This window comes from Cupressus sempervirens, chromosome 9 (assembly GCF_028749045.1).
Source record: "Cupressus sempervirens isolate cs-2001-9-10 chromosome 9, ASM2874904v1, whole genome shotgun sequence".
Lineage (NCBI taxonomy): Eukaryota > Viridiplantae > Streptophyta > Pinopsida > Cupressales > Cupressaceae > Cupressus > Cupressus sempervirens.
This window is the reverse complement of record NC_143126.1, coordinates 345,150,769-345,294,947: the sequence shown is the minus strand read 5'-3', so window position 1 is coordinate 345,294,947 and position 144,179 is coordinate 345,150,769. Positions and strand designations below refer to the sequence as shown.

At 36.5% G+C, this 144,179-nt stretch overlaps 1 protein-coding gene across 1 annotated transcript; it reads right to left on the bottom strand.

Moving 5' to 3' along the window:
* Positions 1–26,471: 26,471 nt before the first annotated feature.
* On the bottom strand, positions 26,472–140,867 carry LOC149538737 (cytochrome b5-like). The gene is made up of 3 exons (XM_089800067.1): positions 140,720–140,867; positions 27,178–27,244; positions 26,472–27,051 (listed from the first exon to the last, which is right to left on the bottom strand). Exons 1-3 carry the CDS (start codon positions 140,795–140,797, stop codon positions 26,807–26,809), a joined length of 390 nt encoding a protein of 129 aa, XP_089656193.1. The 5' UTR covers positions 140,798–140,867; the 3' UTR covers positions 26,472–26,806.
* Positions 140,868–144,179: the final 3,312 nt, after the last annotated feature.

Here is a 144,179-nt window from a genome sequence, read left to right as displayed (position 1 = left end):
TCTAATACCAATTGTTGAAAATATTCAAGACTATGCTAAGTTACTGAGAGGGGAGGGGTGAATTAGTAACTTCTAAAATTTCTGCAACAATTTCAATTCTCAATCCAATAAACCTTTTGACAATTAATTTATCACATTAGATCTAATTGCATGCATGTGAAACTTAAATTATAAAAGCATCCAAAACACTTGAACACAATTATTTAGTGACCCAAAAACCGTCCAAATAGAAAGTAAAACTGGGTGAGGATGAAACCCACAAAACTTCAATACTGCAACATAAAGTTGGCATGTTAAGGCTTACAATAATCACTTCTGATGATCTACCTTATTAGGAGTAATTAAGACTACTAGGTCCACCTTGTTAAAGGTTTTACAAACACACATTGAAGTATGCACTTTGTTAAGAGATTTAAGAAAAATTGTTAAGTCTACCTTGTGAAAGGATTTTGACTAGTTCACCTATTAGAATAAAATGGTAGATCTCTGCCTTATAACTGGATTGCTGATAGAGATTCCTTGAATGCACTGATCACCTTTTTGTGATAGATTTGTCACTCCTACTCCTTATGTTGATATGACCTTCATAAATCTTTATCTTCTGCTTATATTTGCATTCTTACATGCTCATTACATCTCATTCTACTATATTGGATATGATGCAATACATTACATATATATATACCAATCCAAATTACAAAATTACAAAGTCAGTCATTATACAAGTTAACACCAATATTAAAAATTTGACTCAAATGAAGACACTTAGGTTCTATAGACTGACTTGGTGAAGTTCTGATAGTCGACATCCACTATAATTACTTAGCATCGTCATGCACTCGGTAGATGTAGAAGCTTGTTCCATACTGATCACTATCAAAGTAGTCTTAAATTCAATCTACACTAGTGACTCAGTAGATACTATGTAACTTGACATAAATTGGGTTACTTGTTTACCATGACTTTACTCGATAAACACTAATCATCATATAGCTCAGTTAACACTAGCTTCGCATTCCATGAACTACAAACTCGGTAGAAACTACAATGCTCGGTAACCACTGAATTGCTCAGGTTGAACTGCCAAATTGAATCTACTCGGTTTGAACTGATGGGCTTAACATTAACTGAATATACTTGGTAGTCATTGAAATGCTTGGTAGCTACTAGATTACATGGCAAACACTGCTGACTATTCAATAAACTTGGTAGCCATACAAAATCTAAATAAGTGTGTGTCACTAATAACAAACCTGACTAATATGTTAACAAAAGTAAAGTTAGAAGTTCAGTATTGACTGATTAAATTCAATAGTGACCGAATGTTATACTACTCAAGTTAAATGTTATGTTCATTGAGTAATAGTAAGAACAATTTTTAAAAGTTGGTCAAGGCTGACTTTTGGTGAAATTCAAGAATGTTTGAGATATTCAAAGATGTGAGTCAAAGTTTGTAACAAGATCAATGATTGGTAAAATGCAAGGAAGATATGATGATAGAGATTGAAGAAGGATAAGGATGGACACAAAGTTCTATTTTTCGAGTGTCTAGATTTATTGTATTTGGTATGAATCTAAGATTAATTATCATGATTAAGCAACACTAATTGGAAGAATCTAGAAGCACAAAGATGACTATTTAAGAAGTTAAGCAAGTTTTTTGGTGGCTAATATCATTGATTGTATTGGTGGTTGGATTTTGATTGAATGTTAAGGAGGAAGATCAAAGTGCAAAGTTGTTGAAGATAAGAGTAGAGTGAGGTGAACCAAGTAGAGTTAAAAGAAGAAGAAAGAGAGAAGGAGTGAATCAATCAATCAAGAGAACAAACTAAAGAGATTACATGATAGAGATGAGAAAGAGATCAAGTAGAAAGGAGATATAAAAAAAATTAGTGTTATACTTAACAGATCATTTGTACTGTTACATTCTAATCATTGTAGAAGAAAAATCTCTCAATTGTGTGGACCTAACAAGTCTATGAAATCCTATATGTTAACAATGATTAATGAATTTTATAAGTCTTGTAGAGTAGTTCACTCTTTAAACAATATCAATGAGTGATAAGGTCTAGATGATCTTTTCGTGTAAATCCTCTAACAAGGTCACATTAACAATGTGTATGTAAACCTTTAACAAGGTTGGCTCCTAGTAGAGCTCACTTTAGAAGAGTGAAATTTTTGTGTTGTCAGTCCCAGGTGGATTTTTCCTTTACATGCTTTCCACATTAAAAATCTTGGTGTCAAATTTGTGAATTTTTTTATGTAGCAAGTTGTTTTAAATGTTATTTTCATTTTACTACAACTTGGTAACAACTAAATTAATGGTTGGTAATAGCTAAATTTTATTATTGTCAGTCGATTAGAAAAAAATAGTGAATGAATAGTTTGGAGTAAAGTGAGTGAGTTAATTGAGAAGGTGAATGTGTATACCAAATGGACATGGATAATGTTTGTGAAGTTTCTTTGGTACTGAAACTATTTGAAGGAACTATAGGATAACTAAACATAACTGATTCACCCCAACACCCCCTCCCCCTCATGGTGAAGGAGCACTTAGGCTGATTTCTAACCTAGTCCTAGGGTTTTTGTTTTTGGCTTGTACTGACCTTATCCAAGTCAATTAGGTGTGGTTAGACTTTAAGAGGTCATGGTTGAGTTTGTTCCTAGGTGGAGTTGGCTGGGCTAAATCCACTCCATGTGGTTTGGTTTTCTTGCTTAGTGTTTTTCTTTTAGGTTGTTAGGGGTTATGGGTCTTAGACCATTAAAAGCTTGAGGATGGTATGGTTTTAACCTATCTTTTCCTCTTTGATGTCTTTACATCCTCTTGCATAGGCTAGGAGATTCTACATGTACCATTTAGATTAACAGATGTCAAAAGGATGTCAACTATTGAAAAAGTTGTCAAATAAGTCAAAGTCATAAAAAAGATGTGGATTCACACTCTAAAGGACAAATTATTCCTAGACATGATGAATGGACCATGTTAGACCTACTTGGAAGATTCCAAGTGATAAATGTCCTAAATTTGCTAAAATGCAAAAAATTGGCAGCGACTTTGAAAAGTTTCATGACAACATTTGAGCAAGAATTGTACATGTCGTGGACCTAAGGTATATAGTTACTATAACTATCTAGAACCTCTTCATTGACTATAAAACCATGAAAACAACCCATTCCAAGGGTTGGCAATTGTAACAACTGAAATTATGCAATTGGATCCACAAAATATAGCTTAGAAATTGGCATTTTTTGCATTGCTCGACTGCATGTATGGAACAATAGATTGAAAGACTCAATTTTTTATTTGGTTCTTGTTGTTCACACTATTGTAGTAATTTTCCTTTTTGAGTTCAAGTTTGTTAGAATCCATCTATACATAGTTGGAAAACCTTTTGTATATAGATTGTTTACTATTTTTTCTTTGACAGTTTTTGGGAAAATGGCTCCCCATGAGTTCCTACCATGGATTCATCACAGCCTTAATGGAAATGGAAGTGTATCTAGTGTAATGTATATATTTTCTCGGGCCCTGAAAATAAGGTTAGCTATTTTTCATGCGATACCCTAGGCAAGTCACAGACACCTTGTTAGGCGCTTAGAGTGCTTCCAAGAAGCTTTTGGAGGTCTAAATGTGATAGATACTTCAAACCATGAGATGCATAATGGGGAGGGGTGAGTTATGTTTCTATATGCAAGAGGAATGAGTTTCAAATCAAGGTTTGCTAAGTCTTTGAACAAACCCTAGGTAACATTATCATTCTTGATGTGAAACCCTTGATTATAAGCATAAAATTTTCTTTTGGGTGTATGTGTGGATTATGAAATTGAAACCCACAAAATATTTTAGTTTTTCCAAAAGGGTACTTGAATCCATGATTATATTTCCACCTTGTTCAAAAACATTTTGAGATATAGTCCAAAAACCCAAATTGGAGGGCTAATTCAATTAGCCCTATTTTTGACAGTTTTGGAGTAGATGAAAAGAACTTGAGGATAACTTGTGGGGTTTGTGTCCAAAAGCATAGGTGAATACTAACACCACATTTATGAGTCCCTTAATCCATGTAGTTGAAGAAATTCTCAAGAAAACCTAAGAAATGAAGTTGGTAAGTTAGGTTGAAGAGACATTTGGTGAGTGCAAGAAGTAACATCCATGGTGTATCTAGGTGGTGAAGAGTTGGGGGATAGGAAAGAGATCCTCTAGATGTTAGGGCATCCAAGTGGACCTTGCTAGGGTAGAAGAAAGCATAAGCAAGTCCTAGAGAAGAGTAGGATTAAGTAAGAAAATTAACTAGTAGTACATCATATTGGTATTGTTGTGGTCCCACAACACACTCCCCATTCCCTACTAGGAATGGGGACCCCCTACTTTTTGGGTCCCCAAACTCACAATTTGGGATATAAAAAAAATTTAAAAATTGAAAAGGCCAAAATAAATAAATAAATAATAATGCACCCGCACACCACACATATGTGCAGGGCACGCACCACGCATGGTGATGCGCAATGCACACCTACGTGCTTGTGCAGAGGCAAACCATGCACCCTATGGGTGGGCACATCTATAAAGTCCCCCCCCCCCCCACATCTTCCAAAATCATTATCCTTTTCAACACTTTCTAGAACTTTGAAATGCTCCACACAAATTTGAGACCAAGCGACATCTACGCAACACACACATTTCATGTCGCACGTGCCCGCACAGTGTATGCATGCCACATGCGCAAACCCTACTTCATGCACATGTCGTGCACCAAATCATGCTTTGTGCGCATGCATCCATGCTTAGTGTGCTTCACGCTATGCCAAACATAAAATGCTCACTGCCTGCACCCGCGCATGGCGCTACACTCATGCCCACACATGTTTGCATCATGCCCACCACGTGACCCTCCACACCCTTTTTCTACCATGTTGTGTGGGTTTTGCACTGCATGCATCAAGTGTTGCACACACCACCATAAACTCTGTGCACACTCACTTTCCCATCTGCCACCATTGCACAACACGTAAACCCTAATTGTGTGTGCCACCTCGTATATATATATATATATATATATATATATATATATATATATATATATATATATATATATATATATATATATATATATATATAATAATAAAATGACCCACCTTTTAATTTTAATTTTTTGTCAATAGTCAATTAAAGAGTAATCAAATTCTTTTACATTTTTTTAAGTTTTCATTATTTTGAGCTAATAAATGCCTTTCCTCTATCATGTAAATTAAATGGAAATGACATCCACATCCAAAGAGAAAATGGTGCCTAAGCCCATTGTGTTCAAGTTCTAGGGTGTCCCATCAAAGTCGAGGTTCCATGATGATCATGTAGAAATCAAAGATACCAATTTGGGGCATATAGACTTGGGAGAGTTCCTTAGAACTTGCAATAAACCCATTAAGAGATCAACACTGATATCCACCTTGATACGTTTCAGGTTGGTCAGCGCAGCTACACATCCCATATCAGTGCAATCAGCAAAATTGATTATGACACTGGCACAACACTTTGTCCTGGAGGAGAGAGTGGTTGAGAGTGTGATTGGAGAAGTGGTCCTTGACCTTTGACTCAACAACATTGAGAGGGTCTTCCACCTCCTAAGGGCAGATCAATTCATCGTACTCTCCTATGAAGCAATAGAGAGATGGTACAGGGAGCACCCCAAAGAAGCATCTGAAATCATCCAATCCTCTTATCTTATTGAGAAGACTCCTTTGGGCAGGGTCACAGGAAAGGTGGACATGACTAGGGGATACATGAAGGAAGATATTGGTTATTCCATCATCCTTTGAGCAGAGTCGTGGGTTTACCAATAGTTGGCCACCTCAGTGCTTTTATGGTCAATTTCATTGAGACAATTAGGACAGTGAGGATGTTGTTGGACTAGGCCACCACACTAAGTGAGAACTTGTGTGAGTAATTAGGGGTAGTTAAGGATAAGAAGAAGTTCTATATGAATTCTTACATGGTTTATCTTCTTGCAGCAAGGGCGACAAACTACCCCAATTTGTACAAGAGAGGCAGTATGCAAGATCCTAATGCCTGGCCCTACATTGTCTACCCTTACCTAGTGAGGAAGAAGCTCTTGGTGCAAACCAAGGAGTACTAAATCTTGAATGACACATTCATTTTCACAGTCATCTGATTCATAGAGGGTGATTATGCAAAGAGGTTATTCGATGAGGTAAAAACATAGATAACAACTCTCAGGGCCTATTTCATCCAATTTAAGACATTCACATATATGTGGGTAGCTGGTGCCACTGTCAACCCCAAAAATCTTTCTAGATATCCAAGTGACAAACTCGTGTTATTGGAGATTGCCTAGAAAATTGAATCTATGCGTGAGAGGGTGAAGAGACAAAGGAGACCTTGTTGGACATCGCTCCTGGTCATAGGACTATACCAGGTGAAACAGAAACAAGATATTTTGTCCTTTCAGTGGGAATGGGAGAATGATCCCCTCGAGGAATACAATTCCCCTAGGCTCTATTTTGATAATATCAGGAAAGTAGAGAGTCTAGCTAGCAAGGAGTTCCACCATGAAGATGCCATTGAAGATTATTGGATGAACACAACAAATAACTATGATGTTCGCATAAGGGACTATTGTAGGATGACTTTGTATCTAGTAGAGAAGGCTCTCAAACTGGACATTCTAGAGGAAATAAGGCAATAAGATTTGTGGGAGCTACTAGACCACCTGTTCAACTCGAACAAAATAGGAGAAAGGCCCATCATGAATGTTGAGGTTGACAAGGAGGAGGGTGATGATATTAATCATCGGGCAAGGCATGTAGTAAGAATGACTAAGGATTGGATCAAGAAGCCTTTCAGCTTGATCCAATACCTAACACTATAGTATTTTATGCTCAAGCTCGCCCTAAGAAAGGTACAGAGAAGAAAGTTACAATTCCTACCTTTGTGTCCTAGTCTCCTATCAGGCCAGAGACAGTATACCAACTTGATCACTTGGTTGATACTATCATCCTCTAGAGAGGAAGGCAAAGAGCAAAAGGAAGAGGACCTCTCCTCAAAGGATTCAAATAGAACAAGGTGAAGCGCAAGAACCTTTCCAGCAGTAGGAGGAGAATGTACAATGGTCTGAGGATACTAGTGCTTCCCAAGTCCAGGATGACCCTCAATTACCTCCCTTTGTACCTAACCAATCAGAAGAGGGAGAGAGTTAGTAGGTTTCTATTCCTTGTTCACAAGAACAATCGACATCCCCTTCTACCTCCACAAAATAGAAGAGGATTAAAATCCAAATGAGGAAAAGGAAAAGGGTGACTAGGAGAATGGTGCCTTTCCCATCCATCCCTGAAACCATTCCAGAAGAAGAGGAACAAGTGTCTTTGCAGAGAAGAACTAGGCTAGCTAGAGCCTTGAAGCAAGAAAGGAGAAGAAGTACCACAAGTACATCGCCATCCACCCCAACAAGACCCTTGGAAGTCTCTTCTTTAGAAGATGAAGTGCAACAATGAGTGGATGAGTAGAGTGAAGAGGGTGATGACATTTTTAAAATGTCAAATTTTGATTTTATGCCTGTGGGAACAAAGCTAGTTGGGGATAAGATCAGGGATACCCCTACAGGTGAACCTCAACAAGAAGACTGGATGTAGATGCTGCCAAACTCACAAGGTCTTGATCTTACTCACCCATCTCCACCACAAGCCACAGTAGTAGATAAAGGCTCAGTTACTCCTCCCCCCTAGAGTTTAGAAGAGGAAAAGGTTTAGGAACCATCACATGGGGAGGAACTAGAAAAAATGGTGACCAATGAAGTGTCAAAGGAGGGACAAATGGTTGAATATTCTCAACCATCTTTCCAAGACACTAAGGTGAAAACTATAGGATCTATGGAAATAGAAGCCACAGAAGAAGAGCCCTTGCAGAGGGGAAGTACTATGAGGAGTGATAAGGGGAAGGAGGTAGCAAAAAATACTCCTTCGTCCTTGAGGGGCAGGTCTTCGGCTAAGTACATTCCAAGATGGCTCTGAAAAGAAGTAATGAGGAGTACTTGACCTCAATTTCAAGCTACTAAGGAAGACATTTTTGAGATTGCAGAGATTTTAAATAAGCCCGAGTCTCCATTGCATGAGGCAAGACCATTGGCCTTCATTATCAATACACAAAACCAAGAATTATTTTCTCAAGTGGCCATCCCTCCAAAAGATTCAGATGCAAAAAGCCTCAACCCCCAAGACTATCAAATCAAAGAGATCATGCTTGGGAGACCTACATGGGATACAACCTGATTGATGGTGACTATGGGAATTAAGGAGATCTTTAGAAGCATGGAGTAGGAAGAGGTTGAACTCCAAGCACTTTGAAGGAAGAATGAGATCTTGAAAGGATATTTAGCCAAAGTAGTTGGTCCTCTAGATCTTGAGTGCCCCGAGGAGACATTGAACACCATTCTCAGGGAAGGGGGGAGTGTACAGTCAAATCCATTTTTGAAAGCCTGTCAAAAATGGTGGGAAAGATTTGAGGATAAAGGAATTTTGATTATTCAGGGGAACCTAAACTTACTGCACGCTACACAGGGGAACATGAATAAAATGGTAGTGATTTTGAAATAGGACTTTAGCATAATGAATGAAGTAAGGGCCTGGAGCAAGGACTTACAAATTTTGCAGACAATAAAGGGATAGAGGTATAGGCTTTTGGTGGATGTTTATAATGCTAAATAATTAGATTTGATTGATGATTGGATAGAGAAAATTGTGGATAGTAATAAAGTCATGGAAACATTACATGTAGAGATTCATCAGCTCAAGGATCAAGCTCGAGAGTGAATTTTGGAAGAAGAAAAGCATTATAGCGATGCTTGTTTGGATATTTTCGAGGATGAAGAATGAGAAAATTTATTACTTGTAGAGGCAGTGGTGGAGAATTGTAAGAAGATTTTTGTGGAAGTTGTTGATGATGAAGACATTCAAGAAGCCTTCACGACTAAAGAAGCTTTGTTAGAATTGGATACCAAGCTCAAGGATTTTGCTGACACCCAAATTGAGGCAGAAAATTATAGACAAAAGGTCAAGGACAAGTATGAGACTTTCAATTTACTGGATGTGGCTAAAATTATTGAGATTATAGAAAATTCAAGGGAAAACATCCAAACATAGCTTTGGGATGAAGAAGAACAAAATTCAGATGCCAGAATTTCAATTTTGACACTCTATAAGATTTTGAGATTTTGGAACATTTTGAGGTGCGCACCTTCGCAAGTCCACAGGTGCTCATTTTCAAAAGTTCCACTGACAGTAAATTGCCAGTTCCAAAAATAGAGCTTTCCATGCATCAGAAACACATTCTGATGGTAGTTTAACTCTAACAAATGCCTATGAAGAATCAGCTTCAAATTTTGGCACTTCCAAACACTTCTACTTCAATTTGGAGCTTTCTCATTCTTTCTTCTCTCATAATTCTTTGTTTTTAACATGTAAAAAGCTCATGTATCTAATTAATGAGTAAAATATGGATGGGGTCCTACTGAGTACCAATTGGATTGTAGTTTGTATATAATTAGTTTATTTTGTTAATTAAAAGCATTTTTATTGCATGAAGAATATCTCTCTCTCAACACAAATTGAAGAGATGATTTCTTATAAATACCTCATTGTAATATGTAATGAGGGTCACCATTAATTTGAAATAAAATTATGCTTTTAGTGCTCACATTTGGAGTGTAGTAATTATTGTCTGAATGTGTCATTGTTTTGTGGATTTATTTTCATGGAATTTTGATTGACCCAAAGGTTTATTGCTTTGTTTCTGGTTGTGCATTTCATTAGTTTTGGTGTTTGTTATGGTATTGACAAATTCCACTACGTAACTAGCTTGAGAAGAAATCATTGAATTGTGTCTGCATAACTTTTCATCTCGCATGAGCACACTTTTTGTGGCCTTGTGATTTGATGAAGGGTGAAATATCATACGATCACTAAGTTTTCTCACCAACGATTGCATCATTGGAATTAGGGAAGCATTGCTCCTTCTTTCATTGGTTATTTACCGATCTCTTTGAAAGCTTAATTCATAGATGTGTCGTTCTCCATAACTTATGTCCATTAGTAAATTTTAATTTCACGTTATTTTCTTTAAAGTTTTGTTATTTGCTTTGCTAACCCCCTTTATTAGAATAGGACTTCATACTAGCTACACAGTTAGATTGCATTCATAAAAAACATAAAAATACAAAAACATAGTTCTTGTTGTGTGTTATTTTTGAAATAGCATACAGATTCTTCATCTCATCTGAAATTGAAATGAACCAGCAAAGGCCTCCTCATGAACATTCACATTTATCTTCAACTAAGCATATTCTAGTAGGTCACAAGATTGCCTGGAACCTTGGAGTTGATTTACAAAATCAGCTTTTCAAGAGAGGAATTTGCAAGAATTGCTACCATTTAGCATCGTGTAAAATGACAGCTCAACAGGTATCAAAGCCAAAAGATTGGGCTTGTGGTTAGATGTATTAGACTGAAAAATCAGTAGGTGAATCAACAATGATGACTAATGTAGAGTTAGCTAAAGAAATGTGTGAGAAAAAGGAGAGAAATAGGATCCTTGAAGAAGCCCTAGAAGAAATGAAAACAACATTAGAAGAATTTTTTGGGTTAGCTAAGAAGAAAGACCAAGAAGGTGAAAGTAGTAGTACGAGTAAAGAGAAGATTGAATCAGAAGATCACATTCTTGAACTAGACCCTCCAATAAATGAATAACTATTCCTAAAATCCATCAAGGCATTGGTGGAAAAGACCTAGAAGGGATTCCCTTGTTTAGTGGAAATATGGACACTAAACTTGTGATGGAATGGAAAAATATTTTGACTGTAAAGGTGTGACTAAAGAACAAAATGGTAAAGTAGCCAAGTCTAGGCTAAGTAGATCAGCCCTAATCTAATGGAGGACCTCCAAGAAGAGAGGGAAAATATGGGTAAGAAACCTATTACAAATTGGAAATCCATGGTGACCAAGGTGAAGGAGCAATATCTACCTGAAGACTATGAGATTCAATTGCACAAGAAGAGGCAGAGTTTGAAGTAGAAAGAGATGGATTTGGCAACCTACATTGAGGAGCTCCAAAATTTATGTTTAAGATTAGGGACTCAAAAAGAATAGCTTATTAAGGTGGCTAGGTATCTAGGTGGGTTGAAGTGCGATATACAAGAAGAAACCAACCTATGGACACCTATGACAATTCATAGATGTTTCCAATTAGAATTGGAAGTGGAAGAAAAGAACAAGAAGTCTAACACCAACTTTAGAGGAAGGTATAGAGGTAGAGATGGTAGACATCAATAAAGCTATGGTGGAAGGCATTCAAATTCAAGAACAAAAGTTGAAACCAAGTTGATAGAGAAACAAGAAGGGAGCCCAAACAGAGGTAGTTATAGCAGAGGAAGAGGCTCTAACTATAATGGCAGAGGAAGAAGCAACAACCAAGGTAGAGGATCCTATTTTGCAACCATGAAGTGCTACAATTGCAATCAGATGGGACACCCTACATATAGGTTCCCTAAGAAAGGCTCTACTTCCCAAGGGAGTACAAAAAGAGTCATCTGTGTGCAAGAAGATTCTAGTAGCAGCAACAAACCCTCTAAGGTACCCATAGAATCAGAAGAAGGGGAAAATCTAATGATAAGGAGGACCTTGATTAAGGAACCCATAAAGGAAGAACCAAGTCAAAGAAGAGCTCTATTGAGAGTGAAATGCAATATGATGAGGAAAGTGGGTAAGGTCATCATTGATTCAGGGACCACAAATAACATTGTGTTAGAGGAGGCAGCAAACAAACTGACATTGACAAGTATTCCCCATAGCAATCCCTATAAGGTCACATGGTTAAACAAGGGAAACACATTTTGGTGAGTGAACAAGCATGGGTAGAGTTATCAATAGGAAGGTATAAAGATGAGTGTTGTGTGACATCCTACCTATGGATACATTACATCTACTATTAGGAAGACCATGGAACTTTGATAGGAAAGAAATGCATGGTGGTAACAAGAATGCATACTCCTTCCAAAAAGATGGTGTGACATTCAAAATCTAGTCCATAATGGAAGGAGAGGTGAAGGCTCCAAGTCCTAATATCCTTGTGGTTGGTGAAAAAGAGTTCTTGAAAAACCTTGGAGGAAGGAGAAGGAGTGGGGTTTTCCCTAATGTTTAAACATAAACAAGAAGTTGTTGATAAGGTAGGAAAGAAAATAGAGTTTCCTAAGTAAGTGCAAGAAATGCTTGAAGAATACAAGGATATTGTTAGTGGTGGTCAACTTGCTATCCTACCTCCCAAAAGACTTGTTAGCCATCAAATTTACTTCATTCTAAGAGCTACCCTTCCCAATAAACAAAATGAGGAAATTGAAAAACAAATCTAAGAACTCCTAGACCAAGGCCTAATTAGGAAAAGTATAAGCCCTTGTGTTGTGACTATTGTTTTAGCACTTAAAAAGGGGGGAACTTGGAGACTTTGTACTAATTCAAGAGCCATAAATTGGATCACTATTAGGTATAGGTTCCCAATAACTAGGATTGATGACCTAATGGACTGTTTAGGGGAAGCTAGGTACATTACCAAGATAGAATTAAAAAGTGGCTATAATCAAATTAGAATAAGGGAAGCGGTTGAATAGAAAATAGCCTTCAAGACCAAAAAAGGTTTGTATGAATGGCTTGCAATGTCATTTAGCTTATCAAATGCTCCTTCTACCTTTATGAAGCTTATGAATGAGGTATTGAAGGATTACATTGGTAAGTTTGTTGTTGCTTCTTTAGATGACATTTTGATTTTTAGCAAAACTAAAGAGGAGCATATCAAACATTTGAAAATTATTTTCAAGAAATTGCATGAGGAAAAACCAATGATAAATTTGGAGAAGTGTGACTTCATGAAGCAAGAGATGGTGTACCTTGGGCTTTTTTTGTCTTGAGGGAATCTCAAGATGGGTCCAAGCAAGGTGGATGTCATCCTCAACTGGCCTACTCCTAAAGCTACAACTGAGGTGAGAATTTTCATGGCTTGGCCCAATACTATACAAAGTTCATCAAGCATTTTAGTGTTATTTGTGCTCCTATGTTAGACACCATCAAAGGTGGGATGAAGACAAAGTTTCATTGGACTCCTCAAGAAGATGATGGGCTTGAGACACTCAAGAAGAGGATAGAAACTCAACCTATTCTTGTTCTACGTAGTTTTGACAATCTCTTCATAGTGGAGTGTGATGCTAGCAATGTGATAATTGGGGAAATCCTAAGCCAAGAAGGGAGACCAATGGCTTTTCATAGTGAGAAGCTAAATGATGCAAAAAGGAAGTACTCTTCTTATGACTTAGAGTTGTATGCTCTAGTCCAAGCCTTAAGGAAATGTGAGGCACTATTTGTTTCCAAAAGAATTTGTTGTGTATTCAAACAACCAAGCCCTCTGTTTTGTCAATTCCCAAGACAAACTCAACAAAAAACACATGAAATGGGTGGAATATCTACAAGCCTACCTTTAATATCAAACACAAGAAAGGGTTGTAGAATAAGATAGCCAATGGACTAAGAAGAAGACTCCTAACAGTGCAAGAGATTCACTTGCAAAGCATTGGGATTGATAGTTTTAAGGACTTGTATGATGATGATGAAGATTTTGAAGATATATACAAGGTATGTAAGGAGCACAAGAACAACTTTCATGGTGAGTTCTCTTACTACACTTTGCAAAATGACTTCTCGTTTAAAGGAATTCAACTATGTGTTCCTAGGGGATCAATGAGAGAGAATTTGATTCAAGAAAAATATAATGGGGCACTTAGTGGTCACTTTGGAATCAATAAGACACAAGAACTAGTTGCTAGGTTCTACTTTTGGCCTAAGATGAATAGAGATATCAAACAATATGTGGAGTGTTGTATGTTATGTCAAAATTTTAAAAAGGCACCTCTTCCAATGTAGGTCTCTATCAACCCCTTCCAATTCTTAGTAGACCATAGAAGTGTTTGAGCATGGACTTTGTTGTATGATTACCAAGGACCAAATAGGGATTTGATAGAATTTATGTTGTGATGGATAGATTTAGTATAATGGCACACTTTATCCCTTGCAGGATAGTACATGATGCTTGCCAGATTGCACACTTATTTTTCAAAGAGGTGGTAAGGATCCATCGCTTACCCTTAAGCATTATTTTCGATAGGGACACCAAATTCATGAACCATTTTTGGACAACTTGCCATTGACTTAAGAGTTCTAATCCTCATTGTTGCAACACTTGTCTTTTGTGGACTAAATGCTATTGGATTCTGAAGATCAATATCTCCAACTTCACAAAAGTCTCTAAGTCTTGAGTTCACATATCTACTTTCATTGTTCATACAAACAACCTTGATGGCTTTACTTGATTGCTTCTCAAGATGACTCTTGAAGGCTAGAAACTTATCAAACACTTCATTTTTGTGATCAAGAAAGTAGACACGTGTAGCATGAAAATTCATCAATGAAAGTGAGGACATAGTGACCCTTGCTAACTGACGTCACTAAAAAAGGGCCTGCTAGAACCGTGTGAACCAACTCAAGAACAATTGATGCTCTCCAAGAGTTCCCTTTGTCAAACTTCTCTTCTAGATGCATATCCATTGAACAAGTTAAACATTCACCCTTAGAAAAGTTGATTGTAGGTAAACCTTTGACCATATTTTTTGAGCTAAGTTGATGAAGATAGTGAAAGGAAAGATGTCCATACCGCTCATGCCATAATTTACTTTGTGATTGTGAATGTGTCAACAAGGCATGTGAAGGAGACTTAGGCACAAAGTGGGAGAAATAATAAAGCCTTGTGTCATGATTAACTTTACCTACTACAACCAATGAATCATCCTAAGATTTCACACCATTACTGAATTTGATTGTGCCAAAGATTGTTGTGTCTTTGATTGTGAGTTTGGCTTCCACTGCTTTTTCTTATTTTTGGTGAAACTTTTGCCACCTTGATTTGTTTGGTTCTCATTACTAACCACAAATGCCTTGGACTTTGATGACTTGAGAATTCCCATATCTATCAACTTGGATTGTTTTAACATCAACATTTCTGCAAATGCATCAAATGAAGGCTTAGTGAAGGCACTTCCCATGGTCAACTTGTGAGTGTTGTAACTTGAAACAAAAGATGCATGCTCTGAAGGTAGCCTCTTCAAGATGTGATGAATCAATCTATCATCCTTCATGGGACTACCACAATCCCTAAGTAGTGCTCTCAATTCATTGGCTTTGTTGGCATAGTCTTGAATTGTGTTAAAATTCTTAGAATCCAATAGAAGTATATCATCCTCAATTTGGAAGACTTTTTCCTCATCCACATTACTGTACAACCCTTCAAGTTTGTCTCAAGCACCCTTGGCATCCTTAAAGCTGGAAATGTGGAAGAAAAGATCTCTATGAACACAACTCCTAATAATTCCTAAAGTCTGGTTGTCTTTAATTTTCCAATCAACTTGTGCATCAGTAGCAGTAGGTTTTACAATTGTACTATCAACATATAGATTTAAACATTTTTCCATTAGTCTACTCCATACAATATCTTTCCATGAAGTATAATTGTGTGAAGTTAAAGGTGGAGTTTTAGGTGAACCCATGATGCAAAAAATTAAAAGAGCACAAGAGAGAAAGAGAGACACAAGAACACAAGACACACACACCCTTTTCAATCAATCAAAGAATCGTCACCCCAAAAAAAGATGATTTGGCACTTTATATTTAGGGTGGGTACAATACCCACTTTCCAATTTTGGGCCAAAGTGGAACTTGAATTTTTGATATTTACAACTAAAAATATGAAGTTATATATGACTCAACAAGACCTCTTCAAGGATCTAATTATTTACAAGTGTCAAAAGAGGCCAAAAATGACCAAATGCTTAAAGTACTATGTCCACTCAAAAATTTTTGAAACTGATGCCAAATCTAGAAAGTAGACAAAAATTATGCACTTTCGAAAAAAATAGCACTTGAATATGTGTCCATATGAGCTTGAATGAAATCTCTAAAGTTGTAAAAATCAAGACTGGCAATTTTCAAAAAAATTCAAGAACAGAGATCACAAACAACCTACACCAATGTGTAGATCACGAAATTCTACCCCAAAACAAATAAAAAATTGCTCGAAAAAAAGAGTCTGTATGAGGGCGATATCGTTGTTTGAAAATCACCTTTGTCATTATTTTTCTGGAATCATAGTTGTCGCACCTCCAAAAATCCAATGACTCTAGAATTCACCTCAAATATCTAATTTTGATGAAATAAAAGTCGATTTAGGAGTTTTTCGACCTTCTGAATGTGATACCAATATCTGATTTGCACTAGCAAGCTCCAATCTTGACCTGCTAGCCCCAACCAACATTCTCGCCCATGAGAACCCACAGAACTAAAGCATTAGTATGTCACATGCTTAATTTAAATCATGCACCCAAACTTATGGCTTTGACACCATGTACAAATTTGGTATAGCTTCGATACCATGTGTTGGTTCCCAAAATTGCAGATTGGAAATCCAAGAGCTTGTCACTTCTTCGATAAGACTTCTCAATCAGTTCTAGCCAACGAACAGGAATACTTCTTGATTCCCCTGCACTTTAGGCTCTACTACACCCAAGCGAGTAAACCTTCACCTCAAATGCTAACTACTTGGTTCAAGGCTTTTCTACAACGAATTTAAACTTTTGGAGTTCTCTGGTTGGCAAGGTCCTTGAACTCGATCATAATGAAATTGGATGTTGGATAATAGTTGAATGCTTTGTATAAGGTCTTAAAAAAGGATTTGATGCTTGTAGGAAGGAATATATAGATTTTTTGACTTCAATAAAAAGACCAGTGCCTCTGCTCATCTAAGCGATAGAGTCAACTTCAGTAAATCATCACATACAACTTTATAATGCTTTACACACTTTACTGTCAACAATTAAATAATCGAGATGCGACAGACAAAATATTATGCAATCTTTAATTAATCCAAATTGAATTTTAACTCCTCTGGCAGGGAGACAAACTGGACATAGATGCAGAAACAATTATTTATTTCACAATATCTGCGATGATCAAATTTAAAATGCTAAATGACCATGTCCACTTATCCGACATTTAAATTGTATACAAAATTTCAAAAATAATTACAAAGGACAATTCACCTATAGTTTAAATCTATATGCCTTTTTAAAAATAAACAAAACATATTTTATTTAATTATTAAAATAAAATAATGGAACTTATATTACAAAATCATAATATACTTCTTATCCCTCCATACAATAACAAAATATAAAATACTTTATCCTAAGAGAATATGGATGTGAATATATTGAAAATATGTTTTTTTATGAATTCCTCTTGCCATTTTTATATCTTAATATTTAAAATAACACAACTTCTCAAAATGTCTATCTCTTTTATATAATGTTAAGAAGCACCTCCCTTGGTCGCACCATTTCAAATATTTAACCAATTACTTTTAAATTCTTCAAATGCCTTGTAGTATTTTATCGGGCTCTTAAGAAGATTAATCGATTGAATTTGTATAGTTTAATAGACTTAACTCTTAAACTCCTAATGCAAAAATTTGTATTGCCGTGAAATTCTGGCCAAGACTATAGTCTGAGAAAAAAAAAAAAAAATTTGAGGCAAAGTATTTCCTTAGTTTATCTGGTCTTTAGTTGGAGTATTCTCATTTTTGATGAAATAACTTGAAACAAGACTACACTCCTCTATATATGCCAAAATATCAATTCTGGAACTCTTCTGAAAAGACAATCGATTTGCCTCCAGGCTGCAATTCTATTTTGGTCCATTCCTTCAAATTCATTGCTCCAGCAAGCGTGATCTAACAAAACTTGTTTAATATCATCTATCATTTTGTAAAGCCCATTTATGATATGGAGTCATCTTCAGATGTGCATGAATGGTTTTGGTGTTTGTGGGATTCCAACATTGCTTCATTGAATCTCAATATTACTTTGCTTCCTGTCCCTTGCAAAATCACGATGGCTCCTTGTCTCATTCTTTCCTCTGAAGTTAGCTTGAATTTAATCACACTTAAACATTTTCTAAAGGTTCATTATTATTCTAGCGACTCTTCATACAATAGCATCTTCCTTTTCAGTGGGCTTTGTCTTCCAGGAAGACATGGACCAAACTCATGTCATTGTGGACCATCATTTTTCATATGCATATATCACTCAAATGAGTTCGTTTGCAGATGTGGATGAGTTCTGGAAGGAAGAACATAAGGATTCTTGGTTTTCCCTTTATCACATTAGCATAAGGAAGCAACTCTGCATCAAAATATTATCACTACCTAAAAATTTAATTAATTGCTACTGAATACTAGGCAATCTGGAGCCAATGATACTCATAAAAATCTGTGTATTCCTATAGTAAGTCTGTCCATGCTTTCGGGTGATACTAGGAAAGTCTTTATTTACAAATCTCCTGTGATTGATTGTGTTTCACGGGAATGAAAAGATAGTCATTATGCATATTTTTCAATCTTGTAGTCATCTCGCTAATTTTCACTTCACACACGTTGGCTTGCTTGTCAAAGGGCTAGGTATCTTAAAAGAATATCAATAACTATAATACTTTCTGGAATCATCTTTGTTATCAAAGCGTAAGTAGCTTGCCCATTTTCTGCCACTAATTTCCAGTTGCTAGAGTAGGAGTCTATAATTCATCTTCAAATGATCACAATCTGAACAACAATACTTTGTGATAGACCTTTTGCATTTTCATCTATAATAATAGAGAATGAACACCTCAGTGATTGCCATAAACTCTACCTTAATGGATCAGATATATAAGCATAGAAACTAAATGAATGAGGATCTGTATTGCTGCAACATGATTCAATAAAAGGCTCATGCTCTCCCTTATGATTTCTTTCTTTAATCATAGCGTTTACTTGAGATCTCTTGTACTCCAAATCCTTAATGTTGTGAGGTTTCGTCATCATCTCCAAGATAAATGGAGCCCCCAAATTTTCCAAAAAATTGGGCTACATCAGTGGCTCTTGTTGGGGACATATACTCCTTATAGGCATAATGAGATTCCAGTTATCTCTAGAAAAGCAGATCGAGCACCCATGCTTAGCATGATGCAAGGTGAAAATAGGTGGCCCCAGGCACCCAAAAATGAACATCAAGTCTTCCCTCTATCAAGCACAAAGTTCTAATCATGTAATACTTTGAACCTGCTAATCATGATGCCATCATTTGTATAAACAATACATATTGCTTTTACTTCACCAATGCATTCTTTGATATCCGTCTCATGTTTAGCCTTCACGAAATCATCAGGTGCCGTATGATTTTTGCTGAATGGAGGATCCTTATAGTCATGGTTTTAAACATCTCCTTGTACACAATATGCTTTGTTCTCGTACTCCAGACATTGCTTATCTTCACAATAAGGCATTGAAAATGGTTTATATTTAGGAAATGCTACCTCTCCCTCATCAAGAACTCCATAAGATATGATACTTGGAAAATTTTCAGAACTATTCTCCAACATATCCTCCTCATTATGCATGGCTAATTCTGCCTCACCTTCACATGTTTGATGTGCCTCCTACTCATAGGATGGACTAAAAGATGTTTTACCTTCTAAATACACTTCATGAGTTTCATCAATTTCAAAACCAGACCTGTTGTCTTCATCATGGTGCTGATGGATTTGGCTGCATGGAAAATCTTTTTCAAATAAAGAATTCAAGAACATAGTGAACTCAAACATATCCCTTTCTACTTGCTCTTCAAACAACGGGTTTAAGAACATAGAATATTCAAGCATGCCTTCATGAGAGCTTTCATTTGGATCATCAAGTGTGTCATCAACAAAGCTGATGTCTTCATCAACATTACCTTCGGAACTGTCCTCTTGCTCATACACCATATAATGTTCTACTTCATCCATACTATATGATTCCTCATAATGATTATCTCTTTCATCCAATGCCCATTGAGAATGCACTGTTCCATCAACTTGCTTACCATGGTGATTTGAGAAAAGAATTGGACCATTTCTTTCAACATGTTTTTGATACTCCATATCTAACAAGGTTGAAATCCCCTCCACACTACAAGAATCCTCTTCCACATTTTTACATTCACTATCATCTGTAGGCATATAAGTATCATCATGGGCTGATTTTCCTTCAGAATGATTAAAATTTTCATCTCCATTTGAATCTGAAACTTCATTTGACTCATATGTTACTTTAGTTTTGAATTCATTCTCCTCTACAACTAGTTCATTATCCATACTTCGAGAAAGTAATGAAATTGATGATCATATAAGAGGCCTAATTCTTGCATCTTGTAGAAAAGATCATATGATGGAGGTTTGTAATTCTGAAGGTATTTCTTGATAAGCATTAAACATCCTCATACAGAATTGTGTTGTAGATTCATCTTTTTTCTTTTCTAAATTCAAATATGCATCCAAAAGAGATATACAATTCGGACCTTCATGCAATATTTGGAAGAGAAGCATCAAATCAGGATCTTTTGGCGAGATTCCCAACTCACGAAACTTTCTTATTAGTTCCTTGCATGGAGGCATGACGTATGAAGGTACTTCTCAAAAAATATTTACCATCCTTATAAACAAACATGTCGATGTCTCACCTTCATATCTTTCTAGATTGAAAAATGCATCTAATGGGAGTATGCATTCTTCCTCCATGGTGTAACATAGATCTGCTTCTTGATTATATTATATATTCTCCATTGTGCATGATCATATTATTTCCTTCTGAGTCTTCTCCCTCAACAGAGCTACCAACTGAAACTTTATTGAATAGAGTCGCCACCTCTTTCGAGGAATGTATTAATCTTCCAAGTTCTCACTCCCAGTAGAGTACACTTTCAAACAAACTGATACAACTTCTAATATTGATCTATGAACTTAGAAATCCTAGGTAACTTTGTAGTATGGATTGCGAGCAACTCTCCTCAGTAGAGTTGCCAAACTATTTGTTTCCAAAACCGCAGATTAGAAATCCAAGAGTCTTCCACTTCTCCGATAGGACTTCTCAATCAATTCTATCCAACGAACGGGAATACTTCTCGACTCCTATGCACTTCAAGCTCCGCTACACCTAGGTGGGTAAACCTTCACCTCAAACGTCAATTGTTTAGTTCAAGGCTTTTCTACAGTGAATTTAAACTTATGGAGTTCTACGGCTGGCAAGGTCCTCGAACTTGATCATAATGAAAATTGGATGTTGGATAATAGTTGAATGCTTTGTATAAGGTTTTTAAAATGGATTTGATGCTTGTAGGAAGGAATATATAGATTTTTTGACTTCAATAAAAAGACCAGTGCCTTTGCTCATTAGGGCGATAGAGTCAACTTTAGTGAATTATCACGTACAATTTTATAGTGCTTTACACACTTTACTGCCAACAATTAAATAATCGAGATGCAACAAACCAAATATTATGCAATCTTAAATTAGTCCAGATTGAATTTTAACTCCTCTGGCAGGGAGACAAACTAGATACAGATGCGGAAACAATAATTTATTTCACAATATCTGCGATGATCAAATTTAAAATGCTAAATGACTATGTCCACTTATCCGACATGTAAATTGTATAAAGAATTCCAAAAATAATTACAAAAGACAATTAGCCTATAGATTAAATCTCTACACCTTTTTAAAAATAAACAAAACACATTTTATTTTATTATTAAACTAAAATAATAGAACTTATATTACAAAATCATAATATACATCTTATCCTCCATACAATAATAAAATATAAAATACTTTCTCCTAAGAGAATATGGATGTGAATATTTTTTGAATATGTTTTTTTATGAATTCTTCTTGCCATTTTTATATCTTAATATATTTAAAACAACACGATTTCTCAAAAAGTCATCTCTTTTATATAATGTTAAGAAGCACCTCCCTTAGTCGCACCACTTCAAATATTTAATAAAATACTTTTAAATTCTTCAAATGCCTTGCAGTATTTTATCAGGCTCTTAAGAAGATTAATTGATTGAATTTTTATAGTTTAATAGTCTTAACTCTTAAACTCCTAATGCAAAAATTTGTATTGCCGTGAAATTCCAGCCAAGACTATAGTCGGAGAAAAATATTTTTTTCTGAGGCAAAGTATTTCCATGGTTTATTTGGCCTTCAATTGGAGTATTCTCATTTTTTATGAAATGACTTGAAACAAGACTACACTCCTCCATAAATGCCAAAATATCGATTCTGGAACTCTTCTGCAAACACAATCAATTTATCTCCAGGCTACACTTCTATTTTGGTCCATTCCTTCAAATTCATTGCTTCAGCAGGCGTGATCTAGCAAGACTCGTTTAACATCATCTATCATTTTGTAAAGCCCATTTATGATATGGAGTCATCTTCATATGTGCGTGAATGGTTTTGGTGTTTGTGGAATTCCAACACTGCTTCATTGAATCTCGATATTACTTTGCTTCTTGTCCCTTGCAAAATCATGATGGCTCCTTGTCTCATTCTTTCCTCTGAAATTAGCCTAAATATAATCGCACTCAAACATTTTCTGAAGGTTCATTATTATTCTTACAACTCTTCATACAATAGCATCTTCCTTTTCAGTGGACTTTGTCTTCCAGGAAGAAATGGACCAAACTCCTATCATTGTGGACCATCATTTTTCATATGCATATATCACTCAAATGAGTTCGTTTGCAGATGTGGATGAGTTCTAGAAGGAAGAACATAAGGATTCTTGTTTTTCCCTTTGTCACATTAGCACAAGGAAGCAACTCTGCATCAAAATATTATCACTACCTAAATATTTTATAAACTACTGGCCAATACTAGGCAATCTAGAGCCAATGATACTCATAAAAATTTCTGTATTCCCGTAGTAAGTTTGTCCATGCTTTTGGGTGATATTAGGAAAGTCTTTATTTACAAATCTCCTATGATTGATTGTGTTTCACGGGAATGAGAAGATAGTCATTATGCATATTTTTCAATCTTGTAGTCATCCTGATAATTTTCACTACACACATGTTGGCTTGCTTATCTGAGGGCTAGGTATGTTAAAAGAATATCAGTAACTATAATACTTTTTGGACTCATCTTTGTTATCAGAGAAAAAGCAGCTTGCCCATTTTCTGCCACTAATTTCTAGTTGCTAGAGCAGGAGTCTATAATTCTTCAAACGATCACAATCTGAACAATAATACTTTGTGATAGACCTTTTGCATTTGCATCTATAATAATAGAGAATGAACACCTCAGTGATTGCCATAAACTCTGCCTTAATGAATTCATCAAACATGAACATGACTAACATCAAATATATAGGTGCAAAAACTAAATGAATGAAGATTTGTATTGCTGCAACATGATTCAATAAAAGGCTCATGCTCTCCCTTATAATTTCTTTCTTTAATCATAGTGTTTACTTGAGATCTCTTGTACTCCAAATCCTTAATGTTGTGAGGTTTCGTCATCATCTTCAAGATAAATGGAGCCTCCAAATTTTCCAAAAAATTGGGCTCCATCACCATGTAAGAATTTGCCTAAGGTAATAATTCAACACTAAGATCAAGAAGCTCAGTAAATAGCACAAGAGAGACAAATGATGATCAAATGAGAATGGATATCAAATGATTGGATTAATCAGATAATTAGATGAATACATTATAGAAGTGCCTTGTATATAAAGGCAATTGATATGACTAGGAGTCAACAAAGAGATAAGCATAACAACTAAGCACATGTCCACCAAGAGTGGATTATCCTCCATTGTGCATGAATGCACTTGCAACAATGAAAGCATAAGAATGCAAAGGTGTATCTCATAAAGAGGTGTAGTAGTAGACAACATGTGCTCAATTAGAGTGCAAACTACTTTGTTGTCGACATAACAACTCATATAAATCTACAAATTCTTAGGTGTCTACATGACAACTAATATGTTAATACATTAACTTAATTTAACTTAAGTGTCATTAGTAAATACTTAATTACACCAACAATAGGCATAAAAATTACTTCCAGGTGTGTGAATGGCTTGGGAACTTAAGACCCTCAAAATCTTTTAGTTATTCCAAAAAGATACTTGAATCCATGATTGGATTTCCACCTTGTTTAGAGAAGTTTTGAGATATAGTCCAAAATCCCAAATTGGAGGGCTAATTCAATTAGCCCTGTTTTTTATGGTTTTGGAGTAGATGAAAATAACTTGTGGGATTTATGTCCAAAAGCCTAGGTGAAGATTAACACCACAAGTATGAGCCCCTCACTCCATGTAGTTGAAGAAATGTTCAAGAAAACGTAAGAAATGAAATTGGCAAGTTAGGTTGAAGAGACATTTGGTGAGTGCAAGTAAAATCCTTGGTGTATCTAGATGGTGAAAAGTTGGGGGATACGAAAGAGATCCTCTAGATGTTAGGGCATGCAAGTGGACCCCGCTAGGCTAGGAGAAAGCCGAAGCAAGTCCTAGAGAAGAGTAGGACTAAGTAAGAAAACTATCTAGTAGTACATCACCCAAGTTATATAACAAACTTAACATAAAGACACACATTGGTCCATTTGTCTATTAAGTAATGTAGCACTTGGGAGATAAGTTCCCCCATGTTGAATCGATTTTTTGTTGACCACTCTTGAACCTACCAAACATCTAAATCTTGAAGATCTTTGAATTCTGTTAGATCTCCCTCTGACACTCCTTTGAAAAATGTCCAGACTCTACAAATAAGTTTACATTTATTTTCTTCTCCAATCTCCTTTCTTCTCCATTTTCTTTTGTTTCTCATTGCTATCATGTTTGTTTGCATGATAGTAATTTTTATTATAGAATATTTTTATGAAAGAAAAAAATCATAAACCATGTATGATGTTTATTATTTTTTATAATTGAACTTAATAATAATTTTGATACTAATAGTCATTTTTCATTATCCATATATAGAGAAATTTTAAAAAGTTAACACAAATTTCTATATATAATCATATTGATATTAATAAAAAGAATTAAACATTAAAAAAGAACATACATAATAGTTAAAGTATCTTAATATTTGATAGTTAAAGAGTATCTTAATTTTTGTCTGATTATATGTTTCACCTGTATCTCATATTTTTCTTTCTAACACATTCTGAAAACCAAATAACTTACCAACGATACCTCACGATTTCCTTTGAGCAAGAGATAATCCCACACTGACAAGCATTTATATCGCTTCCTTGATATGGAAAACTGCAATGCGCAGATTTATTATAGAAAGAGAAGTGCGGGAGTGGTCTGGTGTGTAAGCCAGGATTATGACGACAAACTCGTATGTAAATGATTTGGAAATGGATCCCAAGATATACGATTCGCAACTCTTTTGAATTACACTGCAGCTGCTGCAAGTTCTTTCCTAATGCTCTGTACCCTCAGTCATATTTTGAATCAAAGACGACGACAAATAGAAGGGGCGTTCATCTGCATCAATCAGAAGTCCTTTCTCATCAAATACCTTAGATACCAGTCCTGCCCACAACTAAGCTCTCATACCTTTTAGACCCTGTAATTTTAACGCAATGACGATTACTATATCTATATCGCTATATCTTTCAATTCCTTGCTTACAGGATTCTCGCAGAGATGGACAGAGCCTCTTAACTGAAATTGAGTGTCGATTAGTCAAGTTAGGGCGCTCTGATCCACTTGATCCTCTTTTATTAGCCAAATACTTCAGAGGAGGGAGTTTTGCCCAAGGATGAGATGGGAAAACTAAAACAAAAGAAAAAATGGTATTTAAATCGTCAGAGGTCTAACCGATTCTCCATTTTATTTTCTCCTCTGTTACCAATGTTCTCCATTGGATGAAAGCTTCAATGGGTTTCTCCCTGCATTGCAACCGTTCTTTTTCATGGGCATAGATATGTTAATATTACCAAAGAAACTTTGCGAGGAGAAAAAGGTTTTCCTCTAGCCAGAGAAACATAGACAACGGGTGCGATGGAAGAGACATGTTGAAAACCTCAGCTTACAGGTATCATCTTCTCTGCTGGTAAATACCCAATAACGGAGAAATACCGTCCGAAAATAGCATATTTCCGATAAAAAGGGAACTTTCCTGGAGAAATACCGTCCAAAAATAGCACCCAGCCAAATAGGCTGACATATTTCCTATAAAAAGGGAACTTTCCTGGCTTAACAGCCCACACAAAAATCCTATGGGCTTAAAATATTACAAAAGAATTCATGCTTCAATCAGAACTGGGCAGCTTTAAAAAGATGGCTAGCTGACTATTAAGAAAAATATTTTTCTATTTTAAAAAAATGGTATACATGAGTTTGCTTACACTTGCACACAGTTGAACTTTGCATATCAATGGGAGTTGCGATATTTAGATCTTTAGTATCTGAACTACATTAGCATAAAAAGATGACCAGAACAACTTCAGTTTGAAATGTCTGCAATTACTTGCATGCCTCATTGCACACTGTATTTCAAATAAAGTCCATACAGTAATCCAAAGGAATGAAATATTAACATCTTGTATTAGTTATTTTCTGCAAAGGTGCCATTGTGGGGAAACAACTTGCAAATGCATTTTGGCTTATGTAAGTAAAATAAGGAATTCAATAAAGGCCCCATTCACCTGAATACTATTCATTTATTCAAATGTGTTGTTTTATTCCGAAAAATCTTGCTCCTTGGCAAAGCCTCCAAGCAAGGAAACATATTTCGCAATTATTAACCTAGACCTATAACCGATTAATGCCTGATTGTGTTAAGCAAATCTTTTCTTAATATAAAAGCACACTACTGCAGCAACTCCCACAATGGCCACAGGAATTACATAATGCAAAAGTTTTGTCGCAACGTCGGAGGGCTTTGGAGAATTGTCAAGGACTGGCTTAGCCGTTAGTTTTGAGAATGACAAGGCATCAATCTCTCCAACATAATATTTTTCCATCAATTCCCTTGCTTCTTTGCTATGTCCAGCATCCTCAAATTCCTCTGTTGCATCTTTACCTGTTGAAATTAAACAAACCAAAAACACAATGAGCAGCATGATTATAAATGAATTGTCTCAAATGAACTGGGTAACCAATTTGTGTCAGAAAAAGAGAATCAGATAAGTCACAAAAGATACAGAACCAGTTGCTGACAGCAAGACATCATCTCCACCGGGATGCTCCTCCAAGTAATTTGTCACATCATATACCTATTCATATGTTATAATGATTAGGGCCTATCAAATTAAAGCAAACTCCAAATAGAATTTATGGAATCTGAATATTAAAAGATGACCCAAACCTTATCTACTATCTATAAATAGACAAAACTATAGTAGCATGGTAACATGCATTCAGCTTAAGTTTATTTTATCTCGTACATTGAGGTTTTGCTTCAAAGCCATCAGCATTAAATTTGCAGCAATGTAGATGCCAGTCCTAGCATGGATATATTTACTGTATCACATTATCCACAATATTTTTCATAACAATTTTTAAACTTTTGATTAAAAACCTTAGGAAATAAATGACTGCGAGACCAAGTAGATTTCCAGTTGATGAGATCAATTTAAATCATTTCTTGATTTCCTTGTGCCAGTTTTTTCTGTGATCAATCATTGGGATGAAAGAAAGAGAACATCAACAGAAAATAAGAAAAGTGGCTTATTGACTAATTACGGTGACATTTATTGTCAATTCCCAGCCATAAATTAAATGTGTAATATTTCATGTTCAAAATAATCCAATACAGGACAAGGAAAACATATTGCTAAAGAAGATAATCTTTCTGTTATTTATCTTTAATCCTAATCAAGGATGCTGTTAGTGAAAACTTAAAAGAAATGCCATTGCCAGCTCCACAGGTATGAAGTAGCTAATAAGTCGCTGGCTAGGTTCATCAGGTATTAATTGATGTATTTGTCAGCTTACAAGTGCATTACCATGTTCCCTTACATCTTAGGGATGCTTTCTGCCTTGGTTTGGCTTGGTATTTTGATATATCTTTTCCTCCGATTACATCGAAACTTAATATAATACTTGCAGAAATAAGGGTTTATTTTATTACAGCCAAATGAAACACAGAAATACAGATAAGAAAACTAGAGATAATAATAATCAATAGCAGAATATCCTTGAACAAAATTGAAAGTCCAGATAACAGAGTTTACAAATAATTATTCTCAAAGCTGAAATCATTTACCACTGACCTAATTGCCCGATATGGAAGATTGGCTGGACAAGTTGCATACCTACGATTCATTTATTTATGGCAAAAAGCTGTGATTCTTCCTGGCAGTTTGCCCTCTAGAGATGTCTTAAGTTCTGTAGCTTTTCACTGTTTTCTACCTAGAATAGGACTCCTGAATGAACCTAATTCAAAATATAATCCACAACTTAAAGCTTTCATGATGATTCTTCTGGAGTTCTGTCCAAAAGAGGGTTTCTACTGGGCTTGTGTCCTGTAAAAAGCAGGGAAGTGTAATTTCTTGCAAAGAGTAAAAATCAAAACAAATCAAAAGATTATAATGCCTCCTTTGAACCCAGCGTAGCCTCTTATAAAGAAACTCCTTTCCAAAAAGCATGCAATTACTCAAAATCCTAGCCTTTGAACTTGGGCATAGATTATTATCCACTTTATATTAATTAAATCTCCACCATAATACTCACTAGATGTAACAAAGTTATGATTTATGTGGCCCCAACAGTAAACATAATGAAGAATTAAATATATTGCAAATAATTTTAACTTTTGGGGCTAATATTTAATTATTCCCTCATTCCCTTACTATTTTTTTAATTGTCTAGCCTTAAGGAATGATAAAGGCTAAATATTTCATCTTTGTTAACCATCACTCAAAAGGAGACATTGCAGTCCTCCCTTTCCTGGATTGTTGGTCCTTTAGTAATTAACCATTCGCTGCTCCACTCTGATATACATGTCTAAATACCACAAATCATCAAGCAACTCAAAAGTGTGTAAACATAACAATGCATCCAACAAATCAACACCCTGATCCCACACCACAATATGAAACCCATCATACATGGTAAAGTAGTAGCTCATCAAGTCACCCAAAGACCAAGCATCTGTTATTTGTAAATACCAAGGTTGCATGGGTACGTGGGTACGGGAACGGGAACGGGTACGGGAGTGGGTACGGGTACGCATATTTTTCAAAATAGGGGACAGGGGTACGTGTGTAAGCCTAATTTTTTCTATATAATTAATATTTTATAGAAAATATAAAAATCAAAATATCTGTCATGAGTCATGACCAAGGTTGCATGGGTACGTGGGTACGGGAACGGGAACGGGTACGGGAGCGGGTACGGGTACGCATATTTTTCAAAATAGGGGACGGGGGTACGTGTGTAAGCCTAATTTTTTCTATATAATTAATATTTTATAGAAAATATAAAAATCAAAATATCTGTCATGAGTCATGACATTGAGCATTCAAAACAAGAAATTTGAAAATATAAGCCATAAGTCAAATATATATATATATGCTATTGCTGAATGTTTAAAGTATTTTTCATAATTGGGGATGGAGGTACTTGGGTATGTCAAACTTAAAAATTACACTTTTATATTTATAAAAAATCTGATTTTATGAGTCATGACGATGGTTTTTCAAAATAAGAACAGTGATAAAGTTTGCAAATGTAATGTACTGTTTTCAGTTTCAGATTTGCTATATGTTTGAAATAATAATAGATGATAAATGCTTAGATGCATAACAAAGAAGGCAGACTTTAAACATGAACAAGAAGATCCTAAACCATATGACAATGACATATTGCAAATGATAAACTTTTAACTTGAACAGTGATAAAGTTTATTGTTAATGAGTATCAAAGTTTCAAAATGATTTGGTATTGAATTAAGTTTGATAAACAACAAGCTAATACAAAAACAAAAAACCAAAAAAAAAAATCAGAATCTTAATCAAGGTCCTTAGCTATGATGCTCTCCACTGAGTACTGTAATGTCCCATCTTTAGTTCGACATGGCATTGATCATGGATTTGCCTATTCCAGACTCTCGTAGGCAAATGGTGTAGAAAGAGAGTCAATTCTGCGGATCAGATAGTTATATCTTGCTCTTGAAGAAGTGTTAAGAGGTTATATTTTATCATTATGTGATATTGGGGCCCACATGTTATAATTTTAATTTGAGTTGCACTTTTTATTTTATAAAATTACCTTATTATAAAAAAAGTGCATTATAATGAGAAATTATAAAGGATGTTTCTAGAAGTTCTAGCAACTTCTTAGAAAAGTGAATAAATAGAGGGTTGGGCCTCTCATTTGGAGAGGCTTGGATTTGAGAACTCTTCTACTTCTTCATTGTGAAGACATTTGTGGACTTTGGATCTGCAAATTATTATTCGATCTTTGGGAACGAATCACTCCCTTGGATTGGCGACTTTGAGGGTGTGAAATATCACCTGAATTGTTGCATAATTGGAGTTGGTATTCAGCCATCTCATTGGAGCTTATTGAGAATTCGTTGTTAGGGTTTGTTTTCGGTTGGAATAAGGATTTCAGATTTGCCCTATCATTGGAGAAGCATTTGACAAGAGTGTGAAGACAAAATAAGTGCATTTTCAGAATTGGCAAAGCAGGGTTCGGAACCACATAATTGCTCATATCTCCTCAACCCCTTGGAGTTATTTTTTATGGTTTTACAGGGTTACTACCTAACCCTAGGCGCCCATTTTCCTTGCATTTGGGGGTCCCAAAACCCTAATATTATTTTATTTCAGCAGCCGTACAGGTACGGCCTGGTACGGCCCTGCTAGTTTGGGCAGCAGCAGCAAATTAAGGACAGTTTGGGGGTGCGGTTGGAGGTCTTCATCAACGATCTGCAGCAAAACGTGGTGTTCTTCCATAGTTCTTCAAACCAGGTTCTTGCATTCTGAAATATATGTCAATTTTTGGGTAAATTTGCTGTCATACAGTCATTGTAATAATCAGTCTAGAATTGGTAATAAAATAATTTCAAAATTTATTGCATTGTAATTGAAATATAGTTCAATGGCTTTATATATATTGTAATTCTGTGATTATATTCTGAAAGTATCAAATCTGAAATTACCATATTCTGAATATTGTTACTGTTACACGCCAAGTGTTTGACAAAATTCCTAAGTTCAGTTTGAGGGTTTTTGTGGCCTTTATAGAAAGGGTCATTACAAGTACCCGGTACGTGGGATACGTGTACCCGGTACTTGGGTACGTGGGTACGAGTACCAGGGGTGTGGGTACGAGTACCCATGCAACCTTGGTAAATACAAAACATTATCCCAAGTATCATTACCAAGCTGGAAGACAAGAACAACATTTACCAACCCTTCTCCATTAAGAACAACCACAATGCATGATCACATTGCTAAGCATGATGCAGAATCATGTGTCAAAGCTTCCATATCATGAGTATAAGGAGATACATTACTGCTGTCATACTTGAAAAAACTAATTTATCCCCATGCTTCCCCGTGGTATTTTCATCATCAAGATGAGCTTGTATACACTTGGCTGTCACAACTTTTGGTTTATCATTTTTGGTAGCCTTGAATACAATTTGTTTACCTCAATAAGAAAACTCAAGCTCCATGTTGTTGAAATCTTGGATGTCTCTTCCAAGGGATTTCAACCATGGCACTCCCAATACTACTTCGGTTCCACTAATACTCAACATCAAATGCATAATCGTATAATTAATTGTATGTCCAACCTTGGTATTTTCCTTGTGCAACTAATTTGGATCAGTACGAATAAGGAGGAGCATTTAGAACATCTTAACTTGGTTTTGAAGAGGTTGCATGAAGAAAAACTTTTCATAAATTTGGAAAAATGTGTTTTTATGCAGGGAGAGCTTGTTTACTTGGGATTTGTGATTTCAGAAGGGAACATAAAAATGGACCCTAAGAAGGTAGAAGCCATCTTGAAGTGGCCTTCTCCTAGAACCATAACTGAGGTTAGGAGTTTTCATGGACTTGCTTCTTTCTACAGTAGGTCCATTAAGAACTTCAGTCAATTGTGTGCTCCTATCCTTGACACCATCAAGGGTGGACAAAAGTGTAAGTTTGTGTGGAACAAGGATGCAGAAGAAGCATTCCAAATGCTGAAGGAAAAGAATGCAGAAACCTATCCTAGTGTTTCCTAACTGTCAGAAAATATTTACTATTGAGTGTGATGCTTCAAACCTAGCTATAGGGGCGGTTTTGAGCCAAGAGGGAAGGCCAATAGCCTTTTTCAGCGAGAAACTAAATAAAGCAAAGAGGAAATACTCCTCTTATGACTTGGAACTATATGCCCTAGTACAGTCATTGAAGAAATGGAGGCACTACCTCCTTCCAAAAGAATTTGTGGTCTTCAAAGACAACCAAGCTTCAAGCTTCTTAAATAGTCAAGAGAAACTAAGCCACAAACACATGAAATGGATGGAATCAATATAGTCCTACACTTTCTCAATAAAACACAAGAAGGGAGTTGCCAATAAGGTGGTAGATGCACTGAGCAGGAGGACTCTAGTTGTGCAGGAAGTCCAACTCCAAAGTGTAGGGATTGACTCATTGAAGGACATGTATAAAAATGATGGTGATTTCAAGGATATCTATAAAGTATGTTCTGACTTTCGAAGGCGTATCACATTGAATATGCAAAATATTTGATTCAAAATGGGCTGTTGTTCAAAGGACACCAGCTATGCATCCCACAATGTTCAACAAGGGAGAATGTCATTAGGGAGAAACACGCAGGCAGGCATGGGAGGACATTTTGGCTTGGACAAGACCTTGGAACAGGTAAGAAGGTTCTATTATTGGCCTAAGCTTCAGACTGAAGTAAGGAAGATTGTAGAGACATGTACAATCTGTCAAAGAGCCAAGGGTACATCCACAAATGCAGGACTATACCAACCTCTACCTATTCCTACAAGGCCTTGGGAGAGTTGTAGCATGGATTTTGTGATGGGACTGCCAAGAACATAAAAGGGGTATGATAGCATTTATGTTGTAGTGGACAGGTTTAGTAAAATGGCCCACTTTATCCCTTGTAAAAGTACCAAAGATGCATCATCAATTGCGAATTTGTTCTTCAAAGAAATTGTGAGGATTCATGGCTTGCCTCAGACCATACTGTCAGACAGGGATGTAAAGTTTACTGGTCACTTTTGAAGGACCTTGTGGAGAAAGTTAGGGACCAATCTGAGTTTTAGATCTGCCTACCATCCACAAACAGATGGGCAGACAGAGGTGGTCAATAAATCTCTTGGAAATTTGCTCAAGTGTTTGACAAAACAGTGTGGAGACAAGTGGGAATCAGTCCTACCCCAAGCAGAGTTTTCTTTCAATGACTCAGTCAACAAGAGTACAAGGAAGAGTCCCTTCCAGATGGTATATGGACAAAGTCCAAGAGGCATCTTAGAACTCAGAGAATTACCGTCAAACACTTCAGTCAGTGCCCATGGAGAGGAATTTGCAGAGACTATGAAGGAGATTCATGACTCAGTGAGATTGGCATTTGATAAGAGTGCAGATAAGTATAAACAGGCAAAAGACGAGCATAGAAGAGATGTCTAGTTGCAGGTTGGAGACTTGGTCTGGGGATATTTGAGGAAGGAGAGTCAAATATTGAAGAAAGTAGGACCCTGTCAAATGTTGAGAAAGCATGGATTGAATTCTTATGAGATAGAGTTGCCCTCACACCTTGGTATCTCTCCCATATTGAATATTTGTGATCTAACCCCATACAAAGGTGATGTGAATGCAGGTTCACAAGTGCAGCTAGAAGAGCTTGAAGAAGATGTTGCAAGGATACTAGCTCATGAGCCAAAGAAGATTGACAAGATCTTGGACACAAAGATCATCAAACAAGCCAGGAAAAATGTGTACAAGAAGTACTTGGTTCAGTGGCAGGGGAGTCCTAAAGAGGAATCTGTATGGATGGATGAACAAGAAATCCAGAAACATGGCTCAACTTTGCAAGACCTCATCTCAAGAGGACTTGAGATCAATGCACCCCAGGAGTATGAAGTAGGAGAACCCTCAAATTCATCCCTTGCAAGCACACCAATGGAATCAAAGACAAAGGGTTAGGGTAGTGGTTAGATCTTGAATCCAATATTAGAAATAATGTCCTATTTGTAAGGCAAGGTGACAATACGTGTTATAAACCTAGCTGTCTACCTTAGCCATTTCTAGACAACTTTTAAGTTAGAGTGGGGTAAAATAGTCTAGGAGGCTTAATAAAGGTTGAAGTGTTGTCTTAACCTCTCTAAGATCCTAAGTGGAGTCTAGGCTTAGAGTTTTATAAGGTTGTTGACACTTGAGAACATTTTCTAAAAACGTTGTCAATGTTGCTTAATGCAACTTTTGCATAAAATGCAAGATGAGTCCCAACGTTCACAACCACTTTAGTCAATCAGAACTGCTTGAGAATAGTTTAAATAAGGTTCAGAAACCTTTCTCCAGCAGAGGTGGAAGCCTATTGTAAGACTTTTTACTGAAATCAATAAAATTCAATTGATTTCCTGTAAAATCTATCTATAAATCAAGTTGTACGTAATTGTACGGATGCCTATGCACCACTGAAAGAATTGGAAAGTTGGCTTGGTGTCTTATGGGAGTTTTGCAAATGGTTTGAAGTTTTGGAAGCAATTATCCAATTTTGTGTAGCCTCTAGTCACAGGAAGGCCCTAACTACGGTTTCGAGACAAAATTCCTCTTTCCTAGAGACTCCACCATGGAAAAAATCTGAGCCTTGGTGGAAAGAAAGGGGAGAGGATGTACTTTGACATTTTTGGAGTCTTAGATCAAGAGGCAGATGGTGGAAAGAGAAAACACTAAACCCTCTGGACAGGCATTTAGATGTGACTGTCTAGAATTGGGTTTTAAGGCACAACTCAGCCCAGGGGTGGAATAGGAGTCTAAATCCTTGGATTTAGAAGTTTTGTATGATTCCACAAGTATTCTAATTCGGTTGATTGGAAGGTGAATCGAACTTCAAGTACTTTCTTTGTAAAAGTGACCTAATAGCCCTATTAGGCCTAGGAGAGAATTGAGGATAGCATGAGTCAAGGGATTGGTCAAGAGTCCTAACTTGGAAGGGGTTGTTGTTTGATGGATCGAATAGTTTGGAGGTGGTCAAGATTTTTTGTGGGGGAGTTCCATGTAGGTTGCCTTCTAGGATCCATAATTTCTCCTTGTAGCCGCCCTACATAGAGGTTTGGATGTCTAGATTGAGTTTCAGAAACATTCTTGTGGAATTTTGTGTTTCCCAACATTTAAGATTTATGTCTTAGTGTTGATAGAATTATTATTCCATCCCTGAAACATCTGGTCTCAAGTTGTGTCCTATCATGCCATAAAGGTGTTGTAGACTAAGAAGAAGATCTAGTCTAGTCATTGTGGGTTTTGGGAACTATTGTCAGAGCCCTAAATTGTATTGGGATAAGGGGTATTTGTGATGTTCTTGACCTCTGGAGACTAATTGGATACACCTGAAACAACACTGTACAGAATGGACAATGTACAACGATGAAACGATTGGAGTCCATACAGTGGGAAAGGAATACTAGCACTATACGGTGACAGAGAATAGGGCTGAAGGCAAGGTCGTACAGTATTACCTTGATGGTCATATGGTAGAGTGTATGCAATGGTCATACGGTAGGCACTTGATGGTCGTATGGTAGAATGAAGGACAGTTGGAGGCGTGGATGATGTGTGGGACGACAAGGGAGGGTCGTACGGTATGGTCGTTCGGTGTATGGAGAGATGTTGCTTGATAGAGACCAGATAGGTCATATGGTAGATGCAGGAGGGGAGTGAAGGCCCAAATTGTCATACGGTGATGAAATATGGATTGTGTGGTGAGGAGGGGAGGATACGTAGTGAAGATCAAGTTATGAAGCGGATGGTGTACGGATGGTGGGAAAATGCCCAATAATGCAACTAGAACTTAAAGACCCAAATTTATCAGATAAAACCAAAACACGAATAGAGATAAAAGTTAAAACATTTATAATCTTCAATTAATATTTGCGACAAGATGGTGCTCTGATTTGCTAGATCCAAGCGAAGAATTACAGGCAACAAAATAGGGTGAGGGTTGAATCCCACCGAAATCAGAAATAGCCAAGTAGGGAAGATCCTTCACTTCCAAAATGGTGAACAATAGAGAACTCCAACAGGAATTCACAGTACCAAGAAAATAATCAAAATCACACACCAACAACTACCTACAAGTCGTGCTTAAATACCCATCGAGGAAACCTTTCCAAGGATGTATAAAGATAGCCGACGGCAACATCTACCTACGGAAACAAAAATAAAAATGGGTCCGAGATATATTAAATCAATCAGACCATTAACAATGTTTGATTAATAATTTATTTTATGATGGGAACATTAAAGCATTGTGACCCTCTAAGTGACTAATTGGATATAGTTTGAAGCTTTGCTCCAAAAGCACTAAGCGACACAGAAGGCTTGTCTTTACTCTTATGTGTTCGATGCTTATCTACTCCATATGCCAAATGGGTAATCATCTCTGGTTGGGATTCATTGTGACGTGGTTCCAATATCAATTTCCTTGTAACATAGAAACGACAATCTCTGGCTATTCCGAAAGGAACTTGCCGCGCATAAATCATCCCCCTACATCCAACAACTTGAAAAAAGCTCCTCTAGCTTGCTATTGTCTTATAATGTGTATTGACGACATCTTCAAAGCAAAAGCATGCACCTCTAAGGAAACGTACATGTTGTTGGTAATCATCTCACATTGGTTCAGACTGTCAAAAGGAAATTGACTTAGAATTGTTTATGACTATGCATATGAGTCACAGATAAAATCATTGTATTTCCTATGTGTTTGCTGCTTCTATATGTGCTTCAAAAAACTCTTTCAACATTGTTCTTGACCTTTTAAGGAAGGTAAATCTAGATGGGGATCTTGGGTGAAATCTCTTCCATAGAACCTGCTTTGGCAAAGAAAATATAAACTATAACCATAGCCTTCCATTTCTCAAGAGAAAACATAGTAATATAGATGGGTTCCAAAGCTGGAGAATATGTGATCAAGGATGCCTATATGGTTGCTATCAACCTGTAGGACATTTAACTGGACAATATCCCAACCAAACTAATATATAGCATAAAATATGATCTGCCTAATCTCGCGGGATTGGTAAAACCAGAGATGATGTGTCTGATACATTTAGTCATTATTTTTATTCATCAAGAATGCTAGTGCAGCTTCATGTAGTATTGCTTTTATTACTTCACTCTATACTTGTCTCTTTATGTTGTTCAATAGCTATGCTATTGTTTTCTTGTATCCTTCTTCCATCAACTAATTCAACAATCAATCCTCTCAATGTAGCAAATGGTAATAGTTATGTTGTCAAAAATCAATTCCTTAAATTTGACATCAATTACAATATATATTGAGTCTCCAACATTATTTCTTAAATGGAGGCCAAAAAATAGGGCTCCATCACATTCTTTATGTAATTTGTTGGCGGGGAGTGATAAATCATGTTTGGTGGCATTATGTGCCTAGGGAAGATAATATAGAGGATTAATCTTGCCACGAGAAATACCTTTATCCAAACACCAAACTATTGTTGAAGGGAAAACTATTTGAAAACGAGTCATCCTATGGTCATGCATTTGTGCCAAGTTTTCATCAGGGTATCTGAAAGTATTGCAATGGAAGTTTATGACAGATTCGTGGACTTTTGTGTGGTCCATAGTGCCTTTCTCTAATGCAAATAAAAATTTCCAACCCCCAATCCAGTATACTAAAGAAATAATTGATTGCTTGTCATAATTTTCATTTGTAGAGTTATGGATTCATATTTATAATTGATTGAGGAACTAGTAATTTAAATGTATAGAATAATATTTAGGGTCAAACCAAACAGATGGTGATGGCATGATTCCCAAGGGGAGGTACTTATTGTATATCTCTAGTTCGAGTTTCAATCAAAAGCACTGTACTTAGATTTTTGAAGCGGGAGTTTAAGACAAGCGAGTTCTCAAGTTGTGATATTTGTTGAGACAAAAATTTTAATGTCTTGCTGTCCCATGTTTTATTTGTTTGGTGTCGTGAATGATGAAAACTTTGTTGTGAATGCCATTACATCACATTTCCGAGTGCATAACATTAAAAAATAAAAGGACCAATATAAATGTGTTAGTGGGAGCCAATAGTAATATTGCTGACATACATTTAGGATTGTTTGCAACAAATATATTTGCAAAACCATACTGGTTGTATTCACTTTTGTTGGTATTCACCCTTGTGGGGTATCAGAGACTAGTTGCATACAAAAAGTAAAATACTCAACACAGAATGGAAAGAGAAGGCAATAGTATTATACTCATCGATTGATCACCGTATATAAATATACTCCCCCCAATCCCATCCCAATCAAAGGGAACAATGCATACAAATAGTGTCTGAGGGGTCACGAGGCAAATCGTCACGACCATGTAACTCCCTCGAATGATCCAACCATCTAACTACCTAATATATCGACAACATCATCTCCCCCAAAAGTAAAGGTCATCTATTGACGACTTATAACTTACAAAATACAAAATTTGGAGACAACTTCGTACATCAAAAACATAGACTAAGGGGGAGGTTGTGTCCCTATAGTGTCCAACAACCAACATAGCTCGTAGACTTGATCTGTGCGAATGTGCAAATCCTTTTGTGTCCCTGTGTTGACCTCCACTGCATCCTTCAGCAAAAGTGTTGCCTCCATAGCCTATGCTTTCTTTTGTGCTCAGGCAACTCTGACCTCCTCTAACCTCTTTTCGGCCCTTTCCTTCTCCTGTAAGAGTGTCAATTGCTTTGTTGCCCAATCTGCTTGTTGTCTAGCAAATTAATTGCCTAACTCCCCCCGAGACTTCGCCTCTACCCTGGACCTCTCAGTTGCCACTCTGTCTGCCTTTGTAAGCTGCTGAGCATAGTAGGCACCTTTGTGTGCCTCTACTATTTCACGAGCCAACCTCTACATCCTACTACTGCCTAGTCCCAACTCTGGTCCCAATTCAAGTTTTGTGGCCCAATCTGTCAGCATCTTCAGCGTCTCAATTGTTGGCCACCCTCATGGCTCAAAACAAGATATGAAGCGTTCAGAGCATCTCATCCAGATGTAGGCTAGGACAAGCTGTAATTCCTTTGTTCTCGTCATGGCATTCTATCCAATTACCAGACCCTTCTCCAACACATCCTCCGCAAACATAATATACGTCATTGTTCTCTCAGTATACAGCCCATAGTCTATCTTATCTTCATCATCTTGCTCAACCTCTAGGTCCACATCTACCTCCATTTCTCCTATTGTAGTTATATCCACATCCAATGCGACCTCATCAGCACCCAGTGCATCCTTAGATTGTGAACTCTCCATAACTGATGGTGCAATGACTAGTGCTCTAGTCGTGACCTCTTCCCGTCTTGATGACTGAATGGAAGGTCCGATGTCTGTGCCATACCCACTAGGTTAGTCAATAAAGTGGAATCAATGGCAACCACAACCTCTATACGAATTACCTCTAGCCTGACCTGAGATGTTAGCATTGTACTTCCTTCAATCTATGGGATGCTCATCACATCACCCTCCAGGTGCATATTTGTCCCTCCTACACCTGGGACCATGTCAACCACCATTGAATCAGCCTGAACAACTGGGACTGTGTCCCCTCCATGCAGTACTAACTAGTTCTTTTCCGGTGCATCCACTGAGGATGTCACTTCTCCAATTTATGTCTTCTTTGCCTCCGAAGAAGTTGTCGCTTCAAGAACTAATTGTGTGGTAACCATTGTTACAGCCTCTATCACCATCGGTGTCAGTATCATAATAATAGGTGCTCTCATCTACCGAACTAGTAGGATGGAAGGTGTGGAAGTGGTAGGTGCCAAGTGTGTTGTAGTTAGCAACATAGAAGGTGTGAAGAATGATTTAGGCATCGACACTGCCTCAGTGTTGTCGTCCTCGTCTTCCTCCACCGGAGTGTTGTCTCCCTCTGAAGCATTCCCAACACTCTCCGTGGTATCCTCTCTATCGCTATCAATGTCAACAAGGGCACCAATTCCTACATTACCCTCTTCTAGCCAGTCATCATTCCACCTATGTCTAAATGTCGCCAATAAAATAAGGGAAGCTCCCCTAGTGCCAAGTTGCCTTTCACCGTTACCTCCAACACATCAACAGGAATCTGGTGAAGTGCAGCCTCCAAAAACAATCTGATGGCGTAGTGGGGCATGTAAAACGTGTGGTGTTGCAACGTCATAAACTCCTTGATTCGATCAGCCAGGAGGGATGCCCAATCATACACCAATCCATTCATAAAAACAATCTATAGTAGAGCAATATCCAAGGCCCTACTTGCTCCCGTCAACCAACTTTTCATGACATCTAGGATACAACGCCAAGGCCCTTCTCTAACAAGCTCCCGTCTCATCCCTCTACTCCTTGCGCCTTTTACCATAAAATCAAATTCGTCGAGTGTGAGTTCTCAACCAACCAACTTAACTCAATGTTCCTTCCAGTCCTGTGGAAGCTTGTAATTATTTACTGCCACCTTGCATCCTCCCTACCCTGGAATACCAAAAACTCTAGTGAAATGAGGGGCTTTGAACAAGATGGTGATAAGGTGTTTCTTGTATTCAAATGAACTTCTCCTACTATGCTTGTCATGCGATTCAATCATCACTTACAGTACATGCTCAAAAAGCCGAATGGAAAACACTGGCATTTAGATTGCCTAATGCACCTATGCTCGTTCCAATATCCACTTGACTAAGTTTGTGTCTGGTGACTCTTGCCACCATTGCCAGTATTCAATGTCATTTAGGCCCTCAAACTGAACTATGAGGTGGGAAATGTCTTCTTTTTGGGAAGTCTGTTGCACCTTGGGATGAACCTTCTACTTCTTACTATTGGACGTTGCTCCTTGTGTTTGGCCTGCAACTCGAACTCCTATAGCTAGAACTCTTGCATTCTTGTCCATGCTAGAACTGTTTTCTTTCAACTGATCCTTCAACTGTCTCCTCTTGCCTGTTAACTGCATAACTTAACCGTTCCTTGTTTATTCTTTATGGAAAATGGTTAGGCTGATCAATTCTTCTTCTCCTTATCGAACGTGGATGCAATTGTCTTCTATACTTTGTTCACGGTGAATGGTGTGTGTACAATGGGCCTATGTGTCACGTGTGACACCAATGCTATTTCTTTGGCGGACCTTCTATATTTTCCCCCTGAGTCAATGCCTCTGTTTTCCTTCCTTTGTTCGCTTTCCCTTCGTAGTTTCCATGCTCTATCCTCGAGGAATGGTTCAGGAGTCTTTTGTTCCTTTTGTGAGTGTTTTGCAATTAATCTGTGATGCAGCTCTATCGTGGCTTTGTTTTCACATGAGGAATCTGTGTACTTATGCCAACTTTTCATCTCTACAAAAAATGTTTCTTTCCACGAGGCCCCTTTTCTTTTCTCCAGCGGCTAACTCCTTTGCAAGCCTTGATGCCTGATGGCTAGCTCCTTCTCCGTGGGCCTTGATGTCCAACGGTTTCACAGTGTATGTGGGTCACATGGCCACGATCTCTTGTCATCTCTCCGGTTGGCTTAGGTGTTTCCATCGCGGCTTCTAATACTCCTTCGCAGTGACTGGTATTTCCTCCATGTATTCCAATACTTCTCAGCGAATATTTACTAACTTCTTTGGGGACCACTAATCCCCATGGGTCACTTTGTTTTAGTTGGCATAGAACACCATTGTTGTCTGTGGGTGTTCTAATGTTTCTATTCCGCGAAACTCCTATTTAGACCCCACGAACCTTTGTTGTTTTGTTCACAAACCTTTCTTGTTTTGTTCGCAGGTGACGCACCAACAGACTCTAGTAGTGTGTCATGAGCCATGATTAATGTATTATTTCTTTATTAAATCATATGCTTATTATTTGAGTTAATATCTTAAATAAATTATTGTGATAACACTATTGTTAAATTATATCAATCAGTGGTATAAAAAACTATAGTGTTAATAAATTAATAGTGTTAACGTTTAACATGATCATTAAAAGGACATCTCTTTGATTAAATGATTCTTAATATTGGCATATTAAATATTATACAAATAACATTATCAAATGCATTTCTAAAATAGCATTCAAATAATAATATCTTTAATTAATATACAAACATCTTGATATATATAAATCTAAAGCATTTATTGGTCCTAGTATAATTACACTTACTAATCAACTCATAATATCATCAACAAACAAATGATATTGAAAAGCCGATTACGGTGGATGTGGAAGGTCGCAATCCCCAAACCCTACCGTAGGTAATATAAATGATTGATATTTAAACACAAATGGGAGGAGGAAATGAATAACACATTGAAAGGAATATATATCATTGAATGACAACCCAGCGATCAGAGGGATGGAAGATCACGTTCACTTCTACTATATCATCTATGTGACTCCGCACTTCCTCTATACATTTCTCAATGAAAAGATGAAGCAAACTGCCACGTATTATTCTCAAGGATGGTGTACATGGGTTGCTGTTGCAATCCAATAGGCACGCGACGCCACAAAGCCCAACTCACATTGAGGTTTTTATCTCTCTTCAGAATGTAAAGACACCTATTAGAAGTTATTCTGAGGAAGATCGTCTATGTCTCTACGCTCTCTAAAATTTTGACCAAGATTTTGTGCTGCCTTAAAATAAATGAACTGAATAATATAATCAAGCTTTGATATCAATAAACAAAAGGTTTATGTTGCAGCTGTTCTCATGCCAAGGGCCGCAACTAGGAGAAGGATTTGTAAAATACACATCTTTGTGGCACGATGCATACAGTAATCTAAGCTTCAAAATTTTGCACTACAATTAGGGCTTCTTTTAGACTGCAAGAATCAGGCCATCTGGTACTAAATGAGCTGAAACAGATTAGACCCTGTTGGGAGGCTGACCAGCGGTTGAAGTATTAAATCCAGAGCTTAGAAATGTACTTTAAAAGATCTGTTATAACCTGATCCAGATTGGAAGAATATAAGAAAATAGGAAAATTCAAGACAAGCACCGAAGGACATTGCATATAGATGACCGAGCTTAATAAGAAGGATATTTTAATGTATACCAAAGTTATTAAGGAAGCTAAGGCATCGATTATAGGAGATATTAGCTGAACATGAAATATATACATGATATTACTGAAGTATAATGAAGAGAATATACAGCAAATACATAAACCACCATCAAAGATATTAATACCGATGACCAAGGTACGTACTATGACTAGAAAGTTGTCAGAAAGCCACAACACATTAATCAGAAGTATTAAGAGGTACTGCCTACTTTGCCTTATTTTAATCATTAACAAATAAGTAATATATTTCAATTTATGAAACATTAAGGAAAGGAGATTAAGTGGTATGGAATATATCACTTAATATATATATTTATGGATATGGGATATATTTATCACTTGATATATATTTATCTTAATGTATAATATAAGAAAATAGATAAATAATATATTAATATATATAAAGGTAGATAGTCCTTAATTAAATAAAGGATTATATACATAATTATAACAAAATTGGATGTACCTATTAGGTATATATGTATACATAGATATGAACTATCTATTTAAAACATAAATATTATTTGTTCTATAATATATCAATATAAAATGGAATAATAAGGTATGAATATAAGTATCCAGTATTTGGATAGAAAAGATATCGAACTTAGAAGATAGAGAAATATATTTTAAGAAGTGAAAGATATGATAAGATCATTGCTGATATATATATGAGCAGACAATTATAAGTAGTAAATATCAAATGAACTATAAAGATGAGAAATATAATATAACATTAAAATACATTTCAATTATAGTACAGAGAGTTTATCTCTCGTCCAAATTGCAAAATCTTAAGATAGGGAGTTGGTGGAGGGAGAGGCGGAGTAATTTCGAGCACTTGTTGGAATCATTTGGAGCTTGTTTCACGTGCCCTCTACACCTTCATTCTACCGTCTCGAGATGGTCGTAACCAGTATGAGAGAAGATAATCTGGCACTATGAGAAGAAATCTTCCAAACAAACCAATAAACTAATTTAAATGCTCATCTCCTCAAATATTTTTTATAACAATGATGGTCAAAGGTATGCTTAATCTGGATGATTCCCTAATGTATGCCCAATTTTTGAAATTTAGGTCAAGGGGTTAAAAAGGGGTCATCACAAGTGGTATCAAAGCATAATCCTGCCATCCTGTGGAAATTTTAACGAACAAGAGGAACAAGTGACTATTGCACTTAAAATGTTAAGAAAGAGATATATTAATGTTAAACTATTACATCTAGTATAGATCAGACGAACTCATTTCTCCCATCTAAGGCATCCTGAAAAAGAGGGTGGTGGATGGTAGAGGCAGGGTAATTTCGGGCACATAACAGATTCCTGCAAGGAACCGCTTGTAGTCTGTTCCACGCGACCTTGACACCGCAACTCTTCCACTATGGGTGATCTTAAAGGGATAGAGAGATGAATTTTCCCACGATCCTTATAGGAGATATGGAATACACATTCTAGGAATGTTGCATCTTAAGGCATATGGATAATTCCTAGAGGTGGGTGACATTATGATAAATATCGATTAAGAAAGACATTTTAGGACACTCATTGATAAGAGTGAAGTTAATAAGATATATTGTGTGTACTTTGCATCAATATGTATACTTTGTGTCTTCATGCATCAATGTGTATACTTCATGTTTTCAATGTGTCTACTTCGTGTCTTTATACAATCATTGGTATGCCTCATATCCTCATCTATTCATATGTATACATGGTGATTACAACTTCATGTAGGAGTAACTCATGAGCACATCCCTCATGTATGTTTTGTATATTGTTTGTGTGCTTCTTCCCTTACGTGTTGACACATACTTATGTATTTCTTCATGTCTTAAAAATTTGATGTGTATTTATATCTCTATCTATGATGTGTTGATATGTACTCATGTACTACTTCATGTCTTTATGCTTGGTGTGTAACTAGGTGTGATACCTCATGCTTTGAGTGTCTAACATATATGTATTGCCTTTTGTGCGTTTATATGGCTTCATGAATGTTCTCTATGTTTTAAGTATACTTCATGCTTTATGTGTTGTGTGTGAATGTATAGATTCCATGACTATATATGTTTATTTCGAGCTTAATATATACTCTTTTTATATGTCCACCCCATGCTTATGTGTTACATGTATGCTTCTTGCCTTGAATGTATCCTTCACACTCTACGTATATGCCTCTATGAATACTTCATAAAACTCATTTGTATGCTTAATTTCTTTATGTTCTAGATGTATCTACATATATACTCAATGACTTAGGTGGACTAATGTGCATGCTTTATTCACGTGTATGCTACTTGACTTAAGTGAATTCGTGTGTGTGGTATGCTAAATGTATGCCTCATGATTTAAATAAATTCATAAGTATGCTTTGTACATTATGTTATGTACATGCTAGGTGCATTCATTTTCATTAGCCATGTCTTACATGTACCCATGTATTCTTAATTCTTGCTTCATGTGCATGATGTATATGAGCACTACTTCTTACTATATGTCTAGTGTGTAATTGAGTGTATTGCTTCATATCTTTGGTGTTTACCATGAATTCATTTCCTTATGCTGACATGTTTACTCCATGCCTTACATTAAAATTCTTAGCCTCAATCTCAATATATGATTCATGCCCTTTGCACATGATTTATATGTACATATTATACTTTGTATACTACATGTATTCATATGTGTACTTTATGATTTAATCTATTTATGTTTCTACTTCATGTATTGTGTGTATGCTTCATGACTAGATAAAAATTATGTATATGTTTTACGTGTTTGTGTATTCACATATGTACTTCATAATTTGAGTGAATTCGTATTCTATGTGCTTCATTGTATATCCTACATATATATGCCTTACTACTTAATCAAATAAATGTGTATTGTATGTGTATACTTCTTGAATTTAGTAAATTCATGATAACTTCATGATATGCCTTTTAGCTTGAATAGATTCATACTTCATGTTCTAGGTGCTAAGAATATTTACATGTTTGATTCATGTATAATGTGATTGCAATATGCTTACGTAAAGAGTGTATGTGCCTTAATAATACATTCAGTTCATAATCATTATGTCTCCAAACAATTTATTCCATAGGTATTTTTTGAGTATCTATAAGTCTGTCAAGAACAATAATTTTGTATTGGAAGGGTAGGGCTATGATGTTCCCATCCTGAAATTTGGTAATGAATAATTTGATTGGATCACAAAAGAAATATTTTGTATGAAATATAAAGTTGAACATTATTATACCAACCCATAAATTAAATGACAAACAACGATTGTCATTATGATTGTCATTATGATAATTGTTTATTTAAATAATAGTACTCTATGAACAAATAGTTTATAATATTATTTAGTATAATATATATATACATAATATTTAAACATGAAGTATATAATTCCATATATTGTAACATATGTACCGACTATAATAAGTTAACAATACCAATAATAACCGATGATAATACTAATTAATAAAATTGTAAATTAAATTATGATTAAGTTACATATGAACTAAGCCAATAGTGGCATGTTGTGATGGTTAAGTTGTTGTGTTGTTATCCTTGCCATCAAGGTTCAAATCTCATGGGGATGAGGTCCCTCGTTTGTGGCCTCACTGGTTCATAGCTCCAGGTCAAAGCGTTTACCCCTCTTTATTAAAAAAAAAAAAAAAAAGTTACATATGAACTAAAAGTTACATCTAGGTTATAAGGGTAGAATAAATATAAACATGATTATTGCTTGAGGACAAGCAAATTCAAGAGGGGCAGACTGTCATGAGCCATGATTAATGTATTATTTCTTTATTAAATCATATGCTTATTATTTGAGTTAATATCTTAAATACATTATTGTGATAACACTATTGTTAAATTATATCAATCAGTGGTATAAAAAACTATAGTGTTAATAAATTAATAGTGTTAACGTTTAACATGATCATTAAAAGGACATCTCTTTGATTAAATGATTCTTAATATTGGCATATTAAATATTATACAATAACATTATTGAATGCATTTCTAAAATAGCATTCAAATAATAATATCTTTAATTAATATACAAACATCTTGATATATATAAATCTAAAGCATTTATTGGTCCTAATATAATTACAATTACTAATCAACTCATAATATCATCAACAAACAAATGATATTGAAAAGCTGATTATGGTGGATGTGGAAGGTCGCAATCCCCAAACCCTACCGTAGGTAATATAAATGATTGATATTTAAGCACAAATGGGAGGAGGAAATGAATAACACATTGAAAGGAATATATATCATTGAATGACAACCTAGCGATCAGAGGGATGGAAGATCACGTTCACTTCTGCTATATCATCTATGTGACTCCGCACTTCCGCTATACATTTCTCAATGAAAAGATGAAGCAAACTACCACGTATTATTCTCGAGGATGGTGTACATGGGTGGTTGCTGTTGCAATCCAATAGGCACGCGACGCCACAAAGCCCAACTCACATTGAGGTTTTTATCTCTCTTTAGAATGTAAAGACACCTATTAGAAGTTATTCTGAGGAAGATCGTCTATGTCTCTATGCTCTCTAAAATTTTGACCAAGATTTTGTGCTGCCTTAAAATAAATGAACTGAATAATATAATCAAGCTTTGATATCAATAGACAAAAGGTTTATGTTGCAGCTGTTCTCATGCCAAGGGCCGCAACTAGGAGAAGGATTTGTAAAATACACATCTTTGTGGCATGATGCATACAGTAATCTAAGCTTCAAAATTTCGCACTACAGTTAGGGCTTCTTTTAGACTGCAAGAATCAGGCCATGTGGTACTAAATGAGCTGCAACAGATTAGACCCTGTTGGGAGGCTGACCAGCAGTTGAAGTATTAAATCCAGAGCTTAGAAATGTACTTTAAAAGATCGGTTATAACCTGATCCAGATTGGAAGAATATAAGAAAAAAGGAAAATTCAAGACAAGCACTGAAGGACATTGCATATAGATGACCGAGCTTAATAAGAAGAATATTTTAATGTATACCAAAGTTATTAAGGAAGCCAAGGCATCGATTATAGGAGATATTAACTGAACATGAAATATATACATGATATTACCGAAGTATAATGAAGAGAATATACAGCAAATACATAAACCACCATCGAAGATATTAATACCGATGACCAAGGTACGTACTATGACTAGAAAGTCGTCAGAAAGCCACAAGACATTAATCAGAAGTATTGAGAGGTACTGCCTACTTTGCCTTATTTTAATCATTAACAAATAAGTAATATATTTCAATTTATGAAACATTAAGGAAAGGAGATTAAGTGGTATGGAATATATCACTTAATATATATATTTATGGATATGGGATATATTTATCTTAATGTATAATATAAGAAAATAGATAAATAATATATTAATATATATAAAGGTAGATAGTTCTTAATTAAATAAAGGATTATATACATAATTATAACGAAATTGGATGTACCTATTAAGTATATATGTATGCATAGATATGAACTATCTATTTAAAACATAAATATTATTTGTTCTATGATATATCAATATACAATGGAATAATAAGGTATGAATATAAGTATCCAGTATTTGGATAGAAAGATATCGAACTTAGAAGATAGAGAAATATATTTTAAGAAGTGAAAGATATGATTAGATCATTGCTGATATATATATGAGCAGACAATTATAAGTAGTAAATATCAAATGAACTATAAAGATGAGAAATATAATATAACATTAAAATAAATTTCAATTATAGTACAGAGAGTCTATCTCTCGTCCGAGTTGCGAAATCTTAAGCTAGGGAGTTGGTGGAGGGAGAGATGGAGTAATTTCGAGCACTTGTCGGAACCGCTTGGAGCTTGTTTCACGCGCCCTCTGCACCGTCATTCTACCGTCTCGAGATGGTCGTAACCAGTATGAGAGAAGATAATCTAGCACTATGAGAAGAAATCTTCCAAACAAACCAATAAACTAATTTAAATGCTCATCTCCTCAAATATTTTTTAGAACAATGATGGTCAAAGGTATGCTTAATCTGGATGATTCCCTAACGTATGCCCAATTTTTGAAATTTAGGTCAAGGGATTAAAAAGGGGTCATCACATAGTTTTGTCCGCAGGTAACCCAGGCGGACTCCTCTCTCTTTTTAATTTTTTTTTTTTTTATATTTTGGGGTAATCCTATATTTCGTTCCTTTGGTGGTAGACTTTCAACTTCGATCCATTGACGGCATTTGGAATTTCTTCGTCATCCAGTGTCCATAGCTTTACTGCCCATTAGCTACAACTTCTCAAACCTTATAGGGACCTAGCCATTATAGTTTAAATTTGCCAGGCTTAATTTCATTTCGCCTGTTAATTTTCAATACCAACTAACCAGGTGTAAATTTCATCCGTCGAAGGTGTTTGTTGTGCCAAAGTTTCCTCCATTGTTGAGCCACGTCCGTCGCCCATTGTGTCATCACCCTTTTCTTGTCCAATTTGTTCAGGGTATAAAGTCTCCCTTAGACTTTCCATATCGCCAAGTTTGTTATCAATTGCTATTCGCAGGCTAGGAACCATGAATTCGGTACATATCACTGCCTCCTATCCATACATGAGCTGAAAAGGCATCTCCCCTATGGTTACCTTGTAGGAAGTTCAGTAGGTCCACAGTACAAAAGGAAATCTCTCTTCCCAATCTTCACCTTCAACTCCACAAGACTCATAAATAAATCCCACCATAATTTTATTGGTTGCCTTCATCTGGCCATTCGCTCGAGGGTAGTATGGACTTGATAGTGTATGAAAGATTTTGAATTCCGTAGTTAAGAGTCTAATGACATGATTGACAAAATGACCACCTCTGTTGCTCGTCAACAGAATGGGGATGCCATACCTTGTTATTATCTGTTCATAAATGGATTTTACAGTGCTTACTGTCAAATTGTCTGGCAATGCGTGTGTTTCAACCCATTTCGTTAAGTACTCAGTGGCCACTATAATATACCGACATCGCCAGGCACGACTTGCCTTCAAAAGCCCGACAAAATCCAACCATTGTCTTTCAAATAGCTCCTGGGCATGAGACGGATTGAGTGGCATAAAGTCTCGCTTGAGGGGTTTTTCCACTTGTTGGCAAGTATCACATCCAACGACCCATTCTCACATCATTGTACAATGTTGGCCAACATAACCCTACTAGTAGTACTTTCCTAAATATTGTGTCAGGACCCATATGTCCCCCTACCAGTCTTTCATGAGCTTCTCGAAGCACACTTGGTACTTCTTCCTCCTCACAGTGCCTCAGCACTTGGTCTAGACCCATTATACATAACAGTCCATTTATCGATTGGAAAGTCCTACTCTGAAGGACCAACTTCCTTTTGCTCCCTTGGAGGCATTTCATGGGAAAACTATGTTGTACATAGATACTCTCCTATACTTGTATACCACTTACAGAGAACAGAAATATGAGACAAATGCACGTCTAGGAAGTCATCATTTACCACAACAAGCGGCTCACCATACTTGATTTGTAATAGTTGGTCGGCGATCACATAACTATGTCCTGGCCGTATGATAATCTTGAATGTGAACTCGTGGAGTAAGAGAAGCCATCAACTCACTCTACCCTAAATAATAGGTTTATTGATCAAGTATATGAGGGCTTGGTTGTCCACATAAAAAGTGAATGACATCGCCAATAAGTAGTGCCTGAATTTCTAAACAAAATAAACCATTCCCAGGGCCTCCCATTTTGTAGTGTTGTAATTCTTCTCTACATTTGACAACAATCTACTTGCAAAATATATTAGGTGATCCAATTCATGGGCTTATTCCTAAGCCAAGGTGGCCTTGATGGCATAATTTGACACGTCGACATGCACATAAATTATTTATCTCAATTAGGGAATGCCAGAATAGCACCCAGCAACCTTGACTTGAGTTCCTCAAAAGCTCCTCCTTGTTCCTTCTCCCAAACGTATGGCTCCCCCTTCCTCGTGAGTCTGTCTAACGGAAATGAAAGTTTTGCAAAATATTTGATGAACCCTCAGTAATACTTGAGATGGCCGTGGAAGGATTTGACGCTAGTCACATCAGTGGGGGCATTCATCTCTAATATCACCCGTACTTTATTAGGTTCTATTTTTAATCTTGCTTGGCATACTATGTGGTCGAGCAACTTCCCTTAGGGTACCATTAACCGACTCTTCTTTGGGTTAAGTGCCAAATGCGCTCGGTGGCATTGTTCCATGCACTCTTCTAAGGTGACAAAATGTTTTTCTTCCCTGCTGAATATGGACCAATCATCCAAGAAGGCCTTGAAGTTTCCTCTGGACATCTTGTCGAAGATGTGTAAGATGATGCGCAGGAATGTCGCAGGCAAATTACAGAGTCCAAAGGGCATCCTATTGCATGCGTATACACCATCTTCCACTACGAAGGTTGTTTTCAATTTGTCTTCCTCTGCAATGGATATCTGGTTACATCCGTAAAACCCATCTATGAATGAATGAATCTCGTGGCCTGCTACTTCCTCTAAGATGTTGTCTATGAATGGAATGGGGAACGGGTCCTCAATAGCTACTACATTAAGACATCGAAAATCCACACAGATGCGGATTTGGTTTGCTTCCTTGTTTAAGGAAATCATAGTGGGTGAAACCCACTCACTCGTATCCACCAAGAAGATGATATTGGTCTCCAACATTCATTCAATTTTTGCTTCTACCATTGCAGCATAATTCTTGTTCATCTCGGCCTTTTCTGCACAAGTTGGGCTCCAAAAACCAAAGGAGTTCGATATACACATAACTCCGAGGGTACACCCTTCAAATCTTTGCAAGTCCAGGCGTAGACATCTTTGTATTCTGTGAAAATTTTGAATGTTGTCATCTTCAATACCGGATTCCGTTCGTCCCCAATCAAGATGATTTTTGGTTCTACTTGTCTCTGAGATTTATCTCCGTCAACTTCGCCCGTTTGTATCGTATTGGTTCATCCTTGCAAAACTAATGGGCAGGATTCTCTTGGACTCGAGCTTTGCCTGCCTTGTATTCTTTGAATTCGCGAGGGAACTCGTTCAGATCTTCCTCGATCTCAAGCACATTACACAACAGAGGGAATAATTTGTAATCACTCATTTGCTAATGAAATAGATCATCCATCGAATATGTATCATCCTCCAACTCTAATACCCCTTCGTCATTGGGCTCCATACTCCTTTTCCCTTTGTCTCCTCCATCGTCAGATTCTAAATCTAAGGAGGATGTCATTTCTTCTCCCAACATTTGCGTTTTGAGGTCTATCACAAAATTTCTTCCCCCCTCCTCATATGACAAGGTATTTCTCTTCCAGTTATGGTTTTCCCTTGCCGTCACTAGCCACCCTTTCTTGAAGATGGCATCATATCCCTTCCACTTGAGAGGGATTACAACGAAGCCCAATGTTAAGGGTTGTGTCTCGATTGTTACCTGTTGTGCTATTATTGTTCCAAGGGGTTTGAGGCCATGTTGGTCAGCCCCCAATAAGTTGAAGGTTGGCAGCCAGAGCATCGGCTTGTCGAGGCTCTTCCAAGTTTCTTCAGGTAGGATATTTACCCCTGACCCACCGTCAACAATTGTGTTGGTTAGCACAGTGCCCAAAATGCCCATTTCCACTACTATTGAGTTTCGTCTGCTATTGATGGTAAGTATCATCGAGTCCGTTGTGAAACCGCCAGGAACCTCCGTTCATCCCAATGTACTCTCTGGGATGGTTGGGTTGTTGAATAAGGCTACTTTTAAATGAGGTGTTGTTTCCAATAGGTCCTGGACTTTCACCAGTATCTCCAATTGCATTATTTGCCTCAATAAAAATAAATCCTGCTAAGGCTTGAGTAAAAGAACCAAGGGTATCCTTAGGTCCCTTTGGGCCTATATTTCCTTCTCAATCTTGGCCTTGGCCTCGAGCACTCTTTGTTTCTCAATAAGAGGATCAGGATACGTAGCCTTCTTTGTTTGTGCTCATGTAATTGCCAAGATGTCTTCCTCTGTATTTCATGTTTCCAAATCAATGAGATTGCAACCGGGCTTTGGGTAGCTGACCTCCTTGTGGTCTCTTGGTCCACACCACTTACACAGCTTATGTGGATTTTCATCCTTCTAGCAATCTCGGGCAAAGTGTCCCCATTGGTTGCAATTTCTGCACTGTATCATTAGCAGTCCCTTTGCATCATACTAGATCTGTGGGCACTTCTTGTTATTGTTATTTCCTTTGCCTCCCTATCGGTTATTTTTGTATCAGTCTAATGATGCAGTCTTATTATTATTTTGTTGACCGTCGGTTCCAGATGTAGAAGGTTGCTCCTGTACGAACAACACTTGTTGGTTAATGACTCTCAAGATATAGGGCATTCTTCGGTAGAATGTCTCGCAATCTGACAGATGTCACAAAAGGATTTCTTCGAGCAGGACCCTTTCGTGTATCCCGCTTCCTTGCGGTCCATACACCACACATCATCCTCGGTTTAGCTTGATCCTCCTTTCGTTGCCTTAAGTTCTAATGGAGCCCAAATTTTTGGGCCTCCATTTGAGGATTTTCTCATTTTTTGTCTTGAGCTAATGTTATAAGTTCATGTCTTCACAGATTTGTTTTCTTCAGTCTATTATGAAGGTGGAATCAGCAATCACTATAGATTTTCAGTTGGATGAGAAAATTCATGGATATGTTGAGCTTTTCTAGATTGTAATGGAAGACATGTTCAGATGAATTCTAAGGATCAATATCTACATTCTGTTGCCTGCTACAGAATTAATGCAAATGGAATGTAAAAAATCAGAGTTGCAAAAGACAACAGACAAGACCAATTCAGACAATGAAGACATGCAAAAGTTTTATCTGAACGATTACCAAAAGCATGTTATTAATAGCAAAAGACAAAACACGTCAGCCATATTTTAAACAAAGAGAAAATACCATGAGGCGGAAGAGTCAAATAAGTTTGGCTTGATACGGCAATGAAGCTTTTTCACCTGTTTCATAAAAGGCATCTCAAATTCATTTTTGGAGAGGTTCATCATCCAACCCACGGGATTCCATCACATAGACAGCAAGTGAAAATATGACACGATGGACAAAACGATATAAGGAAGTTTGAAAGCGCATATGTAAAGACCTTCAGGATTCACGATTATCCTAATATAAGTCTTATGTGGAAATATTGTGATGTGTAACAGGAAAGTCTCAGAGATGTTGAAGTGAGAAATATATTACAGAAGTTGGAGAATAACGTATTTAGAAAGAAATGATATATCAAAGACTCAAATACCCAAATGCTTCTTGCGATGTTATTCCAGAGGAAATAAAGCGTTCAGTCAAATTGAAACAGTGTGATTCATTCAATTAGTATTTGAAATGTGCAGCGCACGATAATAATGCCATCATAGTTTAGTATTTGGAGTTTGCATAGCTGGAAGACGATTTCACCCAATACTCAATATTTTCAAGCCGAAAAGATGCGATTAAGGAAATTGACGAAAACTTCCTTCGATATCATTGGTAATTGAATTAGTTTTGCTTTGGATAAATTGAGACGTGACTTAGAACGATCTCCATATGAGTTGACAGTAAAAGTTTGGAGGCTCGATAATACAAACAAATTTGTCCCTACCCAGATATCACGATAAACGCAAAAACCAATGGGCTTCATTCATATTTTGACAAATATATTCTAATAAGAAAAACAGATAAGACTAATAAAAGGAAGATGATTTAATAAAGATGCCCGATTAAAGTTTTTAAAGGAATACGATTAGCATCCAAAATTAAGGAAAGTAATATTTCATTTTACAAGAGAGATGACTTTTGGTTGAAGAGTCACATCCTTCTAGGTATTAGGATATAAATAAACGAAGATTATTCATTGGAAACATCATTGTAATATTGGAACATCCATTCAGAGGTGGAGAAGAAACATTTTTTATATTTATATATTTTTGTGAGGAATGAGGGCTAAATATGGCTTCATAATGTAAATTCCATTATTTTATTTTTAAAATAAAATAAAATATCTTTTGTTTATTATTAAAGGCGTGGAGATTTAAACTACAAGCAAATCGTCCTTCGTAATTATATTTTAGAATTTTGTATATGATTTTGATATCAGATAAGTGGACATCGTCAATTAGCATTTTAGATTTGATCATCATAGGTGTTGTGAAATATTAAATTGTTTTCGTACCTCTATCCAGTTTGTCTCCTTCTGAGCGGAGTTAAAATTCAATCTGGACTAATTTAAGATTGCATTATAATTGGTGTGCTGCATCTAGATTATTAAAATTGTTGGCAGTATAAGTGCATTGAACATTATGAAGCTGTACGTGAAAGTTTACCGAAGTTGACTCTATCGCCCGGATTAACAGAGCACTGGTCTTTTGTTATTAAAGTCAAAAAATTTAAAATATCCTTCTAACAAAAAATCAAATTCATTATTATTAAAATTTTATCCAAATACTCAACATCCAATTTCATTCTAATCGAGTTCAAGGACCTTGCCAGCTGAGGAACTCGCAAAGTTTAAATTTGCTATAGAAAAGCCTTGAACCAAACAGTCAACGTTTGAGGTGAAAGTTTACCCGCCTGGGTGTAGCAAAGCCTGAAGTGCAGGGGAATCAAGAAGTATTCCCATTCGTTGGCCAGAACTGATTGAGAAGTCCTATCGGAGAAGTGGTAGGCTCTTGGATTTCCAATCTACAGTTTTGGGAACCAACAAGTTCCTTCATCATTCACCAGAGGTCTTTTTGTTGGGCATGCACTTTCCTACTTGATCCCTCACTACTTTCTATCGAGGACAAATCGTCCAAGGACTTAATTTTCTTTGAAGTCTTATATTCATTTTCGAGGTCCATTGCACAATTGTATGCATTTTTGTACAATGTCAGTGGTACAATCTTCATCTTCTTTTGGAGGGAAGTTTTTAGTCCTTCAACAAACCACCGCTTCTTCAATTCATTGGCTGGGGCAGATTCCATTTTCTCCATCAATTCCTTTAGTTGTTGCCCGTAAGCTCTGACCAACTCATTCTTCCCCTATTTTGTGTTGTAAATATCCGCGAGGATCTCGTTGTCATCTCTGAGTAGTTTGAATTCCGTTTGCAATGGTTTCTTCACATCTACCCATGTTGTCAAGCCAGTTTTGTCCACATCAGAATACCAGTCAATGACTCCTTCCCTTAATGCGGCAAGAAATTGTTTGATTGAATCATCCTCATCGGTGACGCCATTAGCGGTCCAAATTGTTTCACATGTACGATAGTGTCATATTGAGTCTTCTTTTGCTTGGCCTATAAACTAGGGCAATTTTTATTTGTTTCCAACCATGACTGTTGGTTGTGTCACTCGTACTACTAGTGGTGCCGACTGCGTTGATACGTTATACTACACACCTGCGTTACATTGTAGTGTGATAGGTTCGGAGAAGAGGTTTGTTCGATTATCAAATTGTACTCATTCGTACGGTGTGTGAGGGAGGAAGTGGACACCCTGTGCTCATGCTCCTTCGGCACCTAGAGCTACCCTGGATCTTTCTTCACTTTTGCCAAGATTCTCTACCCGTGGCATATGGAGATTCAAAAATTCTTCCCTCATTTCCTCGATCAGATTCAACCTTTGTCATGTCTCTTCAAGTAAATCCTCTGTACTTCTCGGTCGCAGACGGTTAGGCGAACCGTATTCTCTATTCAGTGCACCTCCTGTAGCACCGTGGTCACCCTTTGTGACCCCACTGTACATGTCAACGAGTTGCCTAAGCCTTTTCCATCATTCAACTTGTTGTGCGAGGATCAACGCTTGATGTGTGGCATGGACATCATTATTTTCTTCTCTTTTATTCCTATTCTTATTCAATTGATTTGGCATCAATTCGTAAAAACACATTATAAATAACAAGAACACTTTTATTTATATATAGTCACCGTACATCATCATGGGTCATCTATGTGACCGTTACAGAGTTTGTGTTCTTTTCACACACACTCCATTTACATTCCCACAGCCAAAGGCTCGTGGATTAGATCCCCAACAGTTTTCATCGCAATCCTGTGATTTGCAACGGTTATGTTACAGAAAGTTCCTCAGAGTTTGTTGTCTACGTTGTTCTCTCCGAGCTTTCGAGCTCCATTGTGCTTGTGCAAACACTCAAGGGAATTGCCGCAAAAGTCAGTTGGCGGCAGGGCTGATGTTCAAATTGTCCCAAATTGTGTCCTTTGGAACTTCCTCCCGTATGGCTTCTCTACAAACGAACATTTCAATCGTTGCATGAAAAAGTATATTGAAGTTCTCCGCTAGAACGTGCTCACCCTTGTACAACTCTATCATGCCATCTTCATTAGTTCCGATGTTCTGTGTTGTGGGTATTCCCATTTATGCCATCTAGTACGTTACACTTTCCAGATTCAAATTGGCAATGACACCAAATGTTTAGCCTTGTGGGGTAACAAAGACTAGTAGCATACAAAAAGTAAAGTACTCAACGCAAAATGGAAAGAGAAGGCAATAATATTATATTCATCAATTGACCACAATACATAAATGTACTCCCCCCAATCCAGTCGCAATCAAAGGGAATAATGCATACAAATAGTGTCTCACGGATCGCGAGGCGAACTGTCACAATCATGTAACTCACTAGGATGGACCAACCGTCAAACTACCCAATATCCAGACAATAGTTGGCGCCAAGTATTATGGATGATCAAGACTGTTTGGAGGCATCAATGTTGTTCCCATGCTACTAAGAGGATTCGGTGTTTATTTGTATGGTGTAGAACCTTGGTTGTGCATCAATGTTTGGTTGGTACTACCACTTCCTCTATGGCTTCTTGTTGACACTCATAATCACCTATGTGACATTGGAATCCATTCTAACTAATACAGACTGGAATTATATTGTCAAGTAACAGAGAAATTAAAGAAAGTTCTAGAGATATTATAGTGACCAGAGTCCTTGGGAAGTGTTATGAAGTTAGCCATCTGAGAGGTGTATTATCATTGTGATTTTGAAGATTCCTTAGCAACTCGACATTTGCTGGCATCCATCTGTTTATTGTTGGGCATGGTAGAATGTTCTTCTACAAAGTAGAAGGGAAAAATCTAGCAGGAAATACAGGGATTCGAGCTTAGTGTACATTTCTTCTGCTATCTCATGAGCCTTGATGTTAATCAACCATGGTGCAGCTAGAATTTAGACGTGGGGGATTTAACTTTATTGAAGTTGACAATACTAGTTTTGAGACTTTTAATGCTCAAGGAATGTTGAAAACTGCTCTAAATGTTTCCAATTGCAAGTAATAGTGAAATTATAGACAGAGACACTACGGGTATTTACAACTATACTGTTATTGAGTTGAGAAAATAAGGTACTTAATTCTCTGTTTGCAACAATCTTTTTACACAGCAACTCCTGTAATTTGTTCAAATACGCAATTGTTCAAGGTTTGCCAATCAAGACACTTTGTTATACTTAATAAGCTTATCTCAGAATTAAATAAAGAAGTTAGCTCTCTATTCATGGGAATTCAAAATGCAAATCTCTTGATGACTCTTTGAAGATTGTAGTGGGTTTTAGAAAGCAATGTGGAGAAAATAAACATCAAAACTATCAGGAAATTCTCAGACCCAAAGCAAGAAAACTGTCTGAAAAATTAACCCAGTTGTGTGTAGATTAAGGTAGGGTTTTTTCAGTGACAAAATGAATACAATGCCATATATGAAAAGTATTTTATTCTCTGGAGAATTTAACGACACATTTAATGGTGAACAGCTAAGAGACCTACAGAAAAAAAAAGTGGGAAATGGGATCTATGTGATTGGATTACAATTGAAGTCACTAAAGTTTCTTGACACACTTCCCAAGTTGGAGGAAATATACTCATATTTGTCTTGAGTAGATCAACATGATTGGAGGCTTTAAATTGGGCTTTGCAGCCCTCAATGCGAGATTCAGACCAGCACAAGTTTATGGAACATCCACATAAAAATGTGACTTGCAATTGCTTCATGTCTCAGTAATATTTCACGAATAATAGCTCCTATAGCACCCTATAATGATGATGTACTAAGGAAGGTTCTGAAATTGATTATGAAGGGCATTCATGGGTTACATGATGTCAAAGACCCTAACTTTGTTAAGAGGGCTAAAATTTTAGAAATAATATCAAAAGTCAATTCATTTGCCATTAACATTGATCTTGAATGTAATGATTTGATTCTTCAAAAGTGTAATGTCTCCTTTTTTTTGAGACATGATGTCAAAAACCCTAACTTTGTTAAGAGGGCTAAAATTTTAGAAATAATATCAAAAGTCAATTCATTTGCCATTAACATTGATCTTGAATGTAATGATTTCATTCTTCAGATGTGTAATGTCTCATTTGCCATTAACATTGATCTTGAATGTAATGATTTGATTCTTCAAATGTGTAATGTCTCCTTTTTTCTGGGACATTAGAAATGTTAAAGGCATATTATTTATAATATTAAAATTGACTTGGAGAGCATGGACTCAAAATATTAAAGGTCAATTTAATGTTATAAAGTGGGCAAAAAGGAGAAGTGGAGATAAGACGAAAAGTCAGGAGGGAAGTCGAAGAGTCACAACTATGGGTATAAAAAGAGAAGACACTCTTTCATTTAGTTATGCTTGATTTATTATTCCAGATTTCAGTTCTCTCTTGTGAGAATATTTGAAAAGCTTCAACTTTCCACTAATATGAGGACGTAGCCCCTCGTGCCAACAGACCGTGGACGCAAACCCATTGTCTAGGGAGACATCAATTCAGGTGTTTCATATGGGCTTACAGGTTCTTATTCTAGTATTCCAATTTGACTGTTAATCTGTATTTAAGATTGGGTTTTCTAGTGCTGGTTGTTGTATTGCTGTTGTATAATGCCATAACGTGTTTACGGAGTTGTACAAGAGTTTTCTAGTTTTATATTATTGGTTTGGGACATACTTTCATAAGTTCAAATCTTGAATAGTATCTTGGAAAGACAGTTATTTTCTTGTGAAGAATCTACTGGGTTTATTGTTGTATCGTATCATATCTGTCTATGTTGAGTTTGAATATTATATTTAAGAAGTTGGATAAATATCTATTGGGATTTCTACTAGTTCCGATTGTGTCAGAATACATCTGCAATGTTTTAGTTCTGAATATATTGTTGAAAGAGAAATCTAGTATATATCCAGTTCAGGATATTTCAATGGTATCAAAGCCGTGTATCCTGCCACCCTGTGAAATCAAGAAAATGAAGTAGTTACAGTCCTGAAATATTTTATCTGGGTTGAAAGGATATTAATCTTTTGGACATCTAGACCTGGAAAAGAAAATCTATGGTTTGTTCAGGATTGGTCGGGAATGACAGAGCTTTCATAGTATGTATTGGAGTATATAGTGGTTGTAGAAGTAGTGAACATTGTTAGAGAACCAATGACAAAATTGTGTGCTAAATATTTGAAGACCCTTAATGTTTTTCTATACTTGAAAATCATATTAGAACAATATTAAGTGTTTTCCTCTATTGATGAAGGTTCGATTTCATTCTTGAAGTTGGATACACTATATCGGTGGTCTCCAAGCAAGGGGTGGACTTCTCAAACATAGAGTTGGAGCAAGTGAGCATTTGTACCAAACTTGTTACACCAAAATGTTTAGGGATATTTCACACTGTTAGTCACCAAGAATTGCATTTGACTATTGAACGAATATTTCAACTCGGCATAAACCTCTAAGTATCAAAACTAATCTGATGTTTGTTGGTGAGGTCAGAGACAAAATAGTTGTGACTAGAAGCAAGAGCGTAGTAGATGGTGTCCCAACCATATAAAAATGCATCTGTGGCTGTTTCTGGGGTCGGATTCAATACAAGAGACATGAAATTAGAGAACACAACAAGGCTGAAACTTCCATTCACAATTACAAAGCTTTAGTATTGGCGTGAGCTCGAAAATGATAGTCGTGTGAGGATTCTTCCACCTATTTGCAAGGTTAGTTCTCGCCAGAAAGCATATGGATTCATCTTGCAATTGCTTTGAGCATTCAGGCATGGCTCCATCTAATGAAATCATGATCTTTGCTGGCTATGTGGAAGATGTATGATTAAATTTTGCTTCAATTCATTTGAGTCCCTTGTGTGCCTTTCTTGGACAATGAAAACTCTGAGAATTTTGGAAACATGTCATTTCTATTCTTTCCTAAATTGTAACCAAGCTTTATACATCATTCTGCTAATCGTCGATCTTTATACCTTGATATGGATGTCGAACTATGGTAGTTATAAGAAGAAAGGAAATACGACTTGCAGTCTGAAATTAGTCAGGGACTATATACATTCAAAATATGATTGTTGTCGAACTACATGGGAGAGGAAATAGTTAAATATTGAAGTCGAGCAATATCCTTTTGATTGGCTGGAACAATAATTTTGGAAAATGACTACAGTCAATTCCAATTCAATAGCCAAAGACTAATGCACACAGAATTATTTGTAACGTTTGTCTTCCACGGGGGTCACGTGATGCCTAAATAAGTGCGTTATATCTCAAAAATGTTAGATTTGCAGTGTTATCCGGGGCAGGTGTCAAACATTCTAGAGAACGATGAAGTGTCAGAGCTCTCCCAGCTATTGTGTCCGCTATTAGTGATGTACGATCCAAAAGGCAAAGATGCTTCACATTCACTCAATAATTAATTGGAATCATTGAGTCCCTTCTTCATGGGAATACATAAAGCCATCACAATTTTAAAATAGAGGTCACCAAATAAACTGGTAAAGAATTATTGTGCTCAATGTTTTGGACGGAGTGGGGAACAATCGATAAGAGTTAAAAAGAAAGGGAGCCATGTTTCACTTATCTGCCACGTGGGGATCCATAGGAGTAGAATGTAACCGTCACTAGTGGTTGGTGTTTATGTAATGTAACTAAAGAGACTATTAAAATATTTGATAGTATGAGGTAGATATGCGCCCTCCACATTATTAGTAAGTAGCTTGGGTCACGCAATTTATGAATTGGAAGTACGTGTCACTTTAAATTGGAAAAAATATATATATTTATATAGTTAGAATTATTCATAGGTGCAATGTTTATGAGACGTGAGTTACATAATCGCGTGGAACAATACCGTCTGCAATTACAGTCAGGGACAAATGAATAACTAAACATTATTGTGGCAGTGATCACAGCGAGACTAGCCAAGGTTTAATGCCTAGAAGAAAAATAACAAGCACAGTGAAACAGAATGTGGACTTAAGTGGAATTGAATATCTTTCAAGTATAAGTGACAAATTGGAAAACTCTCTACAATCAGGAAATCTTGGGTCTAAATGATCACAGTATGTCTATTCAAACATTTGCAAATTCTAATTTCATAGAATTGAGATGCATCACAAAATGTACAAGCAGTTGGACATGTCCAATTCATATGAAGTTTATGCCATCAGGTCACCTATGCAAAAAGGAATGAGCAGTAATGGAGGTCTTGGAGACTGAGTAGAGTGCCTACAGATTAATGTTGGAAAAGAAATTCCAACTACCATTGGCGAATTTTGATACATATGAATATAGAAGGATCGTAAGACTGTCGCACCCCATGCACAATGGAATATAAGTTTGGGGCCGACAATGAGACTTTGTAATTCTAGGAGCAATCGCAGTTTATATCTGAAGTTCTGTATTTGCTATCAATACTACATTCTGAGTAACATTAATGTTTGGAAAAAGGCTTAGCATGGACTCTCGTTACGTTTAAAGTAACACTACAGACATATTCCTGCAAGAAGAATCAAGACTTTATATCAAACGACTAAGTTTTAGGTCGTTCTAGACCCATAAACCTGCAAATAGGTTCTTATTCTAGTATTCCAATTTGACTGTTTATCTATATTTAAGATTGGGTTTTCTAGTGCTGGTTATTGTATTGTTCTTTTATAATGCAATAATGTGTTTACGGAGTTATACAAGAGTTTTCTAGTTTTATATTACTAGTTTGTGACGTACTTTCATCAGTTCAAATCCTGAATAGTATCTTGGAAAGACGATTATTTTCTTGTGGAGAATCTGCTGGTTTTATTGTTGTATCGTATTATATCTGTCTATGTTGAGTTTGAATATTATATTTAAGAAGTTGGTTAAATATCTATTGGGATTTCTACTAGTTTCGATTGTGAAAGAATACATCTGCAATGTTTTAGTTCTAAATATATTGTTGAAAGAGAAATCTAGTAAATATCCGGTTCGGAATATTTCAGTGGTATCAGAGCCGTGTATCCTGCCAGCCTATGAAATCAAGAAATAAGTGTTTACAATCTTGAAATATTTTATCTGGGTTGAAAGGATATTAATCTTCTGGACATCTAGACCTGGAAAAGCAAATTTCTGGTTTGTTCAAGATTGGTCGGGAATGACAGAGCTTTCATAGTATGTATTGGAGTAAATAGTGGTTGTAGAAGTAGTGAACATTGTTAGAGAACCAATGACAGAGTTCTGTACTGAATATTTGAAGACACTTAATGTTTTTCTATACTTGAAAATCATATTAGAACAATATTAAGTGTTTTCCTCTATTGCTGAAGGTTCGACTTCATTCCTGAAGTTGGATACACTATATCGGTGGTCTCCAAGCAAGGGGTGGACATCTCAAACGTAGAGTTAGAGCAAGTGAGCATTTGTACTGAACTTGTTACACCGGAATGTTTAGGGATATTTCACTTTGTTAGTCACCAAGAATTGCATTTGACTACTGAACGAATATTTCAACTCGGCATAAACCTCTAAGTATCAAAACTAATTTGATGTTTGTTGGTGAGGTCAGAGACAAAATAGTTGTGACTAGAAGCAAGAGCATAGCAGATGGTTTCGTAACCATATAAAAATGCATTTGTGGTTGTTTCTAGGGTCGGATTCAATGCAAGAGACATGAAATTAGAGAACACAACAAGACTGAAATTTCCATTCACAATTACAAAAGCTTAAGTATTGGCGTGAGCTTGAAAATGATAGCTGTGTGAGGATTCTTCCACCTATTTGCAGGGTATTTCTCGCCAGAAAGCATATGGATTCATCTTCCAATTGCTTTGAGCATTCAGGCATGGCTCCATCTAATGAAATCATGGTTTTTGCTGGCTATGTGGAAGATGTATGATTAAATTTTGCTTCAATTCATTTGAGTCCCTTGTGTGCCTTTCTTGGACAGTGGAAAATTTGAGAATTTTGGAAGCATATCATTTCTATTCTTTCCTAAATTGTAACCAAGCTTTATACATCATTCTGCTAATCGCCGATCTTTATACCTTGATATGGATGTCAAACTATGGTAGTTATAAGAAGACAAGAAATACGACTTGCAATCTAAAGTTATTCAGGGACTATATACATTCAAAATATGATTGTTGTCGAACTACATGGGAGAGGAAATAGTTAAATATTGAAGCCGAACAATATCCTTTTGATTGGCTAGAACAATAATTTCGGAAATGATTACAATCAAATCCAATTCAATAGCCAAAGACTAATGCACACAGAATTATTTGTAACATTCGTCTTCCACAAGGGTCATGTGATGCTTGAATAAGTGCGTTATATCTCAGAAATGCTAGATTTGCAGTGTTAACGGGGGCAGGTGTCAAACATTCTACAGAACAATGAAGTGTCAAAGCTCTCCCAGCTATTGTGTCCGTTGTTAGTGATGCACGATCCAAAAGGCAAAGACACTTCACATTCACTCAATAATTAATGGGAATCATCAAGTCCCTTCTTCACGGGAATACATAAAGCCGTCAAAATTTTAAAAATGGAGCTCGCCAAATAAACTAGTAAAGAATTATTGCGCTCAATATTTTGGACGGAGTGGGGAATAATTGATAAGAGTTAAAAAGAAAGGGAGCCATGTTTCACTTATCTGCTGCATGGGGGTCCATAGGAGTAGAATGTAACCGTCACTGGTGATTGGCATTTATGTAATGTAACTGAATAGACTATTAAAATATCTGATAGTATGAGGTAAATATGCACCTCGCTATTGGCACGGAGCTTGGGTCACACGATTTATGAATCAGAAGTACTTGTCACTTTAAATTGAAAAAAATATATATTTATATAGTCGGAATTATTCATAGGTGCAGTGTTTATGAGACAGGAGTTACATAGTCACATGGAACAATATCATCTACAGTTACAGTCAGCGACAAATAAATAACTAAAGATTATTGTGGCAGTGATCATAGCGAGACTCACCAAGGTTTAATGCCTGGAAGAAAAATAACAAGCACAATGAAACAGAATGTGGACTTAAGTGGAATTGAATATCTTTCAGGTGTAAGTGACAAATTGGAAAACTCTCTGCAATTAAGAAATCTTGGGTCTAAATGATCACAGTATGTCATTCAGAGATTTGCAAATTCTAATATCATAGAATTGAGATGCATCATAGAATGTACAAGCTATTGGACATGTCCAATTCATCTGAAGTATATGCCATCAGGTCACCTATGCAAAAAGGAATGAACAGTAATGGAGGTCTTGGAAATTGAGTAGAGTGCCTACAAATTAATGTTGGAAAAGAAATTCCAACTACCATTGGCGAATTATGATACATATGAATATAGAAGGATTGTAAGACTGTCGCACCCCACGTACAATGGAATATAAGTTTGGGGCCGACAATGAGACTTTATAATTCTAGAAGCAATCGCAATTTATATCTGAAGTTCTGTATTTTCTATCAATACTACATTCTGAGTAACATTAATATTTAGAGCAAGGCTTGGCATGGACTCTCGTTACGTCTAAAGTAACACTGCAAACATTCCTACAAGAAGAATCAAGACTTTATATCAAACGACTAAGTTTTAGAAGGTCATTCTAGACCCATAACTTGAGAGTTATTTTTCTAATAGCATTATTAATTGACATCACACCAGTAGTTACAAAGTAGTTGGGTGCAAATACTTTGACTTTGGAGATCAACAGTTTATTGGCTATTGTGTATTGATAAGTTCATCATTATTCAAAATATTGTTGCAAAAAACAAATAACCAATGCCAATCTACAAAACTTAGAGGTTCAAGAACATCAAGGCAATTCTGGGATAGAATGTAGCTATTTGTCAGACTCACAGTAATGGGATAACAACATTCAGCAATTGGAAAAGATTTGAACAAAATCTTGAAAGGTACTATGAAACTACAAGAGCACTTAGCTCAAAATTCAAAATCCGTTATAAGAGTAGAAATACTCAACATTTATGGAGAGTATAAAGAGCTTCCTACCCAAATTCAGAATGATTTATCATTCAATGATTACTTGGATTTTCATCTAGAGCAACAAAATAAGACTGAGATGGCAAAGAGGAAGTATTCAGAATTGGTTCAGGATCTTTTTGCAAGGGTCCAGGGGAAAAATATGTACGAGGAATTTCCAGAAAATCATGATCAGCGAATAGAGGTTCTTGAAAAAGAAGAGCAATCAATTACCATTATTTTACAGCCTTCCAGTGACCATGTAGAAAATGTTACATAGGGTGCAAGATTTTATGTTGGTAAATTGGAGGTTAGTGTTGACAAACAAGCTGATAAGGATGGTTGCACACAAGGTAATAGTAGATTGGAAATTTTGTGTGATGAACCATATATTTCCTATGCCCATGACAGAAATTCAGAAGAACAATCTAAGATGACACTACAAGACAATGAGCTGCATCAATATGATAATGAAATGCATGCATTTAGAAGCCAGTTGAAGGTTAACGAAGAAATGGTTGTGGCATCTTTGGTATGTTATGACAACACTCGCAGGATGGTTGAGGATCTCTATAAGAAGGTTCAAAAGGGAGTGGAAGAAGAATGGCTTGTTTCTTATTTGCAAGTGATCCAAACAGCTCTTGAAACTATGAAATCAGAATATTTGTATTTGTTTTTCGATAGGGATAACATTCTTAAGGTTGCTGAAACACATTTTGATAAGCTAAATAAAAAAAGGAATGAGATTAAGGAGCTTGATAGAGACCTTAACGAAACCCAGGATGCATTAAATGATGCTCGAATTTCCCTTTAGGAAGCAGAAAATCAGACTAGGATCACAAATCACTATCAGGAACTGGAGGATAAAGAGAGGCAAGAATTTTTCCTAGAGGTAATTGATGAACATGATAGCATTCAATAGACATATGCTTTGGATAGTTGCCCCAAGCGATCAAGTTCGAAAACTTCAGAACACATTCAGCTTATAGATAACCCTCTATTTGAGGTAGATGTTGTTTGGATTTTTGATAACCCGCTCTTTAAGGTAGAGGAGAGAGTTCCTCTTGGATTCCAGGAAGAAGATGATCTTGACTTAGAGATTCGGATCAAGCTGCAGTTCTTAACAGCGAAACCTGGTCACAGGATGGTAGTGGTGATTTGACTACAGTTGTGTGTCATTGGATCAGTCCACATAGGATTCCTGATTTCACACCATACAGGGGTTGGTTGGATTATATACATCAGGCTTTGGATAGTTTTTGGTGTAGTATTGGGGAGAGTTAGGTGTTGATCATAGGAAATGCTCTTTCAATGTCATTCCTATTCATAGTACCTATGTACTCGGAGGTCGTCTAGATTGAAGATAACAGTATGGTATTTGTTGTGCCCAGGGTCTTACCTTCAATTTTTGCGTGGCTTGTTTATTACATCATCTATTTAGGTCGGGTTTTCACCATCTACTGGGTTATGCACAGTACACTAATACATTTCTATGTTATCATTTCGGCTGGTTATGACAACAGGGTTTGGGATCCAAGTGTTGATCATATGTATTTATGGCTTGTTGAGGACCTTGTAATTCTATTCAGTTTGAGGTTGGATACAGTGATGATTGGAGTTGTACAGCTTACAGGTGCAACATTATTTCACAAAGTTCTATGGGATCCAAGGATCCGGTTACTAAATGGATTGCAGAGTGACACGTTGTTTCGCTAGATGGCAGGTTTCGCTAGATGGCAGGATTTGTTTTCAGATTAGGCTACAGGGCTACATGCAGACTTATATGGGATCTTGGTACTGATTGCTTGAGGACAAGCAATTTTAAGGAGGGGAGATTTATAATGTCCCCTTTTTTCTAGGACATTAGAAATGTTAAAGGTGTATTATTTATAATATAAAAATTGACTTGTAAACCGTGGATTCAAAGTATTAAAGGTCAATTTAATGTTATAAAGCCGGCAAAAAGGAGAAGTAGAGATAAGATGAAAAGTCAAGAGGGAAGTCAAAGAGTCGCAATTGTGGGAATTAAAAGAGAAAAGACTCTTTCATTTGGTTATGCTTGATTTATTATTCCAAATTTCAGTTCTCTCTTGTGAGAATATTTGGAAAGCTTCAGCTTTCAGCTAGTATGAGGAAGTAACCCCTCGTGTCGATAGATAGTGGATGCCAACCCATTGTCCGAGGAGACATCAGTTCAGATGTTTCATATGCGCTTACAAATTCTTATTCTAGTATTCCAATCTGATTGTTAATCTATATTTAAGATTGGGTTGTCTAGTACTGATTATTGTATTGTTGTATAATGCAATAACATGTTTACCGAGTTGTACAACAGTTTTTTGGTTTTATATTACTGGTTTGTGACGTACTTTCATATGTTCAAACCCTGAATAGTATCTTGGAAAGGCGGTTATTTTCTTGTGGAGAATCTGCTGGTTTTATTGTTGTATCGCATTATATTTGTCTATGTTGAGTTTGAATATTATATTTAAGAAGTTGGTTAAATATCTATTGGGATTTCTACTGGTTTCGATTGTGCCGAAATACATCTACAATGTTTTAGTTCTGAATATTGTTGAAAGAGAAATCTAGTAAATATCTAGTTCGGGATATTTCAAAATGTTTCAATGCTTCTTAATAGAAATCAAAAAACATCATCCGAACAATGTCAAAGCTTGTCTATAAACCATTATGTCCTTAATCCTAGATGAGGATGATAATATCTACGAGCAGTTACGGTTAGATTTGTTGGCCATTTGTGTTACATCCCAAATTTTGACCTAATTTTAAATTCATTCATAGCCGTTAAGACTGAACAGATTTTTCTTTCATAATCATATGAAGTAGGTAGTTATTTATATCCGTTGTATTAACTGTTTAATGAAGATGGTCGTTATCCATTATTTGTCATGTGATGTTTAGCAGTTGCTTGATTTTGGAATGGTTAATAATTAAATTCTTTTAAATGTTAATATGAAAATTATTATGGAACTTCTTATTATTGTGGAAATATTGCACGGATGATTTCAGGAGAAGATGAAGGGGGGAACGGGATCAACAAAATGGGATAGTAGCTTAGTCCAATCATCAGGATGACAGGTATAACCTTAAATTGCCTTAGTAAGGACCTAGAGACTTGAACTTCAAGATACAATTGAAGGACCCGCATAAGCTATTAAGTAAACATTTTAAAACATAAAATAATTTAATTAAAATAAAATACGTACCTGAAAGGATCTTGATTGATCTTTCCACCACATAATTATAATAAATACCTATGTACGTACACATAGATATAAGAATAAAGTGACACCATAATATTATTATTTCTTTTATAATAGTATGATGTCACCTCCTAATTATATCTACGTGCATATAAATAGATATAAACCATAATTATTTTTTATTTATAATCTTTAAATCTTTTTCCATCTTTATTTCATGCTTTTTGCTAGAAAACCAAATGACACTTGGCATATTTATTTGGCGTCCAAAAGCCAAGTCTTTCTTTTTATGTTATGGCTTCTTGGAATCCAAAGAGACATATAATCTCTTTAAATTATGAAGTTGAGAGAGACGGAAGACATGATTTTTCCATCACCCGACTTCCTTGTTTATCACCTGATTTCCTTGTTTATACCCGACTTCTTTCATACACCCGACCACTATTTCCTAGCAACCGATATCTCTGCAATATACTACATAGTAACGATTGCAGTAATTCCTTTCCACTATTTTCCTGTTATACAAATGTTCTGCTGAAAGTCGTGAGCCATAATCATACTAAGAACTGCATTCAAGATCTTTTCTGTAAAGAGTGAGACGGATTGATTAATCGTCCAGCAAGACTTCATCTTCTTTCCAGATTATCAGGTTATGTGGTTAACCGAAACCCAAGTATTCCAATATGTTTTATTTATCAGTGGTTACTGCATTCTAATTATATAGCAATAAGCTATAGTTTATATCATGATGCAAATCATCTTGCTTAACATCATAGGATAGACCCTCTTTAAATTAGAGTTGTTTATGGAAAATAAAAGCCAAGTAACCATGTTATTGATTTATTTATGCCACCGGAAATCAGGATTAAATGATATTTTTTTTCTTCAAACCACAGACTGTGATAAGCAGGAAACATATAATTATTTATGAATCAACGGACAGAGCCGATTGCTCTGAGATTCTGAGCACCTAGGACTCACCGGCTGTATAGCCATGGAAAAGGTGAAGAGGTGAGATGAAATATGCAATGACATGGAAATAAAGTTAGATATGATACAACAAATCTAAATAATTTTTATTTAATAGCTCATGCTCGTTCGTATTGTTGTTCGCCTGTTGTCAAGTTGAACGATGGTGTTTGGGTCATTGAACCCATCAGATAACCTTGGCCAAGGTCGTTTAAAAGCATGTTTTCCATCTATGATCACTTGATGTCGGTGGAGCCAGTTATTCAGACATGTCCATCCATAACTGTGCAAACATTCTAAACACCGAAATACTCAGGTGGCTGGACTAAAAGTATCCGAAGCCTAATCTCGGGGTAGGGAGGGCCTTTCTAATTCAATAGATTGTGTGGGGATAAGTATGGTCCGAAGTTGGGAGGTTAAGCCTAAGTCAATGCTTCTCCTCTTACCAAAAGCAGAGGCTTGAACAACCAACTAAAGACTCACCCTATATTACTTGTATGTTCTTCTTCTTTTCATGTTAAGCATTTACTTTACTTGTATGTAAGGAAAGATAGTAAATTGTTATTCCAGTTATTTCAATTGATCATTGTTACAATTATTTCAGATTATCGTTTTTATAATTATTTCAATTAATCGTTGGTAGTAAAAGCAGTTAATATCCTATGAAAAGGAATTCAATTGGGGGAAAACTCTTTATCGATCGTCTTTATTTTGTTATGAAAAACCGTTTGTTACAATTTGGATGAAGGAGCTTAAAATCTTACCTATGGCTTATGAGCTCTCACAAGGATTGATTGAGCATAAAGTTCAAAGGTTCAATGAGCACATGACTGAAGTTGAACTAATATCAATGGGCTTACAAGGTGTAGGATCCTCCAAGAAAAGTTAGAACCAAATGAGAAGGGAGCATGTTTGTTTCACATATCAAGACACTTGGATACCTGGTCACAACAGTCGAGTTGGTAATGAAGGAAAGGCAGGCAAAGAGGTTCTAACCATTGATGAAGAAGTTATGAATCTCGTAGTTTTGTTCCACAAAAATATCACAAATGCTTGCGGGGAGAAGGATTCAGCTATTGTTATTAATTATTGGTGACTTGGAGGTGGTTATTGACAGACATCTTGGTGAGGATGGCCTTAATCAAGAAGAGAGCACTTTGGAGTCTTCGCATGATGAGAATTTGCTTGAAAATGGTGTCATAACAACAACCTTAATTGTATATGCAAAATAGTCAAACAAGAATGTAGAGGCCTATGATGATATTTACAACACCTATGAAAGGTATGAATCATGTTCTTCGTAGAACCAACAGCTCACTTATGCATGATAGTGATTTAGATGACCAATCAAAGAAGGCATTTTAGGATGATGGTGTTTTGGATAAACAATCAGAAATGCATTTCAAAATGACAATGGTACCTTAAAGAACCAGCTGAAAGTTACTGATGATATGGTTGTTGCAGCCTTAGTATACATTATGATGACACAAGATCATTGAAGATCTCTTAGGATGGTTCAAATTGAAAGGAGGCAAAAGGACAAAAAAATGTGATTTTTATTTGCAAAATTGTAGGTGGTCAAAGTTGCTCTTGAATTAATAAGATTTGATTACTTGAGTTTACATTCAGACAAGAATCAAATTTTAAAGGTTGCTGAAGTACATGCTGATAAATTGAAGGAAAAGGAGGATAAGGTTAATAAGCTCATTAGGTAGCTTTGTAATACACGTGAGATATGGGAGAGTGCACAAATTGCTCTTCAGGAAGCAAAAATTAGATATTTTTTTACTAAAATATTCAGGAAGCAAGAGAATAGATAAAGGACTAAGTTTTTCAAGGAAGTGATTAAGGAACTTGACAACATACAACAAACTTTTGACTTGGATAGCTGCCCCAAAAGATGTAATAAATTTTTGGATCAGCCAGAACTTCAACATGAGCTGGATAACATTCAGTTGGTTGACAATTCTTTGTTTGAGGTGGATGTTGATTGGATTTTTTATAGGCCACTCTTCAAGTTGGATGGGGGAGTTTTTTCTGGATCCACTGATGAGAATAAAATTGATTGCATGATTAAAGACCGAGGTAAAGTTCCTAGAGACAAGGGATAGTCATAGGATTGAAGTGGACTGGTTTCTAGCATTAGTACTACTGCCCACTTCCCGATCAGCCTGCATATGAGTTCAAATTTTGATCTACAGGAGGCTAGATGGATTCTTTGGTTAAGCAAATGGGTGTTTGTAGGTTGAAGCTGGGTGGTAGGTCTGATTTCATCAGGGGAGATTTTTTTTTTTTTCCACTTTCTTACTTGTGATTCCTATGTATGCAGTGGCATCTCAGATTGGTTACTATTATACTAGTTTTTCCGCACCATTGGTGGTGACGTCAGCCTTTGAGCAGTTTGATTTTTATACCAATGGCTTAGGATGGGCTGATATGTTTTATTGAGTGCCTGTGATGGGAGTTGTGCACTTCCAGGGGAAAAAATTTGCAGTTGGAGATTTTAGTGTTGATAGCTCCTTGAAACTCTATCTCCTCATATCTATCAATTATGACAGCCTGCTTGTTTGGGATATTGTAGGCATGTTTGGTGCATTACTTCAGCGGTATTTTGAAGAATGGCTTCACAATTCCGAGCATGGTGTTGCTTATATCAGTGTAGCGCAGCAAATTGGCGGACCAACATTTTGCATTGTTTTCAACATGTACATAGAGATTGTTCGAGGACAAGCAATCTCTTGAAAGGGAGGACTGTAATGTCCCGTTTTCGGACATTAGGAGTCTATTAATAATTAAATTTAAGGTGTCAAATTATATCAAATCAAATGACAACTTAGAGTATTAAAATCACTGAATGGAGCTTAGTGAATAAATAATGTCATTTTTAATTTAAAAGAAGCCAGATAAAGAGACAGAGAAAAGGAATATGAAGAGACACACAGAAGGAAGAACAAAGAAACACAAGGTTATGCTTTAAAAGAACATTCAGAGACTCATTCTCATTATACTTGGTTTATTCATTTCTTTTGGCTGATCTCTTAGAGTTTCTTGTTTCAATTCTACTTTCCTAAGGATGGAAACCCTTGGGATTCTTTCAGTGGATTGGATGGAAACCTAATTTGTTTTTGGAGGGTGACTTCGCGACACAGTTCACAGCTGGGCTTATTTGTGAAGTTTATTTTGATGACAGATTTGCAATGTTTTGAGGTATTTCATAGCTGATCTGAAAATGAAATTGTAATGTTTTATCTACATATTTAACATTAGGGTTCTATGATTTTCAACATTATCTATTGGATAGTTACAAATCAGTTACATGCAATTGTTTGCTATAATTTCTATGATACATTTTGAAAATTTTGGAGATAATATCCTAGGGGAATATTTCAAATTCAAACCAAGTTGATACATACCTAGACAATTTCCACCTTGTAGAAACAATTTATTCTTCACTATTGTGATGTGACATAGATATGTCTCAAGTTGGTCTTATTAAAAATCAAGTTTGTCAACATTTACATCATCTTCATATGGCTGAATTTCTACGTTGACTTCCATTTTAAAAGGAGGTCAAAATGGTGGTTCTTCATTCACATATGGTTGCTCATCCTCATGGGCTTGAGACTTTCTTTTCTTAGCTTCTCGCTTGCGTACCAACAGGAACTCCTAGCTTTCCCATGAGTAATTTGAAACTCTCAAGCATGCCAACAAATTCAAAAATGTTTGCAAAATCCTCTTCCATATTGTTGATTGTTTCCTTTTCCTTTTCACTCTTCACTCTCTATTTGTTCCAATTTGCTGAATCTTTCTTCATCATCATGAAGCAATTTTTTCTTCTTCACAAGCCATGCTTTTCACTCTTTACTCAACTTTCTATTTGATATCTCTTGTGGAGAAGTAACTAATTCACCTTCTCCTCTTCCAGAATTTGTTCTAGTAATGGATGCTAATGCAAGAACAGTCATATCACAAGAAAATCACAGGAACAAAGAACACAACCTGCTGTCATACTAATCCAATCCAATATTATAATGGCTATTCCTTAGCTAATCCACCAACACACATCTTATCACAATGATAAAAAACTACTTGATTTTAGAGCACTATGAGGAGACACTCGAGGCAGAAGAGTGAAATTGATAAAATTCTTTTTTAAGGCAATATTTCCCCCAAAGGACTCCTTCCCTCCTTTCCCATAGAATAATCTTCACATCAACAGCACTAATGCTGATCAGTTTACTTAAGATCAAAAGGCATGGAAGTCCAGCCCATATTCCAACAGTCTGGAGGTAGACCAGAAAACAAAATCAATCTTGGGTGCACATAATTGGGCAAAAAGAAAGCATCTCTTGCCAATATTGTAACCATTGGCGAATTAGGTGTTAACAGCAAGAGTGGAGAAATGGATTCATGAAAATTGGGGTGAGGACACCCAACTCAGATATTTTCTGAAAGGATTTTTACAGCATCTTGTCCCAATGAAATTACACAAATAAAATTAAGGGAATGGTAACCATGGATGTTAGATGACATAGTTGTCTTACTCCAAAAGAAGAGACTAGCTTTGATCCCTTACCCTGCAAACTCGAGAAAATCTTGGTATGGATATACCACAATAATCTTCTGTAGGTACAATATTGGGATCCTTCAGCCTTTGAGCAAATCAGAAATCACTAGATCATTTCTATTGTCTATGTGATAATGCTTGAAATAATGATTCTTGAGTGTATGTCTTCTCATGTATTAAAAGAGATTTTACTTCTCCAATTCCTGATGTTATCCTTCTTGAATCTGATTCAAGCATATTGAAGCAATCAACGGAATTGGAGTGAAGGGCCCCTATCTACTTGGGGTCAAGAGACATCACTTTAGCAAGAATTGTCCAAGAGAAACCAAGAAAGGTCTAAAGATGATTTAAATATCCTTTAAGGGACTCGGAATGGCTTCCTATAATGGATAATTCAAGATCTGTGTTAGCAAGAAACTCCCCCTTCCTCTCTGAACTGTTGATATTGTCCTTGTAGTTCGCATATAATGCCTATTGTTATATTTGATAATATTGGTTATCAATCAAAGCATTAATCAGCGCACCCGGATCAAAACCCCGGCGCACCCGGTGCTTGTAAGCACCCGGTGCGCGTGTGTCACGCACCCGAGTACCCCCGTCAGGAGATTTTCGGCCGCCACACCCATCAAGCACCCAAGTGGGACGTGGTGCTCGGGTGCTCGCAGGGTGCTCCGAGAAGATGGCTGAAAAAAGTCAAAAATAAAAAGTGTTTTTGCATTTTTTTTTTTTGTTTTTTGGGCATGCTAATCGTAATTGGGTGTGAGTCCCATGTGGTCTATTTGAAGGTTTAATAAGACCAATAGACCTCATTTTCATTTCACCATTTCATTTCATTGTTTTGGAGCAGCAAGGAAAATATAAGGAAAAGATTTCCTTAGTTCAAGATTTCAAAATAGACCATTTAACATGGACCATTTCAAAATAGACCATCTTTCAAGTTTGAACTTATTAAATATTTATGGTTTGTGAATCGCATTTCAATTTTCTCTATTCATTGTATTCAACTATATTTGGTATGTTAATGTTATATAATATATTGAGGTATCATTTCATAATTGGCATTTTCAGTCATATATATTATATATATATACCATGCAAACCCCTCCCACCCTCTGCCCCCACCCCCCCTCTGCTCTCCCGCCGTCCCCCCACCGTCCCCAAATTGAGGACAATTTTTTCCCGCAACCAAAACTCGTCCCAACATCCCCCCGCACCCCTGCGCCGGGGTAACACTGGTATTAACTGTTTGTTGGTTGTCAATCTTAGGTAGTTGTGTCAGTTCACAGTTGTGTCTCTCTTGGCAGCCTAGAGGTCCTTTAAATATGTTGTTTACCACCAAGGAAAGAAGTAGTGTATAGTTACATGGATGTTAACCCTTGGCCAACCATCTCGGGTCTTCTACTCTATAATAAATTCATGAGCAAATAAAGATATATTTTACTACTATATCTAGTATGCACTGCCATCTATATTATTATTCCATTTATGCAATTTACTGGGTATAACAGTGAGCATTTAGTGTCATTGCCTTAAAACAAATCAAGTCAACATTGTATGATTCATGCCCTTGGATCCCAATAAAGGCAAGAAGAGGCCTAACGGTGGTCAAGACCATGCAATCAAATGATCTTTGAGGATTGTAGCACAAAGAGAACAAAGGAGAAAATTGCAAGAAACATTTGAGGAAAATTCAGTCAGACGATTCTGAAGGTTGGAGCCCTTCCAGACAATCAACAATAGATAATGAGTGCGAAGAAGGAAATCTTGAACTAACAAACATATTGCATGGCATTGAGAATCTAAACATCTCAAGAGAACCCATAATTAGAGGATCTAAACCAAAGACTCTAAGACGGTGGAACTATGAGTATGATTAGAGCCTAAAAGTACCCAAGGTGTTGAGGACACTAGAGGTGGAAATGTAGAGGATGTGTGCATGGATGAGAGTACAGGGAAAGCATTGAAACATGTTGTCTAAACAACCCACCCAACTACGACACACAAAGAAGCAAATTGGTGAGAAAGATGATGACTCCTTCGACAATTATGAATGTGGATCAGAAAAAACTATCAAAGTTCATGGGGAATAGGTCATAAGATCCTATGACGCACTAGATGTACAAGAAAATCTAGATAGCACGCAGTCAAGTTGACGTGAACTTTTTGTTTAGAACATTTCCAGCAATTTTGTAAGGTATACTCCTTGACTAGTCCATGGAATTGGATGCTTCATTAATAGCCTCTTAGGATGCACTCAAGAGAACATTTTTGGCAGATTTTAAATTTCTATAAGAAGAAAATGAGATTGTTCCTGAAATTAATAATATCGAAAAACGGAAGAATGATCTCAAGGAATCGCTAGCCAAGTTGGAGAATTAGCCAAACGGGGGGTTGAAGATGAGGTGGTTCACTATGGGGTTGATTCCCTTGTGCAAAAAGGTGAACTGGTGCCTCCACCCTTGTACAGTAATGCCTACAATCAGGCAATGGACATTGAGAGTGAAAACAAGACATCCTCCAGAGGAAAGACAAAGAAAAACGATGGCAAGAACACGGAGGTTAATAAGGACATTAAATCAACAACAATGTAGATAATGAGAATGATGAAAGAATTGAAGGCCGAAAAAGGAACCAATAAACTAATGAACTATGTTGTATCGAGTGCAAAATTGAAGGGCACACAAAAAGTAATTTCCTTAAAATGATGTTCTATGAGATTTGTCAGGTGATGGATCATTCAATAAAAGAGTGTCCAAATAAATTGGAGACTAGAAGTACACAAGCACTTTTCACACAAGAAGAGTCCATTACATAGAAATGACCAAATGTATCGCCAAGTGGTTATGGAAAACGAGGGTGGAATCAAATATAGTACAACTCCAAAGAACATCCTATCATATAGCATTGACAATGTAGCAAATGGCGACACTTTGCAAGAGACTACCAAAATAAGAGAGACAACATACAACTATTGTGCAAATGGTGTGGACTAATATATTTGATGTGCAAAGGCAAGATGAGGCAATTCTGGCAATCACAAGGGCACAAATGAAGGTAGTGTACCTAGACCCCCATGTGGAGAAGGAATGATTATGAGAAGCTAAAGCGAAATTTGAACAAGTAATGTTGAAGGAACGAATAACATCTAATGGAAGGACAAGCACATCGGCATTTTGGATTCAAAGAACAACATAGTTTGGCAAGTGCTACAAACAACCATACTTATCAAGGTGGAAAACCTTCTTCAAACTATGCAGCAATAGAGAGTGACACATACCAATGCATCAAGTGACAATACACTCAACCATAAAATATGTGAGCCACAAGAGTAACCAACAGCAAACCATCACCACCCGAAGGTGACTAGGCCATTGACCCACGTTGGTGAGTATTGGCAAGAAGCCAACTACCATCAAAATGGAAATAATGGGGACGAAGCTAAAAAACACCATCGCCAATGGAGGCTTCAGAATAAATGTACTACCAAAGGATACTTGGAAGTGTCTTGGAAGACCAACACTCTAGAAATGCAAAGGCATTTTTAGTACCATAGCAGCCAATTCGTACATATTTCATCCCCCGTATGACACCTTCCATCCCCATCTAGCATATGGTTCAATCATTTCATGCATTGTACAAAGTTGTCCATACAACACTCAAGGGTTTCACAATAGTTATTTCATACAAAACCTACCATACAACACTTTCATCCTCTCATACAACACTTCCATCTTCCATATTACAACTACACCACCCCTCTATGGCAAGCCATTCTTCCGTACGACACCTTGTATGGAGAAATCTATGGTCCCCTAGCTGTGTGCTCTATCTCGTGAGTCTTCACATATGACCTCTATGTTCCATGTGGCATCTTCATCTTCATTTTCCCATTTGGAAATAAAGTAACATTGTATGACATCATTTCACAGTGTGGTTGGGAAAGAATATGCTTATCGTACAACACAAACTACACCTAGTATGATGATATTTGATCTCGATAACCATATGGAAGCTTCATAGAGGATTCGTTCAAACCATACAAGCGGCAAATATCCCTCCATATTGTACAAGTGCAAATCACAACGAAGTAAATCAACATTGTTAATTCCTTCTAACTTTGACAAGACAAGTGTTCTGATTTTTAGATCAATCTGATTTGGATGCATGAGTTCCCTTAAAGTATTGGTCAATAAAACATATTGTCCCCTCTAGACAAATCGGCATCTTCCTTGTGGCTTTTATAAGCCTTCTTATTTACTAGTGTGGTTAGTTAGTTACTAACCATTAGTAACTCTTGGAATGAGCCCCAATCTTAAGGAAACAATTATGTTGTTAAATAGGCCAACCTAGAGAGGGACATGTCCATTCAATGAACATGCCCCTTGAGTTAGGTATAAGGGAGGGCTAGATTGTAGATTAGAAGACAAATCTATAAGTTTGCTCTTCTAGCAATCTGCCCAAATAGAATCATCTATAGAAATGTAAACATTTGCAGAAGACCAATGAATTTAACAAACATTATATGAGTACTTGTACCTATTTTGTTGCATATTGTAGAATGTACAGTACATGGTTTTGGCTTATGGTTTGGTAACATGGTGTGTGATTTGTGGCATTCCATATAGCATCATCGAGAGCAACTTGTACATTGTCTCAGTTCCATCACATGGCTTCTCATTTCTCATTATGCAAGTGGTAGGATCAATACCACAATATTATGCAAATTCCTTATGGAAACTTCTAGCATGGGGATTAATTTTGAAGTGGAGTGTCGTGTCCCCAAATTTAATGTAATAATTTAATTTAATTTAATTAATTAATTGTTCCCAAAATTTAAATATTATAATAAAAGGACCTTTAATTAGTTACTTTAATAAATAAATATGGGGCCCAAGTTAATAATATTTGTATTTGAGATTCTGATTGATTTATGTATATCTCGGACCCATCTTTTATTTTATTTGTAGGTGTTGTCGTGTCGGTGTTACATGTAAACCCTTGGGAAGTTTCTCCATAGGGGTATTTATGACCGGCTATAGGTAGTTGTTTAGTATGCGATTTGGATTATTTTCTTTGTACCGCAAATTCCTGTTGGAGTTCTCTGTAGTTTGCCATTTCTAAAGTGAAAGGTCTTCCCTACTTGGCTAGTGTGATTTCGATGGGATTCAACCCTCGCCCTATTCCAATTCTTTATATTACTTCACTCGGATCTGGCAAATCCGCACACCATCTTCATTTGCACTTATAAATATTGTTTGTGGAACTTCCTCAATTCTGTTGGCATCCATTTGTTCTTGTAATCTGGAGTACATATTTAATATTGTTGATCATTTGGAATCACCTGTGCATAAAATCAATATTGGTGAACTCATTGACATAAAGGCACCGTACAGCTCCACATACTTCACCAAACTACCAAAGTCACTTTCGTATGGACTCACCCAAAACCATACGCCACTCTCTCTTCACTACTTCGTACCCTCCTGAAACACCGCATAGGATCACCCTATCGTACGATCTACAACATTCACTTGTCGTACGGCCTTCTACATTATTGTATGGCCTACACTCCACACTATAGGAACTGCCTTGGCTCTAGCCATATGATCTCTTGGGTCAAACGTACAAGTTGTTTGTTTACCGTACGAACAACGTTGAGTGTTGTTTAGAAGTGTTTCGACTTACAATCTGTGTGCTAAGTCATAATATCTTAGAGTTTGCCTTCGAGACATTACTGTGGTATCACAGCAATCGCCTTCGGATCAAGATCCCCTTCGAGAAGTCATTGCCTTCGAGTTAAGATCCCCTTCAGGTCAAGATCCCCTTCGGGCCGAAATTGCCTATGGATCGAGATCCCATTCAGATTGAATTTCCCTTCAAATCAAGTTCCCCCTCGGAATGAGATCCCCTTTAGAACAAGTTCCCCTTCGGCTCAAGATTCCCTTTGGACCAAGCTCCCCTTCGGATCGAGTTCTCCTTCGGGTAGAGATTCCCTTCAGACCGAGTTCCCCTTCGGACCAAGATTCCCTTCGGATCAAGATCCCCTTCGAATTGAGATTGCCTCTGGATAGAGATCTCCTTCGGGTCAAGATTGCCTCCGAACAGGGATCCCCTTCGAGCCGAGATCGCTTTTAGGCTGAGTTCGCCTTCGAGACATCACAGAGAGTATGACTTGATTGGATTTTTTACATCATACATTGGTTCCCTTCGGACCAAGTTCCCCTTCAGATCAAGTTCCCCTTCGGACCGAGATTCCCTTCAGATCAAGATCCCCTTCAGATTGATATCCCCTTCGAATTGAGATTGCCTCTAGACAGAGATCCCCTTCAGGTCAAGATTGCCTCCGAACAGAGATCCCCTTCAAGATGAGATTCCCTTCAGGCCGAGATCGCTTTTAGGCTGAGTTCACCTTCGAGACATTACAGAGAGTATGACTTGATCAGATTTTTGACATCATACATTGGTTTAACACTACAAAATCTCTATTTTTGGGCTTTATCAATATTGCTTTTGTCATCTTAATAATCCAAGAAAATGGTGTGCATCATGGCATTTTGCGTGGTTTTATAGATGTCACATTTGTCTTGTCAGTGGGGGCGTTGCCCCTTGACACTGTCTTCCATCGCAAAAAGGAGTGCATCATAGGGGCTACCTCTTGACCATGTTGGAGATATTGCCCTCGAATCCCATTTGATTTTTGAAGTATAATGCAATATTGAGTTTGCATGGTAGAAGTCATTGTCTACACACTTGCAATTAGTCTTCCTAATTACTACTTGATGTATATGGATACAATGCCTATTGTTATGTTTGATAATATTGGTTATCCATCAATGTATTAAATGTCTATTTGTTGTCACTCTCGAGTAGTTGTAAGTGTTGGTTGACAATTTTGTCTCTCTTGGCAACCATTGGGTCACTGAAATATGTTGTTTACCACCACAGAAGGAAGTAGTGTATTGTCGAATGAATTGTAATTTTTGCTTGACCATCTCTACTTTTCTTCTCTATAATGAATTCATGAGCAAGTAAAGATATATTTGACTCCTAAATCTAGTAAGCACTACCATTTATATTGTTATCTCATGTATGTAATTAACCAAGCATAGCAATAAACAGTCCTCTTGTCAATCAATGAAACCAAATTTTCCTTAAGATTTTTGAGTCCCTATGTGCAAAAGGGGACGAAATTCCAGTCAACCATCCATCCCTCCAATTAAAAATCATGTTCAAAAGAAAGATGAGAACATTAAGGAAAGTGAGATTGAAAGAAGTAACTCTTATTTTGGAAAATGGCCCAAAAGAAGATGATGACTTGATCACTATAAAACTTCTTATTATTTCACAAAAAGACTTGTAATTTTAATGAAAAACTATGGAACAAAAGAAATGAGGGGTAGAAAATTCAAAATTAATATAACAAATAGGTACATCAAATTAGAGATGCAATCGAACTTGAAAAATTATAGGATGAAACTGTTAGAGTAAAGGGTTAATTTCATTTCATTTATTAAATTACCTTTACTCCCTTCTAAAGATTTCTCTTTATGCACTTGCATTTCCATTTAATAATTAATTAGTAATTATTAAATGTCATTTGCCTTTTAGGGTTTCCCTTTTAGGTTTTTCGATCTCCTTCTATAAGGATTGATCTTTTGTAAATATCTCTCATTCTTTCAGTCTAATAATATAATTTGCATATTCTTAGAACCAAACCCTTGCCTCTTATTTGTTTTTTCTTCTCTGTGATAGGTTCTTGCATGCAGGTGTTCTTCGAGTTTTGTAGATTTGTATTATTCAAATCCTTCATGGTATCAGAGCTTGACCTATTGTAGCTTGTTCTTATTTGGAGAAAAAGAAGAACAAGGGTTTGACAAAACAGATTTGGCAGTTTTCGAGTCTTTTCTATGAAAATAGGGGGATCTCTGAATTTGGAGGCACTTTGAGGCCAAACAGACTTCACAGTTGGCTTCAAAAGATGTCAAGAGCCCTATTTTCATATAAAATTTGTCAATTTTGGACAAACTTGACTGGAGAGGCAAAAAAAATTGCAAATTTTTTTTTGTGAAAACGCCTCTTTTACCACTGACGGTATTAAAAATACCGCTGCAGTTTACAAACAGCCAGCGGTATGCAATTAACTGCCGACAATCACTGTTAACCGCTAGCGGCCAACAATGCCTGGCCACACCCTCGCCACTGCCGGTGGCATTCACCACCAACACGCCACTGTGCTTCCCACGCCCACCGACTGCACCCCCCAGCCTCTATTCAATTTTTTTTGCAATTTTCTTTGCTATGGAGGCCAATTAGCTTTTTTGCTCTAACTTGAGCATATGGAGGTGTTTTTTCGATCTGAAAGAAGTGCTGGAAAGCTGATTCAAGGATGGGCATGATGGTGAAGGTAGTTTTTGGATTTTTTTCCAATTTAGTACTTGTTTTTTTGCTCAAAGTCAGATGATGTCTTTTATCTTCCGAGAGCGTAACTTGCTCGTTTTAGCTCCATTTTTCGATCCAAAAGAACTGTCAAGAAGCTCTTCTTGAGCACTTTCCATATTCTCTGTCATTTCACCAATATTTATTAACGGAAGTCTTTTTGCTCTATTCTTGTATACACATGCCTTCTACAAGTTGGGGTTCAGTTTATTGCATTGCGGGGGGTGTTTTCTCATTATTTTCTATTATAATATCAGCATATCAAAAAACTTCAAAACATTTTCTTAAAACAATGGCCAAGACCTCTTCTTGTCTAGCACTTCTAAACCCACATAACTATCACACATGGAAACCTGTTATGCAACGACTTCTTCGTTCAAACGGTTTGTGGTCTTGTTTAGATACAGTAAAACCAGTATTTTAGAGTCAATATTAGACTTTACAACATAGGAATAAGATGAATGAAGCCATGGGTCTGATTTCTTTGAGTGTTTCAAATAGCTTTTTCATCTTGATGAGTGTTCCACTCCTCAAGAAATATGGGACAAGTTCAAGGACTTGTTTGGTACCATCAACGAGTTCAAAGCACTTCAGATTCAGGCAAAGCTTACTTCTCTTGTACAGATGCTTTTTCCTCTATTGAGGACTTTCTCATGAGGTTCAAACAACAAAGAACTTTGTTACAGGGTTGCAAGAAAGAGAAGACAGGTAAGGAGTGCATCTATCTAATTCTATCAAAGCTTCAAGGAAACTTTCAGATTTTCTCTTCTACCTTCCATTCCACTATGGATGCTTTGGGTCCCAAATTTACCATGCCCACTTTTGAGGTTTTTCGTGATCGATTGACTAGAGAGCAGTCCAAGCTTACATAGTTGGATACTATCACAGGTTCAAAGACACAAGCATGGTTGCTCAGACATCTACAGGGAAGTCGAAGCAGAAGTCGTAGCCCAAGACAGATTCAACAGGCAGTGAGAGTTCCTCCAAGCCTACTCCTAATTAGATGCTCGGAAACCCATTCCGAAAGGTAAATCTTCTAAGTCTAGTGAGTCTTCCTCCAAGACTAAGAAGAATACAGGTGATCCTTGTAGTTTTTGTGGCAAGGAAGGACATCCAGTTTCTAGGTGTTGGAAATGTCTTGAGGCTCTAGAGGAGGCCATGCAACAACATAGTATTGCTTCTCCAAAGCCACCACCTCCTCCTTCAGGGAAAGGACATGCTCTTTCTGCATGAACATTGTCTTCTACAGCTACTTGGATTCTTGATTCAAGTGCTTCCCACCATATGACACACTCACTTGATTTAGTTAACTCACTTGCTCAGAGTGTTACTACACAAATTACAGTTGGTGACTCTATACAGCTTTCAATTTCAGATTTAGGAACTATCTCTTTAGAGGGTAGTTTGCTACAGGAGTTCTCTTTATTCCAGCCATTTCTACGAACCTCTTGTCTGTCTTTTAGATTTGTCATTCTGGCTCTAGTAAAATAGTTGACTTCTCACCACATGATGTGGTTATTCGAGACCTTCATGATCCTGACTTGGTTGTTGCTACTGGGAGTGTTGACCTCAGTCTCACTTATATCAATTTGATGGCTTTGAGAGCTCTGATTCTATAGGTGATTCTCTTATTGCTCATGTAGACATAGTGAGCAAGCTTTAGCATGAGCGTTTTGGCCATGTCAACTACAGATATCTACAACAGATGAGTACACAGGAGCTAGTGATTGGGCTACCTCAAATCTCTTGTACTAACGGTGTTAACATCACAGAGATCCATTTCTGTCAAGTAGATCCACATGTGCTAAGGCACCATTGGAGTTGATACATAGTGATCTTATGTCATTTACCACTCTATCCTTTTCAGGTGCTCGATATGTGCTTACCTTCATAGATGACTTCTCTAGACGCACATGGATGTATTTTTTGAAGTACAAGTCTAATGTCTTTGATTCATTTTGAATCTTTAAGACATTTGTGGAGAAGCAGTCTAGCCTTTATGTCAAGCGTATTCGCACTAACAATGGTTTGGAATATGTGAATCAGTCTTTCAGAGACTTTTGCACTGAGCATACTTTACAATATCAATTCACAGTTCCCCATACCCCATAGCAGAATGGGGTTGCAAAGTGCAAGAATAGGACATTATAGGAGATGGCCAATCGTATGATACAGTCTTGAGCTATGAGTTTTTCATTTTGGGTTGAGGCTATCAATTGTGCCAACTATATTCAGAATTGGATGCCTCACAAGGCATTGCAACATTTGACTTTTGAGGAGGCTTGGACTCGTGTCAAGCCCGATGTTTCTACTTTCCGCATTTTTGGTAGTGAGGCTTGAGCATTTATTCCAAATGCTCACCAAAAAGCCATGGAGAGGAAGAGTCGACCACTCATCTTTGTTGGCTACTATGAGGATGTGAAGGCATACAGGTTGTTTGATCCTGATTCCAGAGATGTCTTGTTTTAGCGAGATGTGCAGTTTGATGAGCATTATCCTCAAATGGAGCCTCCATCACCAACTTCTTCCTCACTACCCAATACTTCCTCTACTCCTCCACAGGATTATGCATCCTCTGAGGAAGATCTTGATATTGATCCCCCTCCAATTGTTTAGCAAGTGCCCAAGTGGGCTCATGATACTGTTGATGCAGCAGGACGTATGGCAAGTGATCCTTCTTACTCTTATGTGAATCAGTCTTTCGGAGACTTTTGCACTGGGCATACTTTACAATATCAGTTCACAGTTCCCCATAGCCCTCAGCAGAATGGGGTTGCAGAGTGCCAAAATAGGACATTACGGAAGATGGCCAATTGTATGATACAATCTCGAGCTATGAGTTCTTCATTTTGGGCTGAGGCTATCAATTGTGCCAACTATATTCAAAATCAGATGCCTCACAAGGCATTGCGACATTTGACTTCTGAGGAGGCTTGGACTCATGTCGAGCTCAATATTTCTACATTCCGCATTTTTGGTAGTGAGGCTTGGGCATTTATTCCAAATGATCAACAGAAAGCCATGGAGAGGAAGAGTCGACCACTCATTTTTATTGGCTACTATGAGGATGTGAAGGCATACAGGTTGTTTGATCCTGATTCCAGAGATATCTTGTTTCGGCGAGATGTGCAATTTGATGAGTGTTATCCTCAGATGGAGCCTCCATCACTAGCTTCTCCCTCACTACCCAGTACTTCCTCTACTCCTCCACAAGATTATGCATCCTCTCAGGAAGACCTTGATATTGATCCCCCTTCACCACCTCCACCAGTTGTTCAGCAAGTGCCCAAGTGGACTCATGATACTGTTGATGCAACAGGACCTATGGCAAGTGATCCTTCTTACTCTCTTCGCACTCGTGCTTAAACTTTTGGTACTAGACTATTGAGTCATGCCATTTCAGATGATCCATAGAGTTTTTAACAAGCAACGGGACACTTAGAGTGGGATAGGACTATGGATGAGGAGTACTCTTCTTTGATGAAGAAACACGCATGCGATCTTTGTCCTCTTTCGAAAGGAAGAAAGTTGGTTCAGTGTCGGTGGATGTACCATAACAAGTATGTTGCAAACGGTTCTACTGACAGGTACAAGGCATGTCTTGTTGCAAAGGGTTTTTCACAGGTTGAGGGTATTGATTACTCTGAGACCTTTGGTCCTATTGCCAAGATGAACTCTATTCACCTTGTACTCTCTATTGCAGCATCTCAAGGATGGACAATTTTTCAAATGGACATAAAGAGTGCCTATTTGCATGGAGACCTACACGATCTATATGGAGCAACCTCTTGGTTTTGTGTAGGACTCTTCTTTGGTATATGGGCTTGGCAGTCTTTATATGGTCTCAAACAAGCCCCTTGGGCTTGGTATGAGAAGATGGATTCCTTTTTGCTTGTTTTACAGTTCACTAGGTGTCATTTCGATCCTACAGTATACATTCAGCATCATGGGGCTGAGTGATTGATACTTGTGCTTTATGTAGATGATCTCATCATTATAGGTGGTTCATGCTCCATGCTACAAAGTGTTCAGCGAGCTTTGAGAAAGCAATTTGAGAAGACAGACCTTGGACTTCTGCACTATTTTTTGGGCCTATAGGTTGTTCATTCTTCGGATGGGATAGCCATACTCCAACAAAAGTATGCTCTTGATATGCTTCAGAGATTCAGCATGCTTGATTGCAACCCTGCTCCCACAAATTTTTAGTCGGGTGTAGTTTTATCTACCACTTGCACTACTCCTATTGTGGATTCCACTTTATACAGACAGTTTGTGGGTAGTTTGTTGTACCTAACACATACACGTCCTAATATTTCCTTTGTGTTCGGCCTTGTCTATAGATTCTCACATGATCCACATGAGAGTCATTGGCAAGCTTCCAAACATATCTTGAGGTACATTCGAAATAATACATGTTATGGCATTCACTACACATCCGGCTGTCTTTGTTCTAGTCCTATCACATGGTCTTGCAAGAAGCAGCATGCTCACGCATTATCATCTACAGAGGCAGAGTATAGGGCAGTTGTGCTAGCTAGTCAAGAGGTTCTGTGGATTTGATAGTTGATAACAAGAGTTTGGATTTCCTCTTGATAGTCCCACATTTCTTTGGTGTGACAATCAGCGTGCTATACACATTTTCCGCAACCTAGTTGAGGATCAATGGACCAAGCACATTGAGCTTCACATGCACTTCATCAAGCATCTAATTCAGAATGGCTCTCTGAGCTTGGAGTACATTCCCACTGCAAAGCAAGTTGCAAACATCTTCACTAAACCTTTTGCATCCCACAGTATCTTCAACTGTGTTCCCTATTTCTCCATTTCATAGAGATTTGGTTGTGATTGAGTACCTCATCAAGCCTTGTTGTCGTGACCTAAGTTTTCTTTCAGCATTGTAGTTTCTTTGCATTTTCATACATTGTTTGTAGCTGCATTGTTGCTCATCTTAAGGGGGGATGTTAGAGTAAAGGGTTAATTTTATTTTATTTATTAAAGTACCTTTACTCCCTTCTTAAGATTTCCCTTTATGCACTTGCATTTTCATTTAATAATTAATTACTAATTATTAAATGTCATTTACTTCTTAGGGTTTCCCTTTTAGGTTTCTTGATCTCCTTCTATAAAGATTGATCTTTTATAAATATCTCTCATTCTTTCAGTCTAATAATGTAATTTGCATATTCTCAAAGCCAAACCCTTGCCTCTTCTTTGTCTTTTCTTCTCTATGAAAAGTTCTTGCATGCAGGTGCTCTTCAGGTTTTGTGGATTTGTATTGCTGAAATCCTTCAAAAACTCTTCCCAAATCCACACTGATGATCCTATCATGACATGTTAGCTGTTAACGTAACTACGATAGAGATCTTTTATACTTGTGATGATCTGCAGTATAGTTCTCAGAAACGTTGTTGTGACGATGATCTATTCCTACCATATTTTGGTTTGGACTATCATATGGATTCTCTCATGTCCGAGCACTTGTTTTGAGGATTTTCTTTTTTAATATGAGTTCGAGTCTTTTAGTGGTATTGTGTAGCTCGTGCTTTTGGTATTGAGTTGTCCTTATTCTCTTTGTTATTGTGTTTGATCTTAGCATCGGTCATGATTTGCATTGTAATCAAAAGGCCTCTTCAATTATGTTTGTAGGTTCTCATCCAGTTGGAAACCATTCTTGCTATTTCTTGACAGCTATTCTCCTCAATGTTATCACTGCAGGATCTTACGATGACTTGGCACTGGCATTGCGTGAACTGAAATCACCGTGGGTTGCTTCAATGGTCTGTGACTTCAAGTCTACCATTCACATTTGGAGGCCATCCCCCGCTTTGTCTAAGTAGCTACCAATGCTAGCTATTTGCAGTAGCTTCTTTATGGTTGTGTAGTGCTTCTTTGACAACAGTGTGATGTTTCAGTCTCTCTTGACAGACTCTTTGTACATGGTAAGAGAATAGTCATGCAATTTTTTTTGAGCTTTTCACATCAAAAATTAGAGTTAGCTTTGTGTGCAGCGAAGGAGTTAATGAGAATGAAGAATTAAAATATCATTTTGTAACAATGAGTTTTTAGTGAGGTGTAGTATCAAACATTCTGATTAAAAGTGGCATTTGTAAGTATTGTGAGGTTCTCACACCATCACCCTAAAACTTTGCGGACCCCCTTTTTTTTCAGTCGCCTTGGCATATTTTTGAAGTTGTTCAAATTTATTAATTTGATTTTTGAAAATTTTACGTCTTGGACACCTTCAGGCTAGAGGGGAGAAAGTTAGAATTATTTTCACCTGGTTTCAACTTGATTTTCCAAAACAACCAATTTCATCCTTAGCACTAACAAATATCAAAGAGCAACACTTGGTGTGATAAAATTGTAAATTTTGTACTTAGACGATTTCTTTTAAAAATTTGGATATAATTATGTAAATTTAAATAATTTTCAAAAAAAGAAATTTTGTTAGATTTGAATTTTTTGGAAAATCTCGAATTTCTTTGCTGAGAAAAAATTTCTTTTGTGAAGATGAAATCAAATTGCAAAATCGATTTTAGGCTCTAGAGATGATTTATTTTTATCAAAAAAAAAAAAAAAAAAACTAAAATGGCTTAGTAAAATCGATTTGAATTGAATTGCAAAAATTGACATTAAATGGATTAAATTTGCCTTGAAAACTTTTAAGCCTTTAATAAAATTGATAATTTAATATTGAAAAAATGGCTTTTGGCTAGCCAAAATCCGATTTTAATGACATATTAATTGTTAAATCATCATTAAATAGAAATATTTAACATCTCCAAGGCATTATTTACTTTCTTTTTGCAATTTTAGTCTAATTGGCAATTTGAAAAAGTAAATTTCATCTTGGTAAAGTTAATTTTAGCTAAGCATTTAATTGGGGGCCATGTCTTGTGTTCTAATTAATTTATCTTTGCTCCCAGGGTCCCAGTCGGCCAACTAGGGAGGATGAGTAAGTTGGGTATAAGAAGAAACTCTTTCCCCTTTTTTCCTCATTCCTCACTCCTCTTGGGTGCTTAGGCGATTTTTTGCTAGGAGTAGATTTTCTCTTCCTTGAGAGATTTTTCCTAAGGCAGATTGGCATCTTCTTTGGGTGATTTTTCTTGCTAGGGCAGATTGGCATTATTGTTGGCAAATTTCTTCATGGTAGAGATCTCTATATTTGGCAATTTTCCATGATTGAGGGCAGATCTGCACTCTTCTTGCTTGGCGAATTTTGTGGAACCTAAATTTTGTGGGAGCCGAATTTTGAGGAAGCTGACTTTTGTGGGAGCCAAAATTTGTGGAAGGCAAAATTCTGATTTTTTTGAGAGGTTGTGATTTTTCTCCTAGAGATTGGACGATTTTGTTGGTGAAGAAAACAAGTGATAAGATCTGATCCTTTTTGAGCAAAAGGTGGACAATTCCAAAAGATTAAAATTCTAATTTGCAAGGGATTTGAAATTCTCAAGTCTGATCCTAAATTCCAAAAGAAGATCCGGCTATTGGTAGAAGTAACTTTAAATCATTTAGAGTTGAAAGGGGTCCTTAAACTGATTTTCTTCTTTCGTTCTTGTCTAGATATTGTCTGCCTTGGTTCTTCTTGCATTCATTGTCCACCACTTTACCATCCCGTAATAGGGCGACGAGATGGAGGATGGTAGTGCAAGCAAGAATCCTAAGGGAACAAACACTAAGAAAGACAAAGAGGATATGATGCCCAAAACAACTTTCTTCTCAAAAATTAGGCAAATAACCGATACCAATATCGGTACAGTAAACATGATACAGGTAAAGAATAGACTAAAAGAAGGACAATCTCCCTTGGCAAAGAAGAGATAAAGAAGGCAGATGCACATCACAGCCCAAGCGTTGACACTTCCATTTCGACAATGATGAGCGACGTAAGGGTGGCACTCGATTTTGGAGACATCAAAGAAGAGGATATCAATGAGACAAGACTTGGATCAAGATTGGATGAGTTAGGAAAGGTTGCTATCAAGAAGAAATATTTGAACACCCTTTCCTCTTTCAATGCCTTTATTGGATTTGCAAAAGAATATGAGAAGGATCATGAGAAGGCACTACAAGCAACAAGCAGCATGATGAAATCGGCTGGGCTCAAGATAAAGCATACACTTTGTCCTCCCATGGAAGAAGTCAACGAAAGGCTAGCTAGGTTCATTGCCTTAGCTAAAAGAATGAAAGAAAAAGCGAGATTTATATTAGAAGATCATTTGATGTAAGCCCAAGTGGCAATCTATCTTTCTTCTAGAATAGCACAAGTGTCTAATTCTGATTGGCCACCATTTTGGTGCCTCCTCATTAATTGCCACTTTTCCACTTTTTTCATTGGTCTATCGACGAGGTGGTGTCTTCTCATTGGCCGATGGGGTGGAAACCCTAATTAGGGTTTTTAGAATCCAATCTGGATCTTTGATTTTGCTTTTGATCTCTAACGTCGGTTGTAATTTTGGCCTCTATATAAGGCCATTTTGCTCTCATTTGTGGGGGGAGTTATGTTGGAGAATTGTTGCCAAAATACTATCAAAATTGTTCTCTATTCATTGTTGTGGCTTGCATGGTGGATATACATGATCATTTTGGTGTATTGCATGGTTCTCATCTCTCAAATTAAAGTAGGATTTCATTTCATGTTGTTACAGTAGAAGTAGATGGCTAATTGTATGGTGATGTTAGTGAATGTTTGATAGGGATCTACAACTAGGCCACTAGCATCTTAGCCACTGATTAGGGAGCCTTGTGTGGTAAACTAGTTCTCTTTTCCTTTGAATCACTGCATCTATGGAGGTGGAGCCGCTGGTTAGCTTTCATTAGATTCGATCCTCGTCCATTTGCTAATCTTTCCATTCATAGGAGTAGGAGTAAAATAGCGAGTAGTTGAGTAGTCGAATTTCACTTTAAGAAAGTTAGGAAGGTAGAAGTCATTAGAAGCATTATTGCCTCCTCAAGCAATCAACATTATCTGGCACTGCCTCCTCCACCATCACTATCATCATCATCATCTGGCAATCACACCGAATCACCATCACCGTCATTCCAAAGACCAAGTTATCTTCGAATGAATAACGTAAGCCCGCCTACATGATTACCAGCAAATCACATCGATAAGCTGAGCGAGTATCCACAGGTGTAAGGAACATTGGAGTTATTCTCATATCCCATGAGCATTAACTTTTCAAGAGAGGAATTGTGTGTTTGATACTCTATATCAGATACTCAATTACTAATATGTTATGTAGTGGTACAAAAACTCACATCAACATTATTTGGCGCTAGGAGGGCTTAAATTGGAATTCATTCTTGGGAAAATTAAAGCGTTATTGGTGAGGCGCATACCCTCCATCGTCGCGCCATCGACATTATCTGGCACTAGAAGGAGGGCTGAATGATTTTCATTCTTGGATCAACTTGGAAATTAAGACCAGAGATTGAGGAATGAGCTTTCAAAGTTAGATTTGAGATAAGAGATCTCTTTTAAAGTGAAAATCAAAAAATTCAAAAAAGGGAAAGGTTTCTCAATGGATAGGTGAGTGGACGTTCTTCCCATTTGGTTTGATTTGAACAAAAGGTTACCTCCATTGGATTTGTCTCAACTTGCAGCATCAAGAAAGTGTAGGATACATGGTACTACAGATCATGAGGAGTTGGATTGTTTGGTGTTTCTCTTAAGAGTGGACTTGGCATTAAGAGGAAAATTTTATTTTTCACAAATACATGAGCCTGCAGTCTTTGTCAATTCAGAGGAAGATTTTTGTGATTACAAAGAAGATATCAATAGGGAACCAAAAAACATATATGGAAGAAGTTCTTGGTGCAGGGTACATAGTCTCTCACATTCAGAGTCTACTTGCCTATCTTGCCAAGACACCACTGACTTGGTCAAGTTTCAATTGGGTTGGTATGAGGAAAAATCAATGGGGGGTGGTAAACATTTCTTTCAGCTTTTAAGTTGGACACCAAAGAATGAAGAGGGTAAGATTTATCAAGATGATATGGTTGATTCTAATGTTCAAGATAACCAAGTGGATGAACCTTCACATATTATATCACGAGGTAGAGAGGTTGAAAAGAAAATCGAGGAAACAATTGAATTTTGTCATGTCCCCAATTTCTGCCCTTCCTTAGTGACAACATTTCTAGCAGGGTTGGTCTATTATATGGTTCCCATAGGCCAGCAGAACGTAGAAGGAACCAACCCAGGGACTTTGAGAGTCATGCATGAGCTTCCCAAGTAGTTTGGAGTAGTAGACAACAATTTCCTACAATTTAGGAGGGATTCCTAATTTGTAGGGATTGACTAGGAGTGGTCTAGGAGGCATTTGGAGATCTCGGCAAACATTTTGGAGACTTAGAGTGCATCTCCTATTTTTTAGGAGGAACACCCAGTTCAGTGACAATTCTCTCAGAGGTGCACACAGTAGGGGAGTCATTGGGACTCTATTTTGGTTGATTAGAGCTGTCTCCTACTGTTTAGGAGCATCCCTAGATTTTAGGGATGGACTGCCAGTTGACCCATCTTGTCCGGCATCAGTCACAGACAGGTGACAAGGTTAGATTCATGTTTGATTGGTCATTTTGGCCCTTTTGGGACCATTTGGGAAATATTTTAATATATTTAAATATTTCCTAAGTTGGTGATTAAATAAATTAAAATAAGGTTAATAATATAACCATTTTGGAGTAATAAGGGGATTTTGGCTTCAGTTGATCAGGTACACCTATGTGTTATAGCTCGTTGGAAAGGTCTCGAATTATTATACATGATTTTTATCTGTAGACTTTTTGGTGCCTTCAGCTATGGAATTTTAATAAAGTAATGTTTTTCCTATAGCATGGACGACTTTAATTGGGAAAATGTTATTTTATTATATTTTATTTAAAGGGAAAAGTATAATTTCCCTTTAGGGTTCAATTTACAATTGGAAGCGGATATAAGGAGATGGAGACCTAATTTCTTATTATCTTTTGCATATTGAAAAACTTGTTTTTGTGAATTGGCTCTGAGAGAGCAATTCTTCATCTGGGACGCAAACCCCAGGTTCTGGATTGGCTGGGACGTAGCCCTCAGCAGTTATTGGCATTGGATTCTTCAGACAGTGTGCATTGCTATCAGGGATAGAGTACACCATTCTTTATTGTGGATTCAGGTTGCAGATTTATGGTTTCAACGTTACAGATTGATTCTTTTAGCTGGGATGTGATTCCTTGCAGTCTTACGGCTGCCATTTGCAACAGTTTGGCATCATTGTTGGATGTAAGCTCTTTGGAACTGCATTGGATTTATTATTTGGCTTTATAAATCAGAAATCTGCCTGGTACGATTTATAGCAATTCTGATTTGGTTCTATGTTCTTATTTATTTTCAGTCTCCTCTCATGTTTATTGTTCATTATTCATTACTATTGTGAAAACTATCAAAAAAACACAAAACAAAAACAAAACCTTCTGCAACTTCTGTCTATTCTCAAAGACCATCAAAGAAATCACAGGAAAATATATTTTATTAATTTAAAAACTACAGCAGATCAGCAAGGGCATCTATCAGGGATCTTTCAAATTTATCCAAGAGAGAGAGAAAGGATGGTAGGTAAAGGTCAACATGTGAGGGCACATGAAGAACTGCAAATGGAACATCAAAAAGTGGACAAAATGGACATTTTTGGTGAGCCTTCGTGCATAATTCAAGGGGTGACTCTTGAGGATGGGTTGTAAGAAGTTTCAAATATCCTTAAAGAGGAAGATAATCAAGTGGGTGAGTTGAACAAGGAATTACAAGATAACACAAGAGAGTTCAAATATGAGGAAAATATTGATAAACCAATACAAGGCGCTATCTCCACCACATTCTTTGGAGGGATGCTTGAAGATCCTATAGAAAAAATACAAAAGGAGTCATTGCCCAAAGCCTTTCAAGGTGATCAAGCTGTTGCAAGTGGCATGATTCAACATCAACTTCAACCTCCAAAAATTTTGCCACTTGAAATGGAAGTTGATGGGCAACTCACAAAGAAGTATGATGGTTCTCCTATCAATCTTGAAGGTGATATGTTTGGTGAGAGTCTATATAAAGAATTGCAAGATGTTCCTAAATAGAGTTCAAAGGGAAATTACATGCTAGATGATGAAGCTTCTATTGATGAGGATATGCAAGGATTGTTGAGTGGTGATCAAGTTGCTCCCATAGAAAGGGAAAACAAAGAACAATTTGGGTTGATGTTGCAGTTGGATATTGTGTTCGAGCAACTTGGAGAGGTGTTTGACGGAGAGAATATTAAAAAATCCTTGATTATTGAGGATACACTTGAAGAGATTCACAAGGATTCATGGTTCACTATTCATAGGGACAAGCCCCCAAAGACAATATTTCATGAGCTTGATTCTAAGATTGATCCTGCTTGGACTACCAATGAGCTTGGTGTTGACGCTATTGGGATGGTTCGCCACCAACTTCAACTTCCTAAGGCCATGGACAATTTGCAGGCTCCATTTGAATTAGAACCACACCAAGTTGTTTCTTTCCCTGCTGTTAAAGATAAAAGGTTTGAAAGTTTTTATTTTGATTATGAAAATTCTGGAGAAAGAAATTGTATTTGGATTAATCATGGACCCTATGAGTTGCCTCAATTGTTGGTCTTGCATGATAATTTTCTAGAGTTTGAGTTTGAGGTGACCAAAATTTTTTCAGAGTACAAGGATGAGTTTGCGAGATTGAGAACTATCACCCAAACCTTGTTACTTTTGAACATCTTGAGAAACCATGTTAGACCCAGTGTATATATTAGATCGGTTAGTATTGTCCCTTTAGAGTCTTGTACATAGTTAGGGTAGGTTTGTCTTGGACCATTGGGTTTAGGAGAGTAGTTTAGTTTCCTTTCAGTTGGGTAGGTTAAGCTTCCTTTCAGTTCGGTAGATTAAAGTTTCCCTTTTAGTTGGGAGTAGATTTCTTTTAGTTGTGTAGTTTAGGTGTTGTGAGAGGGCTTGAGCTTGATTTGCATCAAGTCATTTGACTTTAAATTTTTTTTCCCTCAGTCAGAAAGCAATTTCAGTTTTGGGCCTTTACAAGTGCAAAGGGGGGTCCACGTTATCACTTGTGGGCAAAGTGTGTAGATTTCACATTTTTGGTGACAACACAGAGTTAGTCTTGTTCATTTCTTGAATACATTTAACAAGATTTAGAGATTAAAGGATGTGTTTAGTCGTTGATCTATGGTAGGACTTGTACTAAATTTGGGTCGAACTCAATAGAGGTTCTTAAGTTATCATTGACATGGTTACAACATTCTACTCACACTTAATTGCTCTGAGTTCTTGATGTCTTGAAGTCAAATTGGACTTAGTAAAATCATACACCTACTTCAGTGCCACTGTGGTCTTCCAAACCCTCCGCAAGCTTCATTGCCTACAAATCAAACAAAAATTTGAAAAGAAAAGAAAAAAGAGAAAATATCATGAGAAAAGAGAAAAGCGGTATCAAAGTGAAAATAAAGATGAATTTGGTTCAAGGGTGTGCAATCATCTCTACCGGTGCTATAAAAAAATCACTAAAGGTAGAACCATGATTGTGGTGCCACAGCGATAACTCCGTCGGGGCTATAGACGCCTGACTGGCAGCGAGGCTCTATCCAAGTTGCTTTTGAAGTAAGGATATTATAATAAGCTAAGTCTAATGGATCTGAGAGATTATCAAGTTCTTGTCAAGCGAGGAATAAATCATTTACACACACGTGAGTAACTTATGGTCAGGATGCTTAAGTTCAACTTGAGAGTTCTTTCCCTTGTTGAGTGTTCGTCCTTAAGTAGGTTTTCGGATAGGCCATACTTAGATTTTTGTTCTAAATTACTTATTTCTTGAAATGTTCAGGAACATTTCTTTGGGTTGATGCTAGATGTTGTGAGGTTCTCACACCATCGCCCCAAAACTTTGGGGACCCCCTTTTTTCCAATCGCCTTGGCAAATTTTTGAAGTTGTCCAAATTTTTTGATTTGATTTTTGAAAATTTTAAGTCTTAGACACCTTCAGACCAGAGGGGAGAGGGTTAGATTTATTTTCACCCGGTTTCAACTTGATTTTCTAAAACAACTAATTTCATCCTTAGGCTGGACAAATTTCAAAGAGCAACACTTAGCAAAATAAAATTGTAAATTTTGTACTTAGACAATTTCTTTTGAAAATTTGGATATAATTGTGTAAATTTAATTAATTTTCAAAAAATGAAATTTTGTTAGATTTGAATTTTTTGGAAAATCTTGAATTTCTTTGCTGAGAAAAAATTTCTTTTGTGAAGATGAAATCAAATTGCAAAATCAATTTTAGGTTCTAGAGATGATTTATTTTTATCAAAAAAAAAAGAAAAAACTAAAATGGCTTAGTAAAATCGATTTGAATTGAATTGCAAAATTTGGCATTAAATGGATTAAATTTGCCTTGAAAATTTTTATGCCTTTAATAAAATTGATAATTTAATATTGAAAAAATGGCTTTTGGCTAGCCAAAATCCGATTTTAATGACATATAAATTGCTAAATCATCATTAAATGGAAATATTTAGCATCTCCAAGGCATTATTTACTTTCTTTTTGCAATTTTGGTCTAATTGGCAATTTGAAAAAGTAAATTTCATCTTGGCAAAGTTAATTTTTAGATAAGCATTTAATTGGGGGCCATGTCTTGTGTTCTAATTAATTTATTTTTGCTCCCAGGGTCCCAGTAGGCCAGCTAGGGAGGATGAGTAAGTTGGGTATAAAAGGAAACTCTTTCCCCTTTTTTTCCTCATTCCTCACTCCTCTTGGGTGCTTAGGCGATTTTTCGTAGGAGCAGATTTTCTCTTCCTTGAGCAATTTTTCCTAAGGCAGATTGGCATCTTCTTTGGGTGATTTTCCCAGCTAGGGCAAATTGGCATTATTGTTGGCAAATTTCTTCATGGTAGAGATCTCTATGTTTGGCCATTTTCCATGATTGAGGGCAGATCTACACTCTTCTTGCTTGGCAAATTTTGAGAGCCGAATTTTGTGGGAGCCGAAATTTGTGGAAGGCAAAATTCTGATTTTTTTGAGAGGTTGCGATTTTTCTCCTAGAGATTGGACGATTTTGTTGGTGAAGAAAACAAGTGATAAGGTCTGATTTTTTTTGGGCAAAAGGTGGATAATTCCAAAAGATTAAAATTTTGATTTGCAAGGGATTTGAAATTCTCAAGTCTGATTCTAAATTCCAAAAGAAGATCTGGCTATCGATAGAGGTAACATAAAATCATTTAGAGTTGAAAGGGGTCCTTAAGTTGATTTCCTTCTTTCGTTCTTCTCTAGATATTGTCTCCCTTGGTTCTTCTTGCATTCATTGTCCACCACTTTACCATCTCATAATAGGGCGACAAGATGGAGGATGGTAGTGCAAGCAAGAATCCTAAGAGAACACTAAGAAAGACAGAGGATATGATGCCCAAAAAACTTTCTTCTCAAAAATGAGGCAAATAACTGATACCAATGTCGGTACAGTAAACATGATACAGGTAAAGGACAAACTAAAGGAAGTACAATCCCCCTTGGCAAAGAAGAGATACAGAAGGCAGTTGCACATCACAGCCCAAGCGTCGACACTTTCATTTCGACAATGATGAGCGATGTTGGGGTGGCACTCGATTTTGGAGACATCAAAGAAGAGGATATCAATGAGACAAGACTTGGATCAAGATTGGATGAGTTAGGAAAAGTTGCTATCAAAAAGAAACATTTGAACACCCTTTCCTCCCTCAATGCCTTTATCGGATTTGCAAAAGAATATGAGAAGGATCATGAGAAGACACTACAGGTAGCAAGCAGCATGATGAAATCGGCTGAGCTCAAGATAAAGCATACACCTTGTCCTCCCATGGAAGAAGTCAACGAAAGGCTAGCTAAGTTCATTGCCTTAGCTAAAAGAATGAAAGAAAAAGGGAGATTTATATTAGAAGATCATTTGATGTAAGCCCAAGTGGCAATTTCTCTTTCTTCTAGAATAGGACAAGTGTCTAATTCTGATTGACCACCATTTTGGTGCCTTCTCATTGGTTGCCACTTTTCCACTTTTTTCATTGGTCTATCGATGAGGTGGCATCTTCTCATTGGCCGATGGGGTGGCAACCCTAATTAGGGTTTCTAGGATCCAATCTGGATCATTGATTTTGCTTTTGATCTCTACCGTCGGTTGTAATTTTGGCCTCTATATAAGGCCATTTTGCTCTCATTTGTGGGTGAGTTATGTTGGAGAATTGTTACCAAAATACTATCAAAATTGTTCTCTATTCATTGTTGTGGCTTGCATGGTGGATATACATGATCATTTTGGTGTATTGCATGGTTCTTCTCATCTCTCAATTTAAAGTAGGATTTCATTTCATGTTGTTAGAGTAGAAGTAGATGGCTAATTGTATGGTGATGTTAGTGAATGTTTGATAGGGATCTACAACTAAGCCACTAGTATCTTAGCCGCTGGTTAGAGAGCCTTGTGTGGTAAACTAATTCTCTTTGCCTTTGAATCACTGCATCTATGGAGGTGGAGCCGCTGGTAAGCTTTCATTAGATTTGATCCCCGTCCATTTGCTAATCTTTCCATTCATAGGAGTAGGAGTAGAATAGCGAGTAGTTGAGTAAATTGAATTTCACTTTAAGAAATTTAGGAAGGTAGAAGTCATTAGAAGCATTATTGCCTCCTCGCGCAATCAACATTATATGGCGCTACATCCTCCACCATCACTGTCACCATCAACATCATCTGGCAGTCACACTGAATCACCATCACTATCATTCCACCAAAGACCAAGTTATCGTTGAATGAATAACGTAAGCCCACCTTGTGATTACCAGCAAATCACATCGATAAACTGAGCGAGTATCCACAGGTGTAAGGAACATTGGAGTTATTCTCATATCCCATGAGCATTAACTTTTCAAGAGAGGAATTGTGTGTTTGATACTCTGTATCAGATACTCAATTACTAATATGTTATGTAGTGGTACAAAAACTCACATCAACAGTAAGTCACTTCTCAATATCATAGTATATGTAACATACTCTGGTCTATTGTTATATGCAATCAAGTGTTCAATTTGTGAAGTTCTTTTCAGGCTTATTGATTGACCGATCAGTTTCTTCAATCATAACCAAGAAGTAATTGTAATTGTTATGAGAGCTCAATAAAGGGATCATTTCGTGGGCTGGGTTTTTCATCCTCAAGAGGAGGGTTTTCACAAGATAATCTTGTGTTCTTTATTATTTTGTGTGTTTCCTTTCAGTTTATTTCAATCGCTATATTTTGGTTCTAATTTTAACATGGTATTAGAGAAAGTCGAAGGAAAAGATCCAGAACCAGAAAGTTTTATATATTTCTCATTGTTCTACTTTCAATTTGTTTGTTTCAGCTCTCTTCAATGGTGAATGGACTGAAAGTCAGAGATAGGATGGATGGAGCATCCAATGTCACTTATAGAAATTTAGGGTCCTAATTACACTCGAAGAAAACGACCATCTCAATTTTATAAAGTTTGATGTAGCTAAGCCTACTGATGACACTAAGAAAGCGCAATGGAGAAAGAACAATATCATGGCAAGAAAGACCCTAATTGATTCTGTTAAGGATCAATTTGGCACCTGTTATTTCCAAGTTGCATTCAGCTTAGGAGATGTTTGAATGTCTTCAAAGTTTGTATGAATACAACAACACTAACAAAGCTCTAGCCTTAAGATGTCGGCTATTACATATTAAGATGGCAGAGGTGAATCGGTTGCGTCTTTCTTTATGAAGATTTCAGAATTAAAGGATCAACTCAACGCAATAGGGGATTCCATTGAGGACAAAGATCTTCTTATGTTAGCCATGAATGGTCTACCGCACTCATGGGAATCCTTCATTCAAGGTACCAATGGAAGAATTGAACTTCCTAAGTTTGACCAAATAAGAGTTGATTGTATTTAGGAAGAATGCAGATTAGAGGCTAGAGGTTAGAGGTCATGGACGTAAAACTCGCCGTGAAGATGATCATGTACTTGCCACCCATACTTCTAAAGGGAAAGGGAAGAAAAGTAACTTCAAGAGGTTCAAAGATTTAAAAAATTGATTTAGACCTTAAATCCAAGAAAAAGAAGGATCTATCTAGGATCCAGTGCTTTAGATGTGATAAATATGGTCACCTTTCTAGAGATTGTAAATTTAAACCCAAACATCAAGTTGTTACCACTAATGTTGAAAATGTGTCTTCCCCTAGAGAATCAAATGAAAATTCAAAGGGGTTCTTAATTATTTCTAATCTTTCTAGTAATATTCATGTTGACAATGATACATAGCTAATTGATACTGGAGCCTCTGCCACATTATAGGTTATCGTGAGCACCACTACAACCTGAAAGAAAAAGACTCTCACAAGATATTATTGATGATGATGCTTTCTATTTTGTGAAGGGTATAGGTCCTACTTCATTTCACTTAGATTCAGGTGTTCCTCTTCACCTAAGTGATGTTCTATTTGTTCCTAGAATCAAGAGAAATCTAGATTAAGGTTATAATGTTGCATTTGTTGAAGGCAAAGTTCTTACATGGAAGAAAAATACTAGCATTAAGACAGTTCCCGAGATTGGTGTCCATCATGACAACCTATATACACTTGCATGTCATGCTATTCAAGTCTTAGCACATGTTTCAATTAGTACAAGTGAACTGTGGCACAAAAGGTTTGTTCATCTAGATTTCAGACCCATGTGTTCGATGGAGAAGATGGCAGTTGGCCTTCCAAAGCTGAAGCAAGATAATGAGAGCATCTGCAAAGGGTGTGCTCTAGTTAAGAACATTAAAAATCCATTTCATAGTAGTGAAGTTAGAGTAAAAGATGTCCTAGAGCTGATTCATTATGATTTGTGTGGTCCCATGTTGGTTGCTTCTTTAAATAGTTTTTGGTATTATGTTGCTTTCATCGATGACTGTTGAAGGAATAGCATCAAGAGGCTGAGACAATATCTATCAATTGAACAAACAAGTTACAGCAGTGATCACTAAAGACAATGTCACAGCAATTTGTAAAGAATGTGTTAACCAAAATTAAAAGGAATCTCCAAACAGTGATTATTATTTGCAAAGGATTATAATTAGCTACTAACTAATCATTGATTATTTATCCATGGGGGCACGATGAAGAGTTTCATATTAAGGCTGCCATGAAGATTCACCACTCTTCCATTCCTATCGTATGATATTAAAGTGGAACTGATAATCATTCCAAAGGCAATATTTAAACAGATTAAGAGATATAACTATGCTGGTTGATACAAATGCATAGGCCAATCAAATATATATTAAGGTCAATTAATACTGTCAGCAAAAGTTAATATTATATCCAGACCAAAGGGATACTGTCACAAAACGGAGAATTCAGAAGACAGAGAATATCAGGATCACAGCTTCTATATATTACATTGCAGAGAATATAATATGCATCAGAGATGCATTGAATAGTAGAGAGTATTTCATACACTTTACAGATCATTATATACATACATACATACATATATATATATATATATATATATATATATATATATATATATATATATATATATATATATATATATATATATATATATATATATATATATATATATATATATATATTGATCTTGCTAAGTTGTAATCAGATCTTGTAAATTTGATAAATATATTCAGACAATATTTGCTGGGTTTTTCACCTTCAAGGGTGAAGGTTTTCCTAGGATATATTTGTGTATTTTGTGTCAATTAGTTTAGATTTCTGGATTCTTGATTTATCTCATATTAAATTTGACATGGTATCAAAGCGGTTTTGAGGATCTTAATCAAAAGATATAGCAAGAATTCTTTCTCCCTCAATCCTTTTAAAAGATCTACATCAATTCATCAAAATAGTGACTGGGATCAAAGTAGAAGATAGACATAAAGAAGCCTCAAACTTCAATTCAAGGAAAGTAAGAGTTCTTCTTACAGTTGAAGAAAATGATCTACTTAAACTTGTAGAAGAAAATCAATCCAAGCCAGATGATGAAGCAGAGAAATTAATATTCAAGAAGAATGCTCTCAAGGCAAAGAAGCTTTTAATTGACTCTGTAAAATATCATTTAATACCTATCATTTCAAAATTGTCTAATGCAGGAGAGATGTTCAAATCACTGGAAAGTTCATATGAAATCAATAATACAAGTTGGGCTCTTGCATTAAGCAAAAATTAGACCAAGTGAAAATGATAATAGGCGAATCTGTCATATTAAGGCTTGAGGAAGATATCATAGTTAACAGATCAACTTAATGCTATTGGAGATCAAGTTTTAAACAAAGCTCATGTTATGCTAGTCTTAAATGGACTTCCACATTCTTGAGAACCATTTATTCAAGAAATAAGTGCAAGCTACCTTGGTTTGATCGCCATAGAACCAATTGTATTCAAGAAGAATACAGATTGGCTGCAAGAGGGTTAATTAAGAACACACAAAATGAGGATACTTTACAACTCAATCCACCAAAAGAAAAGCGAGAATATGGAAGAGATGAAACTTCAAAAGAAAAAGAGAACAAAAGACAGATGTTGGTCCTGATTCCAAGAAGAAGAAAAAAGATCTCTCTCACATCCAATGCTTCAAATGTGACAAATTTGGTCACTTTGCAAGGGATTGTTATATGAGACTTAAATCAAAAGTGCAAATATTAATGAAGTCACAACTCAAAAGGATGCAGCAGATAACTCCAACGGATTCTTATTCATATCAGCTTTATCAAGCAATGTTCCCACAGATAATGAATCTTGGTTAATTTATAGTGGAGCTTCTCGACACATTGTAGGTTATCAAGAATAACTCTCAGACTTGATAGAGAAAAATTCTAGTCTTCAAGTAATCATGGGAGAAGATGCACACTATTCAGTGAAAGGATTTGGTGCTACATCACTCAATCTTAAATCAGGGATTTCTCTTTGTCTCAGTAACCTCGTATCCATTTCAGCTTTGGAAAATGATTTTTATCATGTGGCGTTTTCAGAAGGGAAAGTCCTTGTGTGGCCAAAGAAGTCAAGCATCAAGTTCGCCTATGTGATAGGATATTGACATGAAGTTTGTATAAACTATCAATTAAATCAGCTCAAGCTCTCCTTCATGATACAACAAACTCCAGCGAGTTATGGCATAGAAGACTTGGTCACTTGCATTATAATGCTCTTCCCTCTTTAGATAAGATAGAGGCATACCTAAACTTAGGCATGTACATGATACTACTTGTAAATGTTGTGCCTTGGGTAAAAACACTAAAAGTCCATTTAATAGTAGTGAAAGTAAGCATAAAACTATATTAGAACTTGTACATTCTGATTTATGTGGACCAATATCAATGGCATCCCTAAGTGGATTTTTGAATTATGTAACTTTCATAGATGACTACTCTAGGAAGACTTGGATTTCTTTCTTAATGTCCAAGGAATCTGATGAAGTACTAAGTAGATATAAGGAGTTTAAAGCTCTAGTAGAAAATTTATCAGGAAAGAAAATTAAAACATTGAGGTCTGATAATGGAGGGGAATACACCTCTGGCAGCTTTCAAAATTTCTGTATTGAGGCAAGAATTAAGAGGTAGATTTGTGTCCCTTACAACCCTCAGCCAAAACAAGTTGCTGAAAGAAAGAATAGATCTATCATTGAAGTTGTTAAAGCCATGATACATGATAAAGACCTCCAAACTCTCCTTCAAGCAAAAACCTCCAGGATAGCAGTATACATTTAAAATAGATGCCTTCATCGAATAATAAAAAGAATATAACCCTACAAGAAGTTTTCTCAAGAGTAGTCACTAAAAGAAATTTTGTCTGTCGAGTATACATTCATAGACCCAAAGATAAAAGAACCAGGTTAGAACCTTCTGTCAAAAGAGGAAGTTTTGTAGGCTACAGTGAGAATTCAAAAGCTTACAAAAATCTTCATCCGAGGACAAAAACAGATAGAGGTAAGTACAGATGCTTACATTTGAAGAAAATGGTGCATTCAAAAACTCTAAAGGTTCACAAATGGAAACAGATAATGAAGAACTAGATACCCCTCAAAATATGGATATTGATACCACACTTGAGACTCAGAGTAAGACCATAGAATTTGAGGAAAGTCCAATTGAACCCTTGGATCCTACAGATGGGCCTAGAGACATTGTTGTAAACAAAAAGAGACCTCTTTGGGCAACAAACATATTACAAGAAGCAGAAAAGTTTGCAGCACCTAGAGGCACCTTTAGAGAGATAGTAAAAGACCCTAAAGATTCTCAAGCTATGTTTCTTGAATGTGTAACATTAAAGAAACTGAACCTTCTTGTATTGAAGAAGCTTCAAAGCAGCGTGGAAAGATGTTTTGAATGAAGAGTATCAATCCATCATTGAGAATGACGTGCAGGATATTGTACCTAGACCCTGTTAAATTTAGGATCTCTGATAGAATGTAAACTATTATATCAGAATAGAACAATTGCAGCTTTACTTGATATCTTATACTTTAGAAGGGATGAAGCAAACCTGTGATTTTGTATATCAGATATTGTAATCTTCAGATTTGGTTGCTGTCCAGTAATCTTTAGAATTTATCAGCAATGAAGTATATGCAATGTTAGTTGAGTATACTGCAGAGAGGAGTAGATCGCTGGGACTTGTATGCCTTGAATTGATATTTAACCCAGCGATCTCTTTGTCATATATATATATATATATATATAAACACAAACAGTCACGTCTCCATAGAGATCTCTACGTGACCAAAGGTCACGTAGGGTCATGCCTCTACGTAGCCATGACTAATACTAACAAAACATAACGACCACCATAATCATGCACTTTGTAATCGTTGGCATGTATTGAAGTTACTTTAATTGGTGGCAAATACAAAGCCCTGATAACCTTCAAGATATAAAGCCGATTCACATGTAATATACTTTGTGAATATTTGAAAACATATATATATAGTGTAAATAATTAATTATTATTACACTTTACTTAAGTTTACTTAGGTTAATATATTAGCATATTAGTTTTCATGTAGACACCTAGGAGTATGCATAGTCATATCAGTTGTCTTGTTGACAACATAGGAGTTAGCAACTTATTTGAGCACATGGTGTCAACAACATCTCTTTACAAGATACACCTATTTAAACTTATCCTGTCATCGTCGCACAAACTCCTGTGTTCAATGGAGGATAATCCACTCTTGGTGGACATGTGCTTAGCTGTGAGGCTTATCACTTTGATGACTCCTAGTCATTCTAGATGCCTTTATATATAGGCACTTCTAGTGTCTATTCATCTGATTTCCATTATTATTTTGATCATTATTGAGATTCTCATTTGATCATCATTAGTCTCTCTTGTGCTATCTATTGAGCTTCTTGGTCTTGGTGTTGAATTATTGCCTTAGGCAAATTCTTACATGGTATCAGAGCAATACCAAATTCTTACTATATATATATATATATATATATATATATATATATAAACACACACACACACACATATATATATATTTCATTAGTAAATGACTAGACTTCATTAAATCATAATTTCAAGTATGCAATATTACTTCAACTGATGCAATACATCAACACTCCCTCTTAGCAAGAGAGAAGTAATAAAAACTCTTTAATAGATATTAGAGTACAAAACTGTACATAACACATTATCCGACTTTAACACTCTGAAATAGTGACTTGTCAAATAATTTAAATCACCATGCTATGAACACTATCATAACATATATTATGATCTCTAATTGTTCGAAACAATATCTAGAGTAATCAAAATGCATTCGTTATCAATGACTTCAAGCATAATTGGAACAAAACATCATGATAACAACCTTTCATTTGCAAGATTGTCACCTTACAAAGGATTACCTTCTGAATACATAAATCCATGAAAGATCGTCACCTTTCATTACATATTTGATGCAACTAAACAACCATAGAAGCATAAACACATATAAATTGAAAATTTAAATTCAATATCAAATATTACAATTTAATCATACCAAGTTTTTCCTTGAAGTATTCCGAATTCACTTTAGCAAGGGGCTTAGTAAAGATATCCGCTATTTGTTCATTAGTATTGATGTACTCCAATTGAATAACACCTCGATCCACCATATCTCTAATGTAGTGATAAGGAATTTCAATATGCTTAGAACGATTGTGAAAAACTGGATTTGCTAAAAGCTTGATACAAATCCAATTGTCGCAATGAATCATAGTGGGCTTCAAAGGCCTTTTGAACAAATCAACTAGCAACTTCCATAACCATATAGCTTCTCTAGCTCCCAAAGAGGAGGCAATGTATTCTGCTTCAGTAGAACTTAATGCAACTGAGGATTGTTTTCTACTAAACCAAGAAACCATCCCAGATCCAAGATTGAAGCAACATCTAGAAGTACTCTTACGTTCAGAAGAGTGCCTGCCCAATCAAAATCTAAATATCCACGAAGATTGATGTCTACTTGATCATATCTAATTCCCATGCCAATAGTGCCTTTTAGGTATCTCAAGATGTATTTCGCTGCATGTAGATGTATCTTCTTTGGTGCACACATAAATTGGCTTAAGGTGTTAGCATAATATATGTTAGGACGTGTATTCACTAAATATATTAAAGATCCAATAATCTGACTGCAATAAGTGGGATCTGCAGATTCAAATATGATCATATCATCCTTCAGTTTGTGTAGATTGACTTCCATAGGAGTAGTAGTTGGTCTACATCCCATCATTCCAAATTTTGTCAAAATATTGATAGTATATTTTCCTTGGCTTAGAAAAATGTAGTTACCTTTTTGCCAGACTTCCAGTCCTAGGAAGTATTGAAGAAGACCTGGATCTTTCATATCAAACTCTATTGTCAATTCTTGTTTGCATTTCTTTATGAGGTGTTCTTCACCTGTTATCAACAAATCATCAACATATAATACAAGAATAATCATATCATCACCATCTGTCTTGAAGCATAAGTTAGGATCAACTTCATTTTTAGAGTATCTTCATTTTTAGAATATCCTAACTTTGTTAGATAGTTGTCTATTCTTTCATACCATGCTCTGGGAGCCTATTTGAGACCATACAGTGCTTTCTTTAACTTACATACGTGTGATTTTTTGTCATGAGTGTAGAACCCTTCTGATTGCTCAATATAAACTTCTTCAATTTTACTATTTAGAAATGTTGTTTTAACATCCATTTGATGAACTTTCCATCCTTTGGATGCTACGATAGCCAAGATAGTTCTAAACGAAGTGTATCTAGCAACTGGAGCATATGTTTTTTCATAACCAATACCTTCTTTCTGAGAGAAACCTCGTGCTACAAATCTGGCTTTGTACTTTTCAATGCTGTCGTCAGGTGCATGCTTGATTTTGAACAGTCACTTAGAAGAAACAACTGATTTGTTTTTAGGTCTGGGTACAACAGCCCAGACATCATTTTTTAATATAGAATTACATCCTTCAATGATTGCTGGCTTGATAAGGCTTCTTCAACATTTGAGGGTTCTGGTTTTATAAGTTCAATTAATAATGCAACATAACATGACCATTTTCTTGTTCTTTTACTTTCTCGAATTACTTCATTAGGTTCAACATTATTCTCTTCTATCATTTTCCTAGCCCAAAGTGGTCTCTTTTTATTGTTAACATTTTCAGAATCCTCAGGATTTGATGTAGTGGTAGACGAGGGTTCAATATCACTCTCCCTCTCAATTTCTGCTGTGCAATTTTCATCTATTTCAGAGACAAGTTCTCTAGGTGATTCATCACTGTTTTTAGAAAAATTGACTAAGATATCTTCTTCAAATTTCACATCTCTACTAATTTCAATTGTTATTTGACCCGGAAAAAAAACCCTGTAGCCTTTGGTTGTTTCACTATATCCAATGAGTATCTCCTTCTTTCTAGATGGTTCTAGTTTTGTTCTTTTCTCTTTAGGAATGTGAATATAAATAGGACACCCAAATATTCTCAGGTGGCTTAGATCAGGTTTAATACTTGTAAATACTTCTTTATGAGTTGTGTTCTCTAATACTGAGTGTGAACATCTATTTTGAATGTAAACTGCAATGCTAAATGCTTCAGTCTAGAAAGAAGTGTGAATGTTTTGATTGTGCATCATCACTTTGGCTGATTGAATAATTGCTCTATTTTTACGTTCTGCAACTCCATTCTGTTGAGGATTATATAGTATAGAAAAAACTCCCTCTTAATCCCAACAGTAATGCAAAAGTCTTTAAAAATTTCAGATATGTATTCACCTCCATTGTCAATCTTAGTATTTTTATTTTCCTTCCTGTCTGATTTTCAACTAGAGCTTTGAATTCTTTGAATTTTGATAATACTGCAACTGATTCCTTCTGTTTTAGGAAGTAGATCCAAGTTCTTCTAGAATACTCATCAATAAAAATTACATAGAAGAGACACCCATTTAAATAAGGTACAGACATAGGACCACAAAGGTTAGTGTGGATAAGTTCAAGAATAGATTTTGATTTGTGAACACTTTTAGGAAACGACTACTTAATATTTTTACCCAAGGCACATCCTTTGCAGATACTTAAGTGATCAGTTTTCAGACTAGGTAATCCTTTTACAATTTTTCCTATAGATGATAATGCACAATAGTGAAGATGACCTAGCCTCCTATGCCAAATTTTGGTGGAATTTGAAGTTTCATGACTTAGGGCTAAATTTTGATTATTACAAAGTTTATAAAGACTTCCGTCTCTGAATCCAATAGAAATAACTTTCCTGATATTAGAGTTCTTTGGCCAAGATAGAACTTTGTCCTCTTGAAAGGTGACTTTGAATCCTTGATCAGCAAGACCAGAAATAGAGACCAAACTCCTTTTTATAGCAAGTGCATATAAAACATTTTTTAATTGGAGTGTAATTCTTGAATTTAGGTGAATTGAGCAAGAGCCAACACCTCTAATCAGATGAGTAAAATTATCTCCAATGGTGACTTCTTCTAAGGAGTATTCTGAAAAACTATCAAATTTGTCTCTAAAACCTATTATATGTCGAGATGCTCCACTATCTATAATACAAGTGTTTTTGTTTTAGTTTAATTCAATTGAAAGAGCTAAATAAAATGCATAGTTTTCTTTTTCTTCTTTCTCTACTTTCTCTTCTTTGATTTCTGCTAGGGCTACTTGATTTTTCTTTCGTTAAGGGCAAAAGTTGTGTGAGTGACCAATTTTGTCACATTTGAAACATTTTACATTAGACCAATCCTGTTTCTTATATGGTTTGTCAAATTCCTTCTTATTATGTTTGAATTTTCTTTTCTTGTTAAAATTTGCATGAAGAGCTTGAATGTCTCCCTCTTGATTTATACTTAGTCCTCTTGAGACTAATCTTGATTCTTCCTGTGTTCATTTTGATGGATCCCTAAATCTTAGGTCTCCATTTGTGCACTATCATTAGATATTTTACTCTCTCTCAAGGGGCATTTCATAAAGATGATGAAGTACACCAAGCACTTAAGGATTGTGCATATGGAAAGTAATAGTGTGCAGATGGAAATAATTTAGTGATCAGCCGGGTGTAAGAAATTGCATTCTTAATGATGAGTTTGAAAGTTTGTTCAATAATGTTGGTAGCACCATACCTAATTATACATTATCCAATGAACCTTCATTCTGGTCATGCCTAACAGATGAGAAGGGAGCTATAGTTGTCAATATTGTGCAGTCTAAATTCCAAGAAATGTTTAGATGAAATTCGTGGCAGCATTCAATATAAGACAGTGATACCAGCAAAGCTGGGGTGTGCAAATGAGTCTTAGAAATATCCCAAATTGGATTGATGCTAGTCTAATACATATTTAGGGACTCAAAGCTATTCATTTACCAAAGCCAAGGTCAGAGGGTGCAGATAAAGTTATTGAACTGTAGCAGCAACAATGTTTTAAGAGCAATGAGCAATAACAATGGACATGAAGTTTACATTCAGACATGTGAAGGAAAGGCTATGCAATATATGCGGATTTCAGGTTGAAGTATCTGTTGTTTTTATGCAGCAGTGTGATAAACAAACAGTGGGCATTATAGATAGGCAACAATAATATTGAAAGGAGTTAAACAAATCTCCTATGTGGTAAACAAAATACAATCTGCTATTGGTCTTTCAAATACGGTGAACAAGTAGTAGTTCCAGATAAATATATGCATGCAGAAGTATTTAAAATATTCAAGATATTCATCTAGTTTACTGGCAAAAGCAAATTTCAAGTTATTCTGAGTCAGGCAAATGTTGAAATAAAAAGAAAAAGCCAGTGATTTATGAGATGGAATGTGGAAATCACTGTGGAAGCAGAAAATTGGATACCACTATACATGTACAAGAAGTCAACATTTGTTTGATTAACTAACACATTCTCATTTCTTTGATGCAGGTGTTCAGGCAGAGGAAGGAAATCTTCACCAAAATGATACAGGATGTTTATCGCTGATGGAAAAGTACTAATTATCCATTATGGCATGTCAAGGTCATCTAGTAACAACGGAATTCATCTCAAAGTTTGATTGGTGGCATCCTATTTGTAAATGACTTTATCTAGTCAGCATCCATCAGGGAGGGCCAAAAGACATTGTATCGCATATGAATCTGTGCCCAATGACTCAGTTATAGAGTTTTGCGGAAGAAATTAATCAAACATGTGCAAGGGATGTGTTCATGCAGGGCATGGATCCTTGTGATAAATCACGATGAAGTCTTGTATAGGCACTATCAGCAGTACAAGAACACTGCGATTTGAAAATCAGGAAGGACTATATGCGGATTTGGATGATGGATGCTGCTTAACATGATAAGTGTTTCCAAGAGGGATGAATCCATGCTTTCGACACAATCTGTATTGTTCAATGACATGCCCATGATTTTATGTTACTCAATAGTATCCAAATGGATGCGTCAAGTATTGTTATCACATTGGAATTGGAAAAGTCGGGTGGCCAAGCATGGAGTCGAATAGGATAAAGCTTCCCGTCAATCGGAAGAATGCGTGATTTTTCAATATAGCACCCTCGAAGGTTCATAATATTTCACAAATAGTCAATAATTGAGGCGGCAATTTTGGAATCGATGGCCCAAGTAAATCTCACCTTGGTGTTAGCAACATAATTAATTGGTGTTATTAAGAGTCACAACGGTTGGCAATCAACCAAGTTATTTTATTGTATAGTATAAATAGGACTCACAATCCATACGAAGATATATTGATACACAATTCATATTCATATTTAAAAAATTACATTTCCTATGCACACTTTGAATATTATATTCTTTCATTGGTAAAGGAATAAGCGATTGAACAAAGCTCGTGGATTTGAATTATTAGGTGAATTTTATGCAGTCCGGATAGATTTGCAGTAGATGGATCATCTGTAAGGAGTGTCTTTATTGCGATTCTATTTCCGGCATAATTATTTATTTTTAAATTTTGGAGTTGAAATATTATTAAGTTGTGTCCTTTATAATTATATTTTAATTTCTATAAACATTTTAAAATTTGGATAAGTGGACTGGGTCATTATTGCATTTTAAATTTGATAAACATAGATATTGTGAAATATTTAATTGTTTTCGTATTTATCTCTAGTTTGTCTCCATATCATAGGAGTTAAAGTGCATCCTAGACTAGTTTAAAATTGCATTCATATAATTGACCCGTCGTGTCTGGATTATTAATTTGTTTATAGTTTAAGTATATTGAACTTTATAAAGCTGTACGTTTTAAACTTATAATACTAACTCTATAGCCCTTCGGCACTGGTCTTTATAATTTTCATAATTCGCAATCCATACGTTGGCAATTATTTCATATATTTCCTTTGAAGAATTAATATATTCATTTGTTGCAATCATCTATAATAATTACTTTTATTTAAAACACTCATATATTCATTATCCTTAATTCATAAATCGCAAGTTTGAAGTTTTCTATAATCCTTGTCGTTTGGGAAACTTCCATTATATTCGTGCTCTAAACTTTCATTGTATTTGTGTTCTAACCAATCTGCTTTAAGCATCTTGGATTTAAGGTTGTTGTCTAAGATTAGGTACACCCGCCTTGGTTTTGCAGAGCTAGAAGCGCAGGAGATTTGGATCGCATTGATCAATCCTGTCAAGTTGGCCATAACAGGTTGGATATCCCAGCATTGAGTTGGCAAGACTCGTAGGATTCCAATTTGTGATTTTGGGAACCAACACAATCATTTTTTAATAATTCAAATTTAGGAAGCTCAGATTGAGAGCTTAGACCTCGAAAAAATGTTTCCCAAGATAGAGGAAGTCCTCTTAATGCTATCATGCTAAGTTTTTTGTCATCAACTCGATTTTCAATTGCTACAAGTTGATCTTTTAATTCAAAAATTCTTAGAAAATAGGATGTAATTGATTCTTCGTTATTCATCTTTATGTATAGATCTTGTTTTAGAGTTAACAGTCTACTAGTATTGTTGATTCCAAACGTGTCTTTAATAGTAGAGAACATCTCAAATGTAGTCTTAAGACTAGATATAGAAGGAAAAATGTGATCTTTCACAGAGTCTATAATAATCTTCATAGCTTTGTTGTTGTCTCTTTTCCATGTTGTTTTATCTGGATCATTTTCAGGCATGGATTTGTTTGATTCTATATATTCTTCTAATTCTATTTCTCTTAATATTATGATGACTCGAATTTTCCATGATGAAAAGTTTGAAGCTCCCTCAAGCCTATCCTCTAACCTTGCATGATTAACCATTTTGATTTGAGGATATAATTTAAATTTTATAAATCTGGGATTTTTTATTTAATTCTATATAATAGAGTTTCTTATCAGAATGGCTCTGATACCATGTCAAATTTAGGATCTCTGATAGAATGTAAACTATTATATCAGAATAGAACAATTGCAGCTTTACTTGATATCTTATACTTTAGAAGGGATGAAGCAAACCTGTGACTTTGTATATCAAATATTGTAATCTTCAGATTTGGTTGTTGTCCAATAATCTTCAGAATTTATCAGCAATGAAGTATCTGCAATGTTAGTCGAATATACTGTAGAGGGGAGTAGATCGCTGGGATTTGTATGCCTTGAACTGATATTTAACCCAGCGATCTCTTTGTCATATATATATTAACGCAAACAATCGCATCTCCGTAGAGACAACACTCTACGTGGCCAAAGGTCATGTAGGGTCATGCCTCTACGTAGGCATGACTAATACTAACAAAACATAACGACCACCATACTCGTGCACTTTGTAATTGCCGGCATGTATTAAAGTTACTTTAATTGGTGGCAAATACAAAGCCCCGATAACCTTCAAGATATAAAGCCGATACACACGTAATATACTTTGTGAATATATATATATATATATATATATAAACACACACATATATTTATATAGGTATATATATGTATATATTTTTCATTAGTAAATGAACAAAATTCATTAAATCATAATTTCAAGTATGCAATATTACTTCAATTGATGCTATACATCAACAGACCCAAAGGAAAATCAAATGTATCTTCCAAATGGTTATTTAAGATTATTCATGCAGCTGATGGAAGCGCTGAAAAATACAAGCCTAGGTTTGTAGCTTGTGGTTTTTCTCAAAAAGAAGGAATAGACTATGAAGAAGCATGACCGATACACTTCCATCAGGACCATCATTGCCATTGCAGCAGCTAAGAGATGGAAGCTACATCATATGCATTTGAAAACAACTTTTCTCAATGGTGTTATTGAAGAAGAGGTCTACATAGAGCAACCTAAAGGTTTCATGATTCATGAAAAAGAGTCACTTGTATGCAGATTAAAGAAAGCTCTATATGGACTTAAGCAAGCTCCTCGTGCATGGTATGAGAGAATTGACAAATACTTAATGGGTTTGGGGTTCTACAAAAATGATACTAATCCTAATCTCTATTTCAAAGTATTCAATGGTGAAATGTTGATCCTAGTATCATATGTTGATGACCTAATTCTTAACAGTGAAGAACATCTCATCTCTAGATGCAAGGAGTTAATTTTAGAAATTGAGATGGACCTAGGACTCATGAACTTCTCTCTAAGTTTAGAAGTATGGCAGAGGCCTGATGGGATTATCCTAAGTCAAGGAAAATACACCATTGAAATCCTGAAGAGATTTGGAATGTCGGATTGTAAATCCATGTCTACACCTATGGGAACTAACTTAAAGAAGTTACAAGAAGATGTAGCAACCTTAGATCTTGTAGATCCTGCTATGTATAGACCAAAGTAATGTGAATCTTCGCGATTCAGGCGATTTCGTGATCTGACTTAAGGAATGCAAGTCATGGTGAGTTGGTGAATCGACTCGCCAATTTTTGTGCCAAAAACAACCTAAATCGGCAATTTTTGACAAAAATCGCCAGAAATCGGCAAGTTGGTAAAAATCGCCAAAAATCAACAATTTAAAATATTTGAATTTCAAGGAATTTTTCACCTCGCTGATTCATACACAATCATAAGAGATTGGCAATTCGAGTAGGCCTTGTCGATTCTGATTTTTGGTTCTTTGATACAGACAACCGATTGGATCCTTGATGTATCTAGTTAATACCAAACATATATTTACTATGCAATGAGTGCACTTAGCCAATTCATGTGTGAACCTAGACAGATACATCTAGAGGCAGACAAGCATATCTTGAGATATTTACGTGGCACAATTGCATATGGCTTGAAGTATTCCTCAAAAGTTAACTTAGACTTGCAGGGCTATACAAATTATGATTGGGCAAGAAGTGTTGCTGATCTTAAGAGCACCTCGGGTTGTTGTTTCAGTTTGGGATCTTCTATGATTTCTTAGTATAGCAGGAAACTATCATGTGTTGCTCAAAGTATGACAGAATTTGAATATGTTTGAAGCCATTGTAGCAGCGCATGAAGCAGTGTGGCTTCAAAAGCTCCTTGTTGGATTGTTTGGTCAACAATTGGAGACTATAGTGATAAATTATGATAATCAGAGCTATGTAAAGCTTTGTGATAGGAAAAAGCACATAGACACAAATATCACTATATTAGAGATATGGTGGAAAGGAATGCAATCCAGCTAAACTACATCAGCACAATTGAACAAACAAATGACATACTCACTAAGCTACTTGCTAGAGTAAAATTTGTGTACTTTCAAGATAAACTTGGAATTGTGGAAAATGAATTCCTAGCTGAGAGGGAATCTCAACTTCGGTAATTCCTAGAGATGTAGCACTCTTCTCTGCGAGAGAATTCTAAGGTTCCATCCCTTGTAGCATTCTTCTTTGTAAGATAAGTTTGAGGTATCATCCCTTGTAGCATTCTTCTCTGAGAGAGAAGTTTGAGGTATCAGCCCATGTAGCGTTCTTCTCTAACAAGAGAAGTCTAAGGTATTAGCTTGCATTCCACCCTTTGGGAACAAGTATGGTGGATCCACCTCTGCAAGTAGGCATAGTGGAGATGCATTCTTCTCTAGGAGAAGTTTGAGGCGAAAGGCCTCATTCCACCCTCTATGAGTAGGCATGGTGAAGTATCATTCTTCTTTGTAAGAGAAGTTTGAGGTATTAGCCCTCTCTTCATCCTCTAGGAGTACCTACGATGGATGTCATGTGAGTACCTCCATGACTTAACATTAGTATTGAATAGTCATGATGAACACTATTCTATAACGTATATAATTGAGTATATCCTCCCTAGGTAAGAGGGAGTGTTGAAGGAATAGCATCGGGAAGCTGAGACAATATGTATCAATAAAACAAACAAGTTACAATAGTGATTGCTCAAGACAACCTAACAACACTTTGTAACGAATTTGTTAACTAAAACTAAAGTCTCCAACGGTGATTATTATTTGCCAGGGATTATATTTAGCTACTAACTAATCATTGATTAGTTATTCATGGGGGTACAATGAAGAGTTTCATATTAAGGTTGTCATAAAGAGTCGCCACTCTTTCATTCCTATCATATGATATTAAAGAGGGACCAATAATAATTCCAAAGGCAAGATTCAAACAGATTAAGAGATATAACAATGCTGGTCGATACACATGCAGAGGCCGATCAAATATATACGAAGGTCAATTAATTTTGTCAGCGAAAATTAATATTATATCCAAATCAAAGGGATATACTGCCAAGAAACGAAGAATTCAGGAGACGGAGAATAGCATGATCACAGCTTATATATAATATTGAGATCATATATATTGATCACAATTTATATAGAACATATCGCAGAGGATATTGAAATTGCAGAGAATATAATATGCATTGGAGATACGTTGAATAGTAAAGAGCATTTCATACACTTAATAGATCAATACATACATATTGATCTTGATAAGTTGTAATCAGAACTTGTACATTTGATATATATATATTTGTTGGATTTTTCACCTTCAAGGTTGAAGGTTTTCCTAGGATACATTGGTGTGCTTTTTGTGTCAATTAGTTTAGAATTTTGCATTCTCGATTAGTCTTTATATTAAATTTAATAGTGACTTCTCTCATAGGTCATAGATTTATTTTCTAAAATCTAAAGAGTCTGATAAAATATTATCCAAATTTAAAGCTCTTGTTGAAAATTTGTCCAATAAGTGTTTACCGTATAGATTAATTAAGAAACGCACACAGATAGTGAACATGAACACAAACAGCAGAACTCTTCTTATTATTATTCGCATATGCCAACTAGTACATTATATTATGCTTGAATGATCTTTACAATGCTTCCCGAAGTGGGTATAAATACTTTCCGAGGAACCTTCCCGAAGGTATCTGTCGGCTACAATAATATCTTTCCGAAGGGACCTATCGGCTACATAACAAAAACCTTTCCGAAGGGACCCGTCGGCTGATACACAATTTCTACCGACAACAATAAGAACATAAAAAGTTTTATGGTTTGATAATGAGGCTCAATATACTTCTGATATATTTCCAAAAGTTTGTACTAAAGTTGGGATTAAGAGGAAGTTTTGTGTCCCTTATAATCCTCAACAAAACGGTGTTGGTGAAAGAAAGAACAAGTCTATCGTTGAGGCGGTGAAAGCCATGATCCATGATTAAGGTCTTCAAACATTTTTATGGGCAAAAGCTTGTAAGACAGCAGTATATGTTCAAAATCATAATCCTTATCAGATCCTAGACAATATGACACCTAAAGAAGCATTCTCGGAATCTAAACCAAATATTAGTCACCTCAGAATTTTTCGATGTCCAATGTATATTCATGTTGCAAAAGATAAGAGAACGATGTTAGAACCTTCAAGAAAGAAAGGCATTTTCGTTGGCTTAGTGAATCATCAAAAGCGTACAGAATTTACATTCCAGGTTAAAAGCAAAATTGAAATCAGCAAGGATGTCTCTTTTGAAAAAGATGTAGCTTGCATAAGATCTAAAAGGTCTTATATGGAAATTGATAAAGAAGGTTTTGAGCCTTCTCAAGCTATGGATATGGCTGTCCTTGATTCCCCTTCAGAGATTCGGAGGGAGACTACAGAGTTGGGAGATTCTTTAGACCCTATTGATACCATTGTTGGTCCAAGTAATGTTTCAGCTGATAAGAGAAGACCTTTGTGGGTCATGCATACCATGCAAGAGGCTGAAAAATATGCAGCCCCACATGGCACTTTCAAGGAAAGTAAAAGACTTCAGAAATTTGCAGAATATGTATGTAGCCTTGATGAGTCATGCTATAGCATCCCAGCCTTTAAGTTTTGAGGAGACTTCCAATCAGCAAGTATGGAAGGATGTCATGATGTAGGAATATCAATCCATAATAAAGAATGATGTTTGGGACAATGTTCCTAGGCCCAAAGATAGATCCGTTGTTTTATCCAAGCAACTATTTATAATCAAACACACTACTAATGGGAGTGTACAAAAACATAATACCTAGATTTGTAGCTAGAGGTTTTTCTCAAAAATAAGGTATAGATTATGAGGAGACTTTTGCACTTGTGGTATGTTACACTTCTATCAAAACTATCATAGCTGTTGTAGCAGTTAAAGAATGGAAACTTCATCAAACAGATCTAAATACAGCATTCTTGAATGGGATAATTAAAGAAGAGATTTTTATTGAGCAAACACAAGGTTTTGTGATTCATGAGAAGGAATCAAATGTGTGCAGATTAAAAAAGGCCTTGTATGGTCTTAAGTGAGCTCTATATGCTTGGTATGAGAGTATTGATCATTATTTATTGAGCTTGAGCTTTCTAAAGAATGCTGCCGACCCAAACTTATATTTCAAGGTAATTGATGGTAAAGCCTCAATATTAGTACTTTATGTTGATTTGTTTCTCACTGGTGAAGATGATCTCATTATTAAATGTAAGGAGTTAGCTTTTGAATTTAAGATGAAGGATCTCAGTCTTATGCACTACTTCCTTGGACTTGAAGTATGGCAAAGACCAAATAAGATCATTTTGAGTGAAGGGAAATATGCTATTGATATCTTGAAAAGATTTGGTATGTTAGACTGCGAGTCCATGGCTACACCTATGGAAGCAATCTGAAAAAGTTACACGAGGTTGCAGCCACTTCAGATTTAGTTGATCCCAGTATGTACAAGCAATTAATTGGTTCATTAATGCATTTGGTTAATACCAGGCATCATATATGTTATGTTGTTAACACTCAGCCAATTCATGTGTGAACCAAGACATATTCGTCTTGTTGCAGCCAAACACATTTTCAGATATGTACCTATGGTTTAAAATATCTTCTCATGAAGAATTGAACTTGTAGGATTTTTCTGATTCAGATTGGGCAGGTTGTGTGCTTGACAAAAAGAGCAATTCGGAATGTTGTTTCAACCTAGGTTCAGCTATGATTTCCTAGTGCAGTAGAACTAAGAGTATAGCTAAAGAAGAATATGTTGCAACTTGTGTGGCTACAAGAGAAGCAGTGTGGTTGCAAGAGAAGCAGTGTGGCTTTGCAAACCATAGATGAAACACTCGCCAAGCACTCAACGAGTTTCAAACACTCGCCGAGTTTTTAAGCTCGGCGAGTTATTCCCGACTTAACTCGTAGGAACAAAAACTCAGCACACTTGACAAAATCGCCCTGTTTGACTTGCAGGAACAAAAACTCGGCACACTTGAAAAAAATCGCCAATAACTCGACGAGTAATCGGCAAGTTTTTAATTAAAACTCGCGGTTCATGTAACCCGTGCGCTATGACGGCATAATAGGGCAAAAAAACTCATTTTTTTGCATTGTTTGTTGCATTTGTGTTCTCTAGAGCTTTGAGGTGTAGAGAGTGTCAGCCGACTGGATGGTTCCGGCGGTGTTTTTGTAGCCGATGGATTGACTGTCGTCGGTGTTTTGTATTTTGTAGCCGACGAGTAAATAGTTTGTAGCGGATGTAATGTTGTGGCCGACGGAATCCTTCGGGAAGGTTCGGCGGTAGTATTTATATCCCATCTGGGATCATTGTAATTCATCAATCATCTACTATTACGGATATTATCAAGCATAATGTATGTCTGGCATATGCGAATAAATTTTGCTATTCTGTTCTATTGTCTGTATGCGTTGATTTCTTTACCAGTACGGTAAACATTTGGCGTCGTTGCCTTATGAATCTGGAATGTGGGAGGAATGAAAATTAATGCCAAATCAGCTTAACAAAAATCGAAATAAGGTCAAGGAAAAAGATGGAACCCGTACTGTGTAAGAGAATTTAATTCTGGCACAGCAAGCCGAATGCTGACGGAGATTTCAGAAGATTGCCGACGGAAACCAGAGCGCAGAAGAATTGGTGGAGGAGACTCGGCAACGGGTGGAATTGGTGGAAGAAGCACGGGATGAGTTCTTGAAATTGTGTTCACCGAGGGAAGAAAATTCAGACAAAAGAGCATCAACTCGCACGGCTCGCAGTGCCGAGGGAGCACGAGCGTGGAGTGACCTCTTCGTCCAGGATAGACTTCCGCGGGAAACAACTTCAAAAAATCCTTCTTCACCAAGGTTCGCAGCTGTCGACACCTCCGGTGTGGGAGAGCAATCCGCCAGTGTGGGAGTGCAGTCCGCCGGTGTGGGAGAGCAGTCTGCCGATGTGGGAGTACAGACCGTCGGTGTGGGAGTTCAGACCTCCGGTGTGGGAGTGCAGACCGCCGGTGCGGGAGTGCAGACCTCCGGTGTGACAGTGCAGACCTCTAGTGTTGTGATGGCGGGACCCAAAGAAAAGTTGCCGAAGTTTGAAGGCGATGGTACCGCCGACCCCATCAAACATTGTAAGACATGTGAGATGATCTGGCAGGCAAATGGAATCACAGATGCCAACGAATGGGTCAGGCAATTTTCGGCAACCCTACGAGGTGTGGCGATTAATTGGTTTTTGGATACGAATCCACAAAAGCTGAATACCTGGGATAACATTAAAAAGGAGTTCCTGGCAGAATTTAAACTCTTGCGGGATGATAATGAAATCGTAGCAGAGATTTTCAATACCAAACAGGGGAAGCACGAAACTATCCGCGTCTACGCCAAGAGATTAAAAGACTTAATAAACAAAATGGAAAGCAAGCCAGCGGACGGATTGCAGAAAAGATGGTTCGTGGACGGCCTACGATCGAAGTTGCGGAGGAAAATGAAAATTGTGCCACCGTCGTCATATGTGGACGCGTATAACAGAGCACTGGATCTTGAAAGTGAACAGAAGACAAAGAAGAAGAAAACTAGCTCCTCTAATTCTGATGACGACGAGCTTGCCGGAGATGATAGCAGCGATGACAAAGGCAGCAGCAAGAAGGTTCGTGCCCTACAGAAGGATATGGTTTGCATGATGGAGTTTAAAAACATGCAGAAGGAGCCAAAAGGCAGCGAACTGTGGTGCACGGAGTGTAAGACCAACGGTCATACTAAAGGATCATGTCCAAAGAACCAATTTTGTGACATCTGTCAGATCATGGGCCATTCGACAAAGGACTGTCCCTTTAACATGAAGACAAGAGGATCTCCGCAGGTGCTTCTTACGCAGCAAGCTTCCCCGTCTGGCAGTAACGGAAATGCAAACATTGATGGTGCCACATCTGGAGGGTACAGGAATAATAGCAGAGGGCAAAATAACAACAATGCAAACAATAACAATAATAATGGGAGCCGAAGTCGAACTCAGTATGATGCAAACGGACGGCCAATCGTTCAATGCCGAGCATGTAATTTGTGGGGTCATTTTGCGCAGGATTGTACAACGGCAAACACACCAAAATTATTATGCAGATGGTGCAGACCCGGTGATCACGAAGATTCCAAGTGTCCAAAGTCTGGAATAAACTTGATCACTATCGGCACAGATGTAGAGGAGGTTCTGGCAATTACATAGAGGCAAGCGGAGGAAAAAAAAATTGGGGGAAATGCAGGAGGAAATTGGAAAGGCATCATCGGCAGGGACATCTCAGTTGAAGGACATCACCGGCACCTTGGCAAAGAACTTCGTAGAACAAAACATTGTACGGCAGATCTTACAAACGGAGATATCGGTAAAGATAAGTGACCTCCTTCTCACAATGCCCCAGTTACAGACGGCCATTATGAATCATACACCGTTTTCGAAAGCAACAGAGGACATAGGAAGGGACAATAGGGAAGTGACGACAACAGACCCAATGCTGCTGGCACTCACCTCCGGACAGCATCCGACGGTCGTCGAGATGGGGATTTTGAGAAATGTTTTGACAGAGACAATTGTTAACGGAGGGTCCGACGTGAATGTCTTACCAGAGGATAGCTGGAAGAAGTTGGGGAAGCCGATGCTGTGGCCACCTACATTCCAGTTGCTCACGGGGAACCAGCACGGGATCAAATCATTAGGAACTTTGAGGGCACAACCGGTAACCATTGGTACGCAACCATTTTTATTGGATTTCGTGGTCATTCCATTAAAAAGAAAAGGATATGATGCTATTCTGGGACGGGATTGGTTGGTGCAAGCAAAAGTAAAACATGATTGGAAACGAAATACCCTATCAATGGAGCGCGGAGGCAAAAGATTCATAATTGACCGCACACACAAATGATTGGCGAGGAGGCAGCATCGTCAGATTTTGACAGTGAAGGCGAGAGTGATGACGAAGGAAAGAGGAGAATGGAACCGGATGAAGGAGTATTGATACTTGACGGAGGATCGAATGACGACGACCTGGACTTGGTGAATGGCCTTTACCACTGGCAGATAGAAGACTACGAACTCTTTCCGAGTTGTAATATGCTAAGTGTCGACGAAGGTGAGAAAAAGGAGGAAAACGAATGCCCGGAGGAATGCAGGGAAGCGGAAGAAGGAAAAGCTGCCATGGCTGAAGCTGAGGGGAAGAACATACATTCTGAACACAAAAAAATGAAAGATTCCATTGTTCGGTACATGGTGAATGGACCGCGCGGAAAGAAAAGGTTACACCGTAGCATAAAATTAGTGGAAGGGCACCGACAGCAAGGAAATAATCCAGTTGCGCGACGACCGCAGGCACAGTGGGCGACAAAGGTGGCACAGAATAGACGTAAGGCATACGACAGTCGGAATGAAATCAAAGTGGAAAAGTTTAAGGCCAGATGGGTTGGACCATATCAGATTCGGAAGGTCGACAATGGAGCGATCAGATTATCAACTTTGGACGGGCAGAAGGTACCTCCGGCAGTCAACGGATCCAAATTCAAAATATATGGTACCAGGAAGACTCTGTCATTGTCGCAGAAGGGGACTCCCTCGTCATTGTCGAATGGCGACAGTCAAAGGCAAATTTGAGGCGCTTTGTATATTTTTTGAAAAAAACAAAAAAAAAAATTTAAAAAATTGAAAAAAAATTGAAAAAAAAACGAAAAAAATAAAAAATAAATAAATAAATTTTTAAAAAAAAGGAAAAATTGAGGGGCCCCGCGGACAGAAAGGCCCCGCGGACAGGAAAGCCCTGTGGGTAACAATCTGTCCGCGGGCGTTTAAGAAAAAGCCCCAGGAGCAACTGACGGTCTACGGGCAAGGAAGCCAAAGGCCCCGCGGACAAACTGTCCGCGGGTAAATAAAAAGCCCCGGGGCAGTCTCTGCTAGTAAAAAGGAAAGGTCCGCGGACTATAACAAAAAGAACCCCGCCGTCTTAAGACTCTTCCACAGGTTGCAATTGGAGGACAACGTTCCCGCGCATTAAGAAGAGACAGAGTCGAGCTTAAAACTTAATTTATGAAGACTACAAAGGCAGTGTCAAGTGTTTGCTGTTAGGGATTGGCAGACATTATTCTGTGCAGATCAAGCCAGTAGCCGATATCAGATGAAGTTTTTTCTATTACCTCCCTGAGTCGTTTGAACGAAGGCTTGGGGAGAATCGATTTTGTGTGCCATGACAAGCTAGCGAAACAGTAACAGGCAAACAAAAGAGAGGGTTGCTTAAAACAACAAAAAAAAAAAAAAAAAGGACGACAGATTCAAGTTGTTCAGAATGAGTTACAGATGATGCCAAAAGAAAGGGGACGCATCCGTGGTTGCCAAAAAGGTGTAGAATCGGCAGAAAATGACAAAGATGGTGTGCTCCGTGCGTTTCTGTGTGGGTTGCGAAGTGCTAATTTGGCCTTGGTGGCGAGGGGCGCTGCCCCTCGACCCTGCCAAGACCCCCAGTTGTTGCGGATATCAATCGTGGGAGTCTGACCAGTTGAGAAGAGTTGAAGTTGCTGCAGACATGGACTTTCTATGTACCAGAGGCAGTGGGAGCAGGTGTTGGCTGTGAGGCTGTCTTGGTGGATGCGTAGAGAGCTCGGGAGGAGCTGATCATCCAGTTGGAGGCAGTGTAGCGACACTTGGCTCGAGGTACCGAGGAGTTGGACAAAGAAAGCAACACAGGTGGCTATCAAGGTCAGCTTGAGGAGACAGTATTGTGTTAGCAGAGGCTACAGGGACGGGATGAATGTGGAAGTGATGGGACAGAAGCAGATTTTTCTTGTTGCAGTTAGTTCGTTAATGTATTTTGTTTGTTAATTTGTCTCAAATATTTTGTTAGTCGTCAAGAGACGGCTGTTTTTTTGGGGGGGATGGTGTAAGCCGACTGGATGGTTCCGGCGATGTTTCTGTAGCCGACGGATTGACTGTTGTCGGTGTTTTGTATTTTGTAGCCGACGGGTAAATAGTTTGTAGCGGATGTAATGTTGTGGCCGACGGAACCCTTCGGGAAGGTTCGACGGTAGTATTTATATCCCGTCTGGGATCATTGTAAATCACCAATCATCTACTATTACGGATATTATCAAGCATAATGTATGTCTGGCATATACGAATAAATTCTACTATTCTGTTCTATTGTCTGTATGCATTGATTTCTTTACCAGTACTGTAAACAGAGAGAAGAAGGTTTGGAGGCATTCTTAGCTGATTGCAAGTGATTCAAGGTGGATTTGAGTGGATTTTAGAGGATTCTAACCGGTTTTAGAAGACAAATCTCTTTCAAGTATGTTCTTTTTATCATAGCTGGAAAACTTTTTATAGTTTTAACAAATGTTCTATTGTTTTTGTTGTTGTTTGTAAATGAATTCAAATCATTTAAAAGCATTTTAACTCTATGTTTGGCTCAAAGCCATTCAGCTCTATGTTTCACATTTTTTTTGAAGAATATGTAAGATTTTCTAAAAACAAACCCTAGTTGTTCTAACTTTGTTTATTCATTTTTCTATAAATTTATGTGTAGGGCAGCGGTCAAGCATTAAAAAAAATGAAAAATCCGCAAGAAGAGCCACAAACACCATGCCCATCTGGATATATAGGCACTTAGCCTAAAAATGCAAGAGATAAGGCATGGCGGTATGCCTATGAAGCTCCAAATGATGTTGGGAAAGTTATATGCATTCCATGTGAGAGACTTATTTCTGGAGACATAAACCACTTCAAATACCACCTTGCAAGCATAAAGAAACATGATTCAAATCCTTGTCTCAAGATAACTGAAGAAGAAAAAAAGATTCATCAATGCCCTACTCGTAGCTGCTGAAGAGAAAAAATTAAATAGGGAGAGGACAAAATTAGCTATGAGGGCAGCCATAGCTGAATCTCAAGGAGCTCCTTTTGATATGCAAAAAGAAGAAGAAGCACTTGAGAACATACTAGGATCTCTTCATGGCCCACGGATCCACAAACAAAATCTCTCTTTTGCCAGTTCCACTTCTACATTTCCTAGTTCTTCATCACCATCCACATTAGGGATAGGGAGTTATTTTGTGCCTAGGAACACAGCTGGATCACAACCATCATTAGAGGGCACTGGATGGTTCAAGGAGGTGCATGAGCAAACTGATATTGCAGCAGCTGATTTTTGGTTTTTCAAAAATATCTCAATGTATGCGGTTGATAGTCCCTATTGGTTGAATTTGGTGAATACAATTTCAATATCAAGCAAAGGGTACAAGCCGCCTACTCGCAAGGATTTGAGTGGAAGGTTAGTATTTTACTATTTAGTAACTATACATAATTGTGATTCGCTTCGGTTCATTGTTATATTTTAAATCTTTATTGTTATTTTTTACTAACTTTATTACACCTAAATTTTGTAAGTTGCTTGACCATGCAGTTGGTAGGGCAAGAGTATTGATAGAAGACCAAAAGAAAGAGTGGAAGAAATATGGTTGCACCATTTTATCTGATGGGTGGACAAATGGAAGAAGTAGAACCATTATTAATTTCTTGGTTGCTTGCAAAGATGATGTGGTGTTTTGAAAATCTATTGACGCCTCCAACAAAGTGAAAAATGCACACACATTGGCTTTAATGTTGGAGAATGTTGTCATGGAGGTGAAAGTAGAGAATGTGGTGCAAATCTTCATAGATAATGCAGCAGCATATGTGGTAGCAAGTAAATTTAAATTTTTATGTTCAATATGAATCATGAATGTAACGCTATGGTATTATTCAATTTAGATTTTTTACTAATTATTGATTTTTTACTAATCTTTTAGGTAGAATCCTCCAAGAGAGGCATCCCACACTTTTTTGGTCACCTTGTGCAGCACATGTCCTTGACCTTCTTTTGGAGGACATAGGAAAACTTGATTGGGTGAGTCCAGCTGTGGAAGATGCTAGGCAAGTCACCAAATATATCTATAATCACCCATGGGTTCTCAGTTTGATGAGAAAGACCACTAAAGGCAAAGATTTGGTGAGACCCGCTACGACAAGGTTTGCAATGGTGTTCTTGACGTTGCAAAGTATTCTAGACCACATATTGGCTCTGAAACAAATATTTGTGTGTGCTGATTGGGTTGCTTCATCTTACTCAAAGAAGCTCAAAGGAGACGTTGTAGCACGGATAGTTTTTGATGATAGTTTTTTTGCAAAGGCTAAGGAGATTGTGGAAGTAAGTTCAAGAATCAAAACATTATATTTTTAGTTGATTCAAGTTTCATTATTAATTCATAACTTACTATGTTATTAACTAATTTGTATTTTTCAAATTTCAAATGTAGATGTCTATGCCCCTGGTTAGAGTCTTGCGCATATGTAACAGGCAACAATCCCCAATGAGAGGTCTTTATGAAGCCATGGATAAGGCCAAAGAGGCTGTTAGAAATTATTAGCATGCAGACAGACTCAGATTTGACCCCATTTGGAAAATAATTAATAGGAGGTGGAACAATATGCTCCACCAACCCATTCATGCAGCAGGCTACTTCCTCAACCCCAAATTTAGGTACTATGATTGTCCTTGAAGTTGAAATTTTACTAAGACTTTATTTTACTTTACTTTTTAAGGTTGTGTAGTAAGACTTGATATCATTTTCTATTTGTTTTAGGGCTGATGATTCCTACTCAGGTCCTAAGGAGAGGTCATGGAAGGTCTCTCTAAATGCATTGAGAGAATGATATCCGATGAAGTAGAGAGAGAACTTGTTGTGACCGAACAACAAGTCTATGTGGAATCGAAGGGTAATTTGTTCTCTTCTATGCTAGCAAAGAGAGAAAGATCTACTTGAGCACCAGCTAAAGCGTCAAACTTTAAAACTTTTGCAAATTGATAAGTTGTATTTTCTGATTATCTTTTTTTCATTGCTTTATAACTTTTTATATTTTGTTTTGCAGATGCTTGGTGGGCAAGTTGGGGTGGCAATACCCCCAATTTAAAGAATTTTGCTCTCAGAGTCCTATGCCAACCTTGTAGCTCATCCCATTGTGAGTGCAATTGGAGCTTATTTGAGCCCATCCACACAAAGAAAAGAAACATAATGACTCAAAAATGGCTTAATGACCTTGTTTGTGTACTGTAATCTTAAGTTGTGCATAAAAGGGGCACAAAGTTCAGCACTGCCTGGTCCACTTGATCTGGAAGAGATAGATCCTTATTCTGATTGGATAGCACAGGAGACAAATCCATTGTTTTCACCAGATGAGATAGCTGATTTGGAGAGGAAAGCCATGGAGGGGGATGCTGGAACAGATTTTCATTTGACAATGGATGACATTGAGGACGAGGACGATGATGATTCAAGCTCAAAGGACGAGGCATTACCAGTGCCACATATAAGAGTAGATACATCCTCTTTTAGGACGCTGAGCCAGTCAGTAGGGATGTTGAGCGAGGAGGCACAACTACAGACTTCACAGTCACGCAGCGCACGCCCTACCCCAGTGCGGGGCACTTCTTCGAGGCCTAGACCCCCTCACTTTCCTGCTAGTAGTAGTGCAGCTGGAAAGAGGAAGATGTGATTGTATTGAATCTTGATATATTTACTTTTAGTATTTACTTCTAGTTTGACAGATTAAAACTATTTACTATTTTGCTTCTCGCAATGAGCATTCCGCATGAGAATGCAATTTTGTAGCGACTATGCATTTATATATATCTAAACTCTGCTTGTTTCTTTTGTATTCTCTTTAATTAACTTATTAGATGCATCTTCTCATTAAATTTTGCAAAAAAAAATGTATTCTTAATTAAATTTCAGCGGCTTTTTAAGGTTCTCAAGTTTTCCCGAGTTTTTTTTTTAAATCGTCAAGTTTTTCCTAATTAAACTTTTGGGGGGCTTGGCAAGTTTTTGTCTTTGGCTAGTTTTCCAACTAGGCTCTCAATAACAAATCAAGTAATAGTGATATTTTCTTATGATGACAATAAAAAGATATTTCTATAATAATAATAAATGATTCTAATTTTCAACAATTTAATTATAATTATAATATCATTTCAATATTAATCATTATTAAATTATATATTATTATCATATATATTTAATAATCATAATATCCACATATTAAAAATATAAATTATATGTTATCTCTTCTTTTAAATTATATTTCTCTTAACATGGGGTCAGCGATTCGTAATCTTTTGTGATGCGGACTTGGACCTGTAAACTTTGAGGGAATCCATTTGCACATATGGCATCTAGGAAAATTGGATAACATCTATATCTTTTGTCCTAATTTCAAATAATATCATCATTTGATAGCTCAAATGACTATTATTAATATTACAAGTTAATTAAATATCTTATATTATAATGGATCAAGAAAGGGGACATTACAGTGGTATCAAAGCATGATCTTGTTATCCTGTAGGGTGAAGACAATTATAAAAAGATCAAACTATTGAATACAATTGTTAAAGGAATCTTGGAAATATGATTAAACAAATGATGAACCTAAGTTCATAAAAGTGATTTATTGTCAAGACGAGAGAGGCAGAGTAAATCCGCTCAAGATAGGTAGATTCCAAGATAGCTAAGGGCATGGGTTTCAATGCCTTGAGGAAAGAGTCCAAGATGGGTGAGGAAATGGTTTCAAATGCCTTGAGGAAAGAGTCCAAGATAGGTATGAACATGATTCCAAAATCCCTAAGGAAAGAATCCATGATGGTTAACGAACATGCAGTCCCAATACCTTGCGAGAACCTACTCGTAGAGGAGCATCTAGCGCCCTGCGACATCAAAATTTCCATCTTTCTAAAAGAATTCATGTAGGAAGCAAAAAATGGACTAGAGTTTAATGTGCTAACTATTAGGGGTCATTCACCAATCCTATTAGTGTAATAACTCATTAAGTTGAAGCACTCTCGATGAGAATCAATCTTACATTCACCGATCTCATTAGGATCTAATCCATCAAAGTTTGTGTAGCATACATATATATTTATCAATTTATCAGTCAACTCTTAGTTGGAATTTCGGGAGAGTAGGACTGTAATATCCTTTCCGATAAAGGAATCTAATATTAAATCATAATGGACAGTTCTATTTGTAAACATATGCAAGTAATAGCTAATCGATTATTAGAAAAAATTAGATGTATTAAGATAATTGAATAATAGTTTAAATAAATAATTATCAATATATATATTTTTACTAAATCAATATAATAATATATTAGATTTTTAATATATTGAATGCACATGTTAAACACTACAACATAAACATGAATATCAAACTAATTATTAAAAAACATATAATACAATTAACATTTAAATTAAATGATCTTTAAATATTTAATTATAAGAAAATGGTTGGAAATAATACTACTATCGCCAATCAAACATCATGACCCTTCTTAGAGGTATTGCAAGATGTATTTAAACGCACGTCTTACAATGAATAAAGGCACCCTCTTAACGGGAAAGGAAAAAATTAAGAGAATTTTAAGACATAGTCAAGAATTTAATAAGAAAACATTATAAGTAGATGACACCTTATTAAAGGGCTGAATTTATATTCAATTTATATTAATGTGGTAAAATGTCATATTAAAAAAGGGAGCAGCAAAGACACTTTTAGATAATAAAGAAAACATTATGTTTATACATGGAAACTAGCTAAAAAGTAAAATTGAAATTAAGACTCCATAAAAGCAGGAAGTGTCACAAAGTAAGGGAAGAAGCATGTTAAGACCATGGCTATCTGGAGACCCGTCTCCCCCCTAAAAGACTCAAAGACGGAGACGGAGACGCGTTTCGGAGACTTTTCGTGTCTCTGGAGACCTCAAAAAAGGTTGGGGACTTCATAGTAAAGTCTCCTAAAGTCTCCCAGTCTCCTAATCCAAAAAGTGAAGTCTCATGATAAAAAATAAATGTAAAATAATTTATTTTATTATTTTATGTATTTTAGCCCTCATTTTATTTTATTTTAAAGCAAAAATTACGATAAATGATAATTTAAATGATTTTGAGAGCATGATAGCTGAAGACCTTGAGAAAGATGATCACAACCTTGCGCAATAGATGATAGGACCATCAACATACTAGTACTAGATAGATTTCTAGTTTTTGTTTACTATACTAAGTTTGTTCATTTTTGTTTGCATATTGGCAAGCAATTTAGCATCAAACTATACTTTTTTGAATTTAAAACTAATGATAATTTCAACGATTATCAATCTGATATGATGATGATCATATGCAATATTCGGAAAACAAGTATGACTATGAGATATAGTAATGTGATTATGTGAGTTTTGAAATATTTGACTCTATATTAATGTGACATTACTATTATCATTTACCTTAGTCTTTTAGTTTTACAGTATTACTATTTTGTATTCAGTATTAGACTCTTTTAAACTATTAAAAAAATAATTGCCGCCTCCAAGTACCCCCCATCTCCTAGTTTTGAAAAATTGTCGTACCGGTACCAGAACCAGTACTGAAGACCTCCAAGTCTCCCTGTCTTCCGATGACCTTGGTTAAGACAAATATAATTTAAAAGACGAGATAACACATAAGGTATATTTTATTCTTATTTAATATTTTATAGGTGGATATTATGATTATTAAATATATATGATAATAATATATAATTTAATAATGATTAATATTTAAATGATATTATAATTATAATTAAATTATTATTTAAAATTAGAATCATTTATTATTATTATAGAAATATCTTTTTATTATCATCATAAGAAAATATCACTATTATTTGATTTGTTATCGAGAGTATACAATGTTACAAACGAGGGGCTTGTCTTAGTCCAAGCAATTGAAACTTTGTCCCAAGATAGGGTAGGGGTCAATGATTTGTAATCTTTTGTGATGCAGACTTGGACCTGTAAACTTTGAGGGAATCCATTTGCACATTTGGCATCTAGGAAACTTGGATAACATCTATATCTTTAGTCCTAATTTCAAATAATATCATCATTTGATAGCTAAAATGACTATTATTAATATTACAAGTTAATTAAATATCTTATATAATAATGGACCCAGAAAGGGGACATTACAATATTGCTTCCCTTTTATCAAGAGCTTGATTAGATGAGACATTTGGAAGGTTTTCAGAATTATCCTACAATACAATCTCCTCATTATGCATGGCTGATTCTGTATTATCTTCACATGTTTGATACAATTGCTGCTCATAGGATGAATTGAAAGATGACACACCTTCTAAATATATATCATGAGTTTCATCAACTTCAAAATTATCTCTGGACTAGTTATCTTCATCATGATGCTGATGGATTTGATCCCATAGAAGATCCTCTTCAAACAATGGGTTCAGAAACATAGAATATTCAGGCATGCCTTCATGAGAGCTTTCATCCAGATCATCAAATGTTCCATTAAGAAGACTAATATCTTCATTAACTCCTGAAACTTCCTCATGTTCATACACTATATGCAGTTCTATTTCATCTTTGTTATATGATTCCTGTGAATTGCCATCTCTTTCATCCAACACCCCTTGAGAATGCATTGATCCATCACCTTGCTTACCATGGTGAATTGAGAAAAAAATTGAACCATTTCTTTCAACATGTTTCTGATGTTCCAGATCTAACAAGTCTGAAATCTCCTCTACACTGAGAAAATCCTCTTCCTCATTTTCACATTTGCTGATATTTGCTGTTATAAAAGTATCATCATAATCGGATTCTTCCTCAAGCTGTCCACAAATTTCTTCTCCATTCAAATCTGAAACATCATTTGACTCATATGTCATCTCAATCCTACATTCATTTTCCTCTGCAACCAATTCATTATCCAAAAGTTTGAGAAAGATAAGAAACTAATGATCATACAAGAGATGTAGGTCTCACATTCTGTTGAGAAGATCAGAGGATGGAGGTCTGCATTCCGAAGGTATTTCTTGATAGGCATTAAAAATTCCATGAAGAATTGTACCACAGATTCCTCTTCTTGCTTTTCTAAGTTCAAAAATGCATCCAAGGGAGATATATAACTTAGACTTTCATCACCTTCTTCTTAGATTTGAAAGAGAAGGTTCAAATCAGAGTCATCTGGTGAGATTCCAAACTCACAAAATTTTCTTATCAATTCCTTGTGTAGAGGTATGATCTCTGAAGATACCTCCTGAAAAATATTCACTATCTTTGTAAACAAATGTGTCGTGACTCGCCTTCGTATCTTTCCAGATTGAAACAACGCATCTAGGGGGTGTATGTCTACTTCCTCCATGATGTAACATAGATCTACTTCTTGATCATAGTACATATTCTCCATGTTGATCAAATCATTTCCTTCTAAGTCTTCTCCCTCAGTAGAGCTACAAATTGAAATCCTTTTAAATAGAGGCGCTATCTCTTTCAAGGAATATATTGATTTGATCCTCTGGGTTCTCACTTCCAATAGAGTCTTCTTCCAAACGAACTGATACAACCACTTATTGATTCTGATCTACAAAACCTAAAACTCTAGGTAACTTCACACTATGTATTGCAAGCAACTCTCCCCAACGGAGTCACCAATCTGTTGGTTCCCAAAACCACAGATTGGAAATCCAAGAGCTTGCCACTTCTCCAATAGAATTTCACAATCAATTTTGGCCAACGAACGAGAATCACTTTGATTCCCCTAAACTTTAGGCTTCACAACACCCAAGCGGATAGACCTTCTCCTCAAACCTAATCACTTGATTCAGAGCTTTTCTATAGTGAATTTAAGCTTTGGAGTTCCCCGGCTAGCAAGGTCTTTGAACTCAATTAATATGAAACTGAATGTTGAGTGTTTGGATCGAATAAATTTTATAAGGTTTTAACAATGGATTTGAGGTTTGTAAGAAAGAAGTTATAGATTTTCTAACTTGGTATATAAACCCAATACTTCAATGATAAATAGACCAATGCTTTAGCTTATTTGGGCAACAGAGTCAACTACAATGAAGATTATAACATACAACTTTATAATGTTCTATGCACATAAACTATAAACAATTTAACAATCAAGTGTGACAGATCAACTATATATACACAATTCTAAACTAGTCCAAATTGCACTTTAACTCCTAAGGTTGAGGAGACAGTCTGGACACAGATTCGGAAACAATTAAATATTTCACAATATCTGTGATCCACTTATCTGACCAAAATTGTTTACAGAAATTTTCAAATGATTATAAAGGACGAATCAACTGCAGTTTAATTCTCCACGCCTTCAATATAAACAAAAAGCATAAAAGGCTTTTATTTATTCATTAAAATATAATAAATAAATTTTTTTTACAAAGCCATATTAAAGCTCCTTATCCCTCCATACAAAATAAATATATTACATTTGTTCTTTGGAATGTGTTTTCCGAATATATCTTGATGATCTCTTATATATATCTTTTAATTCTAAAGGATGTGACTTTTGAAAGTCAAAAGCCATGGTGTTAGAAATCAATAATTACACCTTTCCAATAATAATAATTCTTTTAGCCTCATAGGAGGCCTTAATCGCACCTTTTGGTAATATATTAATTATTTTTCTTTGCAAGGTTAATTCATCCAAAAACTTAACTACTCCCGACAGGCTCTTCACAGGTGGATATTTCGATCGTATGATATCCTTTTAGTTTCATCTTCAAAGTTTATGAATCCTTACCAAAAACTGGAAGTGGTTCACACAGAAAATTAGAATCTGGATGTTTTTGATAAATCTCTAACGACACTATATCCTTCGCACCTTGATGGATTTTCCATGGCCGGTGATGCAGCAACCATCCTGCGTATCTTAATCATAGAAACTCTTGACGACATCCATGTTTGAAGAGCTCCATCTAGATGTCATCGGTCCCCTTTTGTTGATATGGCCCGAGTCTTATCATCAATGCAACCATATTAATATGTGAATCCTTTTCCATATGTGGTTTATTTATTATGGTACTCCATCTTGAGAATCTAGAATAACATTCACTTCCTTTGCTTCCTAAATCACTTAATTACCTTTAATATTTGATTCATTCATATTGAGGTGCTTGTCGTTATTGGTCTTCTTGGTTGTTAATCCCATCAAGCATAATAAACTCTTATAAAGATTTTACTCTTACTAAAACTCTAAATCCTTAGGTGTTCTTCATGCTTGGTGACTTGGCTTGCTTCACCAATTGTCAATTTACAGCACCCAATACTTTTGATAAGAACACAATGTATCCATTATCTTTCTAAGAGGACAAGCACATGCTGTTGGCATTATCTAAACATCGATATTCATATTCATGGCTATTCTCAGATTTGTCTCTGCCACCTAGGGTTCATAATATTTCTATCCGTCTCACCTCTACTCTCTCCTCCATTTATTTCAAGGATGTTGAAACTTGTCTTCTCAAGTAGGGCATGAGAGGAACAACTAAATTTTGAAGATATATAGATCTGCTTCCATTGCCATCTTCTTCAAATAATTTCAAAAAAACATGAAAGTTTATAATATATAATTTTTGATCTCATAAGTGGCTTGTTCAATGGTGATAACACAGAATCTATGATCATGGTCTAAACCTGCTCCTCAATCATTGAGAGAGATATCTAATTTAGTCTCCCTGTGCAACTCTTGTAAACCTCACGTTATTCTATCTTATCTATTGTCCATATGGTAAATGCAAAATAGGATAGTTCGATATCATTGCTCACATACCCAAACAAACATCATCACTGGAAAATAGTTTGAAGATTTTCTTATAAGTATACTAAAAAACATTTGCATTATTTGTAGATTTCTCATGTTTGGTTGAAATCCTGCCAATGAATTGCCTAGCGTAAGAATGTAAGGGAGGGATAAGTTCCAGTAAATTGCTGAGCGTACTTCGTAGTCAGGTTCTTACATCTCTGTTTAGCAAGCTCTGCATGTGAACATAAATCTTTGAATCCATTCTTGCTCTAGATTTCATATTTGTTGTGTCATGTTTGCCTTTAAATAATTCCATTTCATATGACTAAGATTTTACATTCATCATATGCAGACCTGAAATGCATCTACATCCAGGATCAACGCCATTAATAGCACAAGTCAACACCTAAGTTGCCGGATTCGTCCCCTGCTGCCTGGATCCGAGTCCGAGTCCACATGGGCCCGAATTTGCCCCTGGGTTCGCTGCAGGTCCGGGCAGGGTCCTTAGTTTTGACTGTGGATTCGTCTGGGTCCTTACTGAAGCGAACCCAGATGAACCAACAGCGAACCCCGGGCTAAAACAACACTACAGAGTGTTTTTTTAATTGTTTTCTTATGCAACTCTCAAAGGAACTTAATAAAAAACATTTCACTCATTTAATCCCTTATGTCAAGGAGGACGATAATATAGCAGCATATGGAACTAGTGGAACCAGTTTGGGTTCCAATGATGAAGATCTAGATATAGTTGTAGTTGGGGATGAACCCATTGATCCCTCATTTTATGATGATCCATTTGACCCTTGAAGGGCATTTAATACTATGATTATTGATAAACTACTAAGCGCTTGTCATCTATCATCATGTTTCAAACTTTATTATTTGATGAACTAGTCTTTGTTTTGCAATTTAGGAATTCAATGTATTATTTGATAAACTAGTCTATGTTTTGCAATTTCATTTTGCAATTTAGTAAATTCAATGTATAATTTTCTTTACAATCATGAAGATAGATTAATGAGCGAGTATTTAATGTTTTTAGATTCAGGTAAAAACAGGTTTTGAAGGGACCCGAAACCCTTTGGCATTTGGCATTGATCAATGATCAAGCAACAATTGTTCATATTGTGAAATGACTTTGTTTTGCAACTATGCATGTTTCTCTTCTGTGTGTGTGTGTGTCTATATATATATATATACTCACGAACCCACCGACAAACCCAAATGGGGAAAAATAAATTTGCCCGAACCCACAAACCCGAACCCCAAACCCGAACCCGAACCCGAATCGGCAACTTAGGTCAACACTGATATACAACCATGTGTGGGTTGAAAACTTGTGAAGAATCAAGTTTTGGGAAAAGGACAAGTCAATAAAAGACAGGTAACAAATATAATAGTCAAGCCATATAATGTGGTTATCATTTCAGGGTTGAGACAGAATACAAATCAAAATATAGATTTTGGAATATCTAGAATGCTGAAAGGGATAGTTGAAGTCTAAGATTCACTCAATCTGAAAGTTTATCTTCAAAGGGAAAGGATTAAAAATTTTGAAGATAAGATAAATAGCAGGAAAAGATGAAAAAGGTGGTAGATAAATGGAGACCCTGATTATATAAACCAGGGTTAAATCAGGTCCAAAGACATCCAAGTGTACAAGCCAAGGGTGTTTTCTTTTTGCCATGATCAGTCTTCAAGAAGTTGGTCCGCCTTTGTTTGCCATAAAGGCAGTGCTCAGAAAACTCCAAATTGATGCATTATAGGCCTGGAGGTTGATTCTTATTGACCATAACTTCAAATGCCTTTTTGCTCTTGTGGCCATGCCTCTTATGCCAAAGAGCCAACCCACTGTCCACAACTGCCAATGCAACTCCCACTTCAATGTTGCTCTCTAGCACATATAGACTGCCTAATTTTCTTCCTTTTGAAATCACCATGGCTCCCTTTGCTACCTTCCATGTACTGGAAGAGAAATTGATGTTATACCTTGAATTCAAAGGTGTCCTATGGATATCAAATTCGTTTTTAACTTGGAAACATGTCATACATCTTATAACAGTGACTGATTACAATTTGGATGTTGCAATATGACATTAGTTATGCCAATTGTGTCCATGCTTTGTTATCACCAAGATATACCGTTCCAAACTGACCTTCTTGGTAGTTTGTGAAACCATCCTAGCATGGAGTAGCATGGAAAGAGGCATAGGAATCCAACACCAACAAATTTGGTGTGGTGTTACTTTTTGATAGAACTAGAGCAATAGCTTTGCTACTCCTTACTCTCTTGTGCCTTTTTCTAAGACTAGCAATTCTTCTTATTGTGATCCACTTTGCCACAAAACCAGCAATCACCATTTTTACCTCTTGACTTTAATCTTGTTGCAGTTTTGAACCTCCCATTATTATTATTTTTGCCTCTATCTTGAGGTCTTCCCCATTGACAATAGTCAAGGCATCACTAGATGAGGGTTCCTCATTTTCCTCCTCATATCTTCACTAAGAAGAGTACTTGCAACATCATCAAATTTTTATTTGTTTTTGACAACCATTGAAGTGCTAAATGACATCATTACTCCTTCTCAGTTGTTCTCTAGAGAACATAATAATAGAATAGTTTTAATTTCGCCATCCAAATGTATACCCACTGAAATCAATTGGCTGACCATAGTATTAAATTCATTAAGATTATTTGACACAATCTCGCCTTCCTTCATTTTTTAAATTGTATAACCTCTTCACAATGAAAACTTTGTTCATGGCTAAAACCATTTCAAATTCATATTTACCAGAAAGTCTGTCCCATAACTCCTTTGAAGTCCTTTTAACTGAAACGTTCAAGAGGACATTGCTGGATAGTTCAAGGTAAATTGCGGCCCTTGTTTTCTTCTCCAATATCTTCCATTCTTTATCTGTCATCGCATTTAGTTTCGTTCCTTACCCTTCTAGTGCAAGTGAGAGATCCTGTTTAATCAAACCTGATTCCATCTACACTTTCAACAGCCCAAAATTCTGCCCTGCAAATTTCTCTCTTCAATTTATCCTCTTCTTCCATGATCCTAGAAATTCTTCACCAATTTCCAACCAGCTCCACTATTGAGCTGTAATACCAATTGTAAAGGAAGAAGTGCAAACAAAACAAATGTGCAGAAACAAAGATAAAACAAAGAACAAAGAATCAAAGACAAAATAAAAAATGTATGGTGGTCCACTATAAAGGCTACATCTACTTTCTAAGCAGAGAAAACTCTTTATTAATCTCAGTTTAACAATACAGTTACAGCAGGAATCTATTCAATATATAAGCGTGGTTGCCATATTCAGAATGTGAATGGCCAAAAGACCCTTGGCTTCAAATTTCTAACAAACAAAACAACTAAACAATGTTCAAACCCTTGTGATGTGAGCACTGCCCAATATCCATTACTGATAACCAAAAATACGAGAGGCATTAAAATGTGTATGGCGGCCTTTGGGGAGTTTTCTACGTTCGAATGGCTTGCCAAGGAAAAATCAAAATGGGATTTTCTCTCCTGCACTTCTACTTTTGAATTAGTGTGGCCAATGGGATCCTTCGTGTTCATTATCTTCACACCATTGTTAAGGACCGGTAGGTTGTATGGAGCTGCTTTGGGCTTACTGGATGTTCATTTTGCTAGTGGAAAGTATATGATGCTCAAGTTCTTTTCTGCTAACCCGATGTCGATAACAAATTAGCAAATCAGAATCCGCTTTACCCGCAAATTCATGCTATTTCGAGGGAGAAAAATAACAAATACTTATTGTCAATTTGAAAAACTGGAGTTCCACTCAAACAATTATCATGTATCTGGATACCACCATGCTTTTAGCTCCCAGGTTACAGTCTCCTTCAAAACTCTTATAAAGGGAAAAATTAATTATGATGGCACTGCTATGCTATGTTTCCCTCCATCCACACTTTAGATTAATAATCAACAATCGTAAGTAATGCTACCACTGATTTCTGCCCGCACTTCCTTTACATTGCTTTTTCTAACTTTTCAAAAAAAAATTCTAAGTCCTCTCCTTCGTAAGAAAGTGCATTTTCGTGGCTGTATAGACGTTGCCCTGATTTCTGGCATGGAAGAGTCCACTATTGACAAGTTGTACGAGAAATCTTCACTGAAGTTAATATTAACTGTGTACATACGATACCTTGGAGTTAACGATGATCCAGCAGTCGTTTCGGTTACTGCGGGTGGAGACCTCGTTGAGTGAATAAACCTTGGCCATCGTCTCCTTGCCCTCGAACAAAACAAACCAAACAAATGATTACGCGTTTCCTTCATTTATTCTTGACTCGACTTCATATTCTTTTAGGCCCGTTTGTTTCGTGGATATGAAGAGGAATTAGAATTGCTAATTCTAAAAAAATTGTAATCCACTGTTTGGGTCCGTCAAATTGGAATGGGAATTGTAAAAAAATGGAATTTTGTGTGCCTATTTAACTTCCAAAACTTGGATTTCGTATTCTACCAAAATAGGTGGAATTGGTTTAATTCTGATTTTAATTCCAATTTGGCAAAAACGTGAATTACAAATTTATGAAAATTGAGTTTTTGTTGAGGTCCGCCTGACTTATTTGATTTCCCGCTCTTTGGCTCAACCCTATTTTAGTCTTGATCAGACATTTCTCTGCTCAGAAATCTTGGCGTGTCTGATTTTCTGTACACAAGTATGCATTTGAAGGTTTTTCGATGTCTTGTTTGAGGTGTAGCCATCTTTGATCTTTCATTTGTGGCCATCTCTTCACGTGGGTATAACAATTATCGCGAAAACTGTAGCAGGCAATCCGAATAGTTCTGTTTGTATAACTTGACTTAGTGATATCTCCAACTACCCTATGCCTCTCTCTCGGACAGAACAGCAAAGGAGGAGAAATATATAGTAGAGTGCTCTGATTCCTTCTGCACTCAACAGTAGCAGAGCCGCAATTGTTGATGGTGTATTTGATGAGGGAATGGTTGCATGAATGAGGAGAACATTTTTGATACAAAGGATATGCGAAGGCATGATGAGGGAACAAGGCAGCAGAGCATATAAGAAGAACGCGGAAGAGAATACACGAGAACCCCATGAAAAGCAAGTGATACTAGAACTTCTGTTGCAAAAGCAAGCTATGAATCCTACAACATCTCCTGGTCTGATATATGTAGAAGAGGAAAAGGAAGGCAGGCAGAAATAGTGAGCTCATATCACTAGGTTTTAAACTTAAGCAAGAAAATGTGCTGGGTAACGTTGGCCTTTAGATCTTACCTCATCAGCATAAAATAGAAAAATATCCTCATCAGTATAAACATGACTTTAATTTATTGTCCTCATTTCCATCCAGGGTCTTGTATGTAGGGTGAGTTGCAATTTCTTCACGTGGGTATTCCAATTCCAAATGTAAAAATGTGCAACCAAACGGAGGAAATGCATAGTTCATAATGAATTCTTGGTGAACCAAACAGTCCCAAATCAAATTCTCAAAACCTTAATCTAGATTTGGAGTTCCAGAATCTCAAATCAAGGATTCTGAATGCCAATTCTAAAATGATATTCCAGCAACCAAACGGGCCCTTAGGGTCTGTTTGGTTCCTGGAAGATGACAGGGATTGCCTTATTCAAAACCTGAAAATTTGTGCTTTTGTTTCAAAATTTGCAAAATGGAATTAGCATACGGGACTTTCAATTTTGCCTCAAAATCAGGTTTTCCAACTTCCTAAAAAAAGTAGGAATTGAAAATCAAAACTTGGTTTTGTTTTTTAAGGAGTGTAAAAACAATAGATTGGACTACTTTTTGAAATTTGCCTTCAACTCCAAGCTTACACATAAAAATGTGTCTTCACACACATCTTCCGAGTGAAACAAACGGTTTTAGTAAAATCCCAAAAATCAAAATGAAGATATCCAAAATCTTGATTTGGCTAAACCAAGGTTTGTAGAAATCCGGGTTTTTTAAATTCCATGAATCAAACGGACCCTTATTGACTTTTGTTTGTTGTTAAAATTTATATTTGTTTGTAATTGCTTGGTTATGGTATACTACTAGAGTTAAGTTGATTTTAAAGAAATTCAAAATGGATTTTAAAGGAATTTGAGATGGATTAAGTCTTGTTGAACACAAACCTTTAAGAGGTAGGGTTTTTATACCTCTTATGTAATATAGTTATGGGTTTCTTATTAGAAGTATAGGTAGTCTTATTTATCATAAGTTTTTCTTAACAAAAATCTCTTGTGCGCTTACAAGTGTGTAATGAATAGCTCATGCATATTATATATTTGAAAGGGAGTATATAATAAAGAGAAAATTAATTGAAGTGTGTGCACATATGTATCTTTTGAAATTGATATGTGGGCTAGGAAATTTGATGGTTGTGCAATCGCACAATTTAGAAAGTTGTGAATTAAGCAACTCTATGGGTAGGAAAGTTTAATACCTTTTTGAAGTGTCGACATAAAAGCTAATTAGAACAGTTTAATATATTACATTGAATATTCTCGTTGTAAACTTGTTAGTGATTAAGTGAAGTTCGAGAATACAATGTGTGATCCAACAACTCTTTTACTTGTCAGACTATGATATATAAAAGAGAATTCATATGGATGTTTCTAAAATTGTTGAGATGAATATTTTGCTTAAGGGACCTATTTAGAAAGGAATAATTTTTGGTTGTTTATGAACCTCCATCATGTCTAATTATTAATTCAATGAAAGGTTACAAATAGTGATAGTTTGTAAAGAATATTTCCTCACTCATGAAGCGAAGACGGAGAAGTGAAATAGAACCTTCTTTTCCAACCCTTTAAAAAGGTGTGAGTGAGATCATGGATAGGAGTATTGATAGTTGTTAGCATGGATGTTGATGAGACTACTTTGGGGGAGTATCTTGAGCATTCGAGAGTATTGACATGTTGCATTCATGACTGTGTTTGTCATTGATGTCAATATAGCACAATTTCTGTAAAGACTAGATGAGTAGTTGTATCCTAATGGTACAGACAATGGTTTGATTGTCTGGTGATGTGAAGCTACGGATATGTTCGGCATAGTGTCCTAATGACGTGGTCAAGTGCGCAGTGTCTGAGTATTGGTAAAGCAGTTCTTGATGTTTGTTGGCTATCTTACATCTGATATGTAATGAAGAGATGTGTAGTTAAGCAGTGACAAAGGATGATCAGTTGATGATGTTAGCAAGTGTGCAAGCCCTAGTATCACACGTGTGAAGTTTTGTATAGATTGTGAGCCAACAATGCTATTCTAATTGTACTTAATTAATTATCTTATTATAATTAATTCGAAAAACCTCAAGGCCAACTCAAGGAATTATTATGAAGATATGGTATAAAGGGAAGATGATTTCCTTGATTAGAAGTGTGTATTCAAGTTTTGTGATCATTGTTGAAGTGTGAAGTGTGAAAAGGAGCAAAGTGCTTACTAAATGTGTGTAAGCGGTCCAAGGAATTATTGGATGAGAGATTTGTGATATGGTTACAAGATTAGAAGGAGCAAAGGTCTAGTTGATAGGACAAAGAAAGAGGAAGGAACAATACAGTACAATTCTATTATTCTACAAGGAATAATACAAAGATCATTTGGACAGTGGGTTCATTAATCTTGTCCTTGAAGTTG

Coding starts and splice junctions, on each gene's coding strand:
- LOC149538737 (XM_089800067.1), bottom strand. CDS start 140,797: ATGGCCAAGGTTTATTCACTCAACGAGGTCTCCACCCGCAGTAACCGA. Junction 27,245..140,719: donor GGATCATCGTTAACTCCAAG/GTATCGTATGTA, acceptor ACATATGAATAG/GTATATGATGTGACAAATTA. Junction 27,052..27,177: donor TGTCTTGCTGTCAGCAACTG/GTTCTGTATCTT, acceptor TAATTTCAACAG/GTAAAGATGCAACAGAGGAA.